The following is a 144,179-nucleotide window of genomic DNA, read 5'->3' as shown; positions in this document are numbered from 1 at the left end:
CCTGGACTGACAAGAGAGTAAGTGGCTGCATCACTCAAGCGTCAACCTTCGACTCTGTCTCGCCGCCCAAACACACTAGGTTAACCCGGGCCACCCGGCGGTGCGAGTTATAATAAAGGCTCCAAGTCGGAGCGATGCGTGGAAAGTACTACTGGCCCCTGCAGATCCCAGGCCCCTCTGGCAGAGGAGTGGACAGCGCTCCATGTCGGAGCTCAAAACATGGAGGCCTGCTACCCTCTAGATATCCCGGGCCAATGGCGGCGTGTAAGAAATGCTCCATGATCGGAGCCCCGAAAAGGAAAACTGCAGTGCTCCGATATGCGCGAATGAATGTGGGCAAGGAAAGGAAAAGGGGCCGCCTCCGCGCTCCATATCCTTCAAGTTAACAAAGGAAAGGTGGGTGATCGCATGGGCGTAGGACATGGGGGAACAGGGGGCACAAACCCACCCACAATTTTAAGTGGGGTGATATAATGGCATTTATCCCCTCCAGAATATGTCTGTGTTGGGCTGGGCAAATGATGTATGACTGAGTGAAAGCGAACGCCCAGTGTGGCTGTACCCGATACAAAAGGAACTTGAGAAGCTATTGAGGCTCTCAGTCTGAGTTTGTTAGAAGTGCTTTTATCCCAAGCATTAAACACTGCGTCATAAAGAGTTGGGATACTGCAGGGAAATCCCTAGCATTACGGCATCATTTTAAAAGTGGGGGTACACTTATTTTTTGCCACAAACTAGAGCCGTGCTCCCAAAACTCCTTTTCTTCGGCAAGTGAAGTGGCTTGCACATTTCTTTCATGAAAACCTGTTGCACCTCCGCGTGCAATTGCACAAATCCAGGCAAGCAAGCGGGTTCTCAAGGCATCGTACTAATACGCACACAATATTCACAAATGGGAGGCACATTATATCACCTGTGCCTTTTTGGAACATATACAAGCAAATATGCAACCACTCTTCTGTCGATTTCCTTTCAGGAGACAAAAGCTGCTGTGAAAATGCATTTTCGTCCCCTTTAAATGGATGAAAGCCATTTTTACACGTTTTGGAAAAGCAGACACAGGCTGATAAGAAACACTGCATGCAGTACTATTTTCACAGAATACTGTCTTTTAAAAATACTGCATGGCTGGGATGTGTTTTCAACTCCCAAGTGCCTTAGGGCTGCTAAAAAAAAAAGCAAAGTCCCCAGGGTGTCCCCTGTCCCCCCCCCAGATTTTATGGGTCTCCTATGCCCCTGGGTGATCGCCCCATGGAGCGCCAGGGAACGAAGGGAAGGAGCAGCACGTGAGGGTCGCAGCTCTTATGAGTGCTCATGCCCCCCTCCTATGCCAACAGTACTCCTGCCTGGGGGAGCGAAATAAGGAATGGGTGGCCTCAGACACCCTGTCACCAGTGTCCAGGGACTGGCGGATGTGGCCCCTGGTGTCCCAGGTGCGGCTTTGCCGGCCCTTGAACTGTCCTGAACGGATACTAATGTAAGCTGGGCTGGTCGCCTGCAGCCCCGCAAGTGCTTAAAATGGACTCAGTACCCAGCCACATAAATGCTGGGAGCCTGCGCATGCCGGGCATGCTAAAAGGGGCCCCAGCTAAAATGTTGCGTCAAGCTGGCTTCCCTCATATTGTGGGCATGCTTTAAATGGTGCCAGGAGCTAACAATGGTGCCATTCAGTGGCTTCAGTTCCACTCAGCCAGTTGAATAAAGGGTTTTTCTTTTTTATGTGGATTTACCAATTTGTCACCAGCGGTCCACCACCCCTTACTGTCACCCTAAAATGTGTACTGACGCTCAGTATATGTTTTATGTGTGAAACTATCAAAGTATGCTTGTAGGTAGTGATTGTCCCAACCTGAGTTCCAATGTACACCCCGATTCCAAGTGCTATGGTTTGTGACCGTTAATTGATTTGATGTCCAGTGATGCTTGCCACTTGTTTGTTTGTTATGGAAAAAGAGGAGTGTGGTGTGCCTCCCCTTTTGAGAACGATTCGCTCCCAGGGCTCATGGTAATGTCACATTTCTGTAGCCATGTGACTTACTGAATAAAAGGGACAGGCCATTTCCGGCTCGTCAGTCGATGCTAACTATCTTCTGCCTGCTGTGTGTTATTTGCTGCAGCGTGTGATCATGGCCCATCAGGATGACCCCTGCAACTTTGTGTGGTGGGTCCCCCCACCACCCCACGGGCTGGCGCGTGTGCCCGAGAGCCAGTCCGACATGTTGACCGGTTCCCCCAGCAACGGTGTGCCTGGACCCTGTGCCCTGGATCCAGTACACAACAGGGAGGACCTCTAAATTCATGAAGGAGTAACGCGACTGTGCCACCTGCGTCAAGGGAAAGGGGGAACTAGTGTGGTTATGTCCGGAGTGCTGCATAGAGCTGTAGTCATGCTTGGGGAGGCCCTCTTCCAGCTGCTTTGGGATGAGTCCCAGTACTTGACACCGGTCTGATGCAGACACCGCGAACCACATCAAAGGCTGGAGGCTAGAAAATAACTGGGGCTGCTATGGGGGCTCGGGCACTAGCTCTTGCGCAATTGTGTAGGTCCCTGAAATGGTACACAAAGGATTCACCCAGATCATCCTCACTATCCCCAACCTTGAGTGCAAATTACTGGCCACACCTGGGCTCGTCCAGAAAACACAAACATCAGGAGAAAGATGCTGGCACTGAAAGATGGACATTTGCCTGGCAGACCTGCTCCCACGGCAACCCACGACCCCCAACATTATGTTTAAATATTAATGAGGCAAATGTTTGTGATCCTTCTGAGGGAACAGATCTGCAGATCCCATGCAAACCTGCTCCTGAGGTTCCACCAAAACACATATGATGTTAAATACTTGGCATTATTGGGTCCCAAGCAAGAACATGGAAGTTCTGACACACTAGCATATGACGAGTGGGCATTGTGATTTCAAGATGGCGGATGCGGCTCTTGTAAGTTTTCCTTGTGTAGTCACAGGGGCAGTCTGCTTGTCAGTGTAACTCACATGATTGTGTTTCAGTTGGCAAAGTCCTGAATCAGTCATGGGAGGGCATGTAGAAGGCACTCAGTAAGCAGGGAAGGGAGGAGGAGTTCTGGGCGGTTGAAGGGGGCACATGGATGCTCAGGGAACAGTGTGAGTGAATGCCAGCGGGTGATGGCAGGGGATTCGCTGTATGGCGCTCCACCGATCAGAACAACAGTACTGTGGTCTGAGAAGAGGGAAAGGGAAATGAATGGGGGGAACAGGCTCTGGGGGCAGAGGGTCCAGCCTTCCCTAAACCAAATTGATACAGGAGAAGAGGGGGGGAGAGCAGTCTGCTGGCTGACACTGAAGTTGATCTGCTGTGAGAGGGTGGGCCTATAGGGTAAAGCAATAGCTTCTGCAGGAGGTCGACTTTTGGAAGAACGCTCAATTCCAGTGGTCAACATAGGGACAAGGAACCAAAATCTATTTAACCCCAGCATTTCAATAGGAAATGTGTCTCCAACTGACACATGCACCCCTCGCTTGAACTTTGAGATGTTGGCAGTATTCCCTTAGGCCACCCCTGTGCTCTGGCGCCTCTACCCAGTGCCCTTGACCCCCATTCTCTGTTACTGACCCCAAAGGTGCCATAATAATGTCTCGGGAGGATAGCTCAGGGGCAACGCGCTCATCTTGGAAACAAGACGACGCAGTCCAACACGGGTTCGATTCCTGGGTTTGTGCTTAGAACACTAAATTTAGGAGGGAATCCCATCGATACCACCTGGGTGGAAGCTCTACTTAAGATGGGTAGTGAAAACTTTAAGTAAACAGGAGTTAGATAGCTATTATTCAACAGTTATCAACATTAAACACATAACTGTTTTAGAAATAATCAATTCGTAATTTATTAAATCGTATAAAATACAAGTTATAAAAACTTCAACATTTCTAAAACACTGTATAAAAATACAAATTCTAAATAGTGACAAACCCTGCCTTTTCAACTTGGCTTTGATCCTAATTGATCAGGGATCAATATAATTAGAGAGGTTAAAATTAGCTTCTCTTCAACACACACATCAATTAATTGACATATAATTGTTCTAAATGGAAAAAACATCAACCATTTTCATATGCTCGACATGTTTCAGTCCTCTGTAAGTCATTAAAGGGACTTTCGTCAGGAGTAGTGTCACTGTTAATTCTATTAAAAAATAGTTACAAGATCTACTCTAAATGTAAATAACTGTAGAGCTTCTACAGTTTCTTGTAAAACAGTGTAGCTGTAGTTTTCTTCGTACAGTAACCGTTGTAACTGTTGAAAAACAACAAAGAGAGAGGACATCAGCTATAAATGCTAAGTAAAATCTCTAGCAGACATTCATTAGTTTGGAACAGGCCTAATGGTCATCATACCTGGTCTGTTCTGTGGAGAATATTAGAGAAGGAGCCTTGAATGTAGCAAGAAAAATCTTCTCTTAGGTAGAAAATCCCTCTATGTGTAGAGATCGTTCACCTGTAAAGCAAATTTTATGTAAATCAGATCCTGAGTGTTTTAGACCCGGTGGGGCCGACATAAGGGGTACACATGCTCGTTTATCCTAAATTCCAAATACGTAAAGTAGTTAAAAAATATATAGAGAAAGAAATGAAATTTCATCTATATATAGCACAAGGTATAAAGGATGTAAATACCTTGAGCCGGAGATGGGGTTCTCAAAATTCCTTAGTTGTTGTTGCTGGATTAATTAGTGGTCAGGGACTTCAGGGCTTCTATCTTGCACGCTGGTATTTACTTTCTAATTCTCCTCCTGTTTTTAGGTCGGAAAGGAGGTAGATAAATAGTGAGCGGCTTGTCCTACGTTATTATAAAAAGGTTCATTGTCGTATCTGTTATGTAAAAGCATAGAAGTAGTTTTACCTACACGTAATACATCTCTCTATTAGTGAGTGATGGTTGCTGTGTCCGCGAGATGGAAATGGTCCTTAACTTCTGAACATTCAGTCTGCTTCCATTCTAAATATAAACAGAACAAGCAGAGACTATTATTTTTCTGCTTCTAGTTGCATCGGTCGCTCGACCTAGAGAATATATGCAACTCCATCCATAACCTTAAGGTAGCGTTTCATTAAGTCTTAAAGGGATTCTTACCTCTAATGTTGCTGTCCGTTGGACTAGATCCGTTGGTGGGGACGCTACTAGCTCTCCGCCTTTCAGTTCGCTGTCGAGTGCTTACTGAGTCGCGGTCACCATCTTGAGTGGACTATTTATAGTGTCTATTTTAGCTGAAAGTTCTTTCATGACTAAAGGAAATAAGAGGAGCTCTAAGTCGCCGCCAAGAGTATTATAAACGCTAAAACTCACTCGTAATTAAAAAATCTAAGTCTGGATGACTGAAAGGTCAACACCTTTAATATGGGATTAACTACGAACGATTGCTATATTCATAAGTATCCCATTTCAGCTTGTTAATAGTAGGTACATCTGGGTTTTAAATTCCAGTGACAGAGGGTTTGGATAGAGAAATTCTAATCGGGACTAGATTTTATGCCATTCAACGGCCTCATTGAGCCCGAGTTGATCACTTTTTGTAAGAAAGATTAATCTCTGTTCTTTTTCAATAAGAGTTTTTTTCTTTTTCGTACTGTCTGTGCCAGTCATGGTAAATAGAACAGTCCATGTGAAGTCTTCTGATGTATGTTGGTTATCCAAAAAATGTTTAACCATAGGCGCTGTTAGAACTTTGTTGTTAATACAACTACGATGTTCTATAATTCTAGTTTTAAGTTTTCTGTTGGTCTTGCCTATGTTTCTTTTTCCACATGGACAGGTAATCATGTAAATCACGAATTCCGTGTTACAATTTGAAAACTTAGACTGTTGCCATTTCTTTTCCAGACCTATGTCGATTTCTTTGGATTTATTGGTGTATTTACAAACACTACAATGACCGCACGGATAATGACCTTTAACTGGACCTAGACCCCAATTTTCTGTGAGAGTAGTGTTTTGTTTATGAGTAGTTTTGAGTTTACTGCTACTAATATGGTTCCCTATAGTAGTGGATTTCCTATAGGCGAAAAGAGGGCAGGGGATTTTCACTGTAGCTTTTTCAAAGATTTTCTACTGTTTCCTAACTATATTAGTAATAGTTAGGCTCAAATTAGTGAAAGTATTCACACTCACAATCCGATCCTCAGGAGGTTTTTTGACTTTATCTTCCAGAAGTGATTCACGGTTGTTGTTAAATGCTTGTTTGGCTGCTTTACATATTAGTTTCTTGGGATATTCTCTATCTTTGAGTTTATCTGAGAGTATCTTCGCTTCTGTCTCGTATGATTCTTTTTGGCTACTATTCCGTTTTAGTCTTAAAAATTGGCCGTACGGAAGGTTATCTTTTAGAAACCATTACAATTAACCTTGCAGATTCTCTTCTGGAGGTTTTCCTTCATAAATAATGCGTGGAGTAGCCCCCATACGCAGGAGGCAATTGCGTGCATTCATAACTATGAAACCAATGGAAAATAGTGGAACCCGGGGAAACTCACTGGGCCCCAGTGTCCACAGCAAGGCATTCCTCCAGGAACGTCTCTGCTGAAATCTAGTAAAGGAGCCGCCATGTTGCCAGGCCGCATTAGGCAGTAAAGCCTTCGAGACTAAGCTCCTTCCCGTTATGTGCTAATTGCTTGTACTTGGAGTCGGAGCCGTGGGAACACACGGGGGCCATGTCTCAGAGAGCACTTTAAGAAGCTTCAAAGTTACGCCCTTATTTGCCAGCCTCAATGTACGTTTAGGGAGGCCAGAGGACTTCGCGCCATTCGTTTACCAAACTAACGCGTTCTGGGAGTTACAGTATTTAAGTTCAAGTGAAACTGGAGTAAGTACCCGATACCACCACTGCCTTGCAAAGGGTTCAGGAATGGCAGTTCCATGACAAATGTCCACTAGTCACCCAGTGCACGATATCGGAATTTACAGAAATACAATAAATATTGTGCGTCACAGCAAATTCGACCAGAAGGTTCTCCACCACCTGGCGCATTACCCATGAACAGAAGACTCATCAGCTGCGTCACAGTGAAGGGCCGCGTGGGAGGCTCTATATTCAGGGCACAGTGCTTGCCCTCGGTTACTTGGTACTATAGGAACAAGAAGCAGAGGGAGTGATGCTCGCAGGCCTGGATTAAGCTTTTTTGGGGGATCCAGGTGATTGCTAGCATCTCTGTATTCGACAGCTGAGCTATCTTACTAGGATTGGGACCTGTAACCAGCGGGCCGCCACTGACCTCTGCAGCAGGCACCAGAACATGCAGCTATATGTTGCTGTGGATGGCATCAGTAACTGCTGATCCATCTCACTAGTTTACAATAGGTTATTTTTTATAAGTGCCCATCCCTCCATGTTTACATATGGCTGGGGGGGGGGTGACTATAGCACCATTCTATGCGATGCTTTATAGAAACACTGGAGTAGTCCGATTTAGATGACTTTGTGAAGCCCATTTGAACGGAACGCCCTTCATGGTGTTCCTAGCAGCAATTGCTACCACCCTTCATAATGGCACTCATTTTAACGCCACGCTCCCCTTTGGAAATGGAATTTGTAAGAAGTTTACGAAGTTCACAAATATTGTAGGAGTGCTGTGTGAGGAGTCAGGAATGTGACACGGACACAGAGGACTGATAGTTTTGCCTATAAACTTTTATTCAAAATCAAAAGGGTTGGGGAAATGCCTTACTATCCCTATCCTAGGAGGTATTTCCCTACATCAACCAAAAACTAAGCGGTCTGTCCGTTGCCAAGATGTCCAAAGTAAAAGGATATCCAGTGTTTGAAATTCTATTCTGGCCCTCACACTCTAAAAAGCAACTCAAAGGTGGAAAGGTTTTCTCTTTGGATCTCAAGGTACACAAATTTTCCATTTCAATGAAAAGATATAACTCCAACCAAAAGTTCTAAGTGGAAAAAATGTCACAGTGCCACGGAATGACTCTCTTCCACAGATTTCTGTTACCAATATGCACGTTTCTTCTAGCCCAAGATGATGGCTTCTCCCTCTTGGCGCACACACAGTTCTCAGGGAAATTATTCCCTTCCCCAGGTTCCTTTTTGCAGGTAAATTCAAAACAAAGAGTCAAATAATTCAAGATCCTAGGGCATGTGACTTCCTAAGGATTCTCCTGTAATTGAACACACACTTGATTTGCCATGGTATATTCTTCTGTCATGACCTCTTTACAGTCTTTTACACATGTATCTTCACCTGGTATACACTCCTGACAGGACTTTCAATTCTCTTCACCTGGTGTACTCTCCTGCCAGGACTTTCATATCACAACTTTATTACAATTCTCTTCACCTGGTGTACTCTCCTGTCCAGACTTTCATATCACAACTTTGTTACTATTCTCTTTCACCCATGAAACAATACCAGTTCAATGTTGGCGTATCATTTCTTGAATGGTTCTTTCCTTCATGCATAGGGCTTTTGCCCCTCTCAAGTTTGTTCACCTTTGCTCGGTTTTCTCTTTCTGTCTCTTTAAGACATGGGCTGAACGACCTGTTCATGAAATAGCTTATGGGTCTTTTGGCTTCTTCACATACGCTCAATTGTGGTATAGCTTTCACATTTATTAGCTTCTTCCCATATTTCAGTGATAGCTACCTTGAAGCAGCGCACACTTTCAGGCAACTCGGTAACCCTCTCTGCTTCCCTAGGCTTACCTGGGTGCTCAAAGTGTCTCTTTATTTATATATTTATTCATTCACATTTGTAGAGCGCACAACAGCCCAAAGGCATCGTGGCGCTTGTTACAGTTACATAAAACAGCAGTCAAGCATACTTATGTACAATTGTATAGAGCAGTCGGTGAAGCATGAGGATAGGGAAGCTGATGGGGGTGGTAGACTATAACGCGGTTAGTTGAAGAAAGCAGTTTTAAGGTTTTTTTATGAAAAAGGCATGGAGAGAAGTTTCAGCTCTGAGTGCAGTGGGGAGCACATTCCATAGCTTCGGGCAAAATATGGGAAGCCTATCCCTCCTGCCTTTGCCCTGTTGATGCGCGGTACGGTGAGTTGGTTGGAATAGCATGTTCTGGTAGGCCTGGTTGAGAGTGCCTCTGTGCTTCTGTTCTCGTTGGATAGTGGGCTCGGCGTGTGACCTGTCATCCGCTGCACCTCTGCTGTGCCAGTCTTTGGTTTCTGCTGCCTTTCACTTGCGGGTAGCGCATCCTCTGCACTTGGGTTAATTCTCCTGCTGGGCTGATTAGCTTCGGCAGTGTTTGCCGCTGCGTCTTTTCACCCAACGTTCCAGCCGATGCCCGTGCAGGTAACTATGCAGCTCAGCGTCTGCAGCTCCCTTATTGTGTTGGCTGTGTGGGTTTTAAATCTCGCTGTCTGATTAAAGAGTTTCCAAATACTGGACCACAGCGTAGGCTTCCCGGTCTTAGTCATCTTTACTGATCTTTGTCTCTTCCTCATCTCAGTAGCTGATGGATGATTCTTTGTGTTGTTGAGGAAGCTGGTATGGGATTCTCTCAGGCGTAATCATTACTACTCCCTGCCCCTTCCTTGTCTCAGTAAGTTATGTATTACTCTGTCATGTCAGGAAATATTAATATTATATTCATTACATGAATGAGGAGGAGTGCTGCAATAAGCCATTAAAGCTTGAGGAATGGAGGGAACATCCCCAAGAGGGAATGGACGGGTATGTGACTTTTCCCAATGGCACCCTCCCTTCTCCTGAGGGTCGCCTCCTCCCAGGTGGTCCTCTCACATATAGCCATCTCCAGGGTCAGGATCAGGTAGCGGCTGCCGTCCCCTGGCCACACAGGGAGAGACGACCTCAGGGAAAGGAGGACATCAGTAGATTGATCACAGATGTCAAAGACTAGTAGTACATGTGGTGCCACAGTTTTATATAGAGTTTGCCTCCACTGAGACCATGTGTTTCTAATGAAAGGATATGATGTGATAGGTTATTTATAACACGCTTAATACCCAGAGGTTTCTAAGCGCTGACCGGGGATCAAACCTGTGTTGCTCCGTGTCGTCTTGCTTCCAAGGTGTGCACGTTGCCCCTGAGCTATCCTCCTGAGGCAGAGGAAGCCACTCCTATTCACTAGCCCTTGCTCCACGAGGCACACAACGCATCACTCATTGCCATGAGTTCCTCCGGAGACAGCAGCTCTTCCTATGGGAGGGAAGTGCTGCAAACAAAGCAGAAATCTATCTCACTGTACAACCTCTTAGGAGGGCTTTGTTGGCTGTTTCCGACAGTGCCTTTTACTCAGGAGTCTGCAACCCCTGGTTCTCCAGATGTTTTGGACAACTCTTCAGCGCTAGCCAGCAAAGTCAATGATGAGAGTTCATGGGAGTCATAGTCCAAAACATCTGGTGAGCTGCAGGTTGGAGACCATTACTCTAGCAAAGGCCAGGAGGAACAGGTGTGTCTGTACAGTTGTGGAATATTTGTTTACAGATTTTTGTTTCTGTACATTGTGTCACCAAACAGGGCTGATTTTTGGGATGGGTGAATTTGGCGGCTGCCCGTGGTGCAGGTACTTTGGAGGCACAGGATCAGTTGTCCCTAGCAGGCATGCACTCTGTTCCTGTTTGGTTTTTTTGCTTTGCATTTCAAATAGAATGATACACAAGATGGCCGTCTGTAAAATAGGTTTAAGATGTCTTTGTTGTCAGCAGAGCATTTTAAATGGTAAGCTATTATTAGTGGATGAAAGCAGACATAGGTGTGAGTAGGTATTTCACAGTCAGAGTTGTTAGTCCGATGTCCCTTAAGAAGTGCAAATATTATGTGATTAGAAATGGGAAAACTGCATAACCAACTCCATGCTGTGTAAAACAATGACTACAAAAGGTGACCTTATTATGCAGTTTCATTCACTGTGCGATTAAGCTTCCATAATACAGCTGTGCGTCCCAGAGGTACGGGAGCTTGGAAGATAGTGGTCAAGTGTCTAAATTGCACATGGCCTCAAATCTCGGCGTCACAACGCAGCCCAATTATGTGATCCTGGGAAAGTCATTTAATCTCATTATACCTTAGCTACCAAAAATGGAAGTCACTATAGGTGATTCCTTTCGCAAAGGTGCACTATTTAAAAAACAAAAAGCCTCTCAAACATTTGCTGTCGTTTCCAAATGCGTGGGTCAATCTGGAGATCTTGCTTAGAGGTTGTGTTCATTATTGCAAATGCGATCACAATCAAATTTCTGGTCTTTAATGGTGAGAGAGACAGTCCAGTGGCCCTGGTTATACATTTTCTGGAGAGCAAAATCCTAGCAAATTTCAATTGTGCAGCAGCAACAACAACGTTTGCAGCATCAGGCTCTAGGAGATTGTGCTTTAGACATTAAATATATGCTTGAAATAATAAAAGGGAATTCTGTTTAGCAAGATTGTCGACTTATTACTTACTTTACAAGTTACCAAGTGTATTATGTAGCGCCGAAGAATCCAGTTTGTGAGAGGTTGGTGCTATGTGTAGGGGTATCTGTTCCTCCTTTAATAAAACGAGTTTTTCTTTAATTGCAATGATTTTGATAAAGTTGGGAAGGGGCTGCGGTTTGGGTTTCACAGAAGACGTACGCATCCTGGAGGCGCCACCAGGGCCCTACCAGAGCAGGGTCTGATTCGTGGCCTTTGATGAGGGCAGGGAACTTCCAGGGGGCAACAAGGGGAGAGGGCGTGGCGGCCGAAGGTGAGGGACGCCCTTACCTGGCATCCAGTGGGTTGACCTATTAAAAGGGGGCCGAGTGGCAGCCCAGCCTCTTTCCCTGTCGCCCGCGCCGCACAAAGGAAGTTTGCCCGCCCACCCAACGCGTTGCTGCGGCAGTCCTGACTGAGCCATTATCTGGGGATCCAGTTTTCACAATGATGTTTTGATGATTGGTCTGTAATTATTTGTGCGTTCTTTGCATGCCGCATTTGGCACGGTTGACGGGGACCTACACAATGGATTATGACAAATGTTCGGACCATGACCAAATGTTGAGCTAGATAAATTATGATTTTGCTACCCGGGTTGTGGGCTCAGGGGTCCACTCCCGTCCAATAGGACAAGCAGGCAGGGACGGTGCTCCCTCGGGTTGCCCATTGGGTGGAGTTGTAGCCCAGGCTTGGGTGTTGGACTGTCTGGCTGGACACTGACATTTGGATTCTGAAATGAACCCTGGGACAGCTCAGACAGACAATAGGCCAAGCAGGCCGCTGGCGGGTCAGCAGGGCTGCCAGGGTCAAGGTCATGGTAACCGATTATGGTGGAGGTTAAATGCGTGCGGCCCCGTCATTGATTTGTGAGAAGTTTTCGTAATAAAGTGCAGCTTGTTTACCTCCAAAAAAGGGTGTGGTACAATTTTGTATGCCGCAAAGTGTGTTCTCTGAAGACGCGGTCATTACGGCTGCACCCCTATAGCGTTTCGGCCGGTGCGTCATGTCGTCTACAATCTACCCCGTGGACACTCCTCCCAGAGGGAAGCCCCTCTTTTACTATGTTTGTGCAGTATTGTGAACCGCAGCTAGGTATATAGCAGGTTAAGATTCACAAGTGTGAATCTTTTAGCCAAAAGTGACCTGCACCGCTTCAAAACTCATTTTCTTAAAATGCCACACAACTGAATGGAAGGTTTCAAAATGGCTCCTTTTTAGAGAGTAAATATTCATGGCAGGGACAGATGTCGATAGTACTTTTGTGAATGTGTCGACAGAGGCAGCCGGATTAAGTTGCATGAAGACAGAGACTGCTAGGAAGCATACCTTTATGTCCTCTGTCTATGAGCTGGTAAGGTAGCTTAGTGGGTTGAGCGTTTGCTGATGCCTTCTGAATGTGATCTGTAGGTCGCCTTTCATCCTTCCGAGGTTGATGAATAAGTACCGACTTCGGTTGAGGGGTGTTTTATGTAAATATGTTCTATTTAAAGCGTTTTGGCGAAAGCGCTATAGAGAATTCCATACCATCATTATTGTTGCCATTCCGGGATCACATGCAAAAACAAAAACTCTATGTGTCTTTTAAGATGTGTGATGTAGAGCAGTGGGGCCTTGTGCACCGCCTTCTGGCATTCCGTCGGCCTCTTTGGCACGTGAAAGCACTGCATTAAGAGAAAATACCAAAACGTCTCAGAAACCGAAGTTTCGGCAAGCTAAACATCAAACCGCAAAGTTGTGAAATAATGTATGTGCATCTGGGGGACGGGGGAAGGCTTTGTACTGGGGTGCGGTGCCTGGAGCAGTGGAACCTTTAGCTGCACGCTTAATCCAGGCCCGGTCGCCCGTGCCTGAAGGCCTCCGCGCCCAGCATTAGGGAGAGCTTACCCTGTACCGAGAAGGAGCTGCTTGGCGTGAGCTGCCAGTGAGAGCACCTTTGCACAGAAGCTTAAAAGGGCGGGTCGCAGGAGCGAGTGAGACTGAAAGTCGCCAAGTCGAGCTGAGCGCCAGTGTCATGGCAGAACAAAGGGCTTGTCACCGTGCCCCTGGCAATGCAGTGCTGGACTGAACGTGTCAAAACACAAGTGCCACCATGGCATGGCTAGTTTCTGCATAGACTCTGGCACTGTAGCCCTCTGACAGGAGGATAGCTCTGTGGCAACGCGCGGGTGTTGGGAGCAAGACTACGCTGAGCAAACACAGGTTTGAATCCTGGACCAGCGTTTTGAAAACAAAAAACGAGCACATTATAAATAACCTGCCCTTCCAAAATGAAACTAGCGCCTAGATACTTTCCTATGTGCGCTATAAATAAACAGGCAGCTCGGCCTCTCGTTGGTTCCCGGATGGTCGGAAATAATATACAGAAATAAATACATCTGGAATAATGGGTGACTTGCAAACCTTTAACACGTGACTACGCAATGGCAGTCAGTGTTTCTGAACTCTGACCTAATGGGCAGAGGTTCAGAAGGCCAGCCTAGTTTCTTGGAAAGAGGGTAACCTCGGGACAAGCCAGACCAATCAGGGTAGCTATGGCAGGCGGTCAAGACTAGGTCCCTGATTCATGGATTATTTGCACCAAAAAAAATGGGATTTGTCTGCCATTCTGCCCGAAATTCCCTGTTTAGAAAATGGGGATTTGCGGGCAGAATGGCGCCCAAATCCCATTTATTTCGGCACAAATAATCCATGAATCAGGGCCTAAATCTCAGGAGGGGTGAGGGTGGCTGAAAGACCTCAATGAGCACACAGAGTAAAGGACACTTTACATATCACTCCCAGTCAGGTGTAGATATATTAAAAATACAAATACATTTATTTCAAGGCCTTTGAGTTTCAACACACAAATCAAATCACAGTAATACTATGAAGCCAACACAATCCTATCTAAATACATATATACAAGAGCAATGGGTTCTAACGGGTTAATGCACAAAAAGGGTCCACAACCTAAAAGGGGGAGGAAACAGGCAGTGCAAATAGTCTTTAGTCCCTTCTGCATCCAACACACTCCTAACTAAGAGGCAGTCCAATCCCTAAGAAGAGTGGAGCCTATTGCTCAAATGTACTTGTGCTGCTGGCGCACGCAGTTGTTCAAATGGGTGAGGGGTCTCTTCAGGGGTCTGTAGTAGCTCAGGAAGGTGGGTGAGGCGATGAAGAATAGGTTCCCACTATTCGAGGCGGGCCACCGCTTGAGGGCAGAGTCGATTCCAAGAGTTGGGAATAGTTTGCTAGCTCCCACTAGCAGTGCAAAGGAGAGGGCCCCCCAGGGGCCACTCATACGTAAAAATGGATGGAGGTGCTAGGGGCCACCGGTTAGGGTTGCGATTACTCACCGAACCCTGTTGCAGTCCAGACCAAACTTCGGCAGTCGAGTCCACGTTGGTTGCCGGTTCAAGTGCAGCAATTTGACGGCTCTGCGGCTTTCAGCGGCGAAGATACAGTGATGATTCCCAAACAGGACAGTGGCGATTTCTCCGCTCCTGATGGATGGATCAGGCCAGTTTCACTGCAGCAGGCTCCAGGGGCAAGATGGGCATAAATGCAGCGCACCTGCAAAGTTCGTCACCATGGCTCGGCGACACGGTAACCGTGTATACTTCGGTTCTGGCGCACTCGCTTAACTTCAGACCTGGGAAGGCCAAGTGTACGAAATCCAGTGTTAGGATGCTGTGTATACAGAGCTAGAGATGTACCAAGTTTCAAGGGCCTCCTCAAAATGGCAGCGATATCAGGGCAAAGAGTCTGCGTAAGCTGGTCAGCCCACTTGTTGGCCCAGGGACACTTCCGAGAGAGCTTACTTGCAGGATTTGATGAAGGTGCCGAGAATAGTTGGTCCCACTATTCCAATGGGTCGAAGCATCTTCACAGACCTTCTCAGACAACGAGATGCAGAGGGGTCCCACGGGTCGACAGCAGCTCAGGGTGCCAAAACTTCCAGCGGGTCACCAGCGGTTCCTCGACTCGGCTTCTTAGTTTCAGGATACTTGGATCCTATCCTTCGTTCAATGAGAACTCCAGAGATCAACATGGTATGGGTGTTTGGGGCCTTCTCTTATCATGAATCTCCTTCGCGCCAAAATGAAGAGGACCCAATGGGAGATGTGCTCACATACAGGCATACATACTTGGACCAATCATGGCCCATGGTGGTCCCAGGTTTTCATAACACTCCAGACTCTCTGGTGCACAGAATGTGTATTGGGAACAGACATCCCAGCCCACATCCTGGAGGCACACACACAAGGCATGCAGAAGCCTGTGAAAGCTTGGCGCTTCGTGGGAAAATGCATGCTCAAATAAGGACTGACCTGGGTCGGCTCGACCTGGGGAAGGTGAAGGGGCAAGATGGCCAAAGGACAGGCCAAAGAACCTTGTGGCATGGCCATTATGAAGCCAGGCCACCTATTTGTGCCAAACGAGGTAACTGCGGTTTACCTGGCAGGAAAGGGTTACAAATGTGAAATGATAAGCTGCCACCAGCCCAGTCCAAGGCACATCTGCACTTCTCCTAAAAAAATCCTTCGAGAGTATCTAGGGCCTTTGGAAATGACTAATTGACCCAAGTGCATGTACTGGAAGGTACATTGTACACTTGTTACATGTTGCAGAAAAGTCTCCCAGTACTGACTGTCTTAAGGGCATGTCAGTTTCCCCATAAAAAGTGAGCGAAAAGCCCAGAGGAGTGCAGCAGAAGGCTGCTCCCTCTGGTAAAGTCAGACTATGGTGTTTAACATCAGCAAAAAGTTGGGGGGTACACAACTGGAGGGAAAATTACACATGAAATGGAAATCTTTCCTAACACTCGCCCCTCCCAGACCAAGGACAGGGGGGAATTAATCCACCCCTGGATGAGTCTCATGTTCAGGTCGGTTAAACATTCTGGACAACCCATCAGCATTGCTATGTTGAACACCTGGCCTATGCTCAATAGTGAAGTCGAAGCCTTGTAGACTTATGGACCACCTAAGCAACTTTGGATTCTCTCCCTTCATGTTCATTAGCCACCTTAAGAGCTTATGGTCAGTTTGCACAGTGAAGTGGGTCCCATAGAGGTGGGTCTCAGCTTCCTTAGGGCCCACACAACACAGACACATTCTTTCTCTACTATGGACCATATGAGCTCTCTGTCCTTAAGCTGGCGACTAATGAAGCCAATAGGGTGTTCCTTACCCTTCTCATCTACTTGCGATAGCACAGCTCCTATCCCAGTGTCAGAGGTATCTGTCTGCAAAATAAAAGGTACTTGGCAATCAGGGGCCCTGAGAACAGGGGCCTAGCACAAGGAGTCTTTTAAGCCATTGAAGGCCTTCCCACACTCTTCAGACCAAGTTAACCTCTTGGGTTTCTTAGGTGTGGTGAGAGAAGTCAGATGGGGGTGCTATGATGCCATAGTCTGCCATGAAATTCCTGTAGTACCCAGTGAGCCCTAAAAAGGTTCCCACTTGGGTCTGAGTGGTGTGGGTAGGCCAGTCCTGTACTGCTTCACTTTACTGGGTAGAGGCTGTATCCTCCCTTCACCTACTTCATGTCCAAGGTACACCACTGATCCTTGTCCTATCTGGCACTTACTGGCCTTTAGGTCAAGTGGGCCTTCTGAAGAGCCTACAACACAATCCTAAGGTGTTTCACATGGTCTTCCGAGGTGGCACTGAAAACTGCTATACCAACCATATATGCAAGACAGAATTCATCCAGCCCATTAAGAACATGATTCACAAGCCTCTGGAAAGTGGCAGGGGCCTTCCTCAACCCAAAAGGCATTACCCTGAACTGGTAAAGACCCTCTGGTGTTGAGAAAGCTGTCTTCTCCTTGGCATGTTCTGCAAGAGCTATTTGCAAATAGCCTGCAGTGAGATCAAATGTGCTGAGGTATTTGGAAGCACCCAAAGTATCCACCAGCTCATCTGTTCTAGGCAAGGGGTATGTATCTGGCTTGGTGACAGCATTCAGAGCCCTGTAATCCACACAGAACCTCAACTCAGAGGTACCTGCCTTTGGAACCAAAACCACAGGGCTAGACCAAGGACTACTAGGAGGATCAATCCCCCCAAGATCCAACATTTTGTTGACCTCTGTCTTAATGTAAGACCTTACTTTGTCTGACATCCTGTATCCCCTACTTTTGGAAGGTCAACTGTCTCCTGTGTCAATGTCATGTTTGCACCAAGGTGTCAAACTAGGAGGCTGTGAGAACAAGGGGGAAAATTGCCTCAGCAAACCTTTCACCTCTGCTTGTTGATCAGCAGTCAGATGAGGGGCCACTTGGACACCCTCAATGGAGCTGTCTGAAGGACTGCCCTGGTACAGGTCAGGGAGAGGTTCTGACTCCTCTTCCTCAACCTCTGAAGCCAGCAGCAGTGCACCGATTTCAACTCTTGGGATGAAAGCCTTCAGCCTATTTACATGGAATACATTTGGAGCCTGTCCAGCCCTGCCAAGGTCCACTAAATAGTTGACCTCACCCAGGGGGGACTCCAACGCTGTGTAAGGACCTGACCATTTCTCTTGCAAAGCTCTAGGCCTTATAGGATTCATGATCAGGACTTGCCGACCAGGTGTGAAATTGATGAGGGAAGCCTTCTGGTGATACCCATTTTTAACCAGTGCTTGCCCTGCCTTCAGTTTCTCACTAGCCAGACCCATCAGGAGTACCATCCTTTTATGAGCCCTAGCACATAGTCTACTACATTGGTAGTAATGGGGGGAGTGGGCATCTCTCATCCCTCCTTGACTATGGCTAAGGGTCCCCTCACAGGGTGACCAAACAGAAGCTCGAAGGGGCTGAAGCCAACACCCTCCTGTGGTACCTCTATGTGGACAAACAGTAAGCATGGTAACAGAAGATCCCATTTTCTTCTTTGGGGTTCTTCCAGAGCCCCAATCATGCTTTTTAAGGTCTTGTTAAACCTTTCAACTAGACTGTTGGTTTATCGGTAATATGCAGATGAGAACTTATAGGTGAGACCACATTCTTTCCACATGGCCTGCCCCTATCAGACACAACTTCTTTAGGGAAGCCAACCCTAGTAAATATGCCAAGTAAAGCTTTCGCAACTGACTTGGCAGTCACAGTCTTCAATGGGATGGCCTCAGGATACCTGGTAGCATGGTCAACCAGTACTTCGATAAACCTATTGCCTGAGGATGTTTGGGGGTCAAGGGGACCAACAATGTTGATCCCTACCCTCTCAAATGGTACCCCCGCAACTGGGAGTGGTAACAATGGAGCTTTGATTGTTGTGCCACTCTTACCAGATAACTGGCAGTTGGCACCACTCCTGCAGTGACTTTCTACTTCCACCCCCATCTTGGGCCAGTCGAAATTCATGGACAACCTTTGTTTGGTTCTCTTGATACCAAGGTGACCAGCAAGGGGCACTTCATGCGCCAGCTGCAGGAGGAAGGGTCTTAAATCAAAGGGAACCACCAACCTCCTATGGTCTCCTTCTGTAGACTCTCTAGGCTCACTGTAGAGGAGCCCACCTTCCCAATAAATCCTATGCTTCCCAGGAGGTTCACCCTCAAGCTGGGAGCAGGCTTGTCTTCTTAGGCCTTCCAGAGATGGGCACTCACGTTGGCCCTTACTAAATTCATCCAGTCAGGACCACCTTCTACTAACAAGTCTTTTATTTCAGGATGGTCATTTGGATCAAATACTTCAGTTAACACCTCTACCTTGTCAGGACCAGGTGTTTGACCAACTACTTCCACCTCCCTGGTAGGTGAGTTAGGGGGAATGTTTTCTTTCCCCTTTTTGTCTTTCTTGACTCCTTTAGTCTTGGGTTTCCCCTTTGGCTTGGGCATTGCAGTGGTCTTGGCCAGTGCTGTCCTTGTTTGTGACCTTGTGCAGGGTCTTTCTGCTGTATCTCCCACAAGCCCTAAAGCTCTGAGATAATTTCCCAGCAAGACCTTTCCTGGAGCATCTCTCTGAATGCTCACTGGAATCCTGACTATTGTAACATTTTTAATAAGATTTACAGGTATAACTGGGAACTTGAGAGGTGGGCCATCAGCCAATTTAGAGGGCATCAGAGGAGCTCTGGCAGGTTCCTCTGGGTCTACCAAGGTAGAATCCACTACAGTTCTACTTTACCCACTATCCCTAAGAGCAGGCGTATCTGCTCCATTAATCAGCATACTGACCTTAAAGTAGTGCTTGGTATTGTCTAGAATCCTAGCATAAGCCTCTGACTCTTTAGGCTCACTGGAACCCAGGGAAACTAAAACTACCTCAGAATCAATCCCACTGGGGAAGGAATCTGAGGAGAAGGATGCCCCTGTAATCTCTTCTTCCTCATAGGAGGAGAAGGCCAGATTAGTAGAGTGAACCCCCAAGGTTTTGACCTTACATCTGGGTTCCCCCTTCACATGGTCACTTGCTCCACAAGCCAAACAAGATCCACTGGGTCTGTTGACATAGGGAGGCCTACTGTAACCAGAGTTTTGTCTTGGAGGATAACCTCCACTACCCTGTGTGTTCTCTTGTGACTTACCCTTATTTTTCTTTTTGTGGCCCTTCTGGGAGGAAGTTTTATCAGATCCCCCACCCTCCTTATCTTTGGACCTTTTCCCCTCCTCCTGCTTACCAAGATGAGTCTTGTCCTTATGGGACACTCAATGTGACACCCACAAATCTGCTGCAATGGCCAGCTTCTTAGGATCTAACTCCTTTGAATCTGCCAAATGCTGCTTAAGCTCAGGGGAACAAGATGCAAAAATATGCTCAAGCATGACAAGACATATCATACCCTCAAAGTTGGAGACCTTATAGCCTTCAAACCAGCCAGTCAAGTTTTTTAAAGAATAGATCACACATGACACCCAAGTACTTCCTTCTTTCTTTTTGTACTCTCTAAACCTCTTCAAGTATTGGGCAAGAGTATCATCTTCCCAAACTTTAAGATGAGAGTTTGCTTCAACATTACAAAATCTACTCTTTTAGCTTTTGACATTTCCATAATAGCACTGCAGCCAGAATGGGGTAGTCTGCTGAGCAATCATGCAATCTCATCAGCATTTACAACCTCTTGAACTTCACATGCATACTCAAATGCATTCAACCAGTCCATAATGTCATTCTTCTCATCATACACACTGAGCAGATCTTTAGCAATTCTTGGATCAGAGGAGGACCCAGACCCATGTCCAGATCTCTTGGATCCATTTGAAACTTGAAGCTTGGCCAGTTCGAACTGGTGATCCCTGCCCTTCTGTTTTTCTGCCTGCTCTATCTTCAGCTTGGCCATGTGAAATTCAAGCTCCTTCTGCCTAAACAGCAGTTCTTGTTTCTTGAATTGCAGCATGGCCTCAGCATCAGCACTGGCGGAGGAAACATTGGACATCACATCATCCACATCCTCATGGGCACCATGAATGAGGGCAGCGGCAGAAGGGTCAGTTCTGCCAGTGGGAGCAGCCCCACCTCCTTCTGCACCGTCATCTGAAGCTATGGCACCCCGAGTTACAACTCTTTCCATTCCACGATTCTCTGGATAATTTCCAATTTTGTACCTTGAGCAGGTAAACCCCTCTCACTACACATCTTTCTCAATGTTTTTGATCTAGAAGCATTGAAGGTTATAACGGTACTTGTTTCCATTATATTAGATAGGTCTATGGCCTTTACAGTTATCACTACAAAGTCACTATGGGGGTCATTACAAGGTTGGCGGTAAGGGGTTAACGGTGTCTGTAAAGGTGCCGGTGCCGTAAAGCCCTTATCGCCGCATTACAAGGTCCTTTAGCGGGTCCCGTTAAGGGCGGCTGGTTTTACCAGCACCGAAATGGCCTATGAGGGGGGTGAGAGCAATACGATGTCCAGACGGCCCGAGAAGCTGAATAGCCCACGCCGGGCTGAGCTAGCAGATACCCCACAAAGTCAGGAACGGGCCACCACAAGCCACGAAATGTGGAAGTAAAATGTTCCTATGCTGAGTTTATTTCTTTTGTTTTTAGTGGCAGGGTTAGATATTAGGGTAGATTAGGTTTGGACGGAGGCCTGAGTTTTTGTAAGACATCATGACGAGAACCAGTTTATTTTTTGTAAGCTTAGGGAAATCCATCATAGTTGGGGATATAAGGTGGACATTCTTTCCTTTAATAAAACATATACGTTTGAATGATGTCTCCTTGTCCATTTCCTATATCTGACTTTCCACACAGTGCTCTGTCTTTCTAATCAATGAAGGGGAGGTATGAAAGAACCAGCATTAAGGTGGGCAGGGGGCTGACAGAGGTGAGTTCTATCCATTGTTACCCTGTACTATATGTATACTGGATAATTATATTGGATGTACATGTTATGTTATTGTGATTTACACCGTGCACCTCTGCCATTTTCAGGGTCTCCAGGCGCTCTGGCGGATCTGAAAAGGAAGGAGGATTGGGAGGGCTTATTTAGTGGGATTGAGAGGGAAAACCGCAAGAGAGCTCTGATGTACTGTTGGTAGCTTCAGTTCGGAAAAACCGGCCACTGCGTTCTGTTTTGTTTTTATTTAATGGATGTTATGTGGTGATTGATGTATGAGTGTGTACGGGGTGATTTGTGTGTAATTGGTTTAGTATCTTGTTGGGTGTTCGGTAGTGTGTGCAGTTTTGGTGGTTTTAGGTTTTGCTGCGAGAGAGGTATGAGTGTGTTTTTTTCTGTGTTTGAGGGCAGGTATGCAGGATATTGGAGAGGTTTTAGTAGGGTTATTGGACAAGTGATTCAAAGTTCAGCTAATTCGATACTGTGGCTATACTCAAATTCAGCTAAATTCGATACAGTGGCTACAATCAAATTCAGCTAAATTCGATACAGTGGCTACAATCAAATTCAGCTAATTCGATACTGTGGCTATACTCAAATTCAGCTAAATTCGATACAGTGGCTACAATCAAATTCAGCTAAATTCGATACAGTGGCTATACTTAACATGCACCTAAATTCAGTGCCATGGCTAACTTTGGTAAACTTTGCAGCATAGCAAGATTCACCACAATCGTAAAGAACATCGGAACAAGGAATACAATACATAAAAAGACATTTCCAGACTTAAAAGCTGACTTGAACGTTTTCCTAGATTGCAACCAATATGGAGTATTTGGCAAGTGTTTAATGTAGCTATTGTTTTTCAAAAGACCAGTCTCCCCCACCCCCATTGCATATATTCTTCTTGTTAAAGCATGGTTGGCACTGCTGCAGGTGTGTATACATGTTGAGGTGCAGCGACAACTATGGTTTTGGCAATATGTAAGGAACTGGACAAGGCACTTGGCAATAGTCCCTCTGCCATTCAAAGTATTGCCCATTGCCCACTCTAGACGACCGATGTCCTTACTGCGCGCAAGTCTGTCTGTCTAAAATAAGTGTCAAACATTTGAACCAACACGGAGTACATGTGAAATCCTTAGCCAACCTTCAGGAAAGACAGGGCTGAACAGTATGCAGTAAATGCTTACTGTAGGTACTTGCTCATTCAATAGGTGGAATTTGCTCCTTTTACATTCCTGCTGTGGGAATGACCCCTTTGCCCCCACCCTGCCTTCTCCTCTGCCCTATCTCCATTCTGCCATAGCCATGCCAGTGGCTGCAGTAGCTCACGCGCGCCCACTGCTCATCTGTCCTTCACCACCCTGTGAACAGTATCAAGGCGGTCCCTGGGTTGAGGGCTTGGATGATCATGGCCCCGTGTCCCAATCCGGGGGCTTTCATGTCTTCATCCGTTGCACTGTGAGAAGAGTAGTCTTGGATTGCTTTAATCCAATACATTGGCCTAAAGTCAGGCAGGAGGGCATGAGGTACAGTATAAGAGCGGTCTCAAACCAAAGTAAGATTCTGGCTCTGCTCGCCCTCACTAGATCTCGCGAGTACAAGAACCCTGTTAAATATTTTTGAAATGTCCAAGAATCTCCTACTATTTTAAATAGTATTCTACTCTACTTAAGTCTGCACACTGGTACCTATTTATTAATATGCAGAGTATAAGGCCTGGCCTAAGAGTAAGAGCTCCATTCCGAATGAAGTTCTCAATGTATAGGGAGGAGAGCTCAGCGGCAACGTGCTCGCCTTGGAAACTAGCTGACACGGAGCAGCACAGGTTCGATCCCCAGGTCCGTGCTTAGAAACCTCTCGATATTAAGTGCGTTATAAATAACCTATCATATCCTAGCACAGTACTGCAGATACATACAAGCTCAAGAGCCGATTCAGCCACTGCTATGACATTTTTAATACACTTGCTGTTGACGTGGGGTTATGAACTGTGGCCTCTATCCTCCCCACTAATCAAACTCTACTGTTGTAAAAGATATTGGGCCTCATTAAACGGTAGGCGGTAGCCATGGGGCTATTAGCGCCATGGCTGCCTCCAAAACCTTACCGACTCCGCCCTGGTGAATGGGGCAATTACTGGTCCATTCCAAGGTTGGCAGGACCGGTAATTCCCCATTCACCAGGGCCCTTCCCCATTCCCATTTGAGCCCCCATAGGGCTCAATGGGAATAGGGAAGGCGCTAATAACGGTACCGCAAATTGCGGTACCGTTATTAGCTCTAAAGTCCCTTTGCGGGTCCTGTCTTTAACGCCTGGAAAAACCAGGCGTTAAGGAAGGACCCGCAAAGGGAACTCTTAGTAGGCCGGTAAGGGATTACCGGCACGGTGCCCTTACCGGTGCCGGTAATCCCTTACCGCCTACCGCGTAATGAGGCCCATTGTAATCATGTTATTAGCCCACATTTCTTAGTGAGCTGCTACTACTTTCAAAAATGTTGGGCAATGGTTCTGAAAATTCTTTTTGAGAAGGTGTGTGAAGAAGGTGTAGTACCTGACTCATGGTTGAAGGCCATCCTTTTGCCAATTTATAAAAAAGGGAGACAGAGAGAGGCCGGAAAAATACAGATTAATATCCCTGCTAAATGTAACAGGCAAACAGTTTTCTGGCTTTGTGCTCCAAGCCCTACGTGGTTGGGCAAAGGAAAATAACATCTTGGACTATAGACAAATTGGTTTTCGCCCGTGGTCTGCAACCACACACAATATAAGACTGCTTGACAGCCTTATTAGGGAAGCCACAATTAAGGGAAACCCGGCCCTTTATTTGATCTGGGTGGATTTCAGTGCTGCCTCCGATACTGTCAATCGGGGATACCTGTGGCTAAAGTTGAGAAGATAGGGCTGCCCAGGATGGCTATTGGGAATACTGATCCTACTGCACACAAGGAACAGTGTACACGTGCGTCTGAATCATATGGGTGATTTGTCTAACCCGGTAGAAGTAAACAGGGGTGTCAGACAAGGATGCAATTTGGCACTCCGGCTGTTCGGCCTGTATCTAGCTGACCTGCCGGCCAAGCTATTGGGGAGCATGAGATGCCCTGTTAAGATCTGTTCGAACCACATAGCTAGCTTACTGTACGCGGACGACCATGTTTTGCTCGACCGCACAATAAGAGGTGCGAAAAACTAATTTAAGACACTATTAGAATATGCAAAGCAGAATGACTTAGTCATCAATATGGGCAAGACCAAGATGATGGTTGTATCGGGGGGTAGTAAGATAGCTTGGGTGGGTCTGCAAATAGACCCACATAATGTGGAGTAGGTCGACAGCTACCCCTACCTGGGTCTTGACCTATCGGTAGATGGGGGTCATCAAAAGCCATAGTCGAGAGTAAAAAGAGAAAGGCTCTACAATTGACATGTTTGATCAATACATTTGCAAAACAAACAGCAGGGTACTCGCTGGAAGGGATTTGAAAGCTATAAAAACAGAGCTTCTCACATACTATCCTCTATGGGTTCGACGCTTTGGCTATGAGGGACCTGGTCTGGCTAAATGTGTTGGAGGGCCAATTCTGGAGGAAGCTCCTGGGTCTCCAAACTACTATGCCAATGGCCTATCTAAGATTAGAACTGGGGTTAGTGTCCCCCATGAGCCAAGCCTTAATACAAACGGGTACACTGTATATGAAAGCGAGTAATAGACCAATGTGCAAATTGTTGAATCTAATGGGATCGAAGTTTGAAAGGAAAAGCAACCACAATTACGTCACCTTGAATGATGCATGCTTCACAAATATAGATTGGTCCCCTGATTTTGAAAGAGGAACAAGGCCTGAGGTACTAAACGTTTTATTTTAAAACAAAGTGAAACAGTGGGACTGTGTGGGAAACTTCACACACCTGGAAAAGCTACACAACTTCAAATATGTATGTGGATAGCCCATGCCTATGTTCAGACCCAAAAATATCTCTTGAAGTGCCCCAGTCAGGTGGTTTGAATGTTCATTCTGAAACTACACGCAAATCAGCCGCCATTGCTGGCACTGCCGGGTGCAGAAGCCAAAATACCGGCTGACCAGAGAATCTGCCGTATGTGCGGGTTAAACGAGCATATGGAAACACCCAGACACATACTGACACTGTGCCCAAGATGGGGATCCACGTACATGACAAGGCTGGGGGAGTTTGTAGGAAGCTATGATGCAATTAAAAGCAATGCATTCTGGTGTTATTGTTTAAACACTGACTCTGCATCTGTGCATATGGCTTTGTTTTCAGTCTGGCAACTGATCTCAGTGTTTCTGAATAAGACGACATAGTGTCAAGAGAGCACAATGGGGCATCACCAGCGGTACTTATCCCGATGTGACCCCTTGGCACCACCATAGACCCTATGATTAAAAGAGGAGAACTTAATTTTAATAAGTACCCGTTCACACTCTTGTTGATAAACGTTCTGTATATTTGCACATATGAATTTTATTAATTTTAAACATGAATTAAGGTTTTTATGATTATTTCAATTATAAGGGAATTGTCATGAACATTTTTAAAATGTAAAAAAGTTAATTGTTTTGTAGTCCAAAGGATGATCTTTGAAATGTTGTTGCTGTCAAATATGTGTTACATTTTGTAAAGGTTCTTTTGAATCAACACAAATAAATGAAATTAAAATTAAGTAAAATTATTTTCAAAAAGCCCTGATCCCACATTTCATTTTGCAGGTGTTTTTATAGAGCCATGCAACATTTCAAAATTCAGTTCTCCAATGTTCCTTTCTTTTTAATGTATGAAACAGTTTTAGAGAGTGATTAACGACTGTTTAAGAATACACTAGATCCTCATTTGCAAAATAAAAGTTTTCTTCCTAAGAGTTGTGAACAAAGTGAGCTATAATAATGCGACTTGTCCTTAGTAGCGGCATCCTACTTGGCCATCCTTAATTGCAGCCCCATGGATGTTGAGAAATGTCTTAGCCCAGATGGCATCTGCATCTGCATTTGAAATGAGCGTGATGGACAGTGGCAAACTTAACTTTATTTATTTATCTGTTACACGCCCAGACCCTCGGGTGTCACGGCGTGGTTACAAGACAGCTTGGATATTAGTAAGACATTACGTTGGTTACATTACATTTTAGGATATACAGTTTACAAATATTAACTAACAAAATATTATATTGCAGATACTTGTCCATAGGTTCTGATATTGGTTGAATAACCAGGTTTTTAGCAATTTCTTGTAGGCTGTGAAAGAGGATTCTTTTTTGATAATAATATGTAGGGTGTTCCAATGTTTGGGGGCTAGAGCGGTGAAGCTGCTACCCCCAGCTCTCATGGATTTGAAGCGGGGATGAACCAGGAGGAGTTTGTCGTTAGATCTTAATGATCTCCTGTCATCTTTTGGGTGAAGAGTGTTGTTGAGATAGATAGGTCCTTTTCTGGTCAGGCATTTATGTGTGATACATAATGTTTTAAAGATGATTCTAGCTTTGATAGGAAGCCAATGAGCGTCCTTTTTGGTCTTGGAAATATGGTTGAGGGTAATGGTGGTGTTATAAAGAATTTGATCGGCAGAGACAACTGATTTAATATCCGAGGGTCCACAGTATGCCAAAATGCACTATTAAAGGAATAGAACCTGAGCTGGGGGTTGGGAGGGGGCATTACCAGTTTGATAATGCCTGAGGGTGTCAGTTAAAAGCCCTAGCAAAGCGAGGGCTTTAACCTGAGCCCTGCATCATTACCAGACCTATAATGCCCCCCACCGAGGGTTCTATTGCTATTAACACCCCAGCACGTTGTAACGGGGTACTGATAATCATTTTTTCGAAATGGCATGAAAGCGGCCTCTCAACTAGAGAAAAAAAAAGAGGCCTGCCATTGAACAGGGAGATGGGACTACCCGTTGTTCCTTCATCATTTCCATGGTGGCCATTAAAAAAAGCTTAAAAAAAATAAACAAAGAAAATGGCTGCCAGGATACAGGGAGAAGGGACTACACGTAGTGCCTGCTCCGTTTCCATGGTGGCTAATCGGGCGGCGGAGATGCGCAGAGAACAGTACTGTCCTGGGAGCCAGCGAGGGACAGAGCAGCTCAAATAAGTGGGGTCGGGATAGGGAGGGGAGCAGATATGAGGAAAAAGGGGAGTGGGAGTTTGGGGGAAGGGGCAGTGGACACGGGAACACACTTAACTTCGTTCTCGTCGAGGGAAGATGGCAGACTCCTGCTCTGAGAAGGCTCAGTTTGGGGTCTTTCCCTGTGTGGTAAGAACCCCATTCTGAGCCTCCTCAATTGGCTGGGAGGCTACCACACCCCGCTCGGCGGGTACCAATTAGCCAAAGCAGTGATTTTGTAGAGGCTGAGAGGCGAGCCACCTGCTACTTTGCTGCTGGATGTAGAGACAGTCTTTGGCCTGTTGAACTGGGACTAGGAAAGGTAATGGAGAAGATGAGGTTTCCTTTCCCGTTCCCTAGTTCAATAAAGGGGTTCTATTGCAAATCCTTCTAAAGATTAATGGAGAGATCATGGGCGAGGCTGGTAAACAGAGAGCACTTAGGCACGGGGTGTCTCCTCTCGCCACAGATTTATGCCATCTTGTTGGAGCACTGAAACTGGCCATATAGAGAGGATTTGGTTACCAAAAGCATTGTCTAGCCAGATGGTGCTCTCAAAATAAGCTTAACAAAGATGGCTCTGCCGTTCATTTAGAGGCAAGCAGAGAGGATGTTCAAAGAGCCCTATTGAATGGTTTTGCTCCAGTTGCAGAGTACAGAATTAATTCCTCAAAATTGAGATTTTTTTATTCACTGAGAATGAGATTGTGTACCCTTTGAATTAAGTGGGAGGTACTTGCCTAAGCCTCAAATATATTTGAAAGCATCTGCCACTCAATTTTACACATGAAGATGAGAAGGTCGCCCCTGACACTGGTGGGCAGAAAAGGGTATCTAGATTGTGATCCTCCCACAATGTTTGTTTATTGGGATTGTGCTGTGGCATTTCAATACTTGCAGTTTATACAGTTAAAATGTAAGCTAATCAGGTTCATATGGGAGGGGAATTCTAGTCATGTTAATAGGAAAAACATTGTCACAGAAGCGGCAGGAAGGTGGTTGGGGACTCCAAATCTAGACCATTTTTTAAGCTTCATTTTCAGTTATTTACAGAACGCAACAAACAAAATGACCTTCCCTATGCATTTCTCCAAATCAAAAAATAAAAGTAAAAAAATCAAACCAACCAAAGACATACATTCTCGACAGGCTAGGACATTCCTGCATCCCTTTAAAGGCTCTGATGGCTCCATACAAAGCAATTGCACGCACGCCCCCACCATCACATCTCTGTTCCTGGGACCTTTGGACATCGGGCCCTAGGACCAACCCAGAAACGGGTCATGCAACTTTGTTGGCCTGTGAGATCTATGCTCCAGGTCTCTCTGGAATTCCAAAATGGTGGACCAAGCCTTTACGTGTTTCTGAGAGGAACTGGGGATCAGTGCTGAAATGTTCTCCATGGCCCGAATTCCCCACATCCTGACCCACCGAATCATATAGGAAGTAGCCCACTGAAAACTAAGGGAAACAAAAGGGCCAGAGGAACTTCCTTCCTCGTCTCAGGCACCTGTAAATCCATTGGTATTTGCAGTAACATGGTGGCCTTAGTCTGGGACAAAACCTGCTTCCCGGAACCCTCCCTGCCACAATTCCTCCAAGTAGCAGGGGAATTCTATTAATTCCATGAAATCTTTGCGGCAAGCTAAACCATTGAAAACATATTTTATATGAGGATTCCTTGATATTCCTGCAGCGTAACACTGTGGTTTTTTTCTATGCTCTTGCCCATATGGGTACCCCGCCTTCCTCAGAAATGTCCACCACAAGTGTGAATTCCCATTCATACATACAGGGGAGTGTCAGTGTGGTTGAATTATCCAGCTGTTCATAACACTGAGATACTCACCCCTTACTGATAGTCACTCAGCTAAGGAAACGTAAAAACTGGGGGGAGGGAGGGGTTCTCCATCTCCATTCCAAAGCAATGCCTTCTGCAGTGAAAGCATTTACCCTCCAAGTTTACATTTTGTGAGTTTCTTCTGCAAGTAGCACTCATTGTATTTCAAAAGAGCTGCACCATCTCTCATCTAATGGACGGTGTGCTTGAACATATTCATTGTTTTGACTTGAAAGGCTTTGCCAGCGATGACTGGGGCACAATGTTTCTTTGTCGTGAACCTTGGGGTTCCTTTACCATTCTTGCGTATGTTAATGATGCTTTGTATTTTGTCATAAAGCTTTGAGACGTGTGTCTTTGTTCTTCGGCCATTGCTACTTTCATTTCTTGGGAGGATGGGCATTGTGGGTCGATTGCACATAATCGACCCACAATTGCTTGATTTTGTAGCTTTTACGTGTGTCTTTGTTCTTCGGCCATTGCTACTTTCATTTCTTGGGAGGATGGGCATTGTGGGTCGATTGCACATAATCGACCCACAATTGCTTGATTTTGTAGCTTTTGGTCTACTGTTTTTGTTGTGTGTGTGTGTGTAGGTGTGTGAGGCTGTGTGTAGGAATACCAGATGCATATAAGAATCTTTTTCTAGTGGGGAATTTTGCTGGGCTCGCCCCAGTGACATTAGTTGGTACTGTCTATTCTTTTCCATTTGGGGTTTTTATTTTGTTGGGGTGTTTGCTAGAGTTTTTAGATTTTGGTCTAATGGTTAATTGTGTGTTGGGCATGTGTTGGATCTGCATACACACTTTTGTTTCTTTTTGGGGTTATTTGGTTGGATATACTATTTATATTAGTACTGTATCGACTCTTTTCCTATTGCCGTGTTCGATTTATTTGTTTCTTGGGCTGTTTGCCTTATTTAGTCTTTCGTGGTCTAGGTACTGCAGCCCCCGGAACCTTGAAGCACAAAAAGTCATGCACTATAGCGTGGCATGCTGTGTGTTCTGATCGGATCCCTACTGCTGAGGAGATCCGACTAAGACATGCAGGCCCGCGTGGGCTGGTAACATGCAGCGCAGGCAAAGTAAGAAAGGACCAGCATGGTGGGTGCATAAACCCAAGCTGGCACGAAATCACCAGTTCCAGTGATTCTATTATGTCCGGCTCCCTCCCCCATGACGTGACCCGGTCTCCCATGACACGTGACATAATTTTCCTCCCAAACTTAGAATGCTTTTCCAACAGCAACAGTAACATTTCATAACTTCATCAATGTCTATTCTAGTCTCTTAGGAGCGCAACCTTGTTGTGCTTCACCGGTGATAAACACCCTGGATGATGTACCCTTGGAGGCGGGATGACGGTTGCGGCCTCACCCTCAGATGGTCGCGGGGATGGGTTCTTTCTGTCTCCTCCCTTCGGGGGTCTCTGGTCGTGTCTCGTCTATGTGTGGTGTTGGTTCTCGGGATTTTTGGGGTGCGTCATTCTCCTCTGTCGGCCTTGGGCCCTCGGGTCGATCGGGTGACTTTGGTTCTTCTCTTGGGCTCCTCGGCCCTTCTTCCCACATTGCTGCTGGGACCTTTCGGAAATGGGATATGTTTCTGGTCACGGTTTCACTCCCCCTGGTGGCCATGATCATGCTGTGGTTTATGTCGCGTACTGTCCCTGGTCGGGACTCAAAGTTCAGTGACATCTTCTTGGGCAGAACCCGCTTCTTGACCAGCACTGTGTCTCCTGGCTGCAACTCCCGGTGGCTGGTGCGCCAGGTGTGGCTCTCCTGTACATTTCGCCTGACCCGTTTTCCCTCTATGAGGGGGGATGTCTAGTTCGGGTGTACGGGGAGCTTTGCTTGGATCAGCACCCCAAACATGAGGGCTGTGGAGCTGATGCCGGTTGATGAGTGTGGGGTCTGGCGGTGAGTCCTCGGGAATCGGTACACAGCAGTTAGCCATGAGTGGTTGCATTCCTTGGCGATGCGGATCACTTTATTCAGTGATCCCATAAAACGTTCGGCGTCCCCATTGGATTGTGACCAGTACGGGGTGATCCTCTTGTGTCGCATGTTAAGATCTTGGAAGAATTGTCTTGGCTCGTAAATGGAGGGCCGTTGTCGCTCTTGATTTTTGTTGGGATTCCGTGTGTTGCAAATATTTTCTCGAGCGCCAGGATCATTGTCTCTGCGTTGGTGGATGCTACATGTTCGACCTGCGGGTAGCGACTGAATTCGTCTACTAGGACCAGCAAGTATCCTTCTCCCGCGAAGGTGCAGTAGTCTATGCTGACAGACTCCTACCTTTTGTTGCTCCTTGGGGTGCTGATGATTGGCTCCGGGGTTGCAGCTTTCCTGGTGGATTGGCTAGCTGCACAAGATTCTATGAGGTCCATTACCTGCTGTTGCATGTGGGGCATCCACATTCGGGACTTCAAGTATGAGGTTGTCTTCACAATCCCTTGGTGCCCGCTGTGGGCTAGCTTGAGCGCTCTTTCTTCCAGCTCTGTTGGTAATACAATTCGGTGTCCTTTTAGTATTACCCCTTCAGGGGCTACGGTGAGCTTGTGGCGGATCCCAAATAAGGCTTGGAGTTTCTCCTGGACCGCCTTTGTGCGCTGGGCCGCCATGGACAAGAAATTCTTCCAGTTCCCCGTCCGGATGGCTTGTGTGGTTCGAGTCAAGATGGTATCTGCCTTGGTCTCGTCCGCCACTTCCTGTAGGGTGAGGGGTCGCGGTCGGGCGCACGCGACGACGTGACATATGTGTTCATCCATCTCTGCAGCGTGTTGCCTCTCTTGTTCTGTAGTAGGTCGCAAGTGGCGGAATAGATAGTCAGCGAGGTTATCGGGCCCGGCTCGATACTCGACTTTGATGTTGTAGGGCTGAAGTTGTAGCATCCACTTCTCAATTCGTGCAGGGGTGTGCGGTGCAGAGCCCTTGAAGATGCTGTCTTGCCCAGTAGGTATACCTTAAAGGTCTGCATCTCCAGAGGATGGCTAGCGCCTCTTTATCAATATGCGCATAGTTCTGTTCAGTTTTGGTCAATACGCTGCTGGCAAAAGCGATGGGATGCACGTTGCCTTCTTTGTCGATTTGAATTAGTACAGCCCCTAGGCCCACCGGGCTTGCGTCGACAAGGAGTTCCGTGTCCCTTTCGATGTCAAAGAAGGCCATCGTTGTGGAGGTGGACAGCGAGTCCTTGATTTGTTGGAACGCTTGCTGGTGTATGCTTGACCATTCCCACTTTTGGTCTTTCTTTGTGAGTTCGTGGAGGGGGCTCGCTAATGTCGCCAGGTCCGAGATAAACCTAGCGCAATACATTGCCATGCCCATAAAGCTTCGTACTTGCGTGGCAGATTTTGGGGCTTTGGTGCTTTTGATGTCATTCACCTTCGCCGGATCTGGTGACACTCCTTTGGAATGAAAGATGTAGCCGAAGAAACCGAGTTCCTCTTTGCTGAACTCACATTTTTCCGCATTTAGTGTGAGCCCTGCGTCTTCGAGCCACTGTAATACTGCCGCCAGGCATTCGTTGTGTTCTCTGCTGTCGTCACTGATGTTCGTTGTCCCTTCTAGGCCGTTCAGGACCTTCCGGCTTTCATATTGAAATACCTCGGTGGCCGATGATATTCCAAAGTTCAGGCGTTTGTATCTCCTCTGGCCAAGGTGGGAGGAGAAGGTGGTAATGTATCTCGACTCCTTTGCTAGTCGGAGTTGGTGGTACCCTGACCTGAGGTCGAGCTTACTGAACAGTGTGGCACCTGTCAGGTCGACGATGAGTTCATCAATTGTTGGTGTGATATGCTGCTCTCTCCCGATTGCTGCATTCGGGAGACGCATTTCAATGCAGATTCTTATGGCACTTGGTTGCTTGGGCTTTTGAGCTACCACCATGGGGGATACCCACGGAGTTGGTCCTCAAGGTTTCTCCACGATGCTGGCTTTTTCCAGTTTTTCAAGCTCTTTTTCAACAGCCTCCTTCATGTTAAAGGGTACCCGGCGATGTCGCACGGCTTTCGGTTCAATGGTGGGGTCAATGTGCAGCTTGATGGACCTGCTTATCAGACAGCCGATGCCCTGGAATAATTGGTGGTGTTTCTTGAGTAGGTCGTCTATCTCGGTATGTTGAATGCTGAACGCAAAGTGGATTAGCTGTAGTTTTTCAGCAGTCCTGCAGCTTAGGAGAGTCTCATAGCCAGTGTCAACTACGTAGTTTTTGGTCCAGCAGGCTGTGTTGTTGTGAGATATGTCGGACCGGAAGTATTTTTGCACCGGCAGTGGTTTCTTGCAACCATAGGCGAAAAGACGTACTTTCCTGTCTTGGAGCTTCGGCCTTGGGCTGAGCCTTGGGCTGAGCTTGTTGAAAGCCATTGTTGGCATTACGTTGACTGTTGCTCCTGTGTCGATGCCCACTTTCATTGGTTTACTGTCTGAGATTACGTTATTGGAGGGCCTCTTCCTCTGTTTGGACTTCCGAGGTTCTACCGCGGTGATGAGATGCACGCGGTGTACCTTCTTGCTTGTTTTTGTCTGCCTTTTTCTGTCACGCTTTTCGGGTGAGACGCTATCATCGCTTTCATCACTTTCGCTGCTGTCAGGTGATCTTTGCGCATTGTCTACAGCTCTCACCCTCCCTTTTCTGCTTGGCTGGTGATGGGTTTCCAGTGGGGCGAACTTTCTTTGGTGTTCCTGCGGTTGTTGTCACTTCTGCTCATGGTCTCTTCCGCCTGGTGGATGCAGACAGACCGCCGCGTAATGATTGAGGTGGTTGCACTTTCGACTTGTCGAACCTCATGCGGGGCACAGCTCCCCTCGGTGCCATGGGCCTCCACACCATTTGCAGGAGTTGTCTCACCCTGGAGGTGTGTAGGGTCGGGATGGATTGGGGCCCTTGGCCCCGTGCTCTCGGTTGCTTTGGCGTTTCTTGCGGCAGCTACCTCCTCGCTTTTCTGTGGGTTTTCTAATGGCAGACGTTGGATTGCAGCTTCGATCACTGCCACCTGGTCTTCTGTGCACTCACGAAGACGTCCAATTTAGAGGATGCGGGATAGTGCTATGTTCTTCTCTGACAAAATGGCTCTCCTTAGCTTCTCTGACGAGATTCCATTTATGATTTGGAGTCGGATTGCAAATTCTTCATTGGAAAATGTGCATCCTACTGCCATTTCTCATAGTTGTGCATGGAAATTGTCCGCTGTGTCGCTCTCCCGTTGTCTGGCCATGTAAAAGTGGAATCTTTCGTAGTCGGGATTGAGGTTGGGCTTAAATGTGTTTGTCAGCGCATTGGTGCTGTCGTAGTCATCTGCGCCACCATTGTTGGGGAGCGTATTGAAAAGGCGTATTGTCACTGTGCCGATATTGAGCAAGAGGAACGTGTGCTTCCTTCTGTCTGTGATGATTTCCCTGGCTTCGAGGTGCAGCTCGAATTGTTGTAGCCAGATGCCCCAGCGGTTGGCCGCACCCGATGCAAACGGGTCGAATTGCGCCATGAGGGTGGTAAGAGCAGGGTCTGGGCGGTCTGGGTTAGGCTTGATACTCTTCCTGTCTGAGGGGCTTGTTCCCGCCCTTGATGGGCTCGCATTCGTGCTTGACATCGCGGCACCGGTGTGTTAATTGGCGAGTGGGCAGCTGAGTGCAGGATGTTGTTATCTGGCTTTCCGACACACGAGTGAGCATGTGCTGTTTGGCCACTTTGCAGGAGGTAATGTCAGTATTCCCTTTGGGTACAACCTGAGGGTTGTGGGTCCCTCTCCCTTGGCTTTCCTCAGTGAATAAAAGTTACCTTTGCGTGTTTAGTGCCCTGTATGGACATTGCACTTTGCCTAGGGTGCAGGAGGGCTTTGTTGTGCTGTATGATAGTGTTTGCACAAGGATATTCTGGTACCTTCAGAATGTTGTGGGAGCCTTGAAACGTTGCTCACGTGCGTTTGCGAGAGAATGGAATGCCCACGAACCTTTGGAACGTAGTGGAAGCCTCAAAACGTTGCTCGTATGAGTTTGCAAGGGGATGGGACGTTCGCGTGCACAGAACATTTGGAAGTGCTTCAGGTCGTCGTGCTCGCGTGTTGTGGCTGCCACGGTCCCTGGTCTGACAGCTGGTGGCGTGTATTGATGGGCGCATAGGGTGAGGGCGCCATGGGAAGCTGTTGATGACTGATTGAAACGTTTGCGTGTGGTAGCAAGCAGAGGTGTTGCTAGTGGGGGCTAAGGGGGGATAGCCCCTGATCTTTTGGTTGTAGCCCCGGATAGAATCTCAGGAGCTACACCCAAAAGGTTAGCTAGCCCCCAGTCCCGACAGTTCCGACATCAGCGTAGCCCCGGGTCTTTTCCAGACCTAGCAACACCCCTGGTAGCAAGTTGTTGGAACGTCCAGCTTCTCTGAACGTTCGGTGCCTCTGTGTGATGTGAACCTCCAGGCCGGGTCGTGTTGTTCTCGCCTGGCTTGCGGTACGGCCGTCAGGTTGAGGAGATTGGTCTCCGATGACAAGGCACGTGTGTTAGAGCGCCGTCCTCATCGCCAGTGTTCGGATCGGATCTCCACTGCTGAGGAGATCCGACTTAGACATGCAGGCCCTGTGGGCTGGTAACACGCAGCACAGGCAAAGTAAGACAGGACCAGAATGGTGGGTGCATAAACCCGGAATGGCGCAAAACCACCAGTTCCGGTGATTCCTTTATTTCTGGCTCCCGCCCCCAGCACATGACCTGGTTTCCCGTGACACGTGACATCACACTGTGCGTCAGTCTTCCGGGGACACAGTATCTAGACCGCGGGAAGGAGGCAAGTGGTGGTCAGAGCTTGCAGCAGGTAAATGGGGGAAGCAGGGCGGGAGCAGGTGAAGGGGGCGAAAGGTGCCACACAGTGGTGGCAGATCCAGAGTGGGGGACCCCGAAAAGGGACTGCGAAGGGGACTTACTAAATCGAATATATGCCTAGAGGCCGGTTACAAAAGGACAAACCTGCGGAGTGCAGCATTTTGTTTTGGAATCCACAGGTTCAGCCTTTTGTAACTGGCCGTTAGACATAGGGCCACATTACGAGGTTGGAGGTAACGTCACTGTCCTTACCGGCATGGAGCAATTACTGTGTCCGTGTAGTGAAGAGCCCGCTAATAGCGGGCCATTACGAGCTCGCGGGCACAAGCTTTGTGCCATGCAGGTAAGGACATTACCACCATGCCGCTAAAGTCCCCAAAATGGTCCTTAGCAGCATCAAGGAATGCGCTGATAGCACTACCGCCATGGATGGATCCAGCAATAGCAGTGACCGTAAATAAGCGGAACCGGAAGTAGCGTCATCGCACAGGAACGGGAAAGAGCACGGCGGCCATCTTTAAAAACACAATCCATTGCCATCTTCAGCACCCAGGACCTGCATCAGCACAACAGCAGCCCCAACTTCACCTAACTCTCCATCAGAATGCCCAAGGCCCTCAACAAAGGTGCTGCGCACCAGCGCAAGGTCCGTTTCTCAGTGGAGGAGCTAAATATGCTTGCCAACACACTTGCTGAAAATGCAGAGGTCGTGTTTGTGCAAGACATGCAGCGTGCTGCCCAGATAAGAAAGAAGGAGATCTGGGAGGAGGTGGCACGCAAAGTCAGTGCGGTGGGTACCACCCCTGCACTATAAAGGACATGCGCAATTGCTGGGATGACCTGTGCCTCCGTGTCAGGAGCATTCTCGCAGCCAATCGGAGCCAGGGCATGGGAACAGGTGGCGCAGCAGGCTCCCCGATCGAGATGACACACTGGGAGGAGACATGTGCCAGCACAATTGGCATAGAGACAATTGAGGGAGTGGGGGAAATGGAGCATGGAGCGCCATCATCAGCTGATGGAGGTGAGTGCCCACACAAAAAACCACTGTAATGCAAAGCATGACAATGTCCCCCAAATGTGACAGTAAAATGAGCAAACACATCTACACAACCCTGCCTGTAGGCTTTCCACAGCACCATCACATCCCCATGCATGCAGCACCTCATACATGTGTCACCCAGACGTATGCCTGCATGACCCACCCATATGGCAAGCAACCTGTATGTCACAACTCAAAGTCCAAATAGCCTCAAATGTATAGAACTGCAAGAATACCAATATATGCATGATGCACGAAGAACCATCACCGATGCTGTCCCTCTCTTGGTCCCCCACAGGCTCACAATCTGACAGTGAGGACCAGGACTCCGCGGCGCAGGCCACAACACCCATGAAGAAGGCCAGGGGCATGGAAGGAGGCAACAGGCCTACCACATCAAGGGGCTCTGGCAAACCAGGACTGCCGCAGAAGCCCAAAGCCACTCAGGATGCTACGTCACCAAGGCGTGGAAGGGGCACTGACACCGCGATAGCACCAACACCAGCCGCTACCACCACACTGGAGCCAGTGGCAGAAGGCTCACTGTCTCCTGCCAACAGTTGGGTTGGAGAAGCAGCTGCCACGGCACCCCTGTTGGATGAAGAGGGACAATGCCAAACATCCGTAGGCCAGGGCACACCCAGCCCGAAGCTGTCACCCCACCTCACGCCCCACATCCAATGCCAGCAGCCATGAGCTGTCTGGTGGTGAGTCATTGCCAGGGAGATGGAGCCCCAGGGAGAACTCACCTGATGGCGGACCCATGCCGCACGCTGTGTCAACATCCACCGGTGTCAGGGACAGCGACCAGGGAATCAGCCTCATCCAACAGTGCCAGGAGGAGCTCACTGCGCTGGTTGGCCAGCATGTGAGTGAAGGTGCCCTGGCGAGGGATGAGTGCAGTGAATACGAGACAGCCATTAAACTCGCAATAGAAGCGAGTACCACACGCATCTGTGATGAGTTGGCAGCTGTGAGGCAGGTCCTCAGCCGCATCGCGGATGCCGTGGAGAGCCAGCGTCCCGCACAGGGCCTGGAGCAACCAGGCACCTCCTCCTCTGCCAGCTCCAGGCAGACGAGCCCCCTGCGCAGGTCAGCGCGGACCTTGCGGCCGCCAGACATGCAGCCCCCTATGCTGGTAGAGGACATGGGAAGTAGGGGCAGCCTGTTATTGGTGACTCTTGCGGACTAATGCTGCACTGAAGTGCAAACCATGTGTGGGGGATTTGTGGGAAGAGGGGGAGGGGGGAGAGGGTGTTTGGGGGAGTTGTGTGGGGAGGGGGGAGAGGTTGTTTGGGGGAGTTGTGGAGGGAGGGGGCAGAGGGTGTTTGGGGGAGATGTGGGGGGAGGGTTTATGCACTTTCTATACACTTTATGGTTAATACACCTGTTGTGCCAAGAACAATCACATGACTGGACATTGGTTATTGTGTATGTGTGCTTTATTGGTGAACAGTGCACAGTGTCCATGTCCCCCCAACACCCAGTGCCCTGAGTCCCACATCCATTGCACCCTCCGCATCCATGTGTATTAGAAATATTGGTCTATCAGATTCTGGCACACAGCACGTCCCTCCTGTGCATCGCCACCTGCCTGACGTGCAACCCCATCTTCTTCCTCCTCCTCACCCTCACTTGGGGTTGCAGTTCAATGTCAGGGGGCAGAGGCACGTTCCGTCTGATGCACATGTTGTGCAGCATGACACATTCCATGATGATCTTGGCCACCTTCTCATGCCTGTACAGGAGTGCCCCACCCGACCTGCTGAGACAGCGAAACCGTGCCTTCAAAAGGCCAAAGGTCTGCTCGATCACCACACGGGTATGGGTATGTGCACGATTGTAGTCCTCTTTGTGCCTGTTCCGCGGGTTCCGGACAGGGGTAAGGAGCCACCTCTTCAAGGGATAGCCAGCATCAACTGCATGGGTGCAACATTGGTTATGTGTAAGTGATTTCATCAAATGGAGCCTGCACCTATCACACACAAGCCTGCAGTAATTTGTTGCTCACATCCCCATATCCCTGCATGAATGAAGATATTCAAAGTAACCGACATGTGTGAAGTCACATGGTCCACAGGTGTGCGTAGCATCGTCTAGTTGATGCAGGGTGTCCTATTCCTTGCTAGTGTTCATGCACTGTGGTTGCCTATGGCAGTTGTTGCCATGATCTAGGTGATGTGTAGTTAATCGTATGCTTTGATCCTGTCACCGTTGGAACCAGACTCTTAATGATCTGCCATTCCACGCTTGATGTCCTCATGCTGGCATGCTGCACTTCTATGGTGGTGTGCCAGTGACATTCTGTATATTGGCTTCGTGTGATTCCTTTGTACGCACTCATGGACGCATGTCCGGTGTGATGCTGTTCAGCGGTCATTTGCATTGGGCATACTCACAGCATGTTGCTGCATTGCATTGTGTTGCAGAGGGTACGGTCTGATGATGTGCAGTGTACATGTCGATGGATATGGTATGGTTGCAGTACTGGCATGTTGTCATTGTTGTGCAGTTTACGTCTTGCATATTGGTTTCAGGTGTCAGGTTCAGTCTGGGCTGCTTTGGGGCACAGTGTATTTCAGTATGGGCATTGTTCAGTCTCTCAACTAATACCACCCAGGTAAAGTATGCATCTCTCCCCCCCCCCCCAATCTCACCAAGGTGAAGTATGCATCTCCCCCCCAATCTCACCCAGGTAAAGTATGCTTCCCCCCCCCAATCTCACCCAGGTGAAGTATGCATCTCTCCCCGCCCCCCAATCTCACCCAGGTGAAGTATGCATCCCCACCCCAATCTCACCCAGGTGAAGTATGCATTTCTCCCCCCCCCCAATCTCACCCAGGTGAAGTATGCATCTCCCCCCATCACACTGCCATGTGCTTGCAATGCAACTCACCAAGTAGCCAGTAACATTGTCCGGCATGTCACTCCATGTAGCGTGGTATCGTGGAGTTCCGCAGGACCATTGAATCATGGGTTGATCTGAGAAATCGGGAACAACAATGTGTGATGATCTTGTTTGAGTCACATATCATTTGCACGTTGATGGAGTGGTATAGCTTACGGTTGCGGTACACTAACTCCATGGCATGTGGGACCACCAATTCCACATGGGTGCAGTCGAGGGCACTGATGCAATTTGGGATGCCTGCCAGTGCATGGAAGCCAATTTTGGTGTTGGAGATCTCCTGGGCAGTCCGTGCTAGGGATATGTGGTCGCTTGTGTGCTTCAGGAGTGCATCGAGCACTTGGTTCAGTGTGCGTGAGAATAATGGTTGTGATATGCCATGCATCTGCCCTACCGTGTGCTGGTAGGTGCCTGTGGCCAGGAAGTGGAGCACAGACACCACTTTCAGTAGAGGGGGATGGCGGTACGGATGTCTATGAGGTTGGAGATGTTGTGTATCATGTCCACAATGGTGGTGATGGTGTCCCGGTCCAGACGGTACAGGGTGTGGATCTGCTCAGGGGTTAGGTTGAATGGACTGGCTCTGATGCGAGGGATTGGGGGCTGCCGCATGGTACAACTGCCTGCACTGGTGGGGCATGCTGTGCCTGTCTCACCCTCCTTCTCCTGCGTCTCCTCTGTGCTGCCTGTTGTTGTTGTTGCTGGTGTAGCAATGCAAGCATGTCCTCCAGCCCCAGTATTGCTATTAGCATTGGAATCATTTTGGTGTGGGAAGGGGTGTGGGAAGGGGTGTGGTGTGCTCCTTTTGTGCTGGCCCTGTCTACATTGCCTCCACCTGTGCTGATTGTGTGCACGTGTGGCAGTTGAGAACACTGCACATGGCAGTTTATGGGTGGTTTGCGATGCCGGTATCCACTTTTAGCACCTTCTTGATGCCGGTATTTGCATGTCGGTCTGACTTATGATGTCCTCCTGTTTACGGCATGCCGGTATTGCCGGCATGAAGGGCCGCGTGCTCGCGCCCATGCCACTATTAGAGACACCGTTATTTATGGTGCTGCTAATAGCGGGTTGGCAGGTTGGAATAGCCCGGAGCGGTAACCGATGCCGGTAATCCTTTACCGGCATCGTTTTTCCCTTACCACCAACCTCGTAATGACCCCCATAAATCCGATTTAGTAGGTTTTGGTCTAATAGTACCTGTGTATAGGCAATGTGTAGGCAATGTGCATGTATGACTTGGTATCGTACTTGTATGTTGTACTGTACATACATATTTGTGTGCATGTTTTTTTTGTTCTTCGTGACGCTTTCATGATGCCTTTATTCTGAAATACATGAATGTGTTATTTGTTTCAATTTTCTTTGTTTATTTCACATGTATATATGTTCATTGTGCTTTGCATTTAATGTGGAGGGTGTCATGGATGGCATTTGCTGCATGCGGATGCTCTCTAGAAATAGTAGTGCGTGCAGTGTTTATACCGCTTATACCTCTCATCCTTTCTTAATGCAGAATATTATTCCCTTTAACTGCATTGAATAATCTTTATACCATTGTTTTGGTGGGTTACATTTTCTTCTGTGAAAAGTTGTCAAGAGAGGATTTGAAACACATTGGGCCTCATTACGAGGTTGGCGGCAGCCATGGAGCTATTAGCTCCATGGCTGCCTCCAAAACCCTACCGACTTCGCCCTGGTGAATGGAGCAATTACCGGTCCACTCCGAGGTTGGAGGGACCGGTAATTCCCCATTCACCAGGGCCATTCCCCATTCCCATTTGAGCCCCCATAGGGCTAAATGGGAATGGGAAAGGCGCTAATAACGGTACCGGAAATTGACGTACCGTTATTAGCTCTAGAGTCCCTTTGCGGGTCCCGTCCTTAACGCCTGCAAAAACCAGGCGTTACGGAGGGACCCGCAAAGGGAACTCGTAGTACGGCGGTAAGGGATTACCGGCACTTGTGCCCTTACCAGTGCCGGTAATCCCTTACCTCCCACCTCGTAATGAGGCCCATTGTGTATAGGCGCTATAAAAATAAACAATCATATCATAACATGGGAACCACTCTCAGCCTGGGGTGAGAAGCACACCAGGACAAAAAAATGCAGAGCCAGTCCTGCCACAGACGAGGACATGGCAGTTGAGAGGGCCACACTTCCTTTCCACTTCTTGCGCTGGCTTGTTTATGTGCAGTACCCCTTTGTCTCAAGCCATGCCTCCTGAACGAGATACTTGCCAGATTACTTCTATCTTTTCCTAGAGTCAACGTACCAGAACCATGTAATCGAAAGATGCGACAGAGAGAATAGGCCTCCAGTGCCACACTCTTTCTGTGTTACAACACCGGATACCAAGACCCAATTGAGCAAGAGCAACCCTGCTGCGGCCCACTTGGTTTGTGTCCTGGCAACCGTAGCAGAGAAAGAGCAAAAAGAGAGAGAGATGGCAGGGAATGAGTTACTATGCCTACATGAGTCAGACTATTCAACACTCCCCAGTCTTCACAGCAAATGCCCGCAGGTAGCTGCAAGCTCCCAAGACCACCAGTACAAGTCTGCTCTTAGACAGTAGGGGTAAGTAATGTGTATGCTGGGCCTGGGTTAGGAAGGAAGTGCTTTTCAAGACTAGAGAGAGAGGCACGGCCACAGGACACATTGATATCTCAATTAAAACCGTTGAATGATCTTAGAAAGTTGAAGTATTCTTTGAGCCACGCAGCGTCAAATGGAATCCTATAGACCCCAATACAGTGGTCATTCGCTGCCATCTACCATGCTAAGAACTGCGAGACTGGCAACTATTGCCTGAATTCCCACAAGAGTCACTTCAGGAAAAGGAGGATCTGATGTATATGGGGACGAAGAAGTAATCATCCCTCCCACAGGTCAAGCCATGCTTCAGACAAGTCCACACATTGAGATACCAGAGGGAATCTATGGAAGAGTGGCTCCAAAATCATGTGCGGCCCAAAAATTATCCCTGGAGGTAGGATCTGGGGTTATTCACAGGGATTACAGAAGAGAGGTAAACGTAATCTTGTTGAACCTCAGGAATACCCCCTTTATCTTGAAACATGGCCAGCCCATAGCACAATTTATCTGGTCCCAGATGAGATATTGCCAGAGATAACAGAGATGAGGTAAATGTAATCTTGTAGAAACTCAGGAATACACCCTTAATCTTCAAACATGGGCAACTCATAGCACAACTTATCTGGTCCCAGATGTAGAGGAAGTAGAAATGCTGGAACTTACTGAAAGAGCAGAGGCGGGCTTTGATGAAATAGCAGAAGTGCCCAAAGGAGGAGTCCAGGCTTTAGGGCTACCGGGACCAGCTTCACTTGAATTTGCAGAGACTCAGAGAATGGATCTGCTTCTAGAACAAGCTCAGAAAAACCTGGCCTCAGATGCAGAGTGCCCAACACTGAAGATGCCATATTTTTGTAGACCAGCAAGGACCCTTGTATCGAGTGAACGTTAATCCAAGAAGAAACTGAATCAAAGATAATCAGTTATTAGTTCTAAACCTGTTCTGGGAAGCTGTAGTTGGGCTAGCCCGCTCCAATTTGACAGTGGGACCTCTTGAGCTGGAAAAGATGCAAAAGACTTAGCTCAGCTGATTTTGATGGCCTGGGGTATATGAGGAGACTAAACAGATTTACTCCAAGCACCACTTCAGCCATTTCCAAGTATAGCTGTTCCCTTCCACCAGACTGGCACGGACATAGTATTCCCCATGAAGCCATCAAAATCAGGGAATTGATATATCTTGGCGATTGTTGACTACACAACCGGATATCTGGAAGCCTTCCCCATGAGAAGGAACACACCAAAGCCATCTGGACTGTCCTTATACCCTTCTTCACAAGAGTGTGTTTTCCCGCAGAAATTCTCACAAACCAAGGAAGCAGTTTCATGTCCAGACCGACGGGTAAGATGAAGGTATTGATGAGCTTCATAGCCCTACGGATTTCCTTTTACCACCCCCAGACTGAAGAGCAACTGCAGCGATTGAAGCAAACACTGAAGTGTATCCTTAGGAATCTGCTTTCCAATGCCGGGTGGTAGATGACCGCATGGGCTCCGTTTCCAGTTCAAAAAATGCTGCAATCATCCACAGTGTTCTCACCTTCTCACCTTTTGAGTTGGTATACAACAGGTATCCCTGAAATATACTGGCCATTTCGAGGAAAGAATGGGAAGGACCTGCCAGCCAGAAAACAGTGACCATCCCATTATAAGCAACCCACAAGAATGTATGTAAAATGTCTGTCAGCTGGTGAAAAACCATCTACAAGAAGCCCAGAGCTGACCAGGAAAAACATATAGCAAGGAAGCTAGGTTATGTACTTTCCAAGTAAGAGACCAAGTAATGGTCCTGCTGCCCACCACACAGAACAAACTACTAGCAAGGTGGCATGGGCCCTATGCCATTTCAGAAGTGGTTGTTCCCTCAGCTACAAAGTACTGCAAGCTCTCCTCACTACCTTTTGTGCCGCAGTCTACTCTGACTCCGCCCCTCCCAGATGTCTTCCGATCAGAGGCTCGCCTCTGCGTAGGAGTCACTCTCTTCCATTCTAGATTCATTGTGGTTTTATGCACATCTATCAATGTGTGCCCCCCCGTGACTCCCGCGTACCTGATGTTTTGCCTTTTTGTCAGCCCAGGGTAAGGTCTGCAGCCTGATGTCCGATCCGGTCCTGTGTTGAGCGATGAGGCAAGACACCCCCGGAACGGGTCAGTGAATATATATATAAGCAGCCAAGGACAAGGAGGGGCTCCTTTCCAACACCACGATGAAGGACCAACCACGTATAAGCGTGGTGTCAAGCAGTGCAAGGCACTGACGTGGAAGGTCCAAAAACATGACAGAAAAGGAAGCAGAAGTGAATGAGAAAGAAGGAATAATATTGGGAACAAGAAAGCAAAAACAAGGAAAGGGCAGAGGGGGAAACCCAGGAGAGAGGGTTTCAGCAAGGATGCTGGAAACCGGACAGATGGATAAGACCAGCAATAAGGAAGGAGAACAAGGCAGCAGCAATTACTGGGCAAAAGGCTTAAGGCAAGAAATAGGTCTGGTAAAGCCAGCAGCATCAAGCGTCCCTAAAGAAAAGGCTGCGATGCACTGAAGGCTCAGCCTGGTGCCTCTTTCTAGGTCCAGAGTCTTACGTCCGTGATTTGTGTTGCTATGGGCAGCCACCAACGCTGCTTTCACTGCGCATGCGCAGAAATGGGCTGCCGGTCCCATGCACATTTACGAAGGGACAAAGATGGCGTCCCTCATGAGCTGGGGATGCCGCATCGGTAGATATTGCGTGAGCCCCTGCGGCTTCCTGTCAATAAGCCTCCAGGTAAGTTTCCATTAACGCACCGCGCGGCATGAGTGGTAAGGCTGCACCGTGAGATGCTGCCAACCCCAAGGACTGGAGGGAGCACCAGGCTTCCAGGGACATTGCAGGTAGAAACGGCAAAACAAACGGGGCATGAACACCAGAGGCAGGTTCCCAGGAATGTTCACAAGCATCGTAGCGTTTCCAGGATACCAGATAGGACAGGCGGCCACGCCGGATCCGGGCATCACAGATGTCATCCACCTCGAATTCCGGAGTACCAGCTACAAGCAGAGGGAGGGATTGTGGAGTGCGGCGATGGTATTCGTCAGGACGATAGGGTTGCAAAAGGTAAACATGAAAGACGGGGGGAATCCTCCAGGAGACAGGCTAGGTAAAACGAAAGGCCACAGGCAATATACGATGGGAAACCCGAAAAGGACCAGCAAAGGGAGGAGCAAGTTTCCTGGGAATGTAACATAGAGGCAGATTGTTTCAAGAGAGCCAGACCCGATCCCCCACCTGGAATTGGGGTTCCACAGAACGCTGTTTATCGGCAGCAGTTTTCATCATGGCCTAGAAGGATTGTAGATGTTCCAGCACTTTGCGGTGCACCTCACAAAGACGTAGATAAGGACAGAGCTGGATACCACCACACCTGGTGTAACAGGAGGCGAGGGCAACAGAGCAGGATGGTAGCCCATACAATAAAAGAACTGAATAACCCCGATAGCTGAGTTTACAGAGTTGTATAGGCCACCTCAGCCATATGAAGGTAGTTGTGCCAGTCCGACTGCATGGCAGTTGTAAAACAGTGCAAGTACTGCTCTAGTGTCTGGCTGGTCCGCTCTGTCTGGCTGCTCGTTTGTGGATGATAACCAGAGCTGAAAGCATGAGTTTGCATAAAGAAGTCCAAAACCGAGACATGTATTGTGTACCACAGTCCGATATGATCTTCTCAGGAGCCGATACAAATGGGCAAAAAAGAGTTTTGCAAGTTGTGGGGCAGTAGGCAGACCGGGTAAAGACAGAAAATGTGCTATCCTGGAAAAACAATCTACGACCACCATTATGTAAGTTGAGCTATTAGATAAAGGAAGGTCCACGATGAAATCCGTGGCGATGGTCTGCCAGGGACGTGGTGGGGGTTTCAGGGGATGTAGCAGACCTACTGAGTGCTTATGTTCTACCTTGGCTTGAGCGCAAACTGGGCAAGAAAGTATGTATTTCTTAACCTTACTACCCAAACCTGTCCACCAGATCTGTCTCTGTATCAGTTCAGTAGTTGCGTGACATCCATGGTAACCAGACAATCTAGAGTAATGCTTTTGTGACAGTATAATCTATTGAATTGACAGGAGGTAGTAGCCCGGCCTGTCATAGTCAATGTTGGTGTTCCGCAGGGTGCGTGCATATCTCCTTGCTTATATCATATATTTATGGAACCCTTTTTCACCCTTCTGGAAAAAGGAGTTGTGTTTACAAATTATGCGGATGACACGCAGTGTGTCATCCCTATTGTTGGAACACATGCACTTGATGAAGCCGAGTTGAACAGGACTTATGCCATCATTGAGAGCTGGGTGGTGCGGAACAATTTGGCCCTGAACAAAGGAAAGACAGAGCTGATGATTGTCGGCACTCAGTCTATGATAATAATGCTCGGTCCTTCTTATGAGAGCTATCAACTAGGGGATGTCAAACTAACCCCTCAAAAGAAGGTAAAAACCCTGGGTGTTATTTTCGATCAACAGCTTAAAATGAAGGCTCATGTTGGGAGCCTTGTGTCGGTATCAGTCTACTATATTAAGCTCTTAGCACACCTTAGACCTTTTATTAATCAAGCTAATGCTGAAATAATTGCAAGAGCTATAGTTGGGTCCAAAATAGACTATTGTTTCAGCCTACTAGCTGGGCTGAGTAAGACAGACTGCAACACACTGGAGGTGGTTCAGAACGGGGCAGTGCATGTGGTCACATGTCATTCCCGTAGAGACCACGTTTCGCCCGCCAGACAAGCTTTACACTGGCTCCCCGTTGAGGCCTGCCTACTGTTTCGCTTGTTAGTTATCACCTGCAAATGTAGACATGGCTTAATGCCCAGTTATTTGCAGGATCTTATCACGAAAAAAGTAAACAGGAGATCCCTTAGATGCAGCAACCAGGAACAGTTGATGCTCCCAAAGTGCAGGACCGTGAAGGTTGAAAAGGGAGCCTTTTACATCGCATCTCCCAAAGCCTGGAACAACCTGCCTCTGGTTCTTAGATGCGAGGGATCCATTGCACCTATTCAAGAACAAGCTGAAAACATGTTGTTTGCTTGATTGTGATCCTGGACTTCTTTTTTGCTGAGTAAAATCTCTGTAGATCTAGGTTTCTTCCTGTAATGTATGTCTGTTCGCGCCCTAATGCCTACGGGTCCATGGCTTGCGTGCTACAAATGCATTAAAGTAAAGTTGAAGTGATTCAGAGGGTATGCACAGTCGATTATTGTAGAAAACTAGGCCGTTTTGCAAACTGATCTGTGGAGGAGTGATTAGTTCAGGGGGGGCTGGGTCTTGTACTGTTTGATGAAGCAGTGGTTGCACGGCAGCCAAGAAGTGTGTGACAGGAGACAGGATTTAACCAGACGTTTGCAGGGTTCAGTATCTTGCAGGGAATTCGATAAGGCGTCTGCTTTATTTATTTTGTGATCCTAGAATATAGGTGACAAAGAAATCATATTGTAGAAAGAAGTAAGCCCACCTTGCTTGTCTGCTATTTTGACACTGCTGGATTTTGAGGTATTGTAGATTCCTGTGATCCATCCGAACCTCAACCTTGTGATGCCCTCCCAACAGATGCTGACACCAGTCTTCGAAGGCTACTTTAATAGGCAACAATTGCTTTTCTATAATGGAATAGTCCTGTTCGCAAGATGTCAATTTCCGTGAGTAATAGGCAACAGGCAGTTCGGTATTAGAACTTGGATCCATTTGATTAAAAACCGCCCCTAATGCAGAGTCTGACGCGTCTGCCTCTACTATGAAAGGTAGAGAATTGTTAGGATGTTGGAGGACAGGAGCCTTGGTGAAAGCGTCTTGAAAGGTATGGAATGCATTCTCTGCTGTTTTGGTCCAAATGAACGGATGTTTGGTAATAAAAGGCTGGTTTACCATTGGCCAATCAGGGCAAAGTCGTGGATAAAACGCCAATAATAGTTAGCAAACCCGAGGAAATGTTGCAGGGATTTCAAATCGTTTGGGATTTTCCAGGTCAGTATAGCCTGCACTTTCTTGGGGTCCATATGTATCCCTTCAGCGTGGATGCTATATCCAAAGAACTCAGTTTCTGTTACATGGAATTGGCACTTTTCAAGTTTTGCATACAGATTGTTCCATTGTAGCCTTCTGAGGGCTTCAGATATATGGGAGATATGTGATTTCCGGGTGGGTGAAAAAACTAGAATGTCATCCAAATAGACCCATATCTATTGCCCCAAGAGGTCAGAGAACACCGAATCCATGAACCCCTGAAAGACCGATGGAGCATTGCAAAGACCGAAGGGCATTACTTTGCATTTGAAATGGTCGAAAGGTATTTTAAAGGCCGTCTTCCACTCTTGCACAGATCGGATGCGTACTAAATGGTAGGCCCCACGTAGATCCAATTTGGTGAACAAACTAGCAGCATGTAAAGACTAAAGCATATCAGTAATCAGGGACAACGGGTATTAGTCTTTCACTGTGATTTTGTTAAGTAGACTATAATCAATGCAAGGTCTGAGTGTGCCTTCCTTTTCAGGCACAAAAAACAAAGGGCAACTCATGGGTTAAGTGGATGGCGTAATATACCCATGTCGTAAACAGTCTGCCAGATATTTCTTCAGTTTGATTCTTTCAGATTTTGTCAAAGAGTATATTCTTGAGTTTGGCGGGACATGTTCAGGAACCAGGTTGATTTCACAATCGAAATCCCGATGTGGAGGAAGAGGTATAGTCTCAGGTTCTCTAAAGACATCTTGATAGTGATGGTATTCAATGGGAAATGATAAACATGAAATCTTCTGTATTTGGTGTTTCTGGGTTCCTTCCCGTAAAGAGTCCACCGTCGTGGTCTGAGCAGCAGAGGAAAAGCAGTGCATGGTACAGAATTCGGAACAGAAGATCGTAATGCGGGTGGTACGATTTATGTCGGGATTGTTCTTCATTAACCAAGGTGACCCCAAGACCAGAGGATAGACCAGCTTGCAAATGATATCAAAGGGCAGTTGCTTGTTTTGCTGATTGATGACCATCAGCAAAGGTAAATTCTGAAAAACAACTGGACCAAAGGATAACTGGGTACCTCCGATCCCTTCAATGTCGGCACATTGCTGTTTACTGACTGAGGATGTTGTTCTTTTGTGCAAATTCTTCATCCAGATAATTCCCCTTAGCTCCACAGTCTAACAATGCTGGGACAAGGAGCGACTGTGTCTTTGGAACCCCATGTAACTCGAGGTTTGGCAACAAACAAGGGGGTCAAGGGCATCAGACAATCAGGCAATATGGAGATGGATCAATGCTTGGTGTGAGGCCTACCTTCTGCTCCCAGTCTGAAGGCAGGCCCTTTAGTTTCCTGATGGTTTCACAGGTTTAACTGGACAAGATCCCAGATAATGTCCAGACTTTCCGCAGTACAGGCAGAGGTTGTTTGCTCTCTGGCATCGTCTCTCACCTTCGGACAAAGACCATGAATGGAACCGATCTGCATAGGTTCTGGACTGGTTTCCCCATTGCTTGTCACTGGCATAGTTACGGGCTGCCCAAAGGACGACCGTGAACTGGAACGTTCAGACCAACGTCGTTCGTATTGTCTTTCTGTGAGTCGATGGCCAATCCTCAAGACCTGTTCAATTAACCCCTGCAGAGTCGTAGGTTCAGGTACGTGGACTAGTTCGCCTTTGATTTCTTCATGCAGACTTCTGAAAAAAAGGGTAAGCTGCGTTATTTCGGGCCACAAGGAGTTGGGTGCAAGTTGTTTAAAATGGCCAATGAAAGAAACGATTTCCTGGGTTTCTTGATGAAATTCCAACAACTGACTCTGGGCAGCAGCAGCCTAGTTAGGGGATTTGAAAACATCGAAGAAGGCCTTTTCAAACCCGGCAAAATCATCCAATAATGGGCTATGAGAGGACGCATAAGGAACAGCTCAAGCCAAAGCCGTCCCCGTCAAATAACTGATGATGTAACCTATCTTTGCTTTATCCATCAGAGCATGCGTAGGTCTAAACACAAACTGGCTCGTACAATGGTTGCATAAATCAGTAAATCTTCTGGGGTCCCCATCGTATCGCACATGTTCTCGGATTTCAGATTGGTGACTTTGGTACGCAGTGCCTGTCACTCATCCCGTAACTCCTGTAGGGCATCCACGTCAGGCCTCAGGGTAGTGGGAAGACGTCGCAATCTATCCAGGTGTTTCCCCTGTGATTCCCGCATACCTGATGTTTTGCCATTTTGTCAGTCCAGGGTAAGGTCTGCAGCCCGATGTCCGATCTGGTCCTGTGTTGAGCGATGAGGGAAGACACCCCCAGAACCTGGGTCAGTGAATATATATATCAGCTGCCAAGGAGAGGGAGCCTGTTCCCAACACCACGGTGAAGGACCATCCACGTATTAGCGTGGTGTCAGGCAGTGAAAGGCACTGACGTGGAAGGCACAAAAAGATGACAGAAAAGGAAGCACAAGTGAATGAGCAGGAAGGGAATAAGAAAGCAAAAAGAAGGAAAGCACAGAGGGGGAAACCCAGGCTAGAGGGTTTCAGCAGGGATACTGGAAACCAGACAGATGTACAAGGCCAGCAATAAGGAAAGAGAAAAAGTCAGCAGCAATTACTGGGCAAAAGGCTAAAGGCAAGAAATGGGTCTGTAGCAGGCAGAAAAACCAGCAGCAACAAGCGTCCCTAAAGAAAAGTTTGCGACGCACTGAAGACTCAGTCTGGGGCCTCTTTAGGTCAGGAGTCTTTCGTCTGTGATATTTGTTGCTATGGGCAACCACCAACACTGCTTTCACTGCGCATGCGCAGAAACGGGCTGTCGGTCCAGCGGGCATGCGCGAAGGGGCACAAGATGGCGGCACCCATGAGCCGAGGACGCCGCATCGGGAGACATTGTGGGAGCCCCTGCGGTTTCCTGTCAAAGAGCCTCCAGGTAAGTTTCCAAGAAGGCACAGCGCAGCACAAGTGGTAAGGCTGCACCATGGGAACATCATCACAAACAAAAGGGGTGTGTCATTATTCTTTGACTATGGCATTCAGGCAGAATCAAGCGATACCTGAAGCCAAAGAGATTGAAGAAATGGCACCATTGGGAGAATCCAAAACAGAGTTAACAGTCTTTCCGATTCCTATGCAGGCAGATAACGTGTTCTGGACAGTGAGTTCCTTACCGGAATGTGAGTCCTTGCCCCCAAGAGGGGAGTCACTCCTAGTGAGGTCCCACTTACCCAGACCCGTAGAGAGAGTCTTGCTGAGCAGGCTTACCTCCCTAGCCTCAAAGGGGATGCTCCCCACTGGGGAGAAGGGACAAAAAGTCCAGATTTGCCACAAAGCCCTCCAAGTTATCATATAAATATGCAAAAGTGATGGAAAGAAAACAGCAAACTGCAACTTCTCCTGTTATACGCTAACAGGAGTGAGGTCCCTTTGCCCATTGAAGTCCCTAGGGTGACCATGCTGGGGGGCTATCCACAAAGGAACATTAAGAGTTAGCCCAATGGATTGAAGGTTTCACTTTTAACCAAAGCCTGGACCTGTGCAAGGAATAGTCCACAGACACCTTCCAGAATAGGAGCATGCCTCAACCACTACAGATTACTGGTTACCTAAAGCCCAGAAACTACTAGTAAGTGTAGAACTGAAATATTAGACCTATGTGGTATTGAAAGGTCATACAGTGAGTGGTCCTCCCCTGTCCTCGTCCCAAACCTGATAACTACTGGCAATTCTGTTTTGACACCTCAATAAGATCTCCAGTTATGACGCAGAGCCAATGCCAAGGATAGACAAACTAATGGAGAGAATAGGTCCAGGGAGATTCATTTTCACCCTGGATTTGATAAAAGGCTACTGGCTGGTGCCCTTAGATGAAGAGGCTAAACTTCAAACTGCCTTTTCTGCACCAGAAGGATTGTTTCAGTTCACGGTCTTACCCTTTGGACTCCTCAGAGCTCCTGCGACCTTCCAGAGGCTGATGGCATGAGTCCTGGCTCTCTGACACGCCTTTGCCGGGCCCCACCTATCATCATCTATAGTTCTACTTGGGAGGAACGTCTGCAACAACCCACAGACCTTGGTGACCCACTGACAAAAGGCCATACTTAACTGCCAGCTTGACCAAATTTCATCTCACCCAGTCCAGTTCAGCATCAAATACCTGAGGTTCCAAGGGGGGAACAGACAAATTCTAACCCACAAAGTAAAAGCTATTCAAAAGGTCCCCGGACCGATCTTGAAGGAGGATGTAAAAGCTTTCCTGGGCCTGGTTGGATGCTATCAGAGATTTATACAGAACGCCTCGGAAAGGGCAGGCCCCCCTAATTAATGGACTTGGAAAAAGGCATCCCGTCGTCATGCTATGGGACATCAATGCCCAAGGAGTCTTAAACCAGCTCAAGGTAGCGTTATGCCCGAACCCAATGTTACCCAGTGCAGATTTAAGAAGCAGAAGATGGAAAGCAATCATGCATATCAGTTGCAAGTTGTTTCCTAGAGAGAACAATTGTCATATAATTGAACTGGAGTGTCTAGCCAACAAGTGGGCCGTTTAAAGCTTTCAATATTATCTGACTGGCTGAAAGTTCAACTAGTGACAGACTACACTCATTTAGTCTGGATGGCTAGGGATGAAGATACAAATACTGTCATCCTGAGGTGCTTCTTGGCTTACAACCGTTTTCATTCAAAGTAAACTTTGTGTTGCAACCAAACATGCAAACCAAGATTGCTTGAGACCCTCCGGCAGCTAATGCACAGGGAGATTAGTCATCTGAGGAAAGGGTGGAGGTGTGTGATAAGGCCAGTATTCTGCGCCAGAGAATGGGACCCAAAGGAGAGCAACCCTCAGCATCCCACATGGATTGTATCCTGACCCCCGGAGCAGGGAGGCAGCAAAAGAAGAGGCATACAGTGGGGAAGGAATTACTATGTGTATGCGAATCAAACCATGCAACGCTCCTCAGTCTTAGCAGTGAACACCGGCCAGTAGCTCCCTGGACCACTAGGGTCTAAACAAGGGGGCGCTGACCCCACCACAGTCTATACTTACTTTAGAGGAGCCCAGACCAATGCCCCCTAGCACAAATTAAACCCTGAGACCGGGGGTCCTTTAAGACGAGGCAGCAATACTTAGAGATGGATGAGGATGCAGATCTTACTCATACATTAATAATCAGACTGATTGGCAAAACTCAATACTGTTTTATTAACAATTATCTAAAACAGGGAGTTACAATGATCATCAATGGACGTTCGCTCGATTTCTCTCAAAACATTGTATGAAAAAAAATATTCTTATACTAAAAATGTGTCACTACTGATGTCATCCTACATGGCAAACTAAAAAATCTACTAGGGAATGTGATAGGCTTAAAGGGAACATCCAGATATACGTTACCTACGGACGGGGTAGTGATTGGGTCTCTAAGATCAGGTGGACAACTAAGCCTATCCCAAGTGCAAGTCATCTTCCGTGTCATAATAATACTCGACACTCTATTGGTTTATCAAACTATAGGGCTCTGTACTATGTGGCCCTCTGATTGGTTGGCACGCTTGTACCCTTCTGGAATATTCCACTTGCTAGCAGCACACAAGCTGGTCACCCCAGGTGCATGTGGGTTGGCGTGGTCATACCTTCCAACCCAATTAGCCCTCATCCACCATCACTTCTGCGGTCTGCCATTCAATTAAGGCTTTGAACTCGGCCTTGTACAGGCTCACTGTGCCTGAGAATAAAAGGGAGTGTGACATGGTCTTATCTTCTGGTTTCGGTGTAGCTTGACCCAAAGTCTATTTTCATCTGACCATGTGACTGTAGACCACGTTTTGAGCTCTTTTCGTTGCATAAAATAATAATAAATGATGAACTCTTGGCACCTTCAGTGTTTTTCCATTTCACCTCAAACAGGAGTTTGGTTCTTTCTCACCTTCATGTAGCTTCTTGAACAGATAAACAGGCTCACGGCAGCCCCGCTCGGCCAACCAGCCTTTCTTGAATTCTCCTTCGCCATTAGCTGTTTTATTCAACTGCGTCACACTTCAAGCCCTTTCTCTTCACAGGGTTTAAGTTTGCTAAAGTGCATTGTGGAACATCCAGATTCCATACATTCCTATACATATACATTGGCGCATCACCTGCAGTCTATTTACTACATAGCCAGCCTCATGATTACTTCGTCTACTTGCATGTCAGCGTCTGTACATTGTAAACTGGCTTGCATTATATCTTCAGTGCTTCTTTGCACAAGCAATCTTCATTTTGATCCCAAAATGTTGCTTCACTTCGATATTTTATCCTCAGATTCTCCATAAAGTCTATATTCTTTCTTCATGTATCTCCTTTGGGTGTGTCAGCTCTTCTTTGTATGACATCACCAGTCTTCTCTCTTATTCATTTTCACACTTCTTCCGGGACTTCCTCCAGAAGACTATTATTTCTTCGTGCATGCATATAAGGTTTTCTCAATGGATACCTTGCCTCAATAATTCTTTGCGTTATAGGCACCCTCACTGGTAATGTGAATGTCGCAATTTCCGGTTCCCAACATATAGGCAACATGGGAGCGGGACCTCTGGTAGAGGCACTTGGCTCCTCCTCTACAAAGCTCAGACATAGGACTACCTGCGCCACCATCACTATTCCGCAGTGGGTCTGCATAGAAAGAAGGGTTGATACCGCACTTTAGCACCCGAGGTGGGAGCACCAGCCAATCAGGTTACTTGGTTCGTGGGCTGAATCTAACAATACCAGGCTGTGTTCCAAGCAACAAAAAGGCTTCTCCCCCTTCCCCATCTGCTACCTTCCCCTCACCCTCCCCTTCCCTCGGTCACTGTTCCCTCCCCTCCCCACCCCATGCCCCACTCACCACCTTTTGTTTGGCGGCAGCTCAACCTCTGCTCCAGCCTCCCGGGCCACCATGGAAATGAACGAGGGGCTCCACTTGGAGCCCCGTCTTCCAGTTCCATGCTGGCCATCTTAGTTAAGCATTTTGTATGAATGAACGGGACCCCGTGAGAAGTCTCTTTCATTCATACAAAATACATTGCTGTCCACACCCTGGGTTTGCAGATTGCTAACCCAGGGTGCTAATAGCAATGATACCTGATCCAGCCGGCCAGATCGCATGCTATCAGGTGGTAATGGCATCAAGGCCCGATCGGGTGGTAACGGCCCCTGGGCCGGATCGGATATCCTTCCTTAAGTAAGTGTGTGTGAGAGAGTAAAAAGTGTGACTAGAAGATAAAGTATAGGGAGTGTATCGGATTTGTATATGTGAGCGAAAGAGAGTTGTCTGAGTAGGGTGGAGTAGTAGTTGTAGGTTGGAGGAGCGAATAGTAGTGTCAGGGAGAAGTAGGAAGATTAAAGGGTGGAGGCAAGGCTTGCAAGGGAGTAACCTCAGAGGCACAGAGGAGGAAGACACAGCGAGTAGATAGAGGTGGGTGGAGTTGATTGAGAAGAGTAGTGGCAGAACATTCAGTGAAAGGGAAAGGAATACGTGGGCATGATAGAAGAGAAACAAAGTGGGGCAGAGTGCCCTTAAGGCACAGTCCCTTACCCCTTTAGAATACTAAACACTGGGATTCCAAAATGGCAGCTGAGAGGGAAAGACGTGCGTGAGCGGTGCTACGTCTCCCCTCCCGTGCCCCGCAAATAAAGAATCATAATGATGGGATTCATTGCCCTAGAAAGTCATAACCTAGCAGGGGAAAACGGTAGAGAAGCAGGGCAACCGTTTCAGTGGAGCTGCTGTAAAGAACCTGTAGCGCTCTGCACAGATAAGCCACTAGAGACCACGAGGGCGACGAACCAACAGTTGACACAATTACCAGGTGGGTCCAACCGCTGAGGCAGTCCCAGCCCACACAGAGGCCAGAGCCAAAGGATCCCAGAGAGGGGGAACCGGAACACGAAGGACACACATGGCTCAGAACGCACTTGAAGGAGTGCAGCGACCCCCGAAGCATTCCACGGCAACAAGAGTCGCAGAGGCAGTAGGCGCGCCATCAGAGGCGCGCAAGGCGGATCCAGAACATAAAGGCCACGCACCTTAAGGGGGATCCCCGGAGCGGACCGCAGCAGATGAGACCCTATAACAAGAGGAAAAGCAGAAGTACGTGGCGCCGGCCTCCCTTCCCATGGCCGGCATCGAGAGTGGAGGAGAGGCAGCCACGGATTGGGATTGCGGCACCCCCAGGGGAGGGAGATAACAGGGATGGAGGGGGCGGAAATCCCTGGCCTGCCCCCTGACTCGCACCCACGAGAAAGGAAGGAAGTTGGCAGAAACACCTACGGCACGGAGCACGCGCGCAAAGGGGAAAGCCAACGGGACACAAGGCTTCCCCCCTCTGGTCTGGTCTAGGAGATCCATATCCATGCACCAGCACAAGACCAGCAGTGTGGGGAGCAAAGACGAGTAGAAAGTACCGGACAAACAGTACGCACAAGGCCAACCAGGCACCCCGACATCAGACAGGGGGTGAAACATAAGAAGGGGCAAAGAAAACCACCCGGATGCCGTGGTTCGGGCCTCTCACCACACTCTGGCCCAAAATAGAACAAAAAGAATCTGGCGAGCTAGGGTTCAAGAGCCAGATAGGAAGGCACAATATCTGCCCCACCCAGGGGCTGCAGGCAAACCAGGGACTCCAGCAATAAAAGAAGCACCACCAAGGAAGGAAGACATCATACTCACAGGCACCCCAATACATAATACCTCAACAAGATCACTAACCCATGTGGGCCCAAACAAAGGACCAGAGGAGATCCAGACAGCACCAACCCACCCGAAATGATGACCCCCTCAATAGTTACTCCCAAACAGGAGTCTGTTTCAGCATCAGAATAAGAGGACCTCACACACACCCACAGACGGCTAATACAAGACAGGGTCCGCAGATCTCACCCCAAAAGCTAGCAGAATAGAGAAGATTTGCACACATGTCAAAAACAAGAGGACGACAACTACAAACTATGCCGCAGACCCCACAATCAAGACAGGAACCAAACCTAGTACAACTCTGGGGAGCAGACCCTACAGCACAAACAAAAGGGAGAGCGCAAGGCAAACAACCCGCAAGGACAGACCCAGACACCGCCCAGGCAGAGATGGCCAAAAAAGAAGACATGAAGACATCGTTCGGGAAATCCAAGGCACAATTTATGACCTCGATGAACACCCAATTTGAATCAAAGAAAAGGGAAATAAAAACGGTGGTGCAGGAGCTAAAAACAGAGGTGGTGAATCTTGGGGAAAGAACGGATACCCCGGAGAAAATAGTGCAAAACATAGAGGAGGAGTCGCAACAAAGCGGTGAGCTACAGGAACACCTGGTTCACCTGAACTACAACCTCGAACTCCAATGCAAGGACTTAGAAAATCGCTCGCAGAGATCAAATATTAGGATAAAAATATGGTGGAATCAATAGAGGACAAAGATCTGAAAGATGCAGTACAACAAGTCTTCAAGGACATCCTTGCGACAGAGAAGGACGTGGAAGTCCCAATAGACAGGATACATCGGGTGGGACCCCGGAGGATGGGTGAACCTGATTCCCGACCCCGAGATGTCCTGGTGGCCCTTACGTCCTCTTCTCAAAAGGAGCAGATCCTACGAAAAGCAAGGATGATGGACCATATAAGGATGAACGGAGTGCACATATACCTCTACCAGGACTTGGCCCAGTCGACTCTTCAGAAACTGAGGGAAATGGGCCCAGTAACAAGGGAACTAGCGGCCAAACACATCAGATACAAGTGGACCTTCCCCTTTGGACTGCTATTCTCGTGGGAGGGGAAACGCAAAGAATAGCGTCTTGTGAGGAGGGCATGCATCTAATGGATATGCAGGAACAAGAAGGAGATCACCAGGGACACCGCAGGGACGGGTCCTCCACGCGAAGGACCCCATGCGAATGGAAGACGATTAAGAGGAGAACCAGGCATCCCAGTAAAAAGAAATAGATCATACCAGATCCACTACAAATCCCCACACTGGATCGAATCTCACCTACAGCCAGAGCCCACCACCCCGAGCAACGCAGGTCATCACAGGAGCATGAATCCACAATCAGGTGACGGGAGGGGAGGAGGGGATCCATTCCTGGCACTGTAGTAGGAAACCACGTGGGGTTTAGAAGCCCCCACAAAGTTATCCCTGAGTATATTGAGGGCATGGCGCGAAGGGCTGCATGCCTGAGCGGTCATAGGTCCAAGGGCCCTCCTCAGGGCAGTTATGCAGTGGAGGGAGAGGGAAATGCAAGTTGGGGGTTGCAATGTTCGGGACGGGGAGGGAGTAGGGGGAGCGGGAGGGAATCCGTAAGGACACAGATGTCTGCATTAAGGAACTGAATAGTGACAGCTGAGTTCATGCAATCAACGAAAGGATGGGGATAAAAGTGTTAACATACAATGTCCGAAGGCTGAACTCCCCGGTTAAAAGAAACAAAGTGGAGCACTTCCTCCAAAGAGAGAAATTCGAAGTCATAATGCTCCAAGAAACACACATTAAAAGCAAGGACAACGGGAAGGTGCGGTTGAAAGTCTATAACCAAATCATACAGGCAAATGAACAAGAGAAAAGGGTAGGGGTCCTGATAGCATTTCATAGCTCCCTGAACCTGCAAATACACAATACACATGCAGATAAACATGGGAGATACCTGTTCGTGAATACCCATATCAAGGGATACCCCCTGACACTAGCAGCAGTGTATGCCCCGAATACGGGACAGGATGGTTTAATCAGGGATGTGCTGGATAAACTGGAGAGGTTTGCAACGGGGGAGTTGGTTCTGGGGGTGGGACTTCAACATTGCATGGAACCCCAACCTAGATAGATCAGGCACTAGACCACGAGGACAGGGAACTACATCCAAAGCCCTATGAGCAAAAATGGAAAACCAAGTGTTAGTAGATGTTTGGAGGGGCATCAAAGGGCAACAAAGGGGATACACGCATTTTTTACATGTCCACAACACAATGTCTAGAATAGACTACATCTGGGTCTCGTCCGGGCTCCTAAGGAAGGTCCAACACACAGAGATCGGAGCGATATCACTCTCTGACCATGCACCACTCTGGGTGGAAATTTCTGCATACTGTTGCAAGGCCGGGCAATGGAGATGGAAACTCCCACAGGAAATAATACAAGATCCGACCATGTGGAATTCAATCAAGGAAAACAAGATAGTATACTTCGCCCACAATAATCTCCTGGAGACCTCCAGGGAATCCCTATGGGAAGCGTTTAAGGCAATGACACCTTATCGCCCTTAAAGCCAAAAGGGATAAACAAAACCGCCAATGGGAAGCGCAGTCAGTGGAGTAATTGACAGCGATTCAAATGGAAATGGTCCAGACACATTCCACTAAATTAAACAAAGCTTTAAGACATGTCCAAGGTCAGCTAGACACCATCCGCACCAAAAGAACAGAGAGGAATCTGTTACATCTAAGACACTGGTACTACGTGAAGGCGCACAAAGCTAATAGACTCTTAGCCAGACAGCTCAAAGGAAAAAAAGCAAAACAAATGGTAAAATGTCTTATAGACAAGAATGGCCAGACAAAGACCCAAACGGCAGACATAGGGGACATATTTAAAGAATTCTATCAGAACCTATACTCCTCTGACCACCCCAATGAGGAGGATCAGGGAACGTACCTCAACAACACCCCCCTCCCGACCATATCGGAAGAAGAGAAACAGTATTTAGAGAGGGAAATATCCGAGGAAGAGGTTAAAAGAGCCATACAAAAACTCCCCATGAATAAAGCCCCAGGCCCAGACGGCTACACCGCACTCTTCTACAAGACATATATTGATATCCTATCTCCAGTCCTTACAGAGCTTTTTAACACCTTCAAAGAAAATGGCATTATAACCCGCTCCATGAACGGGGCTAACCTGCTGGTTTTCCACAAACAGGGGCAGGATCCGGCGCTACCCGGCTCATATCGCCCGATAGCATTAATTGACCTGGATGCTAAATTATTTATGAAACTTCTAGCCAATAGACTGTCACTAGTCCTCCCGGACATGATCCACCAGGATCAGTCGGGATTCATCCCAAACAGGCAGACCCATGACCATATTAGGAGAATAATCCACCTGGTAGAAAAAATAGGAATCCTACACACACCGGCCATATTACTAGCACCCGATGTGGAAAAGGCTTTCGACCGCGTTGCATGGACACTTCTATTCCGCATACTGAGAAAAATTGGCATGGGGAGGCATTCATAGGCATGATCTGGCCCAACTACAACTCTCCAAACGTACCCCAATAGCGGTAAATGGAGGGTTATCCGAAAGGGTCCGAATAGAGAGAGGGACCAAACAGGGCTGCCCCCTTCCCCCACTCCTATATGCAATTTTTCTGGAACCTCTCCTAGCACAAATAAGGGAAAATCCATTTATAAAGGGCATAGAAATGGCAGGCCACATCGACAAAATTGCAGCATATGCGGATGACATGCTGGTGATTCTGGGGGACCCGGAGAAGACTCCACGACCCTCTTACTGGAAATAGAGCAGTATGGAGCTCTCTCAGGGATAAACATTAATAGACAAAAATCCGAAATATTCATTCTGGCCGGCAATAGGGAATTCATCCAACAACAGGCTACAGCATTACAGCTGAAGGTGGCAAATATCGGGGGTTAGATATCTGGGAATTACATTGACCAGAAGGCTAGACAAACTATATGAAGAAAACTACCCCCATCAACTAGAGAAAATTAAACGAGACATAGAGAGGTGGAACCCCTTATAAACCTCATGGTGGGGTCGGATCACAGCAGTAAAAATGATGGTCTTACCTTGTGTTCTGTACCTGTTTCAGGCACTACCAGTTAAAATCCTGGGGCTCCTATTTTAAAAACCTGACCAATACAATAATGAGATACATCTGGAAGAAAGAAAAACAGGGTGTCCAGATCAGTCCTCACGGCACCGAGACCGTACAGCAGATGTGCACTCCCACATTTTTTCGCAAATATTATGAAGCATCCCAACTATGGGTGCTGAAAGAGTCGATACCCGGAAAGTCACAGAAAATATGGGCCTCCCAAGACAGGGCGGTAGCAACAACCCATCTCCGCCATCTCTTCTGGAGAGGGAAACAATATCGACACCCTAATCTAAAAATTAGCGTGGTGATGAAAAGGACATTGGGAATATGGGACAAGGCCACAAAAGAGGAAACATTAACAAGAGCAATTCATGCCGAGGTTCAGCAACCCGGAATTCACCCAACGCATGGAAAAGGGTTCATACCAGAAATGGGAAGAGGCCGGCTTTGATAAGAGATAAGAGATAAGAGATATGTACCAGGCTCAGGACGTTAGGTCCTTCGACGAATGTGTAGCGCAACTAGGCCTGACCCCCAAAGACATATACAAATATGATCAACTAAACCACTGGCTACAGTCCACAAAGATCAAACAAGCAGCGTCAAGGGAACTAACCCCTTTCAAAACGTACATTACAACACACTTGGGCACAAAGAAATTTGTCTCAGGCACCTACACGTTTTTGAACGCCCCGGCGGAGGAAGTCAAATGGCAATATATGAAAAGATGGGAAACCACATTACGCGGTACCTACCCAACTGAACGCTGGGAACACATATGGGTGGCGATACCCAAACTCACGAGAGCAATCCAAGCCAAGGAAATGTGGATGAAGATTTTAGTGCAATGGCACTACACCCGGAAAGACTACACACCATGTACCGAACATCCTCAAATAATTGTTGGAGGGAATGCAGAGGGGTGGGGACTGGAGGCACATTTGGTGGGACTGCCCAGCGATCCAACACTTCTGGGGGGAAGTCAAAACCCAGATGCAGGAGATGTTTGAGGGAGCAGGGTGTTTGGGGGAAGAGGTGTGGATGTGTGGGCTCTGGAACCCCAAGGAGAGGGTACTGACAAAGTCACAGAGGCGGAACATCATGGGACTCCTGATAGAGGCATGGTTGGCGATAGCCCAAAAATAGAAACAAAAGACCCCCCTACATTTTACGAATCGTTACAGAGTGTGGGGGCTCATATTGCAATGGAACGGATTACGTAGAATATTCTAGGGAAATGCCAGAAATTTCTGGTAGCCTGGGCACGGCCCTCAAGTTTCTACAAGGAGATTACATGAAACAATGGTGCCTGCAGAAAATAAGGATGCTGGACTTTTTCAGTTAGTGGATGAGGGACATAACCCGAAACCCAGAGGCAAACACAGAGACACCTTCCGAAGGGGACGCGGGAGGGGGGGATGGGTGGAGGGGTTTATGTTGGTATAAATGTTCGAATGATGTAAGGGAAACTTAATAAAAACACGTTTAAAAAAAGGAACACTAACCACTGGACAGAGTGGGGATAGTTTAGGGAAGTCACTGTGGGAGGTTGGATACAAAAGGCATCCTGCCTTTGATTCTTCACCTCCAGAACAAGACAGCCCTTAGAGAAGGGGGTTCAATAATTGGTATCCAGTAACCTGGGGCTAGGAATGCCTGGGTTATGTAGGGGGTGTTTTGCCAGATGAGAGAGAGAAAGGGGCCTCAAAAACCCTTCACCTATCTCAGAACTTTGTAGTATTCTTTTAGCCATCTGCGACAAAGAATGTGGTTATACGTGGAGGTTGCAGCGTTTCTGATGACATCTTATGCAATGGGAATATCCAATGAAACGATTACGCCAAGGTATTTTATGGCTTATGAAAAGTTAGTCAACTTTATTTTACATTCCATTGCCCCTTGTTTGTGAAAGTTAGCAGGATATGTCAATTTTAGTTAAATTGGGCTGTATCAGGAGTTGAGTGGTATCCTGGTGGTAAATCTGCTGGGATACCGCCCAGCGCAATTAGCGTTACTGCAACTTGGCCTGGTGTTATTAGCACCAGGTAAAAAGTTGCGGTGGCGGGGTGAAACCCCATTTTTTTGGAGTCCATGTAACTCAATGGGGCATTTTCGGCACAATTACCACAGCGGTAATTGCGCTGAATTCATTGCACCGAAAATGGGTGGAAAGTCAGCGTATACACCACCATCTCAGAGTGGAGGTGAATGTTCTGAGTTTCCCCCAAACTCGGGATTTAGTGGAGCGGTAATGTGGTCGCATTTTTACCGCTCTGTCCAACTCCTGATGAGGCCCAAAGTGCTAATCTGATTTCTTATGAAAGTCTGAATATTCTTTAGGTTTTTTGGTGCACTTAACAATGTAAATGTTGATGTAGGTCTTCATTCGATGAAGATGTTTGAATTTGCCAGCACCATTAGCAGAGTCTGAGCATTTCTGTCAGAGGTTTAACCAATTGTAACAATTTGGATTTTCATGTTTTCACATGGTGGGCATGTGATTGGATGGCTGTGTGGATTGTTCTGGAAGTGTGTGAAAGGGTGATGCACTCGTGTGCACATGATTTTTAGTTATGCATTGTTTATATGATATGGAAATTGGAAGTGTGCCTCTGCAGTGGAACAGCTCTTGTGCTATGGGGGAACTATGGTGTATACACACATGTTGTTGATTACACGTAATAATGGCTGCATTGTGAAATTGTGTGTTCTCTGTTTTATGCCTGTGTATTTTGTTGGGAGCCATTTTGCTTCCATGTTTGCATAATGTGTTATTGCTGCAGTGGTGTGGGGATACATTGTGTAGTTGTGAGTTTTATGTTTTTTAGTGTTGCATGTTATGTGGACCAGTTTTCATGTTGTCATGGATAGTTTTTTAGGCCTCATTTTGTTGGGTCTATCCAGCTACACTACACAGGATTCAATAGGCGTGTATATATCTGGGCTGCAGTGAGGTTTGCAGAATGTTTGCTTTTTGTGCCATCCTTTAACATCCATTCACCTTGAGCAGATACTGCACATGTCGTAATACTGTTTACCGACATTTGTGTGCCTTCTGGAGAATGTTTTCAGGTTCGTTTGGCCTGCTACCGTTTCTGCACGTATACAGATATAAAGATACTTTTTTAGCATTATCCGATTTTCCAAATATTTTCCCTGTGTATGGCTTCAGGCTAACTAGCTAGGTGCGTGCTAAAAATCTAAAAAATCGAAAGGGCAGTTTCTATGTATGAGGGTGGAAAAAACATGAATTATCTGCCCAGTTTGAAATCACAATGCAAAAAAGGATTATTCAGCAATCATTCTGGGCATTGAAACGTTTGTGAACTATAAGGATGCAGAAGACTCAGACACAATGGTGACATGTTACTGGATATAGACTTTTATTAATTAAAGGAGGGTTGGCAAAATGCCTCTCTATCCCCAAAGTTAAGAGGGGTTAACCTACCTCAAAGGAAACTAGTACAATTGCCAAGATGCCCGAAACTAAAAAAGTTTGTCATTGTCATGCCCCAACAACCTACTTCTGTCCCTAACACTATTAAACCAAGATAACTGTGCAAGGATGAGCTCTTCTCAAAGTAAAATGTGTTCTTTGTCTTTTCAAACAGAAAAGTTCCCAGTTTCGCTGGTAGTAACAAGTGATCCAAAATAATGTTCCAAAATGCAAGCTTCCAAATACTAGGGCCTTGCTCCTTTTCCCTAGATTTCTTCTTGACTTAAGTTACTGGCTATCTCAATCGCTCAGATGGGTGCGGGTGCCAGACTCGCAAAACTTTACATTACTTGGTTCGCTCCCCTGCCAAGGAAGTTATTTCTCTTGTACTGTCTATTTTCTTCCCTCAGGGTGCCAGACCCTCTTTGCTTTAAACTTTGGCTTCCCATATCTGTGCGGATCCCAGACTCGCAATGCTGCATTGTCTCCAATTGGTTCACTCTCCTGTCAAGGACACAACTCTCTCTCACTTGCTTCAGAGTCCCAGACCCTCTCTTTCATCAGGGTCTAGACTCTCTTGCTCTTGGATGCAGGTCCAGACTCCTACCAGTGTGTTGTAGCCGCTTGGATCACTCTCCTGCCCAGTATACAACTGTCTCATTTGATTCAGAGTTCAAGATCATCTCTCTCTCTCTCTCCAGTTCCTGAGCTCCCCCTCCTGGGCAACTCGTGTACCTGTTCGCTTACTTTTTGACGGTACCAGCGGTTCCCGTGCAGCTGTATCCCTACTGGAGGCTCCAGTAGCATTCCGGGCATCCAGCGGCATCTGAAGCTGCCCTGCAGACCGAGGCTTCTCTCCAGTTGCGTGTTCTGTCTCTCGAACGCTTCGTCTCATGTCTGCGCACGACACCCGCTATTCCTCTTCAGGTGACGCTCCCTCTCGCGTCTCTCTGGCAATTCGGTATTAGCCTAAGTTTGAACTTGGACGCCCTTGGAACTCCTGCGTTGGACTGATGTATTCCTTAGAGCCAATCACTGGCCTTTGGATACTAGACCGTTCACTCTGCTTCTCGCGAATGATCCTTTTACTCCTGGCCATCTTCTTTGTCACAGTATCAACCTTAAAGCTACACACACAATGTTGCCATGTAGGTTAGCTTGGCTAACTTGATAGCAATATATTTGAGCTCTTTCCAGGCTGGGGGCATGAGGATTTGGAGATGGAAAATGAGTTGGATATGGTAAAGCAGGGTGATACCGCACTCTCTGGTGATGATCGTCTCCAACTCCATAGGGGAATCTCGTTCCCATGTGATCCTCCCTCGGTGCACCACCCCCAGGGGGACTATTGTACTGTTGACGCACGGCCCTGGCCCCATTGGAAAAGTCTCCCGCTGGGGAGAAAGGGCAACATCCTCAGATTCGTCACAGAATCTTCACCAAGAAGTGTTCATCTTTGGCCAGATGAGATGCATGCAACATTTGGTGCACTTCTATGGACTGGAACACAAGTTAAAGAGAAAACATTACTGAATGCACCTTTGTAAGGTATGATATGACCTTAACTATGTAGCCATGACATGAAGTGGGATACAAAACACTTTTTTTAAAGAGAGTTAATGTTACTCCCTCGAACATGCCTACAAACAAAGTGAAAGACAGCTTTAAGGTTACTAACCAGAGTCAAAAACAGCACAAATGTAAAGTCTACCAAGATGTGGAATGCCAACCTTAAAATTAGCACAAACACTCAGTCTAAAAGGTCCAGACACCAGAAATGGAACCTGAAGTCACACTGTGCCACTTCTTAACATGGCTTATTTAGAGTACTGCTGAAAGCTACCTAATACTTAAAGTGAGTGTTGTGAAGTAGTGGTGTACTGTGTGTCAAGGTTTAAGGTGTGAGCTTAACTGCCTGCAGGTGCTTGGACTTTAGAGCCTGTAACAATTGATGGACTGAATGTGCCGGAGGCTGAAATCCGCCATGGCACCGCCAGCTTCCTTGCTGTCAGGGCCGAACTTTGCATCTGAAAACGCAGGTGTTTATAGCTAGCCTCATAATGTCATTGTGTCATTATTTATTTTAACACCACGAGTCTGGTGGCTCTGAGCAGTAGTCCGCAATTAGTGAACCAGAATCCCCTCTGCAGCCTTACCTTTAATGGCTGCCGCTCACCGGCCTCCATTACAGATGCACATTTGCATGCATGCTGCAGAGGGCACTTGCAGCACAGACATCATGCATTGCAGGTAGACATTATCTGCATAGCAAGCAGTGCATATCGTCTCTGCACTGCAAGTGCATTCTGCAGCATGTGTGCTGCTTGGTGCAATTGGCTTGTGTGCATGAGGACAGTAGCAGGGGCTGCATGCGGCCCGGCCCACTCGTATAGGAGGAGGACCAGCTGACAAAGCGATGAGCTCAGTGTGCAGCAGCCGGACAGAGATGTCTCAATGGGAGGGCACAATGGGCACTTTCCCCAAGCCCCCACCTAAAATCAGTTCCCATTGTTCAACAAACCTAAATAGCACACATCAGGATTTTATATGCAATGCTGCTGAGACTCTAAACCTATTGCCTGTCTGTTGTTGACAAGTACATTCTGCTCTGGTCAATTCATTCTGTAATGCTTTCTGTGTTCTGGGGGTATACATATATGGCCCTCATTACGAGTGAGCCAGTCCAGAAATAAGGTGCCGGTAACAATGACAGCGGCACCTTTTCCGGACCGGCTCACTCTGAGTCTTCCGGGGCCGTTAACTACCGACAGGCCTGACCGGTCAGTAGCTCAAATCCCTACCGGCAGGTAAATCACTGAAGCACTGGCACCGTTAACAACAGTCCTTTACCAGAATTGCTTTACATTGCTATCTAACCTTTCCCCCTTCATGCCTGGCAGGTGTAATTCCAGTAACACAGTAGCATGGTCTGACCGCAGAATTAGTTTAGTTCTCAACTGAAGTATGAGATGTCATTTGTGCTCTTCAAAAGGTATCTAACTTATCCTAGAGTAACCTTAGTGGACATGAGAAATGAGAAACGAAAAAAAAAAAAACAACGAATGACAATTTGAACTAAACGAAAATAACGAAAAAATAGTGGGTTTTAAAAAAAAAAAAAGTGGGATGGGGTAAAGGGTTAAATCTCCTGGGGAGGATTTTGAGGCAATTGTTTTTTTCTCTTCATTAAAATTTGATTCGTGATTTTTTCATTTGTTTACATCACATGGACATGGAACCATATATGCCTTTTTGTTTGCCTTTTGCTATACACCAACTCAACTAATACAGATGTATACAGATGTGCGCAGTGCTTGCCAGAGTGGTATGGAACCTAATCCACCCACTGGCTTTTTCCGCTTCTTGTTCATCTATCGGTCCCATATCTGATGAAGAACTTAATAAAAATCACCTCCATCTGAAGGTTATCCCTCAGCCCAACTGTTACACTTATCCAAGGCTCTTTTTTAAGAAATGGCCCTGGTTTTGGGCTTCACAGCACCCCAACAAAACCAGTTCCCCTTTAAGCAAACCCTTAAACAGTAGTAGTCTTTTGTTTGGTGACATTTGTATTTTTACCTTCCCAAATTTAAAATCCTTCCCTAGTTATGATTCCCACACCAGCTATTTGTGTTTGATGCGTTTAGTCAGACCTTTTGGACGGTATCAGGTAGTAATATCCCTATATATATGGTCACTGTATATAATGTCACCGGGAAAAGGTTGTGGCGACATTATATAGGTGACCATATATATAGGGACAGGGGCTGCGGGGGTGTCCCCCGCTCCCGATGAACAATAAAAAAGGGTTTAGGGGTTACGGGGGTGCCCCCCGCATAATGTCCCCACAGAAACAGCCATTTTCCGGCAATTCTTTTGTATGGCAATATTTTTGAGAGGACATTATTACATGGAATCCTTTTGGACTTCACATATTTCAACACTCTCTTGCCCAATCTTGTAGTTGGTTTCCTGAGAAATTTATGTTTGCAAGTGGCATCTCTTAAAATCTTTGGCCAAAAGAGAACATAAAGGCCTTTCACATTTAGCAAAGCAATATTACAACCCAAATTGTGCTATTAGCCATCAGTACATGTTGCTATGGTTGGACTTACTCCCAATACACATACCAGTGTCCTCCCTTCAAGCTGGGCCTGCTGGCCAACCTTTCCAACCTGTACCCATACATTTGTGCCCATATTATCTGCTGTAGCGCCTGTCTCGACATCCCAAAAAGGGGTCCTGAGCCTCTCCTTAAACTCTACCATTGGTGGATCAGACTGCAGCATTACGCTCCAACTCTGCCGAAGAGCCCTCGGTCCAACTTCGGGCTGAAATGGTGCTGTGCAGCTGGTGTTAGGTGAGCCCGCGGCCCAATCAGCTTTCTGAGAAATCTCTGTCCCGAAGAGAAGCAAGCAGGTTCTACGTGAGCCTGCAGGGTGTAGGCTGGGGCGCGGCCCTCTGCTGCTTGGCGGACTCTCCTGATTTCTGCGGATACACGAAGAAGAACTTGATTACTGCAGACCCCACTTTGCATATTGAAGAGTAGCCGCGGGGCTCGGTGACAGTATCCCACAGGCTGTGGTTGTGACTCAGAGCAAAACCTGTCTGGAACGCTGCGAGGCCCGACAGCCACAGGGAGGTGTGCAGCTACCAGGTGAGCCAAATGTGGGGTGTTCACAGGAGGGGGTCTCTGAGGCAGGTTGTTAGGAAGAATTCTCACCAATGTGCCAATTCCTCTCTACCTTAGAGACCACCAGCTTTTTTCCTGAACTTTGGGACTTTTTTAATCTGTTTGTTTTCTGTGTTTATTTTTTTTTGGTTATGGATTTTTAGATAACTCCATCGGCATCATCTTTTCATGTGTGTCACACAGCACCCTCAGTGCAGTAACACAGGGATGTCTTTTAGATTTCCCAAAGGTTTAGATACCTTCTCTGGGATAAACTACTGTTCCCAGAGAATGTAAAGTGAATTAACTTTACTAGTCTTTCCAATTTCCTAGACCCAGCACACATCATCTTACAATGGAGTGCTGGAGGGGTTACATAGTACCCCCTGTGTCTAAATACTCATGTAGCAGTCGAATGCTACCCTTTCCTATTGAAAAGGCTGGTGGCTGTGGTTTTACAATGAACTACCATGATTTCTCCCGACCTCGAACACCGGTAGCTAAAAATCACGGGAGCCATGTTTTTCAAGATGACGCCTTAAGCCCCTTTGTTTAAACATGTCCCGGTCTTCTTTTTTCGCTCTTTCTTTTTGGAAAGGTCCTTCTAGTGTTTGTCTCTGCGTGCCAAACCAGGTTTGGTCCCTTTGTTTGTGTGCCTTTGGCGGGATTCAGGGCTGAAGACCGCCTCTGGCGTATGAGTGTCTAGGGTGGCCAGGAAGTGAGGGAGATGCCCAAAAGTCCCTGTATTTAGTCTCCTAGGAGACCCAAATACACTCTGGCATGATTGGCTGGCTGACTGCACGGCAAGGACAGCCACCCTGCTGGGTGAGTGACAGCTAGGCTGGAATGAAAGGGAGAAAACTGTTTAAAGGCGAGTCTCTTGGACTGGAAAGCAGAGTCGACCACTGGAGCGAAAGAACCGAAGAAGAGCTGGAAGAGGACGGCTGCTGCAACTCCTGGACCGTTCGTTTGCCCTGTGAAGCCCTGCTGCAGGATGGAAGTGCCAAGTTCATCTCGACAGAGAAACCCCTTCAAGGACGACTTCTTACTTTGAGTTGGTGGGACCAATCAACTTGTAAGCCACCTGGATACCATTCTCAAGGCTAGTTAGCATTAACCAGGGAGAGGGATACCAGCTTGTGTGCTTGAATCTACAGCTACTGGAACTGAAGTGACTCCATCTTGTTTGCTTTTTCGGCGATCCCATGCAGCGCAGGAGTCCCCCGACGTCCTCCTTCTTGTCCCCATGACTGAGGTTCAGGAACAGTGAGATCTGCAGGAACTGTCAGGAACCAATGACTTCAACTGCATTTGTTTCTTCATACTAAGGTACTGTGCCAACCCGATTGAGAGAACGCCACTCTCGCGTTGAAAGTTTGTGAAACTTTCCCAATTTACAGGCCTAATCAGCTTGTGACCCAACATATGATTCTTTCTCGCCTAAACTACTTCTGAGAACTTTTGCAAAGACTTTACCGTTTGATACCAGAACTGATACCAGAACTGCTCTTTCCTATCCAGAACACTAGCCCATTGACTTTGGCCTGGCCTATTGACTTGAATTGAACTCCTCTGGTGAACTGAAACTATTTGAACTGTCTAACAAGTATATGTGATCTATTCTACTTACCTTGTTCCTTTTGCTCACTTCTAAGTAACTGAACTGCCAATTGGCTCCTTTTTCAGGGGAGCTCAAACTGTCTCACAATCTTAAGAGTTTTGTATTGAAGTGTATTGGTATATAATATTAAGTTGTCGCCTTCTATTGAAATGTTTTCTAAATGATTGTGCAATAAATTAATATGTGTTTTACCAAGAAACCTTGTTAATAATTGTCTACTTGAACCACTGTGATTGAAAGATCTCTGTGTAACCTCTTGTACTGCTCACATTCACTCTTGAGATAAGCCTGGCTGCTCAGCTCGATACCAAAAACTGTGTGGTACAGACTTATACCAAAGGTTGGTTTGGCTAACACCTGTAGTCCTAATTTGTGTAGTGGTCCCAGAGGGTACTGCGTACATTTCTGCCTAACCCAGGCACCTGTCCAAAGACTGCAGGGAAACAGAAGGTGCTCCCGCTGCGTCATGCGGCCTTGCTCCAGGTCCACATGCACAAAGGAGGGAGAGGGAGCATGGTTGGGCCCAGCCCAGCGGCGGTGATTAGGGGTGCTGACTTGTGCTTTGCCAGTGGAGCTCCGGTCTACTGGGGCTAGAGGAGCCACACACAGAAGGCTCGCCTTGCCAGAGGTCACCAGAGAGGGACATAAGGAGCAGCACAGCAAGCAGTGGAGCTGTGAATCTACGTTAGTATCCCCCAGGGGGGAGATACTGATGCAGTTGAGGGAGAGCCCTGAGAGCCACATCTTTCAGGAGTAGCAATAATCCAGGTGACCTAACTGGAATCTGTACCTTGGGGCATCAGGTGCTGCCAGTGGGTTCAGGTATAACACAGTGGGTGGCTGCCCGCCCCCTCCCCTGGCATCAGAGGGCTAGCCAGTAACTCTGCACAGTAACTCTGCTCCTTCAGGAGGGCCACAGACTGTCAGGCCTGTGAGTACACCTCATAGAAGAGGCGGGGGGCATTATACAGCAAGGGAAGCCCTCGGCAGGTAGGCCATATTCACGGTTCCCTTCAGGATACAACACATTGGGTAGCTGCCCCCCTCAGGCATTAGAGGGCTAGCTTTGAGGCAAAGAGGGCTCAGGACTGACCCTTCTCAGGTCACAAACCTGGGCGGCATACTGAGCACCGCTGGAGATGATCCAACAGCTCGGGGAAGCTTAACATCAGATGCTTCAGCCAGTCACGGCTTCCATACGCCTGAATTTTCAGCGCCCTACTGGCATGGCCACCAACGCAACATTGGCAGCCACACCGTCTCCCATGGGAGTGATTCAATGTTGTTCTCCACTTTATGCCATAGCCCGGAACAGTAAAGGCCAGACCTATCTCTGCCGACCAGCACCAAGCCGGAAAGCGATGCCGGCCACCCCACAAGGCCACCACCTAAGGCCAAGCGAGAAGGCACTTAGCATCTCTGCCGGTCTCTGCTTGGTCTGTATAGTGCCAAAGACACAACCCCACATGGACCCTCTGCCAGCATGCAACAGTATCAGCACTGTTGAAGGCAAGCCTGCACTCATCTTCAATGCTCCAGGCTACCCACTACCCAGGAACGTTTGCACCTTCCGCCTTGACTGTGCTACAGTAAATACCTTGGCCCCTCCTAGGCCCCGTGCCAACTCTGCTTCCGCTATGCCTCTCGCCTCCAGGCTCATCACCACCAGCCCTCCCCACTCCACCATCTCGACATCACAATCCACACTCAGGGCCCCTGGCGCATCTCGCATTCGACCACCACACAGCCGTACACCTGACCAAACACTTCTGACACGCTACATCATGTCAACTGCACCTCAGTCACTGTGCATCGGTCCTCCTACACTACCATGCCCATCTCAATGCCCAACACTCACAGGAACTCCAGGTTACGCTCCAGGACCTGTAACCTTCCTATCAGTTTAGGCTCCCAGCCCAGGGCTAACAGGACTCTGAACATTGGCATACACGCCCATGCATGCCCAGTTAGCAAAGCTCAGCATCCTAGCCAAGTGCACCAGCCCTCGCCAACCACCTGCCCCCACAACAGCCAGCATACCACCACTACACCTTGTTCCTCACCAGTTGCCACCAGAACTAACATAGCCACCTCAACCACGGTAAACAACACCACACAACAACAACCTCTGAAGGTAGCCCTCATCAATGCCAGATCCATTCCGGTGCACGCTGTGGACATTGATGACCTTATTAGCACCCTCAATCTTGACCTCCTGGCCACCACTGAAACCTGGCTGCAAGTAGCATTTGGACCAGCACTCTTCCTACCAGTCCCCTCTGGCTATGCTATATACAGGAGTGACAGACCCAGTGGGAAGGGGGGTGGTGTTGCCCTGATTGCAAAAGAAACCCTCTCAATCAGACACATGACTACCTCCTTGGTTGGGAACTGCGACTTACTCTCCATCAAAATCACCACCTCACACACTGAAACACTCAACCTCCACATCATATATCGCACCCCTGTACCCATCCTATCAATTGAGGAGGACCTCCTTCATCTACTAGGCTCCCACATCAAGCCTACAACCAAAACTACACTACTAGGTGACCTTAACCTCAATGACTCCTCGAACATCAATGCTGCCTCAGTAGCCAACTATTTCACTGGACTGCACTTCGCTCACTGTATCAATGTCCCCACCCATGCCAAAGGCTGCACCCTCGACTGGATAGCAGACCTTAATTGCCACATCGCCATTGGCACTAACACCCTTCGTCCCTAGTCTGACCACCACATTGTGTTCTTCACCATCGGAACCCCTACACTGCCAACCCTCCACACTGTTGCCCTGCCTCTCACACTCGCCCGCAGCTCCCGCCAACTCTCAAAAGATGCCATTGCACCACTGCTACAGGATCTGAATGCCCTAAACCTCTATTCCAATGACGCCGACACTCTAGCGGACCTTTACTCCAGGACACTCACCACTGTGGTTAACACTGTTGCACCGCCCCGCACAAACCCAAACAAGCAAGGCACGCCAACGCCTGGTTTACTCCTGAGCTCCTCGAGCTCCGAGCCAAAAAAGCAAACCCGAAACCAACTGGAGGATTAGCCCAACAGATGTGCACAAAATCCTCTTTGCCAGCGCCTCCAAAACCTACAGACAAGCGATTAACACAGCTAAAGCACCCTCACTTAATGATAGAATCGCCAACGCTAATCCCAGCACAAGGGAGTTATTCATCATTCTAAGAGAACTGGAAACGCTGACCCACCGCACCGATGGGGCCATTGCTAGGGAAGACCTTCAGTCTTTCCCCATGAATTTCCTGTGCGGTAGCATCCGCTATCACTTCTTTTCATTGATTGCGTAGTAAGCTTAATACGTTTTCTGGATCCCTGAACCTGTTATCACTTTGTTGTTTCCCCTCTCAATAGCACTCTCCCCTTCTCTGATCCTCCCCATCTCGTAGGTCAACTAACTTAAAGGTTGACTGGGTGATGTCTTTAGAATGCGACAGAGAGTATCTCTCCTCTCCAGTCTCAAAGTCCATTGTGAGTGGGTAGGACCACGTAGATCTAGCCTCCTTCTGTCAAAGCCATTCAACTACTGTAAATCATTCTATTATTTTGCTTAGAGTTAGAGTAGACCAGTTTTGTAGAAGTACCTTGTTCCTGTTATTTTCCACCAATCACATGTGCCTTGCCCCTCATAGGATCCTCTAAATTCCCTTAAAGCTGTGACACTGGACCATGATTGTGCATGATCCCTTTATGGATCTGCTTCCTCCTAGTTGGATCTTAAGTTGAAATGCTTCGTGATATTTAAAGACCAAGTTCACGAGATGCTGGACAATCCTTTCTTTCTTGGCATCCGGTACATAAAACATTCCGAGGTTACAATGCCTCTTCCGGTTCTCAACATCATCTATCTTCAGCTCCAGGTCTTTCGTCGTCTTTTCCATTTCCTCAAACCGTTTCTCATATTTAACCCATAGAAAATCAGTCAATAGCTGGTTGTTCTCCAGAGCTTCCTGTCTAACCTCTTATTTTCACTCTTGCCCTTCAGTTCTGCTATCGACACCTGTACCTCGGCTCTCAAGACTCACACAGTTCACCCTATATATCTCTAATGTCTTTCTTTTTAACTCCTGCTTCTGATCGAACAATTGCTGTATGATATTCCTTCCTCTGCATTGCCATGGCTGCCAGGCAGCACAGAGGGAGGGGGAGAGGGCTACAGGCACGTAAATCGCTACACAGTAAGGGAGGTGTCAGGAGGCGGAACCCGTCCATTTGGGTCATCAGTGGAACCTTCCCTCCTCTCTTCCATTTCTTGTTGTCTTCCAATGTATTACGTTTGCAGGTGTGCACCCCTAAAACCATTTACTCTTGTAATTTCTACTTTTAGTCAGATATCCAAGGGCCTCCAGTGAGGTCTGGCTTTAAGGCCCCAATTCCTAATGCAAGATGTTACACTGCTCGTTACTGGGCCTGTGCCGCTACTGCTAGGGCCACTACCCAGACCCTTCCAGCTACAGCATGCCCATGGAGCGCCACCTTGCCCACCCACTGCTGTCCCACAGGAAGCTTTTGGCTGTATCCTCTGAGGGTTACTACACACTACACCAGCTGTACTGCCCCAGAACCAGGCAAAGTGTATTCACTCCCAATCCTTACCTGGATGGATTACGTTTCCATGTGTTAATATCCCGGCAAAAATATTGCCATACAAAAATGTTGCCATATTTTTACGCCGATATTAAGGCATGGTACCTGCGGGGGACACCCCTGCAGGCCCTGCATTATTTTTAAAGGAGCGGGGGAAACCCCTGTAACCCTTGCTCCCAAAAAACCCAAAAATTATCCCCCCCAAAAATATCGCCTATGGCCATTCCAGACGACCATATATACGGCGATATTTTTGGTGGGGATAATATGTAGTGATACCTCAATTACAGTATTGGTGCACTCACAAAATCCACCGTTCGTTCCCATTTGTCAAAGACAGAGGCGCCGGGCATTGCTCACTGCTCAGGTCCACCTGCAGCAGTTTCCATACACTCTTCTCTCCACGGCCTGTCAGAGGCCTCATTCGTGGCAATGAAAATCTTCTGCCATCGGGAGGCTCGCACATGCTTTATTCCTCCTCCAGTGCTCCACATCCCTCTGTGCCTCTGAGATCCCCACTCTGTGCCCTAGCACCTCAGGGCGCACTCCGCTGCTCATTGGAGGCTGAACTCCCACTGCGTCACTGGAGATCGACAGCTACATTCCGCCTTCCCCCCTCACATGCCTCTGGGAATTCCCAAGTGAGAGGACCTGTCAAGCCGGGCAGGCCACACTCTGCACATCAGAAATCTGGTGCACTGCCTTCATTACAAGTAGTTCCTCCAGAGATCGGGGGAAGAGGACACATTTCCCTTGTCATGAGGAGCTGAGCAGTCATCTTGGCAGTGCCCCCTGGTGGTCTTGCATATTATTTTTTTCTTATATTTAAAATGTCCATTTCCTGCACCTTATATTTATCGCTTGATCGTTTTCGGCATCATTCATCCTTTTGCGTTAAAGTCTTGTTTGGTTCCACTACTGAAAGGGGAGCGAAAAGTCACATTTGAGATCCTTTGGGTCACCTCTGTAAATGGCTGTCTACAGGTGCTCTATTGACTTGAGTATGTTTTTACCCTCTGCACTAATACTACCTCAAAACTTAACCTATTGTTTTAGAGCTGGGATCCTTGACAGTGAACAGGACCTTTTTATTTTTGTTGTATTCACTCGGCTTACTGGAGAAGGGGGCCCTCTGCTATGAGACCTCCTGTTGTACTGTGAGCCCCCCCCCCCCCCCCGGTCAACAGAAGACACAGGAGACTCTTCTTCCCGTCCGTGCTCCACGCGTGCTGTGGAGAGCGCACGTGACACACCCGATTTATTCAAATCCACATGCAACAGAGTCACTCTGCCACGTGTGCCTGTTAAAGAGACACCACACTCCTCCTTTTTCATAACAACAACAACAACAACATCACAAAACCACAACCCACACAACATGTGGCAAATCACGTCCTCTAACACAGGTGACACAGTCTCCAGCAACTCCCGGCTGCTTGACTCAGGGGTCCATTACATAGTCATTCAGAGATGGGGATACTGTCTGCCCCCTTCCCAGCTTGGCCTCTCCTCACCTGCATCCCCTCCGTCTAGGGTATTCTGAGAGCAATCTGTCCCACCACCTTCATCAGGATGCTCGCCACAATCTTTGCCCGGGGATGGCCCCAGCCCTGTGCCATCTCTCAGCCTCTTGAAGAAACTGCCATTCCTGGTAACAGTGGCATTTCCATCCGAGGCTGTCATCATCGACCCCTTCATTGCAATCACGTCCATGTGGCTTGGTTCGTATGTCAACGACAGATTTCCTTTGGGGTGCCTATTTCTTATTACCACCTCGTCTCCTTGTGCTGTCGAAGCCCCCTTCTTATATTCTCACCCTCATTTTGGTATCTCTTCTCCTCCATCACTTGAGCGTCATCAATCACAGCCAGTTCCCGGTCACCTGCATCCAGCAAGAAGCCCCTCGGGGATCTCTTAAACATCGCTTCCACTGGGGCTACTTGGATCCAGGAATAGGGAGTGGCTCGATATTCTCTTCGGAACTGGTATAGGGCCCTTCGAAGGCACTGACCCTGCCCATGGGTGATCCTAAAAACCTTTTTGAGGGTCCTCATGAATCGTTCTGCTTCGCTGTTGGCCCGTGGCCAAACAGGAGTGATCTTCCTATTGTGTACACCATACTCCTTCAAAAACTGGCCAAAGCTTTCCCCTTAGAAGGGCGGTCCATTGTCCGAGCACAGGGTCTGGGGCAGACCAATGGTTGTGAAGATCCTTTCCAGCGCCACTGCCACATTGTCAAATGACACAGAGTTCAAAAGTTCAACCTCCGAGTACCTCGACCACTGATTCACCACCACCAGGAAATGGACGTCTCTCCCATGGACCCTAATTCCGTGTGTGGCCCATCCCATGGCCATGTCCCTCGAGGCATGGACTCGATAGGGGGACCCTCTGCTGCGGGGATGCCACCTGACACCACACATAGGCCGCTACAAACTCCTCCATTCTCCTTTGCAAGTCCAGGAACCACACCATCTGCCATAGTCAGGCTTTAGTATTGGCCATTCCTTGGTGACCTTGATGCACTAGATCAATCACCTGCTGTATCTTGTTGGCAAGCACGACCATCCTGTCCCCCTGCAGCAGTAGCCCTGAGTCTGTGAACGTCAGCACATCTCAGGCCCTCCATAGCTATTCCAGAATCACTTGAGCCAGCTGACTTCTCTTACCAAGGCCTTCCAGGACTGACTTACATGCCCCTCTCTGCAGTGCGTCCTTGAGGATCCGGAAGCACTCATCAGTTTCTGAAGCCCTCTCCAGTTCCTGGATGGTCATTGAGTTCGGGGTAGCCGACTCCATGATGAGTTTCACGTTCTCGTCGGCCTCTTCGATGCTGGGCGCGTCCTCCCCTTCCATTCCGGGATGGGGGTAGCATGACAAATAGTCAGCCGTGTTGTTTGCCCATGACCGGTACACTAGTGATACGCCTAATCTAGCAGCGCCAGCATAAACCTTTCAATCCGGGCTGGCGGATTCGATGATGAGCCTGCCATGATGGGCAGTAAAGGCTTGTGATCCGTCACCGTTCTACCCAGCACATATAGCTGAAAGTGCTTGCACACTAACAGCACTGCAAAGGCTTTGTGCTCAATCTGGGTGAACCTCTGTTCAATCTCTGACAAAGCCCTGCTGGCATAAGCAATGGGCCTCACTTCTCCTTTGGTTTCCATCTGCGTTAGAACCGCTCCTAGACCAAACGAGAATACTGCAACCGAAGGAACCAACATACATGACAAAGGACCGGAAAAGGGCAGTCTAGGCTATGTGAACCAGATCAGGAGATACAAAAAAGGCAATAGGAATTTCCCACAGAAACGGGTCCATTTTCAGTTACCTACAAGCCCGGGACCAACACAACCAACTCAAGGAGGAGAGGAAGGAGAGGGGAGGGAAGAATCAACAAACCTAGAAGCTTTGGAGAACATTGAGAAAAGACATACAAGGGCACGTGAAAAGGAGGTGAACAAGAACAAGAAATGAACGACCTGGAGAGGAAAGTATTGAACAAAGGACTCTCATTTGCTCCCACAACAAGATTTAATAATGTAGAAATACACATAGACCTTTTCAAGTTTATATGTAAATTGAAACTCAAACAATTTTTTTATACTAAAGCACCAGGATATTATAATAGACCAATCTATATAGAAAAAAGTGACTTTATCATTAAAGAAATTGAGGATACATACCTCATAAGATCATTGGGAGAACCGGAGCGCTTTGACATGAGAAACATACTACAGGAACTATCTACCAAACCGGATGCTTTACTGACAAAAGAACTCAAACCGAAATCCAAATTTGAGCCACAATTGCCACCTCACAATGCGATTGAAAGGTTTTATAAGGCTGTTACAGAAGACTTTTACATCATGTCTGAAAAAGAATCTAAGAAACAATGGCCCTCACGACAACTCTGGCGGTAGCCGTGCCCTTATTAAGGGCACAGCTGCCGCCGGAGTTGTTTTTTTCCGGCACCCGCGAATGGGCAATAACCGGGTCATGCCGAGTTTGGCGGACCCGGTAATTGCCCATTCGCGGGTGCTGTTATGGCGGGCCTCCCGATCCCCATTCTGCCCCATAGGGCAGAATGGGGGTCGGGAGGATGGTTGCACCTGCACCGTTAATAACGGTGCCGGTTCAATCATGAGTTCTGCTCGCGAGTGCCGGTATGCACACCTGGTCAGACCAGGCGTGCAGTCCGGCACCTGCGAGCATAACTCGTAGTGTAGTGGAGAGGTAACAACGGCACCGGTAGCACTACCGGCACCGTTGTTGCCTTTCCGCCACACTCATAATGAGGCCCAATTTCGTAATCGTGGAACAATCTAACTTACACAGAATTCAAAGCTATGCAGAAACTAGCTTCAGTCACAACAGTGGTAATTAAGGAAGCCGATAAAGACGGTAATATTGTCATAATGGAGTGGACGGATTATCTAGAAATGGCCAATAGACATTTAACCATAATGTTACAAAATTCTAAATGGAAACCCCAAAACTGACATTATCATACGATTGGAGGATTATATTGTTAGCTGGTTCAGAAAAGGGTTGATCACAGTTGAAGAAAGAAGGTATTTGACCATAAGAGAACCAACCATACCTACAATGTACTTTCTTCCGAAGGTACACAAGGAATTTGCGAAAATCCCAGAAGGCCGACCCATCCTTAGCGGAATAGGCTGAGCCACTGAGAACATCTCTGAATACCTAGACAATGTTTTAAGACCAAGAGCCAGCAAGTTAAAATCATATCTTGGGACACCACAAGTGTATTACAAAAACTAAAAATGCTGAAATGGCAGAAAGCATACATCCTGGCCACGTTGGATGTCAAGGCACTTTATACATCTATACAACATCACTGGGCAATAACGACTATGGATTATTCCTTCAACGATGAGTCAGCTTCCTATTACCAACAAATACAAATGATAAAGGAGATGCTGCAATTGACATTGGATTTCAATATATTCACCTTTAATAATCTCTTCTATCAGCAGGCTAAGGATGTAGCCATGAGCAATAAATATGCCCCGGCCCTGGCAAACCTTTTTATGGGACACCTTGAGGACAACGTAATTTATAAAGATGAAGAATATAGCAACAGGGTGATACTCTGGTCACGATATATCGATGACGTCCTACTGGTTTGGAATGGAACAGCCAACTAATTTAGGGAATTCACGAACAGAATCCACCGCAAAAATTATGGCATACAATTTACAGGCACATGTGATAACAGCACAATACATTTCTTAGACCTAACGATACATGTGGATGAATATAATCTTGAGACATGGACCTTCAGAAAAGAAACCAAAGTTAACTGAACACTTCATGCAAGTAGTTGCCATCATAGTCCAACTATATTCAACATTCCCATTGGTGAGTATATCAGAGCCAGGCAGAATTGCCAGACACAGGAGAAATTTGAAAAGGAATGCACAATACTTCGATCCAGATTTAATCAAATGGGATACACAAAGGCCTATGTCAAACAAGCCAATAACCTCACATAAGAACAAAGATTGGAAGAAGTCAGTAAGAAAATGACCATCAACAAACAACTACAAAAATTAGGTTTCATAACTAAATATAGCAGTAACCATCGTACTATCACAAACACTCTAAGAAAACATTGGCACCTACTTAAATTGGATCAACATATTAGGGGATATGTAGACAACAAACCAAACATCATATTCAGAACAGCAGAGACTCTCAGGAACAAACTAAGTCCCTTTTTATTACCCAACATTCCAAACCTAATAGACAACACATGGCTACAATCTGAATACATTGGATTTAGGAAGTGCGGCACATGCATCATGTACCGGTTTGCTCATGAGAAAACCAATACATTATTGTCACAAAGTTACAATCAAGCAAGGATCAATTGTAGAACGAAATATGTGATTTATGGTATCATATGCAAGTGCCAACAACTGTATATTGGTAGCACCATACGTAAACTTAGAACACGAATCAGGCAACATTTAGCCAAAATTGGAAGCCAAGATCCCAAGTTTCCAATTGCACAACATTGGCAATCAGTGCACCAAATGGAAAATAAATCTGAAATCAGATTCATTGGTCTTCAAAAAATTGTTCTAGGAAGAAGAGGTGGTGACAAAGAGAAAAAGTACTCAGACAAGCAGAGGCAAGACTACACCATTGAATGTTTACGTGCAGATCCAGAATGTTCCAGAATGCTAGAAAATTAGCACAATTCTCCCAATGAATAAGGATCGATGTATAGATCTCAGACTTTAGAGATGGAATTATTGAAGACAATATACATTTGCAATTATGTATTATGCCAGAATTGCCAATACAAGCAAAGTATTCTTGCATCATGTTAGAACTGTTAATCTAAGGAGAGTAATGTTTGATTAGAATAAAATCGAGAATGAACTGTGAATATGTATAGTATGAATTAATTACGGTATTTATAGCCAATATTGTTTCTGTAGTTATCAACAATGACACCAATATTTATTTATTTTTTCGCACAAACCCGAAAGGGAAATACGCCAAATTGTCTGTGTTAGGAGAAATTTACAATTGAAACAAAACAACTTGCAAAGAAACATTGAACCTGCAACTAGAAATAAAGTGCACGCCACACAAGTTAGTGGAGATTGGTTCAATCGCCTTCTAACTTGTAAGTAAACATGGCATGCAAAAAACGCTTAAGATGGTGCCCTAATTTCACATTCTGAAACAGAAAAGGGACACTTGCCCGACTGTTACCGTGGCAACAAATTAGAACATATACGCGTAGGAACGGAAACCCACGTCCTAGTCAGAAGCCAAAGCAGGGAATAGGAACATTCAGCACAGGTAAGAGACTGTCCACATTTGTAACGTTTTGGACGTTAAGTGCTTATTTCCTTATGAGGCAGATAGCAACGAGCTACCAGTCATATACCCAGCACGAAGTGCATGTGTTACATACAGTACGTGCGCTCGTACAGATTTTTAATCTAACATTCTAATTACCTTTTTGTCAGGGTATAAGATGAATGCTCAATTGTATTGAACACATTTATGAACCTTACGCAGTCATTTCAACCTTTGGGAATTGTTGAACACTGAGTATACAACTAACTACTGAAGTCTTCGCATACGAAGCAGTGTTAAAGACAGACACGTGCTTCTCAGTTAGGCTCAGACATATCTGATAATATATTCATTCTCTACAGGGATTTAACCATTGAAATTGAACCAAGAATGAACTTATAAGACAAGAACAATGGTAAGAAATTATGAGCTGCTAAAATACATCAACATCTCATAAGAAAATTGTATTACTCTACTTAATAAGTAAGCCACACAGCGTGTGACATCAATGTAGTTATGTTGCACAGCAACATACAAGTGTGATTAGAACTAGCAATTTTGTTTTGGCATACATTACCGTTCTCAATTTTGATGTCTTTTTTTCCCTATCTTTGTTCTTCTCTTTCTCTTTTTCTCTCCTACCTCCTAACAATCCTCCCCTACACCCACCCGTGATTTTCTGTCACACATACGTATTCAAAAGTGTTTGACTAAACATTGTGGAATTTATGTACATGAAATTGATGCAATGGTACACCTTACAGGAACCTATGAATTTTCGTTGTTTTGACTAGACATGATATATGCCCTGATTTGATAAAGGCGTAAACCGAAACACGTGTCATCACTAAGGGCGCACTGGGATGGTTTCCACATTAAACCTTTTTTATTTATAACTCAACTGGCGCAGATCTACATCATAATAGTATCGTTCGGCAGCCCTGTAGCCAGGCCCCATGCTGTGACACTGCACACCTCCCACTTTCCCTACCCCCAGCTGAAGCCAGTGAGTTTCAGTCTCTGATAGGAGGTTAGCACTAAGATGTGACTAGCAGCGAATTCAACGAGACCTTTGCGGCTCGTCAACAAAGGGCATTACACTGAAGGCGTAAAGGATGTTTCCCACTAACAGTAGATATAACAAACCCCAGAATCTCTCGAGTGTACAGTCAGTGGAGGCGCTAAACGGGGTGAAATAAGGGAGGGCGTAAATATACCCCAAACAAAGCACCCACAAAGACACAGATGCAAAGTACACCCTTTCCCATCCAGAATGCATACACAGACACAAGCAACATGCAGGCATGCAATACTTTAAATCCCCCAACAGCAAAGAAACAAAATAAGCTGCACACGAGTATCACGCACGTGCAGGGTTCCCAACTATAACACAGGGCCTGATTTACAAAACGTGTTCCAAAGGGATTGCGTCTTTGCAAATCAGGCCCATAGTGTTTAGGTTTATGCAACACCTACACCTCATTTTGGTTGTCCGTTTTTGCACTGTAACACTGCACTATTCCCACAGAATGTACTCAGAATACACTCTCAATGTACATGCAACACACAGCATGCACACATAAAGCACCATACAAACACGCAATGGCCACTGAATTGCAATTGCACACAGTATGCTTAGACACACTGCACACAACACACTGTACACAAGACGGGAATAGAAACACTAACAGCATGCGGATGCACCATATTTTCTGTACTGACGAGGCGTGTATACACAGTGCACTGTACACTTACTTAGGCCACGCAAGCACACCAGTCGACAACAGACGCAATAGTGTGCCCATGAAACACGGTTGCTTGATTATTTCTATCGGCTGCTGCCCACATCACGAGTCGACCTTCGGGGCGCTTTGCAGGGGGAAGGGTCGCAGCTCCCCCGTTTGCTCTCTGTATTGCCCTCTGTTTGTACTGCACCCCATTGATTGCTAACTAGGTTTGCTGTCTATCACTCCCATGAATGCATACAAGCATCACATGTGTAAATCCCAGCATGCAAATCAGCTGTTGTTTTATATGCCAAGACTGATTGGTGGCATCACACACGGCATGGGGGCCACACGCTAGGCATAGAGATTACAGGATTGCCCTGCATGTTATGGGTATTTTCGGGGACATAAGAACTGAGGAGGACTTCTTTTAGCCCCTGGAATTGCAGCAAATTCGGTATCCAGTTAATATAGTGAAAACAAAAATTGCATGACAAAAATGTCGAAAAAATGTTACCTAAACGTTTTTTTTCCAAATGTATTCTTTTTTAATTTACATGGTTTTTTTTGTTTCGCGAGTAAAGAAAAGGGTTCAAAAAAAGGGGGTTTGAGGGAACCCCCCTATTTCAAATTTTTTTTTTAAAAAAGACATTCGACATTTTTTTTTAGGTAACATTTTTTCGAGATTTTGGCATTCGAAATTATGTAATTAGAAATAATCACTATTAACCAGCAAATTCATTGGCAGCAATATTATGCTAAATAATAAATATCGACCATGAATCTCCAGCCTTACATTGAACAAAACAAATTGTTTCAGCAATTCTTACCCTTCTTCCAATGCGTTCAGTCGAGCACTATTTTCCAGGTAGCCTCCACCATTAATAACATTAAACTGTTATGGTGCAGTTGGTCCACCAAATGCTGAATCCTTTTTGGCATGCTCCCGTGAGGAATTATGACCAATCGCATTACTCATTTCACACCCTCTGCTATAAACGGTGTGAACAAAAATCGGATCTACACTTCCGCGAGGGAGCGGAAAGCTGAGCTCGGCATGCATACGGGACCATCACTTATGGACATTAAAAGCACAACATGGACCGATAGTAACAGCAGAAATGTGATTCATTCCTCACCTCAGAAAAACGAAATGAGCCTGTTCAAACGCTTGACTGCAGACTTGTCTGAAATGTACAATGGACAGCTAGGGTCGCCCAGGGCCATCTCTGTCATGATTTCCATTTGGTTACGCACATAAGGGAAACAAAAATCACTAACTGTGTGTAGCCATAAAACATTGTTACAGCAGGCCAACGTGACTACAAGACATGTACAAGCACACCCAACAGTTAGCCATGTTCTGTAATTGTATAGCTGTGACTTACAGATCCTAATAAATGATTTGTAAGTGGATCCACGGTTAAACAAGGGCTCCGGGAGCAGCAAGCATGCAGGAAACGGCATACGTGTGTGCCTTCGTCACAACTCTCGTGAGGTTGCAGAGCTGCCTACATGCGATAAGGGCTCCAGGAGCAGCAAGCGAGCAGGAAATGGCATACGTGTGTGCCTTCGTCACAACTCTCGTGAGGTTGCAGAGCTGCCTACATGCGATAAGGGCTCCAGGAGCAGCAAGCGAGCAGGAAATGGCATACGTGTGTGCCTTCGTGAGGTTGCAGTGCTGCCTACATGCGATAAGGGCTCCAGGAGCAGGCAGCGAGCAGGAAATGGCATACGTGTGTGCCTTCGTCACAACTCTCGTGAGATTGCAGGACTGACTACATGCGATTTCCCTATAAAAACGAGTAATCTGACATGAACATTATCAGAACACACAACCCGCAAACATAAACCATATATAAATCGGTGGTGTGTGAAACTAGAAACAAAATGGCTTACTTGTAGAAACAAACACAGACTGGAGAACAATCGCATCATACTGACATCACTAAATACACATCCAATAAGGTACTACTGACATCCCAAGACACTAGAGCAACACCCAGAAATCAGTACATGGACATTTTCAAACAAAACATATATATAAAACAGTAACTTGTTTATTTGGCTTAGGGATGGTCGTTAAACGGGTGGGACGCATAGCTAAACAACACAATTTCATCCACATATGTCAACTGCATTGAAATGCTTTAGAAACCCTCATTCAAAGCCCCTATTTGAAGCTCTTATGTTAAAGCTCTTATTTTAATGACAATAGTTTTGGCTTAAAGGTAGTGCTTTCAGCCCCACCTAATAGCTAAAACTAATAAGGGTGAACAAGCCAAACCGGTTTAAATATACCTATATTTTACCACACTTGTTAAAAAAAAACACCATTAACTATACATCCTAAAAAGTGGACTCACTTCCAACAGTTGCAAAAATGCACTTAGCACTCAGCAAGGGACTGCATTATTTTAACTCATGCAGACATCACTCCCAGCACAGCTTTACATAATGTGTAGTTAGAGATTGTATTTAGCAGAAGAGACATCACTTCCAGCTCAGCTTTTAATAATTCCCAGCCAAAAAGAGTCAGTTTAACAGAAGCGATATCAGTCATACCTCAGTTTCAAATGATATTCAAGTACAGTCTGTTTAACAGATGCAATATCCTCTACATGCACTGATTTCGGGGAAAGGAGGCACCTGCACCCTTAGTTCTTTAGCAATGGTTGCAGTCCTCTCACATTGCCCCTATAGACTTGTTTACAGTTTTCAGTTTCTGGCTGTATACCCCAGTGTCGGCTAGTGAAATTTTTCATTGGAGGTGTGCTCCCCGATTCCCATTCCAGCCCAGACCTTTCATCCTCCCTCAGCCTTCCTCTCCTCTTTTTCTCCTATCGCAACCCGATGAGGTCTCTAGGGTTGTCTGCTCGATGAAGGTCTCCTCCAAACAGGCCCCCCTCTGTTCATCTAGAAGTATTAAGGACAACATTGGCTCCCTTACCCCTGCACTTGCTGATTTCTGAAATCACTCTCTTGCTACCGGGTCTTTGCCCTCTTCCTTGAAGCACTCTCTTGTTCAACCCCTCCTAAAAAAGCCTTCCGCCGACCCCTGACGTCCGGCTGACTACCACCCCATCTCTATTACTCCATTCCTTGGGAAGCTCTTGGAGAAACTTGTCCTCACACAACGTACCCAGCATACTATGTGGGTTGGTTGCCTACCCAGCCATCAATCTGGATTCCAAGCTTCCAGAGGCCCAAAAACTGATCTCCTGAACACCCGTGAAGAACCGCTAGCATCTCTGGACTTTAACTCTTCCGCTGTTCTCATTCTACTTGATCTCTCCTCTGCATTTGATGCGGTCAACCACTCCATCCTCATAAAACGGCTCCATGATACCCTTGGCACAGGACTGTATGAACTCCTTCCTCACTGACCGCCCCTCTCAGGTTATCTTGGGCACTTTCTCCTCTCCCACCTCTATCTCTACCTGTGGTGTCCCTTAGGGCTCCAACCTCTCACCTGGCTCTTTAACGTCTATCTAGCCCCACTAGCTCACCTTATTTCCACTTTCTCCCCCAATCTCCAGTGTTATGCAGATGACACCCAGCTCTTCTTCAAACTTCCCTCTGACCCTCTCACTACTTCCTTTACCATTTCTGACTGCCTATCTGCTATCCAGTCCTGGTGTGCCTTTAATGATCTCTGCCTCAACACCAGCAAGACTGATATCTTTCCTATCAGGACTCCTGCTCCCTCTGTCCGCCCTTCACTTTGGCCACCATCTATGGGCTCCCCCCCCTCTCCTTCTAGCTCTACAGCCCTAAAATCTTTCCACTGGCTCCTGGTTGCTGCAAGGATCAAATTCAAATCACTCTGCATCATCCGCAAGGCTGTCTGGGGCTGTGGATCACGTTGTCTACAACTTGCTCTAATCAAATACTTTCCTGCAAAATCTCTATGCTGCGCCGGCTCCAACTTTCTGTGTGTCAAGCGTTTCTCTAAGCAGCAAGCTGGAGGCTGATCTCTTTCCTCGTCTGGTTGCCTCTTCTGGAACTGCCTCCCCCTCCCTCTACGTCTTGAGCTGGATCTCCTCAAATTGCAGAAGTGCCTAAAGACTTTCCTCTTCACTTCCTCCTTCCCCTCCGCCTCCCCCTCACGTGCTAAACCCCACAGTCACTGAGATTGGTGGCCTGGACCCTTATGTGCCCTTCTGGGTCCTGGCCTTCCTCCCAATCGCCTCCAGCTGCCTGCTGCTCCCAGCACTTGCCCTTGGACACTCACTGGCGTGTTTTCTCTCACACGACTGTATTTATTTCTTTGGCAGGTGACCACTCTTTACTATGTGACCTCTTCCAGGCACTTTAACGGTTCCCGGCAACTTACTCCCAGGCACTTCCCCCTCTGTGGAAATCCCAGCACATACCACCTTCCCATGTCCCCTCTCTCTCTTTGCACTTGCATGCTCTGGATGCTCACAAGGCCTAGTAGGACTGCCTCTATCCTGCTCATCATTGTATCCAACTGTCTTTGTTGCCATGTTCCCTCCCCTTGCCCCGTGGGCGCTTTGAAACACAATTTCTTGATGTATAAGCGCCTTACAAATGCACAATAAATACATAAATATTTCTCCCAAATATGCCAGAGTGACCGAGCATGGCAAGGGAGCTTGAACCAATCAAGAGGAGTTGGAGGTCCCTCCGCCAGGATATTTTTAAATAATGGCCTGATATGGAGCATTCTATAAAACACTTTGTGGAAACAAATTGGTCAAAAGCCAAAAGGTTTGCAATTGGGTTTGTAGGGTGACTCATGAAAAAATCCAATAGAAGAAAGTCACCAACAGTGCACAGGAGCATTTCCCCAATCCATTTTTCATGATGTCTTTGCCCACAATAAATGCCAGTATAAAAACATGTTAATGCTGGTTGTGCCCATACATTTTCATGCTGGCTGCACCAACATATGCCAGTATTCCCATATAAGAACATAGCCATGTTTGCTTTACACATAATGCCAGTAATCATACTATAAGAAAACATGTCCACACCTGTTCTACCAATATATGGCAGTTCCCCACGTAATAACATACTTCAGTTTGCTTTACCATTAAAAAATGCCTTGTCACAGTATCAAAACATGTCCAAACTGGCTGCATCAAAACTCCAGTCTAGCCACATAATAACACTGGTCATGCTTCCTTTATAAAAGATGTCCAATACAAAATGGTGTGCCAGAGCAAGAAGTGGCTAGACGAGCTGCACTAAAATACCAGTCTAGCCATGTAATAACACTTATCATGCTTCCTTTATCAAAGATGCCCAATTCAATATGTCATGCGATAGTAAGAAATGGCTAGACTAGCTGCATTAAAATGCTAGTCTACCTGCATATTGCACTTAACATGCTTGCTTTAGCAACGCTTCACAATATACAATGTCATGCCAGTGTAACAAATGGCTAGACTGGTAGCACCAAAATGCCAGTTTGGCCACATAATAGCACTTACCATGCTTGCTTTATCAAAGTTGCCCAATACAAATTGTCATGGCACAGCAAGGAAGGATAGACTGGCTGCATTAAACTGTTAGTCTAGCTACATAATAACACTTATCATGCTTGCATTAGCCCACAATTTAGTTTCCTAATAACTGTTGTCAGCACAATAGAAGCATTCATTTTTGATTAAGCATTTTGACAAGCCTTTAACATCTTTAGCAATATATCCTGTGGTAAAACATAAAGGAAGGGGCACAATAATCACAGGTTATTTGTGTCATAGTGAGAAAATAAAACACAGTTTCAAGAAAACTAGTGGATGTAAGTTCAAGAAGCATGTTTCAGTTTGGGACTGTCTTTTTTGGGTTTTTTCTATGAAAATGTAAGCTGCACATTTGTAAAACAATAGTGTGCCCAGCATGTAGGAATCCTGCTTTTAACAGAGACGGGCCCCACCCCAGTGTTATTCATAGCCCACTGATTCCTGTTGTGTGCCTTTCAGGCAGGGCTCAAGTTGAGGGTAAACGCAGTTGGACGTAGTCCCCTGCCTTTTTCAGAAGTCCCCCCACTTTTTTCAGATGGCACCTTGATATGATCATTTCTGGTGACACCACATTCAATTGGTATTTAGGACTTGACCCATGATTTAGGTGTCAGGTGCTACTTGTATGCCGACGACACTCAGTTCCTGATCCATTTAGATCTTGATCAGGCTGAGATGTCGTTGTGCCTGTGTGGGTGCCTGGCTTTTGTGAGGGAGTGGATGAACCACAACTGGTTGAAGTTAAATGGGGATAAAACGGAGGTGCTGGTGGTGGGTTCTCCTCGCGATCCGTCACTATGGGTCCCCTTCATATGCCAGTTGACAAGGTGAGGAATTTGGGGGTAATTATTTCGGCTTCACTCTCGATGGAATCCCAAGTTGCTGCTGTTTCTAAAGCAGGGCATTTCAATCTTAGAATCTTGAGGAAGGTTCTACCTTTGTTACCCCCATCTGCATTCCCCAGTTGTGGCTGCCCTTGTGCTTAGTCGACTCGACTACTGTAATTCTCTGTATCTAGCCCAGCCTAAGGGTCTTATCCAGCGGCTTCAACGGCTACAAAATCTTGCTGCCCGGGTCGCTAATGGCTCCCCCTATGGTGCACATATATCCTCAGTGCTGCATTCACTACACTGGCTGCCGGTATGCCAGCGCATTGTTTTTACAACTCTTTGCCTGGTCCATCGTGCCTTGCATGCTCAAGGGGCTCAATATCTCTGTGACAGATTTTCCCGTTCTCTTCCCACACGTCCTTTGCACTCTGCCATAGCTGGCCTTCTCGTTGTTCCTTTGTTCTGACGCTGCCGTATCGGTGGTCGCGCTTTTTCCGTTGTCGCAGATCGGCTCTGGAATAGCCTTCCCCTAATTCTGAAAAATGTGGTCAATCATCTCAGCTTTAGAAAAGCTTTGAAAACCTATTTGTTTTAGCATTTCTGCAGGTTTAGACCGCTCTCTCTTCTACGCCAGCGCCATGATGCCCTTGGGTGAACGAGCGCTTAATAAATGTTCTTAACATTACATAACGTAACATAACATAACATAACTGTCATGATCTCTGCTTCCAAAAGGTCAGGGCTTTCCCAACTCCCTTGGAAGCAGATCCATAACCTAGGTTCCGAGGGCCAACCAGTCCCAATTGGGACCTTTTGGACCCAGTCCTGGCGCCAGTGGCACCAGGCTCATAAATGTGCCCAGTCCCAGCGCTGGAAGCGCTGGGCTCATAATGCTTGGGTGGACTTACCTGCAGCAGACCATGCTGCTTACTTGCCTGCCAGCTGAGCCTCTGATCCTCTTATGTTTGGAACTACTTTTCCTGTTGGGTGGGGCAGGAGCCACTCCCTAGATTCAGAACACTGGAACTCTTCTGGAAAGCAGGAACTCTTTTCTTACCTAGGCGTGGCTGTGGAAGGAGACACCTAAGCACTACAGGAGGCTATTTAAACCACACCCGGTGGATGAATCTTGCTTTGCGTTATTCTGCATCCTCTGCAGCAGAACGCTCATCGTGTCTTCTGCATCGGATCCTGGGCCTAAGGAAAAAGGCTTACCATCCTGAATCCAGTCTTCAGCAACACCTATAAAGACAAGAAAGAACAGGTTAGCATTCCGGCATCTGAAAGACAAAGGCTTACCTACTCTTCGTGCGCTCCGGAGGTCTTCACACTGCATTCCGGCATCTGAAAGACAAAAGCTTACCGACTCTTCGAACGCTCCGGAGGCCTTCGGCGCTGCATCCTGCATCTGAAAGACAAAACAAGGTGCGTTTAAAGACATTGGGGAACTTTAATACTCACGTGCCATTACTCCTTTCCACATCAACCCCAGTGGGTATTCCGGCACCCTGCAGCCGCTCCGAACTCGTACCTGCAAAATAAAAGACAGTTAGAGCGCATCGTGAAGCAGGCAACAAGAGCTTACTTACGTGCTACCAGGCGCTTCTATTCATCATACGGACTCCATCTTCAACTCACTTCAGCCCGTCATCCGCCATCGCCGGAACCTGCAAAACAAGAGACATCATTGCTAAAGACTTTAAAGACAATAGAATTACTCGAAACTTACCGTTCGTGCAGTAAACGACGGACAGCAGTCCTCTGAAGTCAAGAGGCCTGCGCTACCGATCCAGTGAAGAAACTGGTTACAGCACCCTGCCCCGAGACAGATGGAGAGCTCGGCATTCACTTACCTAAGGTGAGAGCGTTAACCTTTGGGGGTCTACAGGAGAGCAAAAAAGGGAAGAGATAGGGACACCCCAATAACCCCAGTTCATTAATCCCATATTTTCTGTCTGCAGACATCTTACTCTTGAAGTCAGGCATACAGTGCACAGAGGTCCAGCCCAAAGAGCCAACCGGGTGCTACACATCACCTTTGAAGATACGGTAGTCGCCCAGTCAAGACCGGCGCCTCTGCGAGAATCAGGTGAGCGTTACAGAACGCAAAGCCTACCGCAAAACTCTCGCCCAGGCGCTATGGAAACCTCGGATACTGACCACCTAGCCCGGTTACTTGGGGAACTAAGGGCAGAAGTGCATGCAGCTCGTCAGGAAACAAATGCTCTAAGAAGGGAACTAATTATTTCCAAGGAGAGAACAGACGGTCTTGCTAGACAATTGCTACAGTCACAAGCCGGACAAACCCCGTTACCCGCATCAGGGGCAAATCTTCCTTCAACATCCTCTATGAATCCAGTGCAGATCAACCTACCTGGGAATGTACCTCTGGCTCCGCCCGAACGATTTTCTGGTGACCCAAAGAGGTTTGCAGTATTTATCAATCAGTGCCGGTTGCACTTCTTATGCCGGCCAGCAGCCTTTCCAACTGATCAAGCTAAAGTAGCTTTTGTACTTTCGTACCTTAGTGGCAATGCGGCAGACTGGTCGATCCCTCTAGTTAATCAAGATGATCCGGTTCTCCATGATTTTCAAGCCTTTCAGCTTAGTATGGAAAAACTGTTCGCAAGACATTCACAGGGGCAGGCCTTGGACAATGAGCTTCTTTCGTTGCGACAGGGTAATCAAGACCTTTTGGCTTATATTGCATCTTTCAATAGACTAATAGTGGAAACTCAATGGCCTGAGGACAAAAGGATTACGCTGTTTTACAGAGGTCTACGTGGAGAGCTCAAAGACGTTTTAGCCCAAGTAGTGAATCCCCCACAAGACTGTTCGGATTATATAGACTTGGTCGTTCAAATAGATCATAGACTGCAGAACAGGAAGGCCGACCGTTCCAAGTTTGATGCTCGAGTATTTTCCAAACCGCCAACTCCTTCCAAAGGAGTAGACTCCGGGGAACCCATGCAAATTGGGGGTCTGAAAAGTCCTCTAACACAAAAGGAGCGGGAAAGGAGAAAACAGTTGCAATTATGCCTATATTGCGGAAACTCAGGGCACTTTCTTCGAGACTGTCCGGTGAAACCTGCCAAGAAGGCAGTAGGAGCTGCAGTTACCAAAGTTACAAACTCTGAGCAGGGAAACGACCTTGCCCGACAAGAATAGAGGTCCTCTTGCCGAGCGTGAAAACCAGTTCCGTGACCTCGCATTTCGTGATACCTATGGTTCTCATTAGCCCTGATAATCCGGATCGATTACATGCAATTGAAGCTTACGTCGACAGCGGTGCCATCGGCAATTATGTGGATCATGAAATGGTTTTGAGGATGAATCTAACTCTTTGTCCCAAGGCTGTAAAGGACGTCATTACTACAGTGGATGGTACGGAGATAGCCTCCGGGCCAGTAACGCATACCACTCAAGAGGTGACGCTAGTAAGTCAAGATGGACACCATGAGAAGATCGTGTTCGATGTGATAAAGGCCCCTCAGTTTCAGATTATTCTAGGAATACCTTGGTTAGAGAAACACAATCCTCTGATCGATTGGCGAGCAAGAACGGTCCAGTTTCCAGAATGTGTCTCTACTTGTCACCTTCCACCTGGTGTTGCACTGGCAGCAATTTCTTCAGAGACTCCCCAGTTACCTCCCGAATACCTTGAATACCAAGATGTGTTCCGGAAGGATCAGGCTAACACTCTACCTCCTCATAGGTCTTATGACTGCCAGATAGACCTGATACCTGGATCTACTCCTCCTTGTAGTAGAATTTATGCTCTCACCGAGCCTGAGAACCTTCACCTTCGACAATACCTGGATCAATACCTGGCGAATGGGTTTATTCGTCCTTCCAAGTCCCCTGCTTCTTCAGCTTTGTTCTTCGTTCCAAAAAAGGAAGGAGACCTTAGAACTTGAATCGATTATCGCTCCCTGAACCAGATCACCGTTAAGAATAGATATCCATTACCTTTGATCCCTGAACTCCTGGACCAAGTCAGAAAAGCATGCATATATACAAAGCTGGATCTTAGAGGAGCTTACCACTTGGTACGAGTAAAAGAGGGCGATGAATGGAAGACTGCCTTCCGCACCAAGTATGGGCTATTTGAATATCAGGTCATGCCCTTCGGACTTTGCAATGCCCCGGCCGCCTTTCAATATTTTATGAACGATGTCCTCAGAGAGCTCATAGATGTGTATGTTGTTGTTTACATTGACGACATCCTCGTTTACTCTTCATCGGAATCTGAACATCGGAAACACGTGAAAATGGTCCTCGAAAGATTGCGTCAACACAAACTTTTCGCTAAGTTGGAAAAATGTGTTTTCAACGTGACTGAAGTTGAATTCTTGGGATTCATATTATCACCTGGCGGAGTACGTATGGATTCAAAGAAGGTCGATGCAGTTCTCAAATGGCCATCACCATCCTCCGTAAAAGGTGTGCAAAGCATGTTAGGCTTCGCTAACTTTTACCGCAGGTTTATCCCCGAATTCTCTCGAATAGTCCAGCCCATCACTGCCTTGTTAAAGAAAAACAAACGTTTTGAATGGTCTACCGAGGCGGAACAAGCTTTCCAGGATTTGAAGACTAAATTTATCTCTGCACCAATCTTAAAACACCCTCGCCCCGAACTCCCCTACATCGTGGAAACTGATGCTTCAAGTCTTGCCATGGGGGGAGTTCTATCACAAAAGGACCCGGTAACCAATCAGTTGCATCCCGTGGCATTTTGGTCCCGCAAATTCTCGCCTCCTGAAATCAATTACACGATTACTGACAAGGAACTTCTGGCTATCAAGTCTGCCTTTAAGGCTTGGCGGCATTATCTGCTGGGGGCCCGACACACCGTTACTGTGATTACGGATCACCGAAACCTGCAATATTTGAAAACCGCAAAAGCCCAATCCTCTAGACAACTCCGTTGGGCATTATTCTTTGCCGAGTTTGACTTCATAATTACCTATCGACCTGGTACAAAGAACAGTAAAGCTGATGCCCTTTCTCGGATGGGAGTGGAAGAACACTTGATCAACCCTAAACCTGTACCAATCATTCCCGAACAAAGAATTCTGGGTGTAATCGCCACAGAATCCATAGAGGAAGTTAAGGATAAAGCCAGGCAACTTGTAACTCCAGCAGACATACAGAATTGGCATCTGCAGGGAAAGGACTTTGCAGTAAAGGACAACTTATTGTATTTCCAAGAACGATTATACCTACCCAGCACAGATTTACAGAAAAAAGTAATCTCCTGTTTTCACGATTCTTTAATGGAAGGTCATCCCGGTATGGCCAAGACCTCAGAAAAGATCAAGCGCTACTTCTGGTGGCCGTCTTGGAAAAAAGATATCAGAGACTTTATAATGTCTTGTGGAGTATGCGCCCAAAACAAGAGTCAAAAGGAAAGACCAGCAGGCCTCTTACGCCCTATTGACATCCCACCTCGCCCTTGGCATACGCTTTCTATGGACTTCATCACCGATCTACCTCCATGCTCCGGATACAATACGATTCTAGTAATCGTGGACTTATTCTCCAAGATGGCGCATTTCATTCCGCTCAAAGGCTTGCCAACAGCAGCAACTCTCGCCCGAGAATTCCTCGAAAACATCGTCCGACTACACGGTTTTCCTTCGGTTCTAATTTCGGATCGAGGTAGTCAATTTATTTCTCATTTTTGGCGAAGTTGCTGTCGGTCGGCTCAAATTGATGTGAGACTATCGACCAGTCACCACCCTCAGACCGACGGACAAACCGAGAGGACCAATCAAACTCTGGAACAGTATTTACGCTGCATGCTGCAACAAACTGAAAAAACTTGGAAAGACATCCTTTGGATAGCCGAATATGCCTACAATAACTCTGTCCATTCGGGAACTGGGAAAACACCGTTTTTTTCTTTTGTACGGCAGTCACCCTCGAACCTCGGAGTTGGATCCCCTCCAAGATCTTGAAACACCAGCAGTAGACTACCTGCATTCTACAATCACCCAAGCCTTTAAGGAAGCTGTTTCTCACCTTCAAAGGGCTAAAGAACAATACAAGAAAGGAGCAGATCAACATCGGAAGGAAGCCCCTCAATATCAAGTAGGGGACCAAGTCTGCTTATCCACCAAATATCTACCTCTAAAAGGGCCACGCACATTCAACCCAAGATACCTTGGTCCCTATTCCATCACTACCATAGTAAACCCAGTAGCGGTCAAGTTGGACTTGCCCCCTCACATGAAGATACATCCGGTCTTCCACGTCTCTCTATTAAAACCCGTGCAACCTCAAACCCGACTAACTAAATCTCCAAAACCCATCCTAGTTGATGGAGAACTCGAGTTTGAAGTCAAAAGCATTCTGGACTCCAAGATCTCCAAATCTAAACTATTTTACCTAATTGACTGGAAAGGCTACGGCCCCCAAGAGAGATCCTGGGAACCTGCTGAATATGTCCACGCTCCTCGCCTAATCAAAAGATTTCACCGAACATTTCCTGACAAGCCAAAACCCCCGGAGAAGCCCGGTTTGGGAGGGGCCTTGAGGGGGGGTACTGTCATGATCTCTGCTTCCAAAAGGTCAGGGCTTTCCCAACTCCCTTGGAAGCAGATCCATAACCTAGGTTCCGAGGGCCAACCAGTCCCAATTGGGACCTTTTGGACCCAGTCCTGGCGCCAGTGGCACCAGGCTCATAAATGTGCCCAGTCCCAGCGCTGGAAGCGCTGGGCTCATAATGCTTGGGTGGACTTACCTGCAGCAGACCATGCTGCTTACTTGCCTGCCAGCTGAGCCTCTGATCCTCTTATGTTTGGAACTACTTTTCCTGTTGGGTGGGGCAGGAGCCACTCCCTAGATTCAGAACACTGGAACTCTTCTGGAAAGCAGGAACTCTTTTCTTACCTAGGCGTGGCTGTGGAAGGAGACACCTAAGCACTACAGGAGGCTATTTAAACCACACCCGGTGGATGAATCTTGCTTTGCGTTATTCTGCATCCTCTGCAGCAGAACGCTCATCGTGTCTTCTGCATCGGATCCTGGGCCTAAGGAAAAAGGCTTACCATCCTGAATCCAGTCTTCAGCAACACCTATAAAGACAAGAAAGAACAGGTTAGCATTCCGGCATCTGAAAGACAAAGGCTTACCTACTCTTCGTGCGCTCCGGAGGTCTTCACACTGCATTCCGGCATCTGAAAGACAAAAGCTTACCGACTCTTCGCACGCTCCGGAGGCCTTCGGCGCTGCATCCTGCATCTGAAAGACAAAACAAGGTGCGTTTAAAGACATTGGGGAACTTTAATACTCACGTGCCATTACTCCTTTCCACATCAACCCCAGTGGGTATTTCGGCACCCTGCAGCCGCTCCGAACTCGTACCTGCAAAATAAAAGACAGTTAGAGCGCATCGTGAAGCAGGCAACAAGCGCTTACTTACGTGCTTCCAGGTGCTTCTATTCATCATACGGACTCCATCTTCAACTCACTTCAGCCCGTCATCCGCCATCGCCGGAACCTGCAAAACAAGAGACATCATTGCTAAAGACTTTAAAGACAATAGAATTACTCGAAACTTACCGTTCGTGCAGTAAACGACGGACAGCAGTCCTCTGAAGTCAAGAGGCCTGCGCTACCGATCCAGTGAAGAAACTGGTTACAGCACCCTGCCCCGAGGCAGATGGAGAGCTCGGCATTCACTTACCTAAGGTGAGAGCGTTAACCTTTGGGGGTCTACAGGAGAGCAAAAAAGGGAAGAGATAGGGACACCCCAATAACCCCAGTTCATTAATCCCATATTTTCTGTCTGCAGACATCTTACTCTTGAAGTCAGGCATACAGTGCACAGAGGTCCAGCCCAAAGAGCCAACCGGGTGCTACACATCACCTTTGAAGATACGGTAGTCGCCCAGTCAAGACCGGCGCCTCTGCGAGAATCAGGTGAGCGTTACAATAACATAACATAACCCCTGCTTTCAGGCCAGAAGAAAGAACACAGGCTGAGCAAATAAAGTGCCTGCAAAGCGTGAATGACGGCGGGGTAAAAGGAGCACCTTCAAGATGCCTGGAAAGAGTTCTTTACCAGAGGGGGCAGGCCACCAATAAGGGGTGGGAAGCAAATATCCAGCAATTGCCTGTGAAGATGCCTGACTGCTGTTGGTAAGTGGATGAACGACAATTGGCTCAAATTAAATGGAGACAAGACAGAGGTCCTGGTGGTCGGGTGCCCCCCTGATCCCTCACTCTGGGTGTCCTCCTTCTGGCCTATATCCTTTGGAAACCTCTCTGTGGAGAATCAGATCACTACCGTCTGTCAAGCAGGCCACTTTCAGCTCAGAGTCCTGAAGAAAGTACTTCCCCTGATTCCTGAGCTTCTCCGTCCTTGGGTGGTAGAGGCTCTTATACTATCACGGCTAGACTATTGCAACTCTTTATATTTGGCTCAACCGAAAGGGGCTTATTCAGAGACTGCAGCGCTTGCACAATCTGGCTGCTAGAATGGCTACTGGCTCCCCTTATGGAGCCCATATTTCCCCGGTTCTCTGGTCTCTTCATTGGCTCCTTGTGAGCCAACATATTACATTTAAAGCTCTGTGCATTGTGCACCGGGCTATGCACAGCTTGGGAGCTGAGTTCCCTCAGGTCAAGTTCACACGCAATGATCCCACCCGCGTGTTACGCTCCACTACTGCCGAAGTTCTCATTGTCCCATTTTATTGGCGAGCACGGATAGGAGGCAAGGCCTTCCCTGTAGCTGCCGCCATTATATGGAATGAACTTCCATTCTTCATCAAGTAATTAACCAATCACCTTGCTTTTAGGCAGGCGATAAAGACATTTCTCTTCTGAAATGGGTCTCCTTCTTTTTGGCTTGTTCCTCACATAGAACTCCCTCCTCTTAGCGCCAAGATGCCCTTGGGCGAATGTTCGCGCTCTATAAGAGTCATTAACAGAACATAACAATTGCCCCCCTTGTCCTCCTCCTAGGTACGCCTAGGGTTAGATTGCTTCATATCTACCTTTCGCAGAAGAGACTTTAGTACAGCTCAAAGTCCTGATAATGAGCAATTGTTCACTTGGTCTCTCTTCCCTCCTTGTGCTGCTTGTCTGTTCAGTGCTGCTGCCATTGGCTCGATCCATGGGACCTTCGCCTTAATTCTCCACTTCATTCTGTTGGAATCAACAGAGGAATATCTTGACTCACAGTTGTGTTCTCGTTGGGGGTTGGGTGGGAGTTGTCAATGTCTTTGTTCCAACTTCAAAGGGTGTAAAAACTTGCTTTGCCATGGTACCCATGATCTGGGATATTCTTTGTGCATTCTCTTCCCAGGTGCCAACTGTTTCACTTGACTTGTATAGGGCTACCCCAGAAATGTCACACTTTTCCTCCTTCAACCATCACAGCGTTCCCCATGACTTTCTGAATGAGCACTGAACTTGCAAGAAGATCTTTGCACTTTCACCTTACCTAATGGTGACCTTGTGCCATGGTGGTATGGCGGGTATTGAAGCATGTAGTGCATTTCAGGTACTGCAACATCACTCATGCCTTTTTAGTTTGAGGGGAATTGCGGCAGAGATGTGGAGTAAGTTCCTGCAGGAGGAAATTGTGTGTTTTGCAGCCACTCCCAGACCTCTTGACCAAAATGCAGGGTCTACTTTGATGAACTTATTTAACCTTTCAATTTGAGCATTGACCCTTGTGGGATAATACAGTGCTGCTCTGCAGTGTTGAATGCCACAGAAGGTCAGGAAGGCGGTAATTTGTTTGGAGCTGAACTGTACACCAATGTCTAATAGTAGGTACTGAGGGTAGACTTAGCACTGAAATGCCTTCACCATGGCATGGACGTTGGTGGAGGGTGGGGATCTCATGCAGAAAAGGAAATCGGTCCACTTTGATGTGTAATCTTTGAGGAACACTCCATATTTGTGTCCTTGCTGCTCTAGGGTTCGGAAGAAATGGATGCCCGCGTTCACCTAGACGGGCCCAGTCCATTCAACACTTGTGATCCGTGGGGAGTGAGTGACAAGCTGTTGATAACCTTCTTTTCAGGTGGCACAGAAAAGTATATTCGTTTCTAAATCATTTTATATTTGTCACGGCTCGGGGAGCCTGGAAGCTCTGGAATAGGTGGAAGCGGCGTACGGGTGTTCCGATCACGCTTCCTCTACCCAGTGCAGCGGTCTAGTCTTTTCTGCAACGTATCCCGACACAGGATATAGCCCGCCCCTTCCTGTGTTCGGGTGCGTTGCAACGCTCCAGTTTTGGCTGCTGCTTGTTTTCTCCGTGCTAGTGTCCCTGCTACCGTATTGTTTGTTACAGTTACCTTCCGGAGCTCGCTCCGATTCTGGTTTCCTCCCTCTCCCCCTTTCCTCGCTCCCGTTCTCCATTCCCTTCCCGTCCTACCACCTTTACTACGTCCTCCTATTGCTTCTTTCCCGTGTTCCTTACCTCCCCTTCCGCCCGCCTTTGTTTACTATTATTGCCTTTTCCGCCTTGTCTACCCTTCCACCTTTCTTACTTACCTTCCTCCACTCGCCCTCTCTTGTTATCGGCTCCTTCTGTGTACAGCCCCCAGGAATACACTACGGGTTTGCCTTGCCTAGCCCGCTTACCTTGTTGCTGACACTTTGGACTTCCGAATTCCTACCGGTCTCAGCGTTTCCTCCTTGGAGACCTGTTTGTCAAATTTTGGAAAGGAGTGTGCCTTCTCCAGCAGTTTACTCAGCCCTGCAAGTGTCAAGTGCTTCCTACTACCGACGCATCTTCTACAGACCTCTGGGGTTTTTTCAGCCTCTGGCTTTTTCCCCTCACTCCGCGGCCGCGGAGGGTCACCACCGATCACCCTTGGGGTGTCACGGTGGCGGCCTCCTTCGGCCGTTCTCATCTACAAAAAAAAGGGAAGGCCAAGCCTAAGGAAAACCGGACCCTGAATCTACGCCGGGGAATACGAGGTGAGGAGGAAAGGGAAGTAAGGGAGGCCGAGATCCTACAGGATCAAGAGGAGATTCACGATACCCTTGACAATATTGCTGGCCATCAACAATTTCTCTCCGTCGGATTTTTGTAAGGGTGTTGCCCACGAGCGCCTTTTCGTTACCTTGGATATCAGTGTGTTTTGGATGGAGGCACATGGCACAAAGTTGTCCATTTTATCAGCCCTGGTTTTTAAGACTTCTCATGCACCGTCCAGTTTCGTTGAAAAACCCAGCAATAGACTCTTTTCTGATGGATACTCGTACCTCCCAAATCTTGTCATGGCTGTCAGCAGGGGAAGCTGCTTCAGCCTGGTCACACCATATCGCTTCACTTATCGAACAGTCTGTGTAGAAGAAAGCGTTTGCTACAGATGCCCTCAAGCTCTCACTTGAGGCTGATGGCCTCGTTATCAGTAGTCTGGTAAGGCAGTCAGAACTGTATGTTTTTCCATCCAGGGCAGTAGTAAATTTAGGAGATGCGTTTCTGAAATCCATGCATGAATCCCTGCAGCCAGGTGGATCAACCTAGGGGAGATCTTTTTCGTGCCCTCCAGCACCAGGATGTGGTCAGTTCTCGGGTGAAAGTGATGGCACCAGATGTACACGCGAAAATGCTCTGTGGCCCATACACAAGCCAGCATTTTGTTAGATGGCAGCGTAATTATGTTAATGATCTGCTTTGTGAGACTGTTTCAAGATGGCGCCTAGCCCAAAGGCAGTTTAATCATCCGTACTCGTTGTGAGGGCATGGTCATGGATATGCTTAATGCGTGGGCATGTGCAATGTCACAAACCTATTTGAAAGCTGGTTGGTACATATTTGTTGTTGGGCCCTCATTGGTTCCAATTTTGAGTAAAGCTGTCTGAATTTGGCATGGTGCTCAGTTAAGACCATGAAACAATGCAGCTAGTCTTAGGAAACCGGTGGAAGGACATGTGTGGTGGCGGTGCAAGGACATGCGTGATGGCGGTGCAAGGACATGCGTGATGGCAGTGCAAGGACATGCGTGATGGCATTGGCAAGAACAACTTTGGGAAGAGCTAGCCTGCTGACAAGTCATTCTTTAAGAAAGTGGAACATCTTGTATATGAATTGCGATTTCTCAGCACACAGTGTCTTCCCGCTGCATTCAGTGGTTTAGGGGAACATCAAAATGGTGGCACTGAGAGTGTCTTCCATGCTCCATATATATCGGCCTGGAAGTGCATGACATTTGGTATGCCTGCAAGCAGATGAGTGATCAGTCTTTGAAGAAACTGTGGCCCTTGAAGACCGGCCAAGTAGCATTCTGGTATATTGGAAAATGCCACCTGGGGCAACAAACGCGGTTGGAGACTTCAAGGGCAGATTTAGGCAAACGTTTGGATATCCGTTCTTTAAATCAAGTTTGCGGAAGGAGTTTTATATCATGCAATAGAAAGACAAACTCTCTGACGTTGGGTCCTGGAAGGTTATCAAATATATGATGTTTAGACTCCTGCGGTCCACACTGAGGAGCAGACCTTTGCCATTAGCTTTGAGGATGAGGACCAAGGGGTTGAGCCATTCCATGGCTTTGACAGGTTCAATGATGTAGTTCTCTATAAGTGCACACAGGCGTTCTGAAAGCTCCTTTACAAGGCTTAAAGGCTACAGACAGAGGTTGTGCTTGGCAGCGATTGGCTCCGGATTTCAACTTTTGTGCTTGGGCGCGATGGCTCCGGATATCAACTTTCTCTCGTGTAGCTAGTTCTTGAAAATGACAGCTTGTTGTTGCAACCCAGAGGTGCTTCACTGAAGGATCACTTGGAAAGAAGATGGATGCGTGGAAATCACCCTTTCTGGAGAGCAAGGGTCCAGCTTAATAGACATGAGACCCTGCTCATCTCATCAGAGCATGGAGGGATCTTGCCTCAATACATGCAGCGTTCACACTGCTCGGTGGCCATTGAGCAGGAAGGAAGATGGTTGGTAGCCAGGCAGATAGATTTTGTGCCCTCCAAATGCACCCGGTGCAGCCTGCCGGGGCCACAGTGAACCAATGTGATCACCAAAATCTTGTGTCTAGTCAGATACCATCTGAATCTGAATTAGACTTGTTTCAGGGGAGTACCACAAAGGAAGATTTATTTGTATTTGTATTTATTTTATCTGTATTGCGCGCCTTGCCCTGGGGCATCTGGGTGCATAATTTTCAAAGGTAATGTTTACATATATGTAAAACAAGCTTCACAAGAGGGACAAAAGCAAGACTTAAAATGAGTATGCAATTTATTATAGAAACGCGTGTTACAGACAAATTACATAGTTACAGACTGTACTAACGACATTTCACGTAGTGTGAGGGCATATCACAAGGCATAAAAGAGTACACAAACATAAGAACGTTACAAGTGCAGAGGATGGCTAAGGAGTCCGACATTGGCGCATAGCCATATCTGGCCAAGGTAGTTGGGGGGATGAGGCAGCAGCATCAAGCTCATGGAGCCAAAGTTTAGTTTTGTTCTTAAAGGAGAGAAAGGAAGGTTCTGCTCTGAGTGAAGTAGGTAGTGTGTTCCAAAGTTTGGCCGCAAGGACTGGGAAGCTTGACCCCCGGCTCTCTGAAGCTTGTATCTAGGTACAATAAGTGAGTTCAAATGGGCAGACCTCAAGGGTCTGTTGGCAGTATGCCGCCTGAAGCGATTGGCCAGGTATGTTGATGCCAAATTGTTCTGGGCCTTATATGTTAGGGCAAGGGTTTTAAGAGAAATTCGGTGAGCAATGGGAAGCCAATGTAAATTACGTCTTGTATCAGAGATGTGTAATCTCCTCAGGAGTTTGACGGCTGCCCTAATGGCATTAATCAGAGTAACTTGTATCTTATCGATGTTTCTTTGGATAGTGCCTAAGTAGAGGGCGTTACAATAATCAATTTTTGCCATGATGAAGGTTCTAGTGAGGATAATGCAGTTGTCAGCTGTCAGAAAAGGTCTGCAGGCGGTGATAAGTTTGCAGGTGTAAGCTGAATCAGATACAACCGCATTCGTTTGTCTGGTGAGGGATAGTGCTGAATCCAGGTAACAAGTGTTTTTGTGTCGTTGGACACTTTGATAGTGTTCCCATCGATAGAGAAAGATTTGTAAGCAGGGTCTAGTTGGAAAGTTTGATATGTGATCATGCAGTAAAGTTTCTTTGTGGGATACACTGTAATGCGAAAGACAAGTTGGTTCATGCTGCCCGAGTTATTATCTTCAGCCATGTTCTCCACCATAGGAACCACCATGGAACCTCTGGCATGTCGCACTGAAGGAAATGGACACATTTCCTGGCAATGTGCTCATTCCCTGTTTCGCGCAGTACAGTTGTGTTACTTGCATGTGTGAGCGTGACTCGCACCACTGCCAATGTTCTTCTAGATGACATGTTGTCATCCACTGGCTTGGGTCTCTGATCAACCTAGCTTTTCCAAATCTCATTGGATTAGCGATTTACCGTTCAGATGACCACCTTGGAGGTCGACTGACCTACATGCTCTGATATGATATGATAGGTTATTTATAACGCGCTTAATACCCAGAGGTTTCTAAGCGCGGACCCGGGGATCGAACCTGTTTTGCTCTGTGTCGTTTTGCTTCCAAAGTGAGCACGTTGCCGCTGAGCTATCCTCCCGAGACGACGACAGCTATGCAGCTAAATAAATGTACAATTTTGGCAATGTGCGGGACTCGCAGATCCACACCGCATCCTGCATCTTTGGTTCATGGCAGTAGAGAATAGGCTGTTCTGCCAGTCAGATATTCCTCGGCAGATTCTGCCACTGCCTGAAGCCCGCAGTCATGTTTGCAGTTGAGGCATGCACAACCCACTGCATAGGTTCAATTGTAAGCTGGACTCTGTGATTTGAGTGCTGTTCCCGCATCTGCAAAAACGCATTGTCATCCCAAGATCAGGGAATTCACCAAGAGGGCCTGCTATATGCAGGGTGTGAATCCTAGTCGTTCAATGCCCTTATGGTATGTGATGTATGGAGACTTCAATGGACCTCTTTGTATGGCTGGTGTGCCAGGAAACTGCAAACATGTGGAATGCAAATTCACCCCCTTAATGGCGTGACTGGAGAACGAAGGTCTTCTAGCTGCCGGCTCTGTCTGAGGGAGGTCCGGGGCTCCTAGACACTAGGGAAATAGGGGCCAGGTGTGTGACGTAGCAGTGAGGGCCTGGTACGTTAACCCATATGTCATCTCTATTACTTGAAGATTGCTTTAGAGGAGACCCAGTACCTGGAATGAATGCTGTCCAAAATGTTGCATCAGTTTCATCCCTGGATTATGAATCAGCTCCCGCAGTTATGTTGTACAATTTGCAGCACCCGTGCTGGCTCTTGGCAGAAGGCGGGAGCTTAGGTGCTGGCTCAATCAGTTGAGTGTCCATGCTCAGCAGAGGGGGGCAGAGGGCAGGAGTGTGCTGGCAAGAAGCCGGGGATGCCAGGAAGTGGGGACAGGAATGCTAAGAGGGCCCATCCGCTATCACCGGGCTGTCCGCTATCACTGCTGCTATTTGTCATGGTGATGGAGCCGTTGGTGGATGACATTCGAAGCAAACACATGCAAGAGGGTATCAGACTAACGGTAGAACCAGAAATGATTTTGTTATATGCGGACTATGCGTTACCCTGCCAGGCATCTGGCACCGATAATGCAAACTGTCCACAGGTTTGGATCTATGTCCGGTTTACGCGTAAACTCCACAAAGTCCGAACTATTTCCGTTAACTGACTCAACCAGACACCCCGCCAGACCTGATGGGCTTTACTTGGTCACCTTCAGCAATACAATATTTGGGGATAACTGTCACGCAGCAGAAAGCCTCCCTATATGCTTAAAACCTGGGTGAATACCTACCTCAATTGCATACTAAGCTCCGTCCCTGGGTAACCATTGTGGGCTGTGTCACACTCATAAAAATGCTGGTTCTCCCTAAATTGCTATATTACTCCGTCAACATGCCACTGTGGCCCGGTGACCCGTTTTTTGAGTCACTGGAGAAGGCAGTAAATGGCTTTCTGTGGCATGCGGACGCAGTGTGGTTTAAATGGGACAAACTGCCCAGACCCTATGATAGGGGGGCCCTAGCTTCCCCTAATTGTGCGCGTTCTTGGGTGGTGGCGCAGGCGCATTATGCGGCCTACTGGTTTGATAGAGATGCGCAACACCCCCACTTAAAATTTGAAAGACTTGCTGCTGGTACCCATGACGTCTGTTCACCTGTTCTACCACCATGCCGCAGGATATGAACGGATATTGACCCCGTTACAGTAACTGCCCTAGCATGAGACAAGATATGGAAAATATCAAATAACCCTAGACCATAGCATAAAAGTCTACCGCTTTGGAATTTTTTCCCATCAAACCCCACTATAAGTAAAGCTGGCGCATGACATTGGGCTAGTGATGGGTACGAGGTGATGTGTACAATATGGATTTGTTTGTGGAATATCGTGACTTAGCAAAATACATGGCCAGTATATCCAGGGACCGTAACTACGGCCGGGTTACTAGGGAGTGCAGAGACAGGTTTAATGTTGACCTCATCAAGCAACGTAGACCGCATATGAAGCACTTTTGAAGCGGCTGCCATCTTGGTTTTGTACCGCACAGCCAATTTCCGGTTTGGGTTAACAACGGAGCGGGTAAGGAAAGGCTCCTGGGCCCTTTCTAGAGGGAATGCTAAGGGGTAGAACAGTAAATAATGACCTGTTGTGGGTTATCTTTCAGATGTTCCCCAGGATAAACGAAGGAGAATTTTGTCACTACTCCTATTGAAATTGGAAAGAGAAAAAAAACTACCCTGTGATTACCTTGGAAATGGACCATGAGTGAGTAGATTTAATTCATGTTTTGTGTGGTTGCGTTATGATTTGAAGAGAGTATTTTGGGTGAATTTAGATGGGCTATCGCCTTACCCAGTTTTTTTGTATTTTTTCACTTTCATCTCTTACTTATAGTAAGTGACAGCACAGTGTGGTGATACAGAACCCTCTGGAAATTGAGAAAATACCACGGCTCGTGGTAAGAATTGAGGCAAGAAGAGAGAGCAGAGTGGGTCATACACGAGCAGACTCCGTTTGAGTTTTGTTTTTTGTGTTGGTTTTAGGGTAGCAAGTGGAAGACAGACTGCCCATTCTGAGATAAGGAAGGCAGGACTACAGCAACACATACGTTTGCAGGTGGCTGATAGACGTGTGATCATACGACACATCCCAGGTACACTATGGTTTTATGTGTCTATGCACCCTTTGGGAAAGGGTGAACAGTAGGATGTAGTAATGATACTATATCAGTAGTTTAAAAATATGTCTTTATCCCAACAGGGATCCTGATTACAGATCAGGGAGACAGAAGGATGCAAGCAACAACCAGCTACATTTTTGATATACACAAGAGGACCATTCCCCTGATGAATGTCTGGCACTGTTAGGCCATACAGGACAGAAACATGTACAAGTTGGGCTAAGAAACCTAGTGTGTGAATAGTGTGTAGTCAGCCAACACTGGTGTGAATCAGATCATATAGATACTGTGAGAAAATGATGTACAGTGTGATGTTTTTTGCAAGGTTTTGTAATAATAATACATGATGAATTGTTTAACTTGGTTTTTAGCATGATGTTTTAGTGTTTTATGCTGCTTTAACAGTGTGTCTTTGTAATAAAATGGAGGAAATCTTGTGTATAATTGAAAGATGAATGTACGGTCTTATATTTGCTAAAAGGCCTCCTCTTCTCGATGAGTTAAACATTCTTGATATTTGTTTGTTCACCTTCCTTTGGTTAGTGATAAATGTGAGTTCCCCACGTAGTCGGAAGGTGGGTTACCCCTCAGTGGATATAGCCAATGTAAGATTGGTATGTCAGAGACAATGTTACACATGTCACAAGTCTTTGATCAAGTGATGCTCCCCTCTTCTCCATGCACTGGAGGCTTTCTTTCTCTTATATCTTTTGCTTGCATTCCAGTCAATATGGCTGCCACTAGCTGCTCTCCCCAACATCTAATGGCCGCAGCACAAGGATCTTTCCCCAGGGCTTGTTTCAGTTCAGCCTTTTGTAACTGCGTCCTATTGTGCAATGTACTCACTCTGGCTAACTAAGTTATCATTATCACTTGCATTGTCCCAGACACTTTGCAGTGCATTGCAACTGCATCCCCGCTAGGTATGCACTGCTCTCCGCTCCTCAATGGAGGCAAGGTCCTGTAGAGATTATTTTACTCACAATAAGTCTAGCTTCTTCCCCAGCCGTTCTTTTAAATGCAGTAATCAAGTCAACCAATTACTCATCAGGGCGGTCAGCAAATGGAGGTGGGGAAATTCTCTGAAATGGCTGTCTGAGATCTTCTCGCCGTAGTGGTCTCATCGTTCTTTCGATCTTCAGATCACTCTCAAATCACTTTGTTTGCCAGCTACTCTTCTGCTGAATAGATCTCCACCAACGTCCTCAAGTTTTAGACCTCCACTGTTTGAGACCATTGCTTCACCAGTGCCTGCCTTTTTGGCGACTACACTGCAAGCTCTCTTTGTGGTCTCAGCCATGGCGGGTCACACAGCAGGTTTTGTTTTCAGTTCTCTTTCTCAGGCATTACCACTGATTCACAAAATCTCCATGCATTTATCAATTTTCTTGGCACAAAAAGGGAAGTGTGCTGAAGAGTCAGTGTTGGATCCTCTGACACTTTCATATGAAATTGTTGCTCGTCACCCCAGTGGAAGTCTTTCACATCCAATGACTGCAGACCTTTTACCTGTAGCATGAAAAGTGGGAAAGAGCCACTCTGTCAGCTCTTTCAATTCTTTCAAAAATCACTCATTCGGTACAGACGGCATATTTATTGCTGGAGCAGTCCCATTGTTTGGTGCTTTACTAACCTTGCAAAGTCATGATATCCTGCTTGATACATTAACCCAGCTGGCGGAGGGGAAGAAGCTGGTAATGGTAAAAGGGAAAAGCACAAGACCTACCTCTCATGCATCTAGAAGCAATGTAGGCAAGCTCATATAACCCACTGCTCTGTTCCAGTACCGGGTGCATTCCTGCTCCCACTCCTGGGTGCTCGCGCAGAATGCTGGCTGCCAAAAGGTCTCACGGTGGCCATCTTTCCCAGAGAATGTCTCTGAAGAACTATAGGGGCTTTTTTACCTTACGATTTATTTTGAACTTTCTTAGAAATGTCCAAGCTTAAAAAGTGGTTTTGTAACAAATTGCTATGAATGGAACAGACCGTGGGATATGGTTTACGATAATTTATTTGCATTGTCATGATGGTGGGGTTTTGCAGGTTGCCTGGATACTGGTAAGATTTCTCTGAAAGACTTGCTTTCCTGGATGAGTCCAAAGTCAGACTTCTTCCCAGGGGTACTACCCAGGTGACTTTTCTTTCCTCTGATTCTTATTCTTAACTCTTGAGAGACCCTATCGTCTGGGTATTGGGGCACTGCGTGCGCATGCATGTACGGTCTGGATAGAGGTGGCCGCTAGGGCTGGGCAAGGGGGTAATGGGCCTTAGAGCTTCCACCTGGAGCATGAGTCTGCAACCTTTGGCTCTCCAGATATTTTGGACTACAAATCTCATAAGCCTTAGCTAGTAGAGTCAATGGTGAGGGATCATGGGAGTTGTAGTCCAAAACATCTGGAAGCCCAAAGGTTGCAGACCCCTGGCCTAGAGGTTGGCCAATGAGCTTCTTTACTAGTTGGGTCAGGGTACCTCCTTCAACTCTCTATCTTGGGGTCCTGATATAGTCCCCAACACACATTTCTACCTCTTTGATGAGTCACAACTATCTTGTGCCTAAGGGAACTTTTCCTTCACTGGTTCTCTCCCTCTTCTACTCCAACCTCCTACACGCCTCACAACATGCTTGTACCTCCACCCATCCTCCACTCACAACCCTCACTCTTAGTGTGTCCCCTCCTCTCTCACTGTTCCCTGGACTTCTCCAACCTCCTTTTGATTAGTTCTCTCCCCCTCAACCCTTCTCCCATAACTCAGTCCTTCTGCGTTGGCAGCTACATCTTCCTCTACGAACATACTCTGCATCTTCAACTTTGATGTCACCTCCAGCCTCCTCCTCAATCTTCACCACCTCATCACCCCTTCTGATATTCCTACTCTCCCGTTCCTCATACTTGTATCTCCTTAACCTCCATTCTCATTTCCTGGCCTCTGGCCACCTCACTCCAGCCTCCTTCCTCCAGCTTCAGCTCCTTCTTTTCTCACCTCCAATGCCCTACAAAGCTCCTCATCTGTCTCCAGACTCCCATTCTGCACCTCTTCAGCACTGCACTCCAGAAAGCCTAGGTCATCTGTGCAATGAATGAACAGACCCTTGTTTAAAATACTAGTTCTTAAAAGGAAAGCCAGACCCGGATGATCTCCAAGATTGAAGAGAAAGGAAATGAAGTGGGTTAGCTTAGTCACAGGCAGAACCCCCATCCTGATCCCCCTCTCGGGAGGATAGCTCAGGGGCAACATGCTCGCCTTGGAAGCAAGACGACGCGGAGCAACACAGTTTCGATCCCCGGGTCCGCGCTTAGAAACCTCTGGGCATTAAGCGCGTAATAAATAACCAATCACATGATATCATAACGCACAGTATCCTGGCAATGAGTCAGCTTAAGTTGGAGGCCTGGACAGTCTAAGTCCTCTGTCAAGGCTGGGATGAGGCTACTTGAAAGACTTCGAAAAAACACTTTGTTGATACAAGGACAGTGACCCCTCTGGCAGGAGGACAGTGGGAAAAAAAAGGTTTTACTAATAGATCAGTTCTGTACATGTTTCCCGGACTTCTGTTTAAGTTTTCTTAGGGGACAGCATTCCACGTACACGCTGAAAGTACCCAATTCAGAGTGACTGTGCCAAAGGAATCAATGATCCCAATCGAAGGAAATAGTCCTCAAGCTATGGAAAGGAATAACAAAAGAGGGCTAGGGGCACACACCCACTGGTGTAGCGGTGAGGTGAGCAGGGAGCGAGGGAGAATCAATATACCGAAGCTAGAAGGAAAAAGTTCGGAAGCCAAGAACAGGTAGGTATTGGCTCCCCCAAATTCTCAAATGTACAGCCAACTTCCTGGAGCTGTATGTCGCCAGGGTAGGATGAGAGCCCCAGGAGGCCACGGAGCAGTAACAGGAATCCGCTCAAAACTCAGAGCATGAAGGCAATCCAAGCAGCTGTATCATGAAGCGTTGAGCATGGAAGAGCTGAGGAAAGGACCTAAAGAACCAGACACTTTGCTGCAAGCAGGCCTTGGAACCATGAAACTAGTCTGGTTAACTGTGAGATAGACGCCAGTCTTGCGAGCCATAAATGGTGAGTGGAGCAGGTCTCTACCCCCAGAGTTCAGTGGGCCTATTGCGATTGCGGTACAGCACCTGATGCTCCTCCTCCCTCCCCTCCCAGCCTGCTGTTGTAAAGGAAACATGTGCTTTGGCTCTTCCAGGGTTCTCCCCAGTATGGGGAAGATGGGAATTATTTTCTGTGTGTCTGGCTTTTGTCCAGGGAATGGCTGTGCTTCTGTCCACCCACTGAGCATTAACTGGGAGAGGGGTGACAGTTTACCATTACAGTTATCTTTGTGGGGACAGCACCTCTGAATACCTCAGACCTTCCCCCCCTAAATATGCAATTGTGTTTCCCTTGTCGAGTCAGTGATTTCCCTCTATCAAAGAGTGGGATTATGGGAGGTGTAGTTTCTTACTGTTGTTTGCCAGCCATATCTGGGTACCTGGGCATGAGGCATGCCTTAGTAGCTTCAGGTATATGCTCATGTTTTTTCGCGTAGCCTGCAATCTCCTGAATCACTGGTTGACTCTTTAAGATCCAGCCAAGGTTTTCCCCATGACAAAGCAAAGAATTCTGGGCGCTGCAGTCCACTTTTGTTTGTCCTTTGCAAATAGCCTTGGCTACTTGTCCTGGGGTAGGTGTTTTGGTTTGCTTCAGGAAATTGGGGATCTCGTTCCTAGGTCAGTCTGATGATGACCACAAGGTCACAATGTTCCCCTGAAAGTAGTCAAATCCTCCCCTGAATCTGCTTCAGTGGCAAACCTATGGTGGGGGTTTGGGGAGGTGGTCCCCCCCACCCACACACACCTCCCAGGGCTGCTTCCAGATCCCAGCTCATCAGCTTGTGCTTGATAAATTGATGCACGAGGGGCACGAGTTGTTTATTTTCTACTGCACACTAAAGTGGATGTTCTATTCGCTTTTTGCCAGCAGCTACACTCACCACTCCTCATTTCTCGCGATACCTGTGCGCTGCTTCACACAGTCATGTCCTGAACCAGGGTGAGGCGCATGCCCCTGCGATTGTGGAACGTATTTGCATGATGTCTGCCAGGCAGGATTGACGTGACACAGCACCTGTGATATGGGTTTTTACATATTTAGTTTGATTTACTGAATCTTGAAAGTATGCGTTGTTCAATGAAAAAAATGCACTTCCACGCCTTGTGTGCATGTCTGGATTCTGAGATGCAAATCCACGCAAAAGAAGTGTGGGCCTGATTTTCTAAGATTTGTACTTGAGCCTATCTGGAGATGTCTCTTTGAATGTTCGATGTGTATTTGCTCCCGCTTACCTAAATCTGATGCACACATGCAAATCCCAAAATGTGCGTCTGGGCTTCCCAAGGATCATTCCTGCACCTCCAGTCTGGCTCCAGTTTCAGATTTGAGAATCTGGTGTGTGGGAAGCAGACAGAGGTGTTGCTAAAGGCGGGGAAGGGTGGGCTGAGGGGGCTATAGCCCCGGATCTTTTGGTTGTATGCCCGGATTGGGTCTCGGGAGGATAGTTCAGGGACAACGTGTTCACCTTGGAAGCAAAGCGACACAGCGCAACACAGGTTCGATCCCCGGGTCCGCGCTTAGAAACCTCTGGGTATTAAGCACGTTATAAATAACGTATCATAGGGGAATTGGTTTTATTTGGGGTAAATTTCTTCAGCTATACTAGACTTGGTGTTGTACTTTTGTAAATAGGGGCTGGGGGGAGGTGACTGGGGATGTGGTGAATTAGGCTGGGGGCTATGTGTGGTTATATGCTTCAATGTAATTAGTTGTTTTAAAAAAATGTGTTTTAATGGTTTCAAGTACTTTAAATGTCTTGTAATGTATGTGATTTTATAGTTTTGTAAATAAAGTTTTTTAAAAAAAAGATACCACAAAGCCAAAAAAATAAAAAAAATAATGTATCATATCATAGAAGCTCAAGGGCTACAAACCAAAAGGCTATAGCTAGCCCTGAGTCCCGACAGTCCCGACATTAGCGTAGCCCGGGATCTTTTCCAGACCTAGCAACACCCCTGGAAGTAGGTGGAAATCTGACATGCTCAAGCGCATGCTCCAGTGTAAATGTTTGAGAATTGGGCTCAGTTTGTGAGCAGAGGTGCATGGCACGCCGTGAGTGCGTGTGTGCGTGCGTGCGTGCGTGTGTGTGTGTGTGTATGAGAGAGAGAGAGAGAGGGAGAGAGAGAGAGAGGGTGGGTGAGGGAGAGAGGGGGGAGCGAGAGGGGGAGAGAGAGCGAGAGAGAGAGAGAGAGGGAGAGAGAGAGAGAGAGAGAGAGAGAGGGAGAGGGAGAGAGATGGAAAGTCATATAACATTTCACGTGTTTTGGATTAGCACCATATGCATACATATTGTAGGCAACAGCACTTCGTCTGCTGTCACTTCACAACTTGTGACTTTTTTCTGAATCACTAGTTACAGATTAGGTCAGTGTTGAAGCACAGCCGATAAGTGTGCTAGAATCCATCCCTTCTCTTGCATCATGCATCCCTGCCTCTGTCAGCACCCCAGTTCAAGTACTGTGTGAAGGGTAATGCCACTTCTTGCTTGAACAATTAGACCTTGTTCAAACAATCAATGGAGGTCATCATAAGTGAAATAAGGGGTGTGGTCGGAGTCGAAATTACCGGGATCCTTATCTTCCTGATTATTAGTCCAGGTGAGGAAAGGTTTATTGCCTTTCCTTATCAGTCTTGTGTTAAATCGATGGCAAAGAAAACCCTTTAAGAAAATAGAAATGTTCAAGATTAGTGTTGGGATATTATGCTATGGACAACAGCAGAATAATAATAATACATGCAGCAGCTGCCTAAGACTGCAATAGAATAAGCCGCGAGAAGGGCGGGCACGGCACAGGATCAGAAGGCCTTTTGGGGTGGGATGAATTCTGATTTGCATATGGTCTTTCCCCTTTTTTAATGGCTTGGCAGGTGAGAAATGATGGTGTGGAGGGGTGTCCAGAGCAATGCCAGAGGTTAAGATTAATACTAAACCTTCCAGCCATCACTTCTTTTGTTTTGCTGTAGTCACCCCGAGTGGGACGGGTATGCCCAGACGTAGGTCCCGTGCATGCTGGGCCTAGAGACCCAAGCTACTCTTCACTCGTGAGGCACAACGAGGCCAAAACATGTTTGGGGATGCTTGTGGTCTCTTGCAGAAGGGATGTGACCTAGTAGTTCAGATTGAACTGCCCCTTTTCAGGTGGGGTCGAGCATTATTTGCACATGGTCTTTGCCCTTTTTATTTATTTTTATTTTATTGTGTTTTGATCAAAACTAAAATCCTTCACAAAATGGAAAACAAGCATAATGAATGCAGTACAATTTTACAATCACACATATCCATAAAAGACATGAAAAAGAGAGCAAAATACAAATCCTTAAAATACAGTAATATAAAATCAGTTTAAACATTTATTAATCATAAAATACGGTATTCATTTTTCAAATTCATTCAGATCTACCATTATAATCAAAGATCGATCATCTTCAGATGCCAAAGTTGCAGCTGTAACACGATATCCTGACAAATTAAACAGATTAAACAGATTATTTAATTTACATAAAAATCATTACACTTTAGAAATACCCAATACACATTGGGCCTCATTATGACCCTGGCGCTAATGGGTTAATGGTGCCGTAAAAGGCTGCGGCGCCGTTAACCCATTAGCGCCTTACTATGAGGTCCCTTTGCAGGACCCGACCTGAACGGCTGGTCTAGACCAGCCGTTAAAGTAGAGACCGCAAAGGGACCTTGGGGCTAAGTACGGTACCGCAATTTGCGGTACCGTACTTAGCGCCTTCTCCAGTCCCATTGAGCCCTATGGGGCAAAAATACGAATGGGGAAGGACCAATGTTAAATGGGGAATTACCGCCCCGCCAACCTTGGAATGGGGTGGTAATTCCCTATTGAACATTGGCGGACTCGTTACGATACCGGCACCAACCATGGTGCTAATAGCGCCATGGTTTAGCGCCAGTATCGTAATGAGGGCCATAGAATCCTAACTATCTCAGTGGTTAAAAAAGGTTCCTGCCCTGCATTCATACGGACCCAAATTTCTTCCATATTAGCATCAGAACCCATTCAAAGTTTGGATAGCACCAGCAACCTTACACAATGAACAATTGTTATCGCTCCCATTCCTATTTTTAGAGCCGATATATAGAATTTCCTCATTTGCCAGTAAATTTAAACGAAATTGCAGAAATTGTTCTCTTGCGGTGTAGCAGGGAAATTGGACAGGATATTTAGATAAAGAGCCCAGAGGTTTTTCTATCTTTGTAAATGAGGAATTGACCAAGTGAATGCAATTGTGTCAATCCAATCCATTTCTTTCACTTTTGTTTTTACTCCTAGCGGATTGTCAACTAAATCTTTCCATCCCTGCCCACAGTGATCAAGCCTACAGGATACACAAACTTTCATAGCGCTTAATAAATAGATGTTTCTTTATGTAATTCCACATTGAGAACTTCATACAATGGACCTCATTATGAGTTTGGAGGCAGCCATGCCCTTGATAAGGGCATGGCTGCCTCCAAACTCTGGTCCGGGTCCGTGGTCCCTGAATGGGGAAATACCAGGCCCTTCCGACTTTGGAGGGCCCGGTATTTCCCCATTCAGGGAACCCGGACCTGGACCATCCCCATTCCCATTCGAGCCCCCATAGGGCTCAATGGGAATGGGGAGTATGCTAACAATCGGCCCGTTAATGACGGGCCCATTGTTAGCATGCTGGTCCCCTCACAGGACCCGCAAAGGACGTCTGGTGTGACCAGATGTTCAGAGATGGTCCCGCGAGGGAACCTCGTAATGAGGCGGTACGGGGTTAACGGCGCCAGCACCTTTACCAGCACTGTTAACCCCTTACCGCCTCGCTTGTAATGAGGCCCAATGTGTCTTTCATTGGAGAATACATTTTCCGAAAAAAAGAACGAAGCCAATCTCAAGTGTAGCAGGCCTGTAACGAGGTTAGCCCTAGCTCATAGCTCAATGGTGCCATGGGCATAGAGTTTGGAAGGCCCAACACACGCATCCATGCCCGACCTTCCAACCGCTCCCAAGGCAAATGAAGAGCCGCTGCCTCGATTTCCAGGCCATATATCACCTTGGGGATGACCTTCCTCACATAAAATCTCAATGGAGGCTTAATTGAGAATTTTCAATATTCGTAGTACATTTTTTTCATTTCATAGACCAATTGGTCTATTTTATTCTCAATTATTTTCAGCATAGCAAGCATTTCCTGACAGATGGAAGCCAAAATAGATGGTCTCTCTCGTCTCGGTAATTCTACCATTAAAAAAAAATTAAACTACAACCCACATTTTTATATTTTCAAAATGTGATGACATTGCCTTTTTTATGGTTGATTACCAAGTCATTCTTTTAGCATAGGCACCTAATGCTGTGAGTAGCCTTCGAAGACCAATAGGAGTTAAATCTAAAAGAGCCACCTCATCAGCATATGCTAGCCAATTTATTGTGAGACCACCAATTTTAGGGCTAATCAAAAAAACCTAAAGAAGAGCCTCTCCTAACTCAGCGAGATATATATTAAAGAGATAGGTAGCAAAAATGCAACCATGCCTGAGTCCTCTGGTGGTACTGATATTATCTGTCAGATTGCCCACACCATCTAACCTGACCTTCACCATTTTATTTGTGTGTATTTGTTCCAAAATGGCTAAAAGAGAAGGGGGTATGTTCCAGTTTTTCAGTTTATGCCGGAGCACTTGGCGATTCACTGTATCAAAGGCCTTAGAGAAATCTATCATGGCCATGTTAAGGGTCGAGATTTCTTAGAAGACCATGGGCCTCATTACACGGTAGGCGGTAAGGGTTTAGCGGTACCGGTATTTTACGGCGTTAAAAACCAACCCGCAAAGGGACCAGTGGAGCTAATTACGGTACTGCAATTTGCGGTACCGTAATTAGTGCCTTCCCCATTCCCATAGAGCCCTATGGGGCAAAAATGGGAATGGGGAAGGGCAATAGTGGAAGGGGGAATTACCGCCCTGCCAACTTTGGAATGGGGCGGTAATTCCCCTTTCCACCAAGGCGGTGCCAGTATTTTACCAGCATGAACCATGGTGCTAATAGCACCATGGTTCACCGCCTACCGTGTAATGAGGCCCCATGTGCCTCATTAGGAGTCTGGCGGTAACACTGCTGGTGCTTCGGTGGGTTGCCGCCGGACTTGTAACACTTTTCCGGCACCTGACTTCCCGGTGCCACCGGGACATTACAAATCAAGCGCCGGAAAATGTTAGTCCCCATTTCCACGGAGTCCCATAGGACTCCGTGGAAATGGGGGCATGGAAGCACTGGCACCGTTGCTAACGGTTCCGGTGCTTCTGTGAAAACTATGCGGGTGGGGGCATTACGCCCGGCAGGTCAGCACCCACCCGCAGAGTTGTAGTGTGGCGGTCCGGAAATGGGTGCCGGTACGGTGCGACCAGCACCCATAATTGCAGGCCGACACACTTGTAATGAGGCCCCATATCTTATCATTTTATACAGAGAGGTTAAGACCATTGATGTTAGTTGCCATCACCTTTCTGAAACAGGTCTGAAGAACCGATAAAATACCATTGTCCACTGCCCGAGTTTCTAGCTTCTCTAAATCAAGGCCGCAAAGATTTTACTATTCGCGTCCAACAGAGAAATTGATCTATAGTCACAGCGATCCTCACGGTTGCCCTTTTTAGAAATTGGTATGACTATAGATTCTCTCCACGTTTCTGGAAGAGTGCGTAACCTGAGGATATCCCTGAACAAGAATGTCAACAATCTAGACTACATTTCTCTGTTGGATTTCAGAAAAGCATTAGTGACCCCCCTTAGTGCCCGCCATTCTGGAAGTAGATGCCTTACTAATAAAGCGCTCAATGTCCTCTCTTTCAAACGTTACAACCCACACTGGATAGTTTGAGGGATATAACCATCTTGGTAAGTTTTTCCATCCATAGAAATCCAATGTGTACGCCACTGAGCTTGACTCCACTAGATTGCCACTCAATTTGGGGGTGATCATGTTATTAATTACTGCCCAAAGGTTACAAGTGTTATTCTGAAGGAGCATGCTAGGCACTATTTCCCCATCTTTCTGGAACATCATGTGTCTATGCACGTGCATCCATTGCTTGTAAGATCTAACTATCGCCCATTTCTTTCCTGATATTTAACTTCAGATGGGCCATTCAATCGTAATTGCCATAACTGATGTCGGTAAATCTTCTTATTAGCCCATACCTCACCATCAAACCTATGTGCATGGGATATTCTACTGGCTTGAATACATTTTGGCTTCTCCTTATTCCATGTGAATGCTTTAAATCCACCACTCGAGCATGCGTTCAGCAATATATTTTCAGTTGCATAAGTACAATAGTCAGTAAGGTTCTTAACTAAGGTAGAAGCCCCCTTTGCACATTTTTAAACCCGATTACCATTGCTCCCTACTACTAGATCTTGATGTGCCAAAGAGGAATTGGATAATGCGCCCAGTCTAAATGATATGACGACAATATTATGATCGCTTAAATCCAGTGTGTTTCACTGTATAGGAGCTACATAAATTTAACATTTCCCTGGTCAAGATTACATAGTCTATAAAAGAGGACTGCAATCCCTGTTTCCATGTTGTCTTTTTTTTTTTAAATCCCCAAACACATTACCATTGGCTATCAATAAGTACCATTCCTTCCAAACAGTTCTCTCTGCTTATTCCAATTCAATGTCTCTAGACCCTTAGACGGTTTACAGTCATTAAGACTGTGAATTAAGGTCCCCTGCCTGGATAATGTGGGATTCACCACTCATAAACCATTTGCCCAAGATTTCAGATATTTCATTCAGAAACAGGTCTAGCTCCATGACTGCTGGATTCCAGTGTAAGTCTAACACAAGTGCTCGTAACTGCATGCCATTTCTCTTCAAAGCGACAGAGACTGCCAGAATACCAGGGACAAGATTAGATACAATACATGTGGATGAAATGATGGAGTTTCTAGTGGCCGAATGTAATCCCCCCATTGGGCGAACACCCTTGGATTTCAATGCCAATTGATGATTGATAGAGAACCCGTCTATGCGTATTTTTGTAGAGAGTGATGTTTCCTGCAGTAACACAATGTCACTTGTGTTAAATATTTGATGATATTATTGTAGCCCCTTGTGTTCCATACTAACAGTTGCAAAGCCCCTTCTATTAGAGATCATTTTTGCCACTAGTTTCCTTTGTCAATTTGCATCTCAGAATATCTAGCAACAAAAACCAATTCCTTTGAGCATCACATCGAGACAGAGTTCTTAGCCTTTCCATAAAGGTTCCTGCCTTTTCCATCTCAATACTACTGTTTCCCTTAAATGGCCCCAAATGATTGCCTGTTTAAGATTATTTCCAGCATTTATTCCCTCAGGTCTTTGCAATAAAGGTCACATGTCCCTCCTATCTCTCTAGATCATACACCCCATATTTAAGAATTCATTATTTTCCTCTAGCAAATTTCCCATTACAAAAGAAGACTTCCAGTGCACTTCAGCCAGATCAGTGCAAGTCTCTTATGGAAAGCTAACATAATCTATATCAAAGGAAGAAATTCCATCCAATGATAGAATTTCACTGATTCGTTTTAGAAGATTGCACCTGTTAAGGTTAACCTCCAAATTTAGTCGTGGACGCACCTCAAAATATAACGTTTTACATTTTACCATCAGGTGCATCTTCCGTAAACCAAATTTCGAGGGTTGATGAAAGTGTTTTTTTTAATAATTGTTCAGACTCTTTTGGACATTCATTGCTCAAATCCCTCTCTCCTAGATCAAATATCTTGACTAGTCTCTCTCTGTCTCCCTTTTTCCCCTTCCAAATTATTAAAGGGGTCGGGGCTTACAGTGTTTGAAACAAATTCATTCATAGCTACTTCTGCCCCCTGTGTGCTAATACTTGAGGCTGTGGTCACAACTTTTTTGTTAATTTTAGGTTGATTATCTATGTTAGTTGACACTTCACCAGCCTGTTTTGGCATATTAAAAATTACTGCCCATCTTTCTTTATTACTTGGACTCACTTTCTGGTTCAATATGGTTTGGTTCCTTCCTGCATTCAATTCCTTGTTGCCAGTCATTGTAACATTAGAACCACTCTGCTTTTGGCAATCTATAACTTCACCACATCTTAGGCTTGCAAAATCAATTTGCCTCTGACAATTATCTCTAGTGGGTGATGTCTGAGAGCCCTCCTCATTGGTTCCCGAGAACGAACACTTAACCACCTCCTTGCCTACTGATTCCTGCCTTCCCTTGCCATTCTATAGCTCATTCGGACATCGGGTGGTTAAGTCAATACACAGTGCCCCCCCCTTTCTGTTTGAGTGGCCATATTTGTTTGGAGACTTTTGGACAGTCTAATGTGGTACCCCTAATTGCTTCCTGTGCCATATTCACACCAGTGATGCAACCATCCTCTTCACCTTCCTCCCAATGCAAATTTCTTAAGAACTTCCTAGAAGTAGACCTGAGTTGTTTTTTCCTTCCATTGTTTTTTTAATGCCTTTTTTGATTGTTTTAAGATTTCTGGATGATCTGCATTATTTCCAAACATAGTAGTATTAGTCTTCTCACAGTTGACCCTCGGCTTGTCCTGTTCCACTAAATCAATTTGAGCTGGTGTTCCCTTATCCAAATTACTAATTTGAATCCACCTTCAAATACTAAATTCCAGATATTTGCGATATTATCCCTCGTTCCCACCTGTTTGTCACAGTTGATTACAGTTACTTGATTCTGCTTAAATACCCAATTGCTAAAAATATCCATATTGACATTCAGTTCACAAATAATTAGAGTCTGTGCTTTAACCTCATCGCTGATACTATCATAGAGTTCCACAGAGGCACTCAAGATGCAGTTAATGGCTGAAATAGACGGGAGAGAAAGCTTTATTTGTTCATCAGCCTCCCTAAGTGTATAGAGGGGTATTCGAGGTCCACTAATTTCCGATCCCTTCGTAAAATTACTTGTACTTAATAGTTCCACCAGCTGTGATGGAGAACCTATTGTGATTTCACTCGCAAATGTTGAGATGTCCCCACCTCCAAGTTGTGTGATGTTTTCTGGCAAACATGAATGTAAATGGATGAGGTGCACAATAAAAACCCATATAACCCAGCATCTACACATATAAATAAAGAGGTTACTTCCGAAGGAGCATATGCTGGGTCTCCTTTGGGGTATAGCTGAATTCCATCCCCCTTAGATGACAGGAAATCCCCAGAGAGTGATATGAGTTATAATCCCTTGTATCAAGATCACAATATCTTTGTTGTCTATATGGGAATTACAAAAGACAACTGAGTGAATTCCCCTTTAGGGGTGACTGGTGTGGCTTCATGCTACCATCCTTGCATGACGTTCTTGATCAATAGATTGCCCAATCCTGTTGCTGGATGAAACATAAAGGTCCTGCAAGACCGACTCAGATGAAAGACAAAAGACAGCAGACTAACGTCAGGAGGAGATGTCCCCATTAGAAGCAGAGCCGGAAAGCAGCACCACACAAATGGCATGGACACCAGAGAAGCTAGAGAGGCCGCAGAGTGCTTTTGCATCCTATGAGGCCACGAGCCACGGAGCCTCTGGCCCACTGAACGATGAAGATTCCAGACCACACAGGAATTGGTCGACTGGTGCCTGCTGGAACCGAAGCAGAAGACAAGAGGGAAACCAAAATTGCAGTTCCATACCAACAATGGACACTGTTTACCCCATGGAATGCTGGTGCAATTAACAAGGTACACAGTGGTTTCAGAGAACCAGGAACAGGGCAGAAAGGCCCAGCAAAACCCCAAGGTGGGGTAAGAGACAGCATACCCCAAGGAGGGGTGAGGCAATATACCTCAAGGCGGCATGAGAGACAGGAGATCCCAAAGTTGGGTGAGAGAGACAAGATCCCAAGGCAGGTGTGAGAAGCCAAAAATAAAGTGGGGTACGAGAAGCAGGACCCCAACGTGAGATGTGAGAAACATGCCTCCCAGGGAGGGAGAAAGAACCAATACCCCTAGATTGAGTGAAATACATTAAACCCAGAGGCGTGGCGAGAGTATCAGAACCCCAAGACGGAGTAGAAGAAGCAAGACCTCAAGACGTAGTGTGAGAAAAAAGACCCCAAGGTAGGGAGAGAGACGCACAACCCCAAGGCGGGATGAGAAACACCATATTCCAAGGCTGTGTAACAATAGTTTGACTGCAAAAGTCAGGGACTACTATACAAGGAGGAAAGGAAGAATAAAGAGACATTGTGAAAACCTGAACTTTGAACTCTACCAATGGGCAAATGGCTGGGTAGAAACCAGAAAGACATTTGGGTGGAGGTCAGCAGTCAGCCACTACTTCCTAGGTTGAGAAGAAACCCCTTACCAGACCTTTCTTGGTTGAGTTTGTGTTGATCCTTTTGTTAGTGTTGGGGATAGAACTCAGGATAGATGAGGTTTTGGACATAGGACCGTTGTATGTTTTTAAGACATCCTGACAAGCACTCTGTATTCATTTTGTTATAGAGTAGAGTCCATCTATTTTTGGTTCAATCTGCTTCAGCTGACGTCATCCATTAAAAAGAAATGGTCTGGGAGACCCTCTACCGAGAACGAACACAGCCAAATAACCTGTTCTCTGGGAAGGTGCCCACTCGGGAGGGTCTACGACAACGTTTGAGCTCACTGTGCCTTTCACAGAGGAGAAATATCCATTTGCATATCAGTCTGGTCCCACCCACCTGGACAGTCCAGCACCGAAATGCTAGGCAATTCTCCTCTGAACAAGAGTGCCAACAGCAACCCCGGACACGTGTTTCAGCCTAGTCGTCCTGTTCCATCCTTAGACGAGGGCCTTTGGTTCATCGCCCATCTGTGTAGTTCTGCTGGTGTTAGAGAGTACATTGTTTCTACTGGTAATAACCGCTACATTCCAAAGATATTGAATGGGTGACCCTCACCTAGTACACCTAGATACCTAAAAGGTGCTGATCCTTCGTGCCCTACTGCGCATGTCCTTTTTATTGAGAATTAACATTGACAAGACTAAAACAATTCGGTGACTGCCTTAGCTTTTAATGTCTGCTGGGATTTAAAGAAAAATTTAAAAAACCCTTATTTGGGTATAGACAACATACTGGTATCATAGAACAGGAAGTGATGTCCTAATACACCCGGATATAGATGTATTACCCATTTCATGTATTCTACCCATTGCCATGTTTATGCAGACATGGGGTGATAAGCTCATCAGTTGTCAAAACCTGGGCTGCCATCGTTGACAGAACGCCCCCCTGTGAGCTTCCTGTGCAACTACAGCTACTTCTCTAGCCCTGGCAATCTTCCCCAAATGCACCTGTTTTCTTTTGCACAGGGAATTCTACCACTTTCCCTAACTATTGATTTCTCTACTTTTCCTTTGAGTATAGAATCAACAAACCTAAGTATCATATTAGTACTGTTAAATATGTTTAGACTTGCAATAGTAACTGTCATGGTCTGCTACTTTATCACAGGATATCAATTGTTTAAGTTCTTTTTCTAATGCTCTGGTTTCTTGGTGCACCTCTAAAAGTGTGAAAGAGGCGGAATTGTCAGAGGTCGAGCGAAGGGGAGTTGAGCTGGAGGGTGTTGTGGCAATGACTACAGCTTCACTTCTCTGACAATACTTGCAACAACGATTTATTATCCCTGTCAAGAGAGAGCAAACTTTAGACACACAGTGGACCTCATTACAAATATGGTGGTAAGGCAACAATGGTGCCGGTAGTGCTACCGGCAACGTTGCTACTGTACCGTCATACCTCAAGTTCTGCTTGTGGGTGCCCTTGCAGCCACCAGGCCTGACCTGGTGGCCGTACCGGCACCCGCAAGCAGAACAGAACTGTAGCACCGGTACCATTATTAACGGTGCCAGTGCTACCATTGGTCTCAAATGGGAATGGGGATGTACCGGGCCCTGCACCCGCAAAATGGCAATTACCGAGTCCGGCTGTGCCGGAATAGCCCGGTAATTGCCCATTCACGGGTGACGGACCAGGCTACCTCCAACATCGTAATGAGGCCCAGTCACAGTAATGGAAGGCTGTTCAAACACTTCTTTGTGAACTGCACATAAAACATCCCCAGCAACACATATGGCTGGATGATGGGCTACGGCAACAACTCAATTTTCAACATTGTACACTGTTTCTAATATCTGCAAACATTTAGTAATGTCTGTCACCTTCAACTTTCTCTACTTGTTCAAACGTTCGAGGCTCTAGCTTTGGCCAATCCAATAGAAATTCTGAAGGAACTGTCACTACTTTCCTTTCTACTGCAGGCCAGAATATGTTGAACTGTCTAGTTTCAGTATGCACAGAGAAATATATATCAATTTCTGGGGCCAGAACCAATTCTAAACACTTGTCCGTACCCTAGAACAACCAGTCGCCCTACTATAGTATACCCTGAATTCTCCCCTTCCCAACATATTCTATTCCCTCCAGCATGAGCTGTTCTTTGTCTAATGTATTTAAACATTGCTATTGGGGTGGCTGCAAAGGCCATAATTTCCAATTGGAGCCAATACCAAACCACAAATCAGGGGTTATTCCCAGGTCAGAGATCAACTATCGGGTGGCACTGTCAGACTGCTTTACTTCCCACACTTCTCTGTGTGTCATCTACTCCATGTTGCTTCCTACCCATGGACCAGGTAGTATTCGGCTCGCTGGGTCCCATGGACCTCGGATAGAGCCCTGTGCAGTGAAGGACCACTGTAGCTGTAGTGAAGCACTGGGGGTTGATTTGGGGTATGTTAAAGGAGTATCCTATGTTGTCAGTGTCTGCCTTGCTGACACTGAACAAAATTGCAGATTTGAGAAGCAGTAATTTAGTCTGCATCGCAACAGGCCCCGGTTCCTATACCAGTTCAGCCCTCTGATACAAGGGAAGCTCTGGAATTCGCCACCCATTATTTTTGTTGTGCCAAATGTTTTTGAGGCCTTCTCAGCTTCTGCTTTCTTAAATGTAGCCTCTTTTGAGGGAACCTCAATCATGCTTGTGGAGTGTCTAACCCTCTGTAAGAGAGCATGCGGCGTAGCCCTGAGTGTTTAGCCACACTGGGGAGAACCTCAGCCCTGCAGAAAATCTGCATATCCCCTAACCAGGGGAACCCAGGGGAAACCTCTGGAACTTCTAGTCTTTGATCAGGTATTCTCTGCTTTGCTGTTCGACACTTTAGCCCTAGATCGGGGAACCTTTGGTACCTCCCCAGTACACCTTGGTAGCGTTAGGTCTGCCACAGTCCCTCCTAGGACCAGTAACCCCTCAGAAAGAGATCACAAGAATGAGGTGCCCTAAAATGTAACTCACATACTTGTCTATAGTGTTGTACCTGGATGCAGTCTTCAAGGTGGGCCAGAGCTTGGCATCAAAAGACCTCCACCCAGTGTTATAGCAGATGACTGAGGGCACATACTGAAAGGGACGTGTAGAAGAGGTAGGCATCCTAGAGGTTTTCTGGGCCCAAACACTCAAGGCAGAGTGCATGCGGATCTGACCCTGCATAGTGATGCCAGCAGAAAAGACAGGTAGAAACCCTTTTCGACCTGGCATAGGTGGACGGAAAAATTATAGGCCAAGCCTGGAGCAAGGTGAGAAAGATTGAATGAAAGTGACTAGAGAAAAGTGGGGGGGAAAGGCCCACAGGTGGCACAGACAAACCCGATCCCAACCCCACAAAGAAAAGGACAGAAGGGTGAAGCATGGGGTGTTGGTAGTGTGGCCGTCCATGCACTAGGTTTCAGGTACATATTTTAAAAAAAGGCAAGAATGCAGTCTTGTCCTGATGGATAGAATTTCCCAGAAGTATGGAAGAAATGGGACGTAGAAGACAAAGATCCTCAATGTCAGAGTTAAAGACTGTGGGCCTCATTACGACCCTTGCGGAAATCGGAAAACGATGGCGGAAATGCAATACCGCCATCGAATAGCGCTCGGTGCGACTATGACCCGTCACCGCAAAGTACGAAGCCATTAGCGACACCGTAGTGAACGGCAACGCTAACTGCACCAAGCACGCGCGTGCGCGCCATGCGAAACCGCAAACACCACCATGGCGCAAGGGTACGCCAATTCCGACCCTAGCGGACATGTACCTAACGCCATCAGGCATGGCGTAATGTACCATTCCGCCATGGTGAGAAGTACGGCATCGCGAATCAACCGTAAACGGCCCCACTGAGTGCCTGTACACCGCTCCCTGCCCACAAAGTACAACTCCCCGTAGGTGCAATGAAGTCACAATGCAACCATTGAAATGTACAAGTCACCCATGCATGGCAACGAACAAAAGAAACACAACAGGGGCCAATGGGAGCTGCAGGGCACAGATGGCACGAATACAGAAGCCATCCCAATGGACATGACCACAGTCCCCCACCAAGAAACGCACGCAAACACAGGCACCTGTGACCAGCAATATTCCGAGAATCACATCATTCCACCAGTCCACCTGGCTGACCGGCATCTGTTACACAAAACCCAATCCCCCGCCCCTGAGCATGACAACATTCAAACTGTCATATTGGCAGCCCCCATCCCTGACCTCACGGGCTTAGTAGGCAAACGCGCCCAGTACAGTACCACGCAACTAAACTCCGAAGCTGGAACCCAATGCAGATCTCCTCACAATACATCGCCCCCCAAATAGGCATATGCCACATCACTTGCAAAGAAAAACGCTACACGGGCCAAATCAGAATAGAAATTTAATGCACATCAAAGTCACCAAGCCCATACAGCCATCAGGCCATGAACTCCAAAACACTAATCACCATTGTGGGCTGCATCCGCAAGAAATGACCAGCCACTACTTGTGTGTCGCCCTGTTCCCTCATGGTACACAGAGCCACATTCACGTACGAAAAGGCAACATGGAAGCGCACAGAACCGCAGGGCCGTCCCAATGGGGAGGCACTAGTCCAGCTGAAAGGCCGAAATGTTGCTCCGAGCCACCAGTACTGCGTAAGGGCATGTGGGCCATTGGCGATCGTCCCATAAGATCGTAATGCTGCTCCACTGATTAACACGAAGCAGCAGGTGTTGGGAGTAAAACCCATCTGCAGGAGTGGCATACAGATGGCAGTGGCAAAAGGGGAGGAGATACCTGTCAACCAAAAGAAAAGAAAAAGAACAGAATGGCCATCAGAACTACATTCCAACAACTCACTTCAATGATCACACGAAATCCACAGCCATATGCATGCTAGCCCACTCCAAAGGATCATCACCACCCCAAAACCACTTGCGACTCATAACCATCTATATCGAGGTGCAAACACCATCACAAACGAGTGTACCTGTGCATGCGTCTGTCAAAACAGAATCCATCAGATGGGAATGTTAACGTGCATGGACACAAGTGTCTGAGGGCGCGTCGAGACAGGGAGGGCTCAACAAGGCCAGATAGACGATGGTCCCACTATGGCAGCCCTGCATCACATAGCGTAGGGGAGGCGGATAGATCCCAAGAAGCCCTGTACATGGCAAACTCTGTATCAAATCACCTGGCCATGCATCCATTCATCATTCCCTCATCCCGGGATCAAAACGCCTGAATAATTACTCACATAACATTAGAAACATCCATTGAGTCTGTGCGTTATGCAGCCTGCAAAATCCACAGTGCCCCAGCCCGTAATTCCAGTGTTGTGAAGTAACATGTATTTGGGAACGGCCGGCCTCATCGCCCACGTAGCTATTGCGCATCCCAAACTATTCATATCAATCATTGCTTCCTCGCCATGGGCCCTGTCTCAAGGACATTGAACAATAGAACGTTATATTTGCAGTCAGACCTGTGGGCATCTCCTCGCCGCTAGCTGGAAACCGAAAGCGCCGCCCTTCGAATTCCTCATTTGCAACATCACGTCGAAAAGGCATCTGTGGCCGTTTGAAATCACTAATTATTCCATCGAGTGCGGCTGTGTGTGAAAATGGCAACTGCCTTCACCCACAAATGGGACGCCCCGCCCGTCGTTGCAACTCGGTACAGTGATGCATGAGGGCCCACCGTTACTCGAGTACTACGTTCCACTGACCCTTCACAAGTCTGTTCGCGACTGCACAGATAGTATGTGAAACAATGGGACCACAGCAGAATGAACATATCAACCAATCTTACACGGCCATCGGGTACAAATACATGATTGCAATAGCAAGATGCCATTCCCCGAATTGCAGCGTTGTGCGCGGGACGTGCTCGGCCAAAGGGGAGAGCAGTTTGCACAGGTGGAATGAATCACCACAGGTGGAGGCCATACAGCCTGAAAACACATAAATAGCACAGCCAGTCTCCTCCCACAACCACACCGAAATGCTACCGGCAGGACTCGCGATGTTGGCCCTGGGGGACCTGATAGCACTGCAAGTACTCCAACTCCAAGAAGAAGACGAACACCAACTACAACCAGCCGCACGGAGGAGACGCAGGAGGAGGAGGAGGCCAAGGCAGGGCCAGCAAGGGCCGCCAGCACAGCCACTACCACCACGCAGGCAGCCCGCAATCCCACGCCTCCGAGCACATCCGTTCGACCTCACTGATGAGCAGATCCACACCCTCTACCGTCTGGACCGGGACACCATAGCCGCCATTGTGGACATGACACAGGCTGACCTTGTCAGCATGATAGATAGCCCAACCGCCATCCCACCCCTACTGAAGGTGGTGTCTGTACTCCACTTCCTGGCCACAGGCACCTACCAGCACACAGTCGGACAGTTGCATGGCATTTCTCAGCCACTGTTCTCACGGACACTATTTCAAGTGCTCGATGCCCTCCTGCAGCACGCAGACGACTACATCTCTCTACCACGCTCGGAGCAGGAAATTACCAACACAAAAGTGGGATTCCATGCACTTGCCGGCATACCGGGTTGCATTGGTGCCATCGACTGCACCCATGTGGAATTGGTCGTCCCACATGCCATGGAGGCCCAGTACCGCAACCGAAAACAATTTCATTCCCTGAATGTACAAATGGTGTGTGACTCCAACAGGATCATTACACATTGTTGTGCCCGATTCCCTGGATCAACCCATGATTCTATGGTCTTGAGGAACTCTACAATACCACGCTACATGGAGCGACACGCAGGGAACAGATCCTGCCTACTCGGTGAGTCTCATTACATGCATGATTATGTGGGGTATGTGATTTGGCAATGACCTGGCAGGAAGGGGGGGGTGTGCGTACGTAGCAATGGCATTCCACATCATACGTTTCTCGTCCACATACAGGTGATGCTGGATATCCACTGAAGAGATGGCTCCTCACACCAGTCCGGAACCCACGGGACCAGCATGAGGAGGACTACAACCATGCCCACTCACGTACCCGTGTAGTCATTGAACAGGCATTCGGCCTACTGAAGACTCGTTTCCGCTGCCTCAGCAGGTCTGGCGGGGCACTCCTGTACCGCCATGAGAAGGTTGCAAAGATGGTCATGGCATGTGTCATGCTCCACAACATGTGCGTACGTAGAAATGTGCCCATGCCCCCTGACGCAGAACTGCAAGCACCTGATGATGGTCATGATGAGGGTGGGGATGTGGCAGCACCTCATGGAGTCTGCGAGGCAACGGAGGCCCGTGACATTCGTCAGCATCTCATTGATGCATGCTTCTAGTACTCACGCCTGGTGGCTGATACATGGACACGGGACTCGTGGCACTGCGTGTGTCTGGGACATGCACAATATGGACTGTGCGCCTATGATGGCCTAGTACACAAAGATCAAAGTCCACACATCTCATTGGTTGATCGTGCACTTTTTATGGCATATGTGATGTCATGTTGAACACCCTATCGACCCGCCACCCAAGTGAGCCCAACACACCCCCTCCACCCTCCTACCTCCCCCCCGAACACCAGTGTCCAAAGATGCTCATTGTCAGTGGGCTGTCGCTATTGCAAGCCCCCTCTGCGGGTATCAGGGGCACCCCTGCCTGTGGAGCGCAGGTTCCTTCCAGATCTACGTTGGGGGCTGCCCTGGACGGAACTTGCAACGGATGATGTGTCTGCCTGCTCACGTCCATGCATGTCCCTAAGGGTTTGCGAGAGCTCAGTGAGCACACGGCGCACTGCGGCAAGTTCGGCACATACGTCTTTGGACGTCGCATGCAGTTCCCCCCTCAGGCTCTCGGTGCTTCTCTCCATTTGGACTCTCAGGCTCTCGGTGCTACTCTCCATTTGGACTCTCAGGCTCTCGGTGCTACTCTCCATTTGGACTCTCAGGCTCTCGGTGCTACTCTCCATTTGTGCCCTTAGCGTCTCTGTACCTCTCTCCATTTCTGCCCTAAGTGTCTCAGTTGATGTTTCTATGTCTGCCTTAGTGCCCCCACATTCATCGGCATGGTCCTTGAGGAGTGTGGCCAGTTGCTGCTGTTGTACGATTAACTGGTCGAGGGACTGTTGCCTCTGCTGGGCCATGGCCATTTGCGGGGGTGTCACAGAGGGGCTGTTGTCCTCATGTTGCCTTGCCACCGGGCTTGTGGGGGATGGCCAGTCGTCGTCTTGTGGGTGCCCCTGCGTGGTATCCTCATGTTGTACGGGATGGGACAGACAGGGGGATTGGGACAGGTCATGGATGGATCTGACTTCGACATCCCCGTTTTCTGTGTCCGAGCATGCTGCCATCAATGGGGTGTCACCTATGGTGCTGCTGCCACCAGAGGCAGTGCCTTCTGTGGCATCCATTGGGGGGACCTGTGGTGGTGGTGTTGTGGGCATGCTGGCTGCTGGGGTGCCTGTTGATGTTCCCTCCTCTGTGCTGCCACCTGATTTGTGCTGCTGCCGTGTCTTGATGCGTGCAGCTGAGGTGGAGGGTCTCTGGCCGTTGGTCTTGGCCCTCTTTGCAGGTGTGCTGGTAGGGGTGTCCTGTAGCTCGTCGTTTGGATCGGACCCTGTGGTGGAGTAAAGGAGGGCGAGGGTTATTGATGGGTCTGTGGGAATTGGAATGGCATTGTATCACATGCTTTGGGGTGGTACCTGAGGGTGATTTGGGTCGGGGCCTTGGAGGTGCTTTAATTTGTGTGTGGAGTGAGGGTGCAGTTGTTTGGCAGCCTGCAGTTAGGGTGTGCCTGCTGCACGTGTAGTGCGTGTATTAGGGGTTTTTAATTATTCATGTATTTATTGTGGGTTTTAACGTGCGCTATCAGGCCGATGTGTGTGGACGTTCTCCTGGACATGTGTTTCTGTTGCACTATGTGGACGCATGCTACTTCACATGGATGGACTGTGTGGATTTGGCATTGTTTTATCTGGCCCACCTACCTGAATCTTCGGATGTCTGCACTCCTTTCTCCATCCCTCCGACTCCCTCTATGCTCTCCATTCCGATGGTGGAGGCACAGATTTCTTCCCAGGGGGTCAACTTGATGGGTGATTCAGGACCTCCCCCGGTGGCTGTGGCAATGTTGCGGTTGGCAGAGAGTATGCTGCGGACGCGTATCCGCAGGTCGTCCCATCGCTTGCGGCATTGCTGTGGGGTGCGGGGTGCGGTCCCCACCGCACTTACCCGCTGTGCCACCAGGGCCCATATGGTCTTCTTGTTTGCAAGTGCCGTTCTGGTCATTTGCGTGGAGAAGACGACGGCAGCATTCTCCTGGAGGGTCTCTGTTAGCACGGTGAGTTCCTCACGGGAGAAGTGGACCTGCCGCTTGCGGTCGCACGCTTTCTTCGCTACTTTTCCCATTTGTCTTGGTTTCGCTAGGGTGGGTGACGGGTTGGGGTGTGTTTCAGGGTAGTGATTTTAGTGGTTGTGTGGTTTTAGTGGTTTTATAGGTGTACGCCGGGATGTTTCCCGTTCCGGGCCCATGTTTTTACTTCCGTTTCCGTATATTTCCGGTCACCGTACTTTCCGGTAGGCGCACAATGCGGTGACCGCTAAGAGGGGTGGCGGTATTGCACCTAGGGCGCCGTACGGCGGCGGTGTGGGCCGTTTTGGGGTCATTTCCGCCATCGCGGACTTTGCACTTCCGCCGTGGCGTGGTGCTCGTGCCCGATGGGTCGGAATGGGCCGCACTTTGCTCCTTCGTGCAATGGCGGAAACGCTATTTACGCTGTGGCGGTCCGGTCAGTCACTTTCCGCCAGGGTCGTAATGAGGGCCTGTCTGATGAGGTGAAAGGGAGTAGGCGGGAAGGCCAAACAGAATAAAAATCAAGGCAAGAGAAAATATAAGAAATTTGGTATCGGGAAAAGTTTAGAACATGCTGGATTTTGTAGATCTTTAATGCAGAAAATGACCGGAATGGGCGAGAGAAGAAATATGGCAAGAAAAGAGAGGCTGATAAAAAAAACAACACCAAGATTCTGTGCAGATGGGGAAAGAGAAAGATGGTGAGGAAAAAACACTAATGGAGGAAGAAGAGAGGTATGAGAGGAAGGAGCAGGAAATGAAATAACATCCACAGATTAATAACAGAGACTACTAAAGAGCTGAGTGAAGCGAATTAGAAAAGGGAACAAAAAAAGATAAATGTGAATGTCGGCTACATAGAAATGACAGTGAAGAGCAAAATAAAGAACGATAGAAGAAATAGATACAGTATAAAGAGAAAGTAGTAAAGGGCCAAGAACAGAACCTTGTTAAACACACAAACAGAGAAGCAATGAGCAAAAAGAGTCGCCTGCCCAGGTAATAGAATAAGACTGAGCAGAGTTAAGAGGAGAAGCAGGACAAAGCAGTGCCAAATAAACCAAGAGAAACATATTAGCAAAGAATAGAATGATCTACATTGTCAGAAGTGGATGCTAAATCTAAAAGAATAACAAGAAAAGACATTTGAATGACGAGAGGAGGTAAGTAAATTTGTAATCTGCAACAGAGCAGTTTCATTTGACTGGGCAGGACGAAAATCCAATTGGCGTTGGGGTAAGAGTGAATTGAAGCCAAGATAAACAAATAATTGGGAATATAGAGCATATTCAAGGATTTAAAAAACAAAAGGAAAGGGATAAATTGTCCAATAATTGGAATGGAGAGACGGGTCGAGGGATTTTTTAAGGATTGGAAAAATAGAAGAAAGAAGAATTAAAGAGAGGTCAACTAAGGGGAAAAAGGCATATACCAGAGAAACGTGGGCGGGGAAGGTAGAGGGTCCCAGGTGGACACAGTGGGAGTGGTTTGCTGAAACAGAAGACCGAGAGACTACGGAAAGAGGAGCGCAAATGGAAAGGAAGTCATAGAAGGGGTAACGTGGGGAGGTTCAGTGGGGAAGAAATAGAAGTAAATAAACATCAGAGATAATCAGTTCAGATTTGAAGTGAAATAAGGAGGAATATCAGAAGCTGATAGGGTAGAGTGGGTTAAGGTTGTGGGATGAGGGGCAAAGAGTCCAAGAAAAGGAAAAAGATGATGAGGCTGAGGGGAAAGAGAACTAATAATGGATTTATAGAAAAATGATTTGGTGTGAAATAGTTCAAGATCATAAGAAGAATAAAGAAAGAAATATCTGGCAAGATCCAGAGAGGAGTGATACTCCAGTGCTGTTCCAGCACTCGTCAGAGATTACAGTAAATTGTAATGGAGGAGGAGTCAGTCATGAGTGGCAAAGGTTATTGAAAAGGATGAAATCTGATAGGGAGGACCAAGGAGGATGATAAATCTGAGGAAAAGAAGACTGAGGAGTAATCAAGGTGGAGTCCCTCACTTAAAACAAAACTTTAGCCTTTTATTTATTATTTTGGCTCAGGATATTTTTGTTGACGTCCAGTTCAAAGTTTGGTTATGTCCATGCCATTTGTGGTGACATATGCGGCATCACGAGTAATGCCTGGAGGTGGCCTAAGTGATGGTTGTATTATGAGACGTTGTTTCCTTACACTACAACCGGAACATCCCTTTAAGAAAGGTTTTTTACTGAATTTCATATATTTTTATTAGGCCAATTTATGCCGCTTTACCAGTGCTTGGTCACTGAAATTAATAATTAAAAAAAAATAAATCTCTCCTTAAAACACCAGGTTTAGGATGGACCAACAGAACATGGGAGTTCTTCTGGTGCTCCTTACACCTTATGGTGGTGAGGTCTTGAAAACAAGTACTAACCCTAATCTTAAGTCTCTGTGCCTCCAGGGACACCCTATTCAAGGAACCAAAAACTATAGTGGTAACCAGCACAAATATTCAGGCATATTCTTATCAAGTCGTTTAGCCTCCTAGCTAACCATAAGCTAAAAATATTAATGTTTCTGAAGTTTGGCCCACACAAATATTCATAAAAAAGTCTTTCCTAGTCTGATCCTACTCTACGAAAACAAGCATATACCAGGTTTCTTCTACAGTCTGCTCCTGGAGGGTACTTGTGAAGCTGTTTATCAAGACTCTGATCTGGCAATAGTATTGAAGCCATGTTCATAGCTCGTGGTCCCTCTTGGGGTTCTCTGAGGTTTACTTTAGTTGGTCTCACACTAACCTGAGGTACTCAAGATTTCTCTCAGAGGTCTTACCACTGCCTGATTTGTCTTTTCAGGACATGTAGGGATAGCAATTAGCTCCTGGCACCACCAACGGATGGGCTCTTCTTTTCATCCTGTTATCTGCTCCCACCGTCCCTCTCAGGTAATCTGGTTCTGCCTTGGAAAAGGCTCATAAGTTCTGCTCCACCTGGGAAATACCTTCCTGAGGAGATCTTCCATCAGCTACATCCAGGTGGAATCCCAATCTGCTTTTTTCCTTTTGAACATGGTCCATGTTACTCGGCAATTCTGCTATTGAAAATCAATATGAAAGTCCATGCATATAACATATGGAAATACATTGTATTGGGTTCTTCCTCTGCCCGATAGAGGGAAAACAATCTCAGTGTTAAAACGTTTCGAGCACTGTCCTCCAGCAAGTATCAAGGGAAATGACATATTTTTATTTCCAACTTTAGAACACTTGGCACATGAAACAGAAGTAACAATAACATCCTCTGGCTTAATACAGGGTTTATATGTATACAAAAATGTGCTTGGCTTACCAAGCAACGCCAAGAGAAGCAGGCAACCTCAGGTGAGGGGGATGGAAATACACTATTAAAACAAGCTAGCATGCAATCCAAAATGATGGTCCGCCCTTTTATAGCTGTAGGTGAGCACCCTGATAGACCAACTGACCAGGAGTACATTGCCCAATCTGGGAGTAGCACAAACCCCAGCAGATCTTAGAAATCCTGGACCAGAGGGTGAAGGTATAGAAGCGGAATATTACAGGGAGGAAGTCCTGGTGACAGTAAGGTTAGAGAAGTACATAAGCAGTGGGTTTAGTAGAGAGAGAGTCATTAAAGGAGATGGGTACTATATGGGAGGCAAAAGAAACAGTGAACCAGCAGGGTGTATAGCAAGAGGCAGAGGCTGTTTGGGCAGAGAGGGAGAAAGCCAACTGGCCAAGGAAAATAAGGAGTGCCATTTGGGAAGCAGAATGGAATGTGGAACAGACGGAATTCTTGAAGTGCACAGAGAGAGGAAAAGATTGTATGTGAACAGAGTGAGAAAGGTGCTAGCTTGGAAGGAAAGCCGGGGTATCACATTTGCAGTAAGAGGAATGAAGTCCTACTGGGTGCAGAAACAATGGAAAAGATTTCCTGGGGGTTTGGGGGGGGGGACTAGCTGAGAAGAATACGATTATAGCAGACAGATAGAGCAATGAAGAGACACTAAAGGAAGTCAGAGTGGGGTTTAAGAAGACAGTGTAGAGGAAAGAGATTACCCAAGAGCGTTCTAGAGGGAGCGCGAGACCTGTCAGTGTGAGAGGTTTGGCAGTACAATAAGAGAGAGTGATTGTCAGGAGAGGAATTAAACGAAGGTCCCAGGGGGTCTGATTGTGAAAAACAGTTGAGAAGCTAAGGTCTAAGAAGAACCTCTTCTGAATCTTGAGAAAGCAAAAGCCCAGGGAGGACCTTTTATGAATCCCGAAAAAGACCAGGAAAGTGAAGTTTCTGGGAGAGTGAGCAGGAAGTGGAGAACCTTGGGAAGGGGATAGTGCCATATCCTCAGGAGGTACTAAGTGAAAAGATCGTTTTCAAAAGGTCTTTTCACTTAAAGACATATTTAGAAAGACCGCTCCGTGACTGCACAGGGCGGTCTTTCTAGATCGAACTGTCATGCCCCTGCCACACACGAGTGTGTGCAGGGGCTGACGGGCAGGTCTGGACCCGGAAGAGCAGGACCAGGAGAACAGGCAAGTGTGTGGGTGCGTGTGTGTTGGTGTGTGTATATGTATGTGTTTTGGTTTGGGGGGAGTCTTGTGTGGGGGTTGGGGAAGGGGGCTGGGGCTGAAATCCTGTGGGAGAGTGTGGAGGTTGGGGGGGAGGGGCTAGGGGCTAGGGATGAAATCCCATGGGAGGGGGGATGGGGGTTAAGGGGGTATCGGGATGAACAACGGGGGGCTTTGGGGGTGAAACCCCCCGAAAACATATATTTTTAAAACACATTTTAAAAGGTCTCAAGAGAAAAAGACCTTTACAATGCTGTTTTTTATGATTAAAAGAAAATCGTGCTTTGTAAATCGTTTTTTTTCTCTTGAGACTTTTGACATAGAACCCAGAAAGAAAAGGGCAAATGGGATAGAGACAACAATAGGGAGGTTGCTGTGGTTCCGGTTGGTCTAGGGGAGAGTGTGGTAGTGGTAAGAGCTTTGAGACTGCAATACTGTGGTAGGGACAGGAAGGGAGAGTCTAGGAAAGGGAAGAAAGGCGAGCCTGTGGGGCAGGGTAAAAGAAAGAAGCAGAGAGCCAGGCACAGTGGCCTATAGTCATAGGACCAAAAGAACCAGAGGCGAAAGCCACACTCCTTACCGGTGCCACTGGATGAGAGGAGATGACATCCTTGAGAGACGTGTGTGCAATACCTTCTTTTTGGAGGCATTTTGTTGCAATTTAGGGTTTTGGTTATTATTGCTATTGACTTTCGTTGCACTTTTGGAATATTGCACTTTGCTGTGGTTGCTGGTGAATTTGTTGTAGGGGCATGCATATCTGCTGTGCCAGTGCCATATATGCGGGAGCGACTGAGTACAGCAAAGGGGGTTTCAGGGTGGTCCCAAAGAGTTGCATAAATGTCTGATGGGAAAGAATTGCCATCAGACCTTGGGTCGCCAATTGTAGTGAAGACTACTGCAGGAAATTAAATTCATTCATATTAAGTAAATAGATACGTTGTAGAAAATTGTGCCTGAAGGCACAAAAATGCTCTTGAAAAAAATGTATCCAAAACAAAACTTTTAGTAAATTGATTCTTTACTTCATTTGTTAAGAAGAAGCAGAAATGATGTGCCAATGCATTTCGGACCTATACTTGGTCCTTCATCAGGGCGAATTTCTGTTCTCCTTGAGTGGTGTTGTACAAGACTCTGACGAAGACTGCCCATCACATTATCCTCCTGTGCTGTACTGTGACATCGTTCTGCAAGAGTTTCTAAAGGCGGAGTACAATGTATTCCAGTCTCCCTCTTTTCAGGGTGGTCCCCCCACGCCCGCTGAGGCATTTTTCTAAATAATCGGTTACAAGGGTGCATCTTACTGCACTTTCTGTGAAAAATTGGGTAAGAAGCCACACAACCTGCAATTGGTTTTATATGGTAGCACATACAAAAAAAATAGATGCAAGTCACCAACAGCACACAGGAGCATTTTCCAACACATTTTCATAATGCCTTTGCCCAGAATGTATGTCAGTATAAAAAGAAAAATTCATGCTGACTCTGCCATACATTTCCATGCTGGCTGCACCAACATATGCCAGTATTACCATGTAAAAACTCACAGCCGCTAATAAATGCCACGCCACAGAAAGAAAGTATATCCTGACTGGTTATACCAATGTAGGGCAGTGTCCCATAAAAAACACTTATGTTTGCATTTACCCTTGATGCCATGTACAAAAATACCACGACACACTAAGAAAATGTGTCCATATTGGAGCCACCAATGAAGTCCAGTCTACGCTCGTTATAACACTTACCATGTTTGCTTTACCCCTGATGCCATGTGAAAAATGCCATGCCATAGTAAGAAGGTATATGCAGACTGGCATCCCTAATTTAAGCCAGTCTAGCAATGGAATAACACTTATCATGTTTGCTTCACCCTTGATGCCAAGTACCCCCTCCTCTGTGCTCCTCTGTATCCTACCCCTGCTGTATATCTGTTCTGTTGTTACCTCTGAAAAGTGCTCCGTAATGCATCTGTACTGTTTTATATCTCTGTAAAGTGCTCCATTGTGTATCTTTATTGTTTACCTCTGTAAAGCACTCTGTTGCTTCTCGAAGCTAACTCAATAGATATAATAATAATAATAATAATAATAATAATAATAATAATAATAATAATAATAATAAAAAGTACAAAATGCAATGGCACATTAAGAAAGTAAATGCAGACTGGCACTATTAATGTAAGCATGTCTAGCCAAATCATAACCCTCATCATGTTTGCTTTACCCTTGATGCCAAGTAAAACATGTCATGTTCATTAAGCAAGTTAATGCAGACTGGTACTACTAGTTTAGGCCAGTCTAGCCACCTAATAACACTTATCACGTTTCCCCTGATGCACAGTAAAGAACCTTTACTGTGCTTCAAAGATGAAACAGAAAAGAATGCCACGCCCCCATCAGCCCCCATGCCTAAATTTAGCTGCCCCGCTCCTCCTTCACACACACATGCTCTCATACAACACTTTCACCCATGCATTTATACATCATTCAAACAACTCATTGCATGCACGCATACCTAAAAACAAACACACCAACATACGCATGCTCATACATGCACACATCTCAGGAAAAAACACGTACCTTACCTGCTCGCACCCCCAGCATGTGCTACTACAGAGGACTGAATGACCTGCCTCTCCTCTCCGCAATATGAGCACGCTGACTGACAGGAGAGGTTAGTGCACTGCCCTTTCATTATTGTGCTCTGTTGCAGATCCCAAAGGTGCTCCATAAACAAACAAATTATGTAAAGCCGGGGACACGCTCCTGTTCAAAGTCAGGCAGCACAGTCCCCCATGAAAATACAGCACAGGGGTCCACTCTGCTGCCTGGCACTCAGGCGAGGGGACAGTGAACCCCCACCAACCGAAGGTTGTGAGCCGCCACTTCCCCTTTGCACAAGAGGGGAATTAGGAAACCCCTTAGCCCGAATCCTCACTTTAGGAAGCATTATTCCACCCTTTACTTTGTCCCATTGTCAACTACACTTTTATTATTTAGTTTGGCAACTATCCTGGCATTGTGGCTTGTCCTGTGCAGTTGTCAATAGGTGTCCGGACATTTCGTCGAAAAAAAAAGGTTGACAGGACAAATGGTCGACACCATTTGGTAGAAAACCAAATGGTCGAATTTTTTTTTTTATATATATATATATTTTTTAGGTTTCCGTTTAGGGAAAAAAAGGTTTTTTTATAAAAAATGGGGGTTGGGGGGGACCCCTCAAAAAAAAAAAATGTGAAAATACAAAAAAAAAAATTCTACCATTTGGTTTTCGACCAAATGGTGTCGACCATTTGTCCTGTCGACCTTTTTTTCCAACCAAATGTCTGGTAACCATTGTAAATATACACTTAAAACGTATCTTTTTTTTCAGCCAATATTTCAGGTAGCAGAGATGAGACGGCGAATCCACAGTCAATGCGTTCACACAACACCACACCACAAACCTTGATGCTGGAAGAACACACAAAAAAGAGCAGGTGCCATGATAAGCTAATCAACCCCACTGATGCCGAGTATCTACTTAAAGTACATCTGTGAACAGTGAGAACCTCTGGAGAAACAGCCGCAAAGACCAACTTAGTATCATGGACTTGTTTGAGGGCGCTATCATGACCCCCTTCAGTAATACAAACGATAGTTATGCCCACCGCTGAATGTTTATGAAATTGTAGTCAGCAGACCGCAGAGCTGAAGCCCGATGACCAAAAGAGGGCCTCACATATGCCTCACATAGGCTGATACACAGTGTGTTACTCGGCAACCGTGCGGTCTATGGGCCATAAGCGGCAATGGAGGAGGGCACGGAATAGTAGGTGAAGGGAGCAGGTGGAAAGGGGCACTGTACGAGGGTTGTAGAGGTTATGCAGTGGGAAGAGAGTTCATGGGAGGGGACCACTCCACAAATGAGCAGGGGGAGAGTGTGAGCCAAGAGCAACCTTGTGGGGGGTGGCCTTTATCAGGCAGCCTTCTGCAATGTCCCTCTTATTTATGTAGGTGAGGTTCAGACTTAGATATGGTTTATGGCCTCATATAATAATAGCTCTTCGAAAGAAGTCCAGAGGTCCCACAATCCCCTGCGGAAACTGACCCGGTGGGAGCAAGAGATCCAACGAACAGGAGATTGCTATCCCAAAATCAATAGGCAACAGAAGATGTAATTATGGCAGATAATGTTCTGGGATTCAACCCTGGATTCCTTGAGATGCATCATAAACATACACTAACGCTAACTTTATGGCAGTTCGGTTGGCCAGATCGGGGCTTAGGGACTCCCCTAACTTTTGTAGAATATTCCAACAAAGAAGCAACATGGACCACATGCTGTGCTGCTGCCCATACATATGTACATTTAGGGGACAGCTACAAAGAAAATTAGAAAGTAATGTCAAACAATCTGCTTCTTTGGCAGTGAACGATCATTAGAAATTAAAACTATATATACATTTTTGGAAGTCAATGGATGATGGCTCCACACGAAATAGTTAAAACTCGATTTCATCACATCTGTGTGCTGCTGAAAGCCATACTCTCCGCATAGAACATCACCCGGCGGGATCACCAAGCGTCATTAGGATCCATATGACCCCCCTTTTTAGCAGGTGCTGTTCTGGAAGTGGGTGATAGGGGTGGGGGGCTACTTCTAATGGTTTACTCAGGTGTGTGGTGGGACAGCATGTGTACCGTAGCAACATGGCACACAACAAAAGTATGAGTAACGCAAAACTTGATTTGATCAGTTTGACTATGTTTTAAGTTTCAACATGTTCGTTTTAATAAAACCGCAATTTTTAACCCTTTGCACGTTACATAATATAGAATATGTGGTGCCTCCTTTAGCCATCTAACAACATGTTACTTGATTTTAACCCAGAACTCCATTGACTGGGAATTTGTGTGTGAAGTTGATTCTGTCAGAGATAGCCCTCTTGTAAGAATACAAGATGGACCATTATCTATCAATCAATCAATCAATGGTACTTTATTTTGGTTATAGGCCATAAAAGCAACAAAATATAAATACATACAACAATTGTGTAGTTTATAGGTACATAGTACACAAATACATCTTAGGTTAAAACCTGAGGCATAGTCCTTGTTCAAGGTTTATTTCTGCCTAGACAGTCTATCACAGTGGTCTTCAAACCTTTTAGGCCTTGCCCCCACCTGAACAAAATGTGGGCCTCTGGTCCCCCGCCAAAATTCCAAATGGGCAGTAAATCCAAATGGCTATGAGCTATCGCGTGCCGTCAACGCACCCTACTCCTAGTATAGTCACTAGGCTCCCCCACCTTCACCCATCACAGTCTCTGGACTCCCTCAAGCACGCCTAACAAAGTCCCTGTGCTCGCTCTCCAAACCCTGCTCCCACCACTATCCCATGGCTCCCGGCCACCCTGCTCCCACCACAGTCCCTGGGCTCCCCATCCTGCTCCCAGCACAGTCCCAGTGGTGGCTGGTGAATTTTTTAAGTGGAAGGGCACAACTATTTCCACCGGATATGCCATAGCGACCAAGCGCAGCCAGTGAGCCCGAACCAATCAGGGGGGGGTTTAACCCCCCCATTATTTTTTTTAAATAATGGTTTAAAAATGTTGCATCCAATGAGCTATGCAAGGCTCGTGAATCAAACGTCCCCAGCCTTGCATGGCTCAGTGAAAATTTGCGGCTGGGGAACTGAACTGAATTGTCAAATGGAAACAATGTTTCCCTTTGACAGTTCAGTCAGCCCAGGAGCACTCACTCAGCTGGTAAAAGCAGCTGAGGGAGTGCTCAGTGTTTCACTGGGCTGGCTCCTCGGCTACTCCATAATGGGTGAGGGGGCCCCTCACCCATTATGGATGAGCCGCCAGGCTCAGACTGGCCTATAGGGCAATGTCTGTATCAAAAATGCCAAATGCTAGTGTGGGCCTGTCAAAATTAGCTACTTTGTTGGTCAATGTGGGCCAGTTTGATGAGTTACTTCACTATGCAGCTAGTAGTTTTGACCATTGTTGCTGAATAAATATTCTTTCAATATCAACATTTGCTTACATTTCAACAAAAAAACACCCCTTTTGGGTACTATTCAAACAGTCTGTGACTAAAAGAATGAATATCTATTTGCAACTGCCGCCCATTTTTTCATTGGTGCCTAAGACAGTTTTATGTTCCAGTCCGACCATGTGAGCTGCCCCTGGCCATTTCCTCCAATCTAAAAAAAGAAAAAGAAAAAAGATCTCGCGCACTCGTCCTCCCCCCAGTTTGAAGACCTCTGGCCTATCATATTGCTTAAACCCTGAACCTAGACCATTTTCAAGGCTCATCTGTAATTTGACATAGTGTAGAGAATCAAAAAATATATATTGTGCATATTTTCTCTGACTCTGATATTTCTTTTCTTCCATGCCCTGGTGAGATAAACAGACACACCATAAACCACATCAACGTTCTTCGTGTTTTTACACCATTTTTCAGCAGCCAGATTTCAGGCAACATGATTCAGCAATGTCTCAAATTATATTTACGAATCCGCAGGTATTCAGGGTAAAGGAACCAAAAGTGATGGGAGTTTCTTTGACA

The sequence above is a fragment of the Ambystoma mexicanum genome, chromosome 6p (genome assembly GCF_040938575.1).
Source record: "Ambystoma mexicanum isolate Mex_15411 chromosome 6p, UKY_AmexF1_1, whole genome shotgun sequence".
Taxonomy (NCBI): domain Eukaryota; kingdom Metazoa; phylum Chordata; class Amphibia; order Caudata; family Ambystomatidae; genus Ambystoma; species Ambystoma mexicanum.
The sequence above is the reverse complement of the archived record's forward strand: the minus strand, read 5'-3'. Positions refer to the sequence as shown.